At 48.9% G+C, this 123,475-nt stretch overlaps 1 protein-coding gene across 1 annotated transcript; it reads right to left on the minus strand.

The window, feature by feature from the left end:
• Positions 1-16,062: 16,062 nt before the first annotated feature.
• On the minus strand, positions 16,063-110,178 carry LOC119974506 (sodium channel subunit beta-1-like). The gene is made up of 6 exons (XM_038813444.1): positions 109,669-110,178; positions 67,279-67,445; positions 40,545-40,788; positions 35,386-35,527; positions 24,820-24,931; positions 16,063-17,968 (listed from the first exon to the last, which is right to left on the minus strand). Exons 1-5 carry the CDS (start codon positions 109,718-109,720, stop codon positions 24,865-24,867), a joined length of 672 nt encoding a protein of 223 aa, XP_038669372.1. The 5' UTR covers positions 109,721-110,178; the 3' UTR covers positions 16,063-17,968; positions 24,820-24,864.
• Positions 110,179-123,475: the final 13,297 nt, after the last annotated feature.

Here is a 123,475-nt window from a genome sequence, read left to right on the forward strand (position 1 = left end):
GCCTCCGGACCCTCCCTCTAGTAGAGTCAGCCATATTTCCTCTGTGAGGACCTCCAGCTGGGCCCCAACCTACATCGAATGCAGGCCCACATTTAAAAAGACCCTCAGCGCCATCATTTTATGTACACTCCTCCCCTCTCGCTATCCACCCAACACCCCTCCACCTCTCCCTCGCCCTTCCAAACATCTGCTAACCACTCCTCCCAGTTGAAATAGGCATCCACTCCCTCCCCCACCCACCCAAGCACAGAAAACCCAACCAACCTAAACTCATAACCTCACCCAACAAACAAAACAGAAACTATTCCCACGCGAAGCATCTAGCCACAGCCCCCAACCCACTTTGCTTCCGTCAACTAGCAAAACCGCTAGTCAGGCGGTTCCCGTCCAGCAAGTCCGAAAGAGACATTTAAAAAAAGGAAAACCCAACCAGAAAGAGCCGGACACCCACTCAGCCCAGTCCCTCATCCAAACCAAAACAAAAATACATATTAGGCAAAAAAAAAGAGTCTTTACTCCTCATCAACCAATAAAATTACTCCAAACTGTCATATGTGAGAAGAAGAACACGGAACCCCAAATAGCTAAAACACAAACAGTGACAGGAACTATAAGCATGAACATGCAAAATTCAGAAAAACTCCAAAAAAATTTGAGTAATCACAATCTAATCTCACCTGATCTGCTCCTCCTCTCAAAGTTATTCGCCTCCTCTGGTGTATTAAAGTAATGGTCCTTGTTTTTAAATGTGACCCACAATCGAGCTGGGTACACCATTCCGAGACGCACCTCATTTTTGTAAAGTGCCGCCCTGGCCTTGTTGATCCCAGCACGGCACTTTGACAGTTCCGCCCCAATGTCCCGGTAAACTCGAATACGGTGACCTTCCCAATAGCTTTCCTTTGTGGCCTTTGCCCATTTCTACATCTCTTTATCGAAAAATCTATGAAGGCCCGTGCTGAATTTTGGTTTTAGTCATAGTGACCGGTGGGCCCGATCCACCTCGGGAAGGTTCGCAAAGGAACCCCCCCACACTTCACCAATTTCCTGAGCATCTTCACTACAACTTCTGTGGCACTCATGCCTTCGATGCCCTTCGGTAGCCCGACAATCCCCAGCTTTTGGCGGCTGGACCTGTTCTCTTGGTCTTTAACCTCGGCTCTTTAAACCTTTTGGGTCTCCGCAATCAACAAAACCTTAGCCTCCAAAGAGGCAATCTGGTCACTATGATCCAAGACCGCCTCTTCCATCTCATGGATTTCCATGCTTTGTTCCTCCATCCGCTCCTCTTCCCTCTCCCAGGTTAACTGAAGTGGGGGGCGGGGGGTCACTGCTTCCGCGATTGTTCTGGAAAGATCTTCCACCATCGACTGCCTTTATTTATGGAACTTACCCACAAGAAATTCCATCAATTTCTCTGCTGGCGCCAGGGAAGGCGTCGACGATCTGGAGGGCTCCACCATGCTTTTATTCCCTCACCACGAGGTACTGCCAAATCAGGTTTAATGGAGCTTTAATGGGTCTTCTGCCTCGTTTCACTCCTTGCAGGCATCCCGCATCGCAGGAGAAACCGGTAAGTTAAAATTCGCTTCCTTTTTTAAAAAAAATGACACCCGTAAATCGGGTGACAAGGGTCAAAGGTGCATCGCTGTACGGGAGGGTGCCCAACCGCTCACCACATGGCCGCAACCGGAAGTCATCAACCAGGTATTTAGCGGAGATACAGAGGTCAATCCAATGATGCAATCTTAGCCACTTCAATAATCAAACTATCTGTTTGAACAACACTAAAATATATGCATTGCAATGAAACAGGTAAAGTGCTTATACTGCACGACTAAAGATATACTGGCTGGTTGCCAAGTCAGCTGTGATTCGTCTAGGTGTTGCCATGACAAATGCACTAGGGTGCTGTTGTCCCCCATACTTTTGTTCAGTCAAAGAAAGATGCAATGACTTGGACATATTCCTTTTGCATGCAGAGGACAGGTCACTGAATATGAATATATGTACCTTCCAGCAAGCACAAGTGAGTCTGGCTGAAAGAGCAGCTCATGTGGTCCCACTATTTGAGAAGGGTTGCAGGGATAAACCAGGGAACTACAGATCAGTGAGTCTCATGTCAGTGGTAGAGAAACAATTGGAGAAAATTCTGACGGAGAGAATCTATCTCCACTTGGAGAGGTAAGGTTTGATCAGGGATAATGAGCATGACTTTGTCAGAGGGAGGTCATGCCTAACAAATTTGATTGAATTTTTTGAGGATATGGCCAGGTGTGTAGATGAGGGTACTGCAGTTGATGAAGTTTACATTGATTTCAGCAAACCCTTTGACAAGGTCCAACATAGGAGATTTGTAAAGAAGGAAATGCACACGGGGTACAGGGTAATTTGATAAAAGTGGATTCAAAAATGGCTTAGCTGTAGGAGACAGAAGGTGATGGCAGATGGCTGCTTTATTGTCTGAAAGTCAGTATCCAGTGGCGTATCACAGGGATCTGTCCTGGGTCCCCTATTGTTTGTCATTTATATAAACAACATGGGTGAGTATGTGGGGGGTAGGATCAGTAAGTTTGCAGATGACACAAAGATTGGCCGGGTGGTTAACAGAGAGGTTCAGAGGGCAGCACGGTGGCCTAGTGGTTAGCACAACCGCCTCACGACGCTGAGGTCCCAGGTTCGATCCCGGCTCTGGGTCACTGTCCGTGTGGAGTTTGCACATTCTCCCCGTGTCTGCGTGGGTTTCGCCCCCACAACCCAAAAATGTGCAGAGTAGGTGGATTGGCCATGCTAAATTGCCCCTAATTGGAAAAAATAATTGGGTAATCTAAATTTAAAAAAAAAAAATTTAAAAAACAAAAAAAAACAGAGAAGTTCAGTTTCTTGGGTTAGGGGAAGATATAGACGGGATGGTTAAATGGGTAGAAAAGTGGCAAATGGAATTTAACCCTGAAAAGTGAGGTGCTACACTTTGGAAGGAGTAATGTGTTAAGAAAGTATTCAATGAACGGCATGGCACTGGGAAGTTCCGAGCAAATACCTCATCACCACCCAACAGCTGAGAGAACTTTGCAGTAAAGTACTCGGTTGGTCTTGTGCCCTCAACTCTCTTCGGTGGACCAACCAGCCTTAGGTGCATGCACCTGTTCTCCATAACATTCAGTTTCACCTTGAAGCCTTTATTCCTGTAACTAACGATCACTATTGCAGCCTATCTCTCTGTCAGTGTCTCCTCCTCTCTCTCTCTCTCCCTCTGTCAGTGTCTCCTCCGCTCTCTCTCTCTGTCAGTGTCTCCTCCGCTCTCTCTCTCTGTCAGTGTCTCCTCCGCTCTCTCTCTCTGTCAGTGTCTCCTCTCTGGCAGTGTCTCCTCCTCTATCTCTCTGTCAGTGTCTCCTCCTCTATCTCTCTGTCAGTGTCCCCTCCTCTCTCTGTCAGTGTCTCCTCTCTGGCATTGTCTCCTCCTCTATCTCTCTGTCAGTGTCTCCTCCTCTCTCTGTCAGTGTCTCCTCCTCTCTCTCTCTGTCAGTGTCTCCTCCTCTCTCTCTCTGTCAGTGTCTCCTCCTCTCTCTCTGTCAGTGTCTCCTCCGCTATCTCTCTGTCAGTGTCTCCTCCGCTATCTCTCTGTCAGTGTCTCCTCCGCTATCTCTCTGTCAGTGTCTCCTCCTCTCTCTGTCAGTGTCTCCTCCGCTATCTCTCTGTCAGTGTCTCCTCCTCTCTCTCTGTCAGTGTCTCCTCCGCTATCTCTCTGTCAGTGTCTCCTCCTCTATCTCTCTGTCAGTGTCTCCTCCTCTCTCTGTCAGTGTCTCCTCCTCTCTCTGTCAGTGTCTCCTCCTCTCTCTGTCAGTGTCTCCTCCTCTCTCTGTCAGTGTCTCCTCCGCTATCTCTCTGTCAGTGTCTCCTCCTCTCTCTGTCAGTGTCTCCTCCTCTCTCTCTGTCAGTGTCTCCTCTCTCTCTCTGTCAGTGTCTCCTCTCTCTCTCTCTGTCAGTGTCTCCTCCGCTATCTCTCTGTCAGTGTCTCCTCCTCTCTTTGTCAGTGTCTCCTCCTCTCTCTGTCAGTGTCTCCTCCTCTCTCTGTCAGTGTCTCCTCCTCTCTTTGTCAGTGTCTCCTCTATCTCTCTGTCAGTGTCTCCTCCTCTCTCTGTCAGTGTCTCCTCTCTCTCTCTCTGTCAGTGTCTCCTCCTCTCTCTGTCAGTGTCTCCTCCTCTCTCTGTCAGTGTCTCCTCCTCTCTCTGTCAGTGTCTCCTCCTCTCTCTGTCAGTGTCTCCTCTCTCTCTCTCTGTCAGTGTCTCCTCCTCTCTCTGTCAGTGTCTCCTCTCTCTCTCTATGTCAGTGTCTCCCCCTCTCTCTTTCGGTCAGTGTCTCCTCCTCTCTCTGTCAGTGTCTCCTCCTCTATCTCTCTGTCAGTGTCTCCTCCTCTATCTCTCTGTCAGTGTCTCCTCCTCTATCTCTCTGTCAGTGTCTCCTCCTCTCTCTGTCAGTGTCTCCTCCTCTCTCTGTCAGTGTCTCCTCCTCTCTCTGTCAGTGTATCCTCCTCTATCTCTCTGTCAGTGTCTCCTCCTCTCTCTGTCAGTGTCTCCTCCTCTCTCTGTCAGTGTATCCTCCTCTATCTCTCTGTCAGTGTATCCTCCTCTATCTCTCTGTCAGTGTCTCCTCCTCTCTCTGTCAGTGTCTCCTCCTCTATCTCTCTGTCAGTGTCTCCTCCTCTCTCTGTCAGTGTCTCCTCCTCTCTCTGTCAGTGTCTCCTCCTCTCTCTGTCAGTGTCTCCTCCTCTATCTCTCTGTCAGTGTCCCCTCCTCTCTCTGTCAGTGTCTCCTCCTCTCTCTGTCAGTGTCTCCTCCTCTCTCTGTCAGTGTATCCTCCTCTATCTCTCTGTCAGTGTCTCCTCCTCTCTCTGTCAGTGTATCCTCCTCTATCTCTCTGTCAGTGTCTCCTCCTCTCTCTGTCAGTGTCTCCTCCTCTCTCTGTCAGTGTATCCTCCTCTATCTCTCTGTCGGTGTCTCCCCCTCCCTCTCTGTCAGTGTCTCCCCCTCACTCCCTGTCGGTGTCTCCCCCTCTCTCTCTGTCGGTGTATCCCCCTCCCTCCCTGTCGGTGCCTCCCCCTCCCTCTCTGTCGGTGTCTCCCCCTCTCTCTCTGTCGGTGTCTCCCCCTCTCTCTCTGTCGGTGTCTCCCCCTCCCTCTCTGTCGGTGTCTCCCCCTCTCTCTCGGTTGGTGTATCCCCCTCCCTCTCTGTCGGTGTCTCCCCCTCCCTCTCTGTCGGTGTCTCCCCCTCACTCCTTGTTGGTGTCTCCCCCTCCCTCTCTGTCGGTGTCTCCCCCTCCCTCTCTGTCGGTGTCTCCCCCTCACTCCCTGTCAGTGTCTCCCCCTCCCTCTCTGTCGGTGTCTCCCCCTCACTACCTGTTGGTGTCTTCCCCTCCCTCTCTGTCAGTGTCCCCTCCTCTTTTCTGTCAGTGTCTCCCCCTCCCTCTCTGTCGGTGTCTCCCCCTCCTCTCTCTGTCGGTGTCTCCCCCTCACTCCCTGTCAGTGTCTCCCCCTCCCTCTCTGTCGGTGTCTCCCCCTCACTACCTGTTGGTGTCTTCCCCTCCCTCTCTGTCAGTGTCCCCTCCTCTTTTCTGTCAGTGTCTCCCCCTCCCTCTCTGTCGGTGTCTCCCCCTCCTCTCTCTGTCGGTGTCTCCCCCTCACTCCCTGTTGGTGTCTCCCCCTCCCTCTCTCTGTCAGTGTCCCCTCCTCTTTTCTGTCAGTGTCTCCTCCTCTCTCTGTTTGTGTCTCCTTGTCTCTCTCTGTCAGTGTCTCCCCCTCTCTCTCTGTCTGTGTCTCCCCCTCACTCCCTGTCAGTGTCTCCCTCTCTCTCTCTGTCGGTGTTTCCCCCTCTCTCTCTGTCGGTGTCTCCCCCTCCCTCTCTGTCAGTGTCTCCCCCTCCCTCTCTGTCAGTGTCTCCCCCTCTCTGTCAGTGTCTCCCCCTCTCTGTCAGTGTTCCCCCTCTTTCTCTGTTGGTGGCTCCTCCCCACTCTCTCAGTCGGTGTCAGAGTCAGAGAATCATGCAGCACAGAAAAGGCTCTTCGGCCCATCGTGTCTGCATTGGTCAAACACAACCACCTAACAATTTAAAACCCATTTTTCAGCACTTGGCCCATAGCCTTGTATGCCCTGGGATCACAAGTGCACATCTAAATGCTTCTTAAATGTTGTGAGGGTCTCTGTCTTCACCACCCTTTCAGGCAGAGAGTTCCAAACTCCCACCACCCTCTGGGTGAAAAGATTTTTCCTCACATCCCCTCTAAATCCCTTACCTTAAATCAATGCCCCCCTGGTCATTGATCACTCCACAAAAGGGAAAGGTTTCTTCCTGTCTACTCTGTCTATACCTCTCATAATTTTATACATTTCAATCATGTTCCCCCTCAGTCTCCTCTGCTCCAAGGAAAATAATCCAGGTTTATCCAATCTCTCGTCATAGTAGCACAGTGGTTAGCACAGTTTCTTCACAGCTCCAGGGTCCCAGGTTCGATTTTCGGCTTGGTCACTGTCTGTGCTGAGTCTGCACATTCTCCCCGTGTGTGCGTGGGTTTCCTCCGGGTGTTCCGGTATCCTCCCACAGTCCAAAGATGTGCAGGTTAGGTAGATTGGCCATGCTAAATTGCCCTTTGTGTCCAAAAAAGGTAAGGTGGGGTTACTGGTTCTGAGGATAGGGTTGACGCATGGGCTTAAGTAGGGTGCTATTTCCAAGAGTCGGTGCAGACTCAATGGGCCGAATGGCCTCCTTCTGCACTGTAAATTCTATGAGCTAAAACTCTCCAGCCCAGGCAACATCCTGGTAAATCTCTTCTGCCCCCATTCCAGTACTATCACAGCCCTCCTATAATGTGGATTCCAGAACTGCACATAATACTCCAGCTGTGGCCTAACCAACGTTTTATACAGTTCCACCATAACCTCCCTGCTTTTAAATTCTACGCTTCTGCTAATAAAGGTAAGTATACCATATGCCTTCTTAACCACTGTACCCACCTGCTCTGCTACCTTAAGAGACAGGTGTACATGCAGACCAAGGTCCCTCTGACCCTAGGTGCTTCCCAGGGTCCTGCCGTTTATCATGTATCCCCTTGCCTTGTTTGTCCAGCCCAAGTGCATCACCTCACACTTATCCAGGTTAAATTCCACTTTCAACTGATCAGCATATCTGACCAGGCCGTCTATATCCTCCTGTAATTGAAGGCTATCCACTTCACTAGTCACCACTCCACAAATTTTCATACTATCCGCAAACATACAAATCAATCCTCCTACATTCATATCTAAATAATTAATATCAACCACAAACAGCAAAGACTCCAATACTGATCCCTGTGGAACCCCACTGGACATAGGCATCCAGTCAGAAAAACATCCCTCAACCATCCTCCTCTGCTTCCTGCCACTCAGCCAATTCTGGATCCATTTCATCTGGTCCTGGAGGTTTGTCTATTTTATGCCTGCCAGACTACTCAGAACTTCCTCTCTCTCTATGTTAATAATTTCAATTTTCATACGGTCCTTCTCCCTGATTTCTATACCACACTGTCCATCTCATGAGTGAACACTGACACAAAGTGACCTGTTACCAAGGGAACTCGTACTCAATGAATCCCACACGGAGATCAACCAATGATCCGCTGTGGTTCTCATTAGGGTTATCACACATGCTTATAATAATAATAACCTTTATAATAATCTTAATTGTCACAAGTAGGCTGACATTAACACTGCAATGAAGTTACTATGAAAAGTCCCTAGTTGCCACATTCCAGCGCCTGTTCGGGTACACAGAGGGAGAATTTAGAATGTCCAATTCACCTAACTTTTGGGACTTGTGGGGGGAAACCGGAGCACCCGGAGGAAACCCACGGAGACACGGGGAGAACGTGCAGACTCTACACAGACAGTGACCTCAGCTGGGAATCGAACCTGGGGCCTGAGAGCTGTGAAGCAACAGTGCTACCCACTGTGCTACTGAAGCGAAATATAACAAATTCTCAAACACTTCCATTCATGGTGGTGAAAACTAATGCAATGCCCATTCCTGGAATCAAAGCTTGTGAAAATTTGAAGTTAACCAAGAGAATAATGATTTCCATCTCTGATGTCATAGAATTTACAGTGCAGAAGGAGGCCATTCAGCCCATTGAGTCTGCACCGGCTCTTAGAAAGACCACCCTACCCAAGCCCACACCTCCCCCCTATCCCCTTAACCCTGTAACCCCACCCAACACTAAGGGCAATTTTGGACACTAAGGGCAATTTATCATGGCCAATCCACCTAACCTGCACATCCTTGGACTGTGGGAGGAAACCGGAGCACTCGGACGAAACCCACGCAGCGAACATGCACACTCCGCACAGACAGTGACCCAAGCTGGAATCGAACCTGGGACCCTGGAGCTGTGAAGCAATTGTGCTAACCACTATGCTACCGTGCTACCGTCATCAAAGAGGTGTTCTAGGGGATTGGTTGCCGAAAGGGTTGAACACATCATGAAGATTAATCAAATTGTAACACCCAAATTACACCCGCCCAGGGAAATACCAGTGACGCTGAGGGATAGACTGAAAGCAGAGTTGGACAGAATGGAGAAAATTCACATCATCAAGAAAATTGAAGATCCGCCAAAGTGGATTAATCCAATTATAATTCTAGAAATTAGATGTTAATCGGAAAGTCTGTCTGGATCCCAGAGATCTAAACCAGGCAGCAGAAAGAGAGCTCACCAGTTGCCCACAGTAGAAAATGATCGGATTCCTCCGGCTGTTGCAATTCACTCTTTCTACCGGCAGCACACCCATGGGTTTCCCGATGGTGTTGTCATGTGAGAGTGCCTTTAAAAACTGAGTGTTTTTCAACGAGCTGTATGGATGTACCTTTAAGAAATGGGTGTTTATCAAATAGCTGCAGTGATGTCAGAGTGTAGGTGGAGCTGGGCTGGCTGTCGTTCACTTTTGTTTTTGAGCAGGCAGCTACAGTGTGTTTTAGTTTCGCTTTCAGAGCTGAATAGCTGCAGGCAAAGCATTGGATGCTAAATACTATTCAATCTTGGATGTGAGTTCACGCTACTGGCAGATCTAGCTGGGCGAATGAAACTCGTATCTCAGCACCTTACACACTATACAGATTATAACCAAACCCTAATGGAGCTGTTTGAAGGGTGGAGGGTGTGGAAACCTATATCGACAAGGTGCTGGTCTGGGGAGCCACATGGGAAGAGGACGACTGCAGACTGAGAGGCAGGTGCTGGCACGGGCTGGAGAAAGTAACATGAACCCGAAGAAACATGAATCCACAAAACAGCCCCAGGCCCTGTCTCCTGGCACAGCTTCCAGGCCCTGCCTCCCTGCACTGCCCCTGGTATTGCTCCCTGGCACTGTCCCTGCACTGCCTGCTTGCCCTGTCCCTAGCATTGCCTCCTTTCACTGTCTCGGCACTGCTGCATGGCATTTCCTTCTTTCTCTGCCCCCTGGCACTGTCCCTGGCATTTCCTCCTGGTACTGCTCCCTAGTACTGTCCCAGGCACTATCCCCCGCATTGCCTCCTGGCATTCTACCCGGCAGAGGCATGGACAAGGACAATCGGAATGGGAAATGCCGCTGGTCAGAACGATTTTTGGGGATTCCGGTGTGATTTCCCGCCTCCACTGCCTATAACGTCCCCTGAGAACTGTAGTGCAAAATACCCCTCCCCCTCATTACGACCTTCACTCTGACCCCTGGCACCTAACCTGACCTTCACTCTGACCCTCTGTAATCCCTGACTCCGCTTTGACCTCTAACCTCCTCTCCTCCAAATCCTCACTCTGACCCCTGACTCCTTCTCAGACCCCTGGCCCTGAATCTGACCATCACTCAGACTCCTGACCCCTCTCTGACCCCTAACCTCTGCACTGACTCCCATTCTGGTCCAAACTCTCACTCTGACACTTGACCATCACTCTGACATCCACTTTGAACCTGACTCTCACTCTCTGTCCCTCACTTTGATTCCAATCTACACACTCACCCTTCCCCTGATCCCCATGACTCTGACCCTTGACTCTCACAATGTTCTCCAAACTCCGCTCTGAATCTAACCCCACTCTCGCCTACACCTTGACACTCACTCTGCCCCTGGCCCTCCCTCTGACATTACCTTGAACCGGGGGAGTGTGCTGAATGAAAGGGGGAAATGGGTGGCAGGTAGGAAAGAGGGGCAAGGGGCCGAATGGTAGTGTAGAGTAGTGTGGTGTAGGTGGGTGTTATATTGTCTGCAGCAGAAACTAAGTGCTGTCGCCGGGACTGAATCGGTGGTGTTCTACGACAGCAAAATTGGCGCCGTTCCTAGATCAATGCACCAACCGTTAGTAGGCTAGCACCGGCGGCACGTGGAACACGATCGATTCCAATGAAAAACGGTGTCTCATTCGCCGGACTCGGGATTGGCACCCGAGAGGCTGACAAGGTGCTGCTGCATGTAAGCACTCCACTTCCCGCACACACCAGCCCAGCCAACAAGATAGCAGCAAGACAAGTGGTACCGCGATTCACTGATGCTGAAGTGGACACCCTACTAGACGAGGAGGAATGGTGGGCTACCCTGTACCCCAGGGTGGGGAGGCGGTTGCCACCCGCCGACGTGCACCGGGCGCAAGTGGGAGAGGTCATTAGCGCTGTGGGCAACACCGCCAAGAGCCAATATTGCCGCAAGAAATTGCGCAACCTCCTCAGGACTGCCAGGTTGAGAAGACAGCACAGTGCCCCTGGCACTAACCCCCGACCCACACACCCATAACCCCTCCACCCCGGACCCCCCCCCCCAGAGGATGATCGAACCCCCCCCAGCCTGCACCACCTGCCAATACCCACAGTGCCTTGTCCACCACTACCAGCCTCCACACCGTGCGGTCCAATCATGCGCCATGTCTTGTATCTTGCAGGATTACCTGACGATGATGTGGGCCCTTGTGGTATCCCCCGACCCCAACCACAACTCCAACCCCAGAAGGATAGCAGCGAGGAGGAGGAGGACACAGATATGGGCACAGATGGGAGCCCTCGGCCTGCAGCCGGGGACACCCCCGGAGCACCACCAGTATGCAGACGACACTGACTTTATTCTTTAATTAAGGGGCAATTTAGCGAGGCCAGTTCACATAGCCGGCGTATCTTTGGGTTGTGGGGGTTAGACCCACACAGACGTGGGGAGAATGTACAAACTCCACTCGGACAGTGACCCAGGACCGGGATCGAATCTGGGCTTTCAGCGCTGCGAGGCAGCAGTGCTAACCACTGCGCCACCGTGCTGTCTTGACACTGATTTTCTCTAACAGCTGTCTCCAACACCCTCCACCATGCCAGAGACACTCACCTCAGTTGGGCAATTTAGCAAAGAGACAGTGTGGGTAGCCTTGGCCCAGGGACTGTTGAACAGCCATGGCTCACCGCTCACTGCTCCGGAGTCCTACCCCCATCCCACTCCCCCACCTCCGCCACCCCTGGGATTTGATGGGGACCGTGTGATGGAATGGGCAGCTCGCATGCAGGGGTCACCCAGGTGGACGGTGGAAAGTGCTACCATGGGCAGGGGTCAGACGTCGTCATACGATGCGGAGCGAGTTGTCATCATCCTCCATCCCATGGACCCTACCCGGTGTTACTGCCAACCCAGCGCCCTCACCACAGAGGGAGGCAAGCAGATATCACAAAGGGGGGTTGCAAAGTGGAAGGGTGGTGTTGTACAGGGAGGGTATTCATGGGAAGGGCTGGCCGGCCAGGAGGGGAGGTTGGGATGGAATATCTATGCTGTTGGCCAGGACCCCTAGTCGGTGAACCTGGAGGCGATTAGAGTGCCCCATGTGTGCTGGCTCTGGCGCACATGTTGTGTGGCCTCCAGTGCCTGTCTGGGCCCCATGTCCTGTCTGTCCTCGGCCTCCCCTGCATCGTCCTTGTTGGATGAGGACTGGTGTTCATTCTCTCCTCTGGCAGGTCGCCCAATGCTGTGGAGGACACAGCAGACCACCACGATGTGGGAGACCCTCCTGGCACTATACTGGAGGAGGCCCCCTCCAGACCAGTCCATGCATCTTCAGTGACCGAAACACTGCTCGATCACACTCCAGGTTGCTGCATGGGTGTAGTTTCTTCTCATCGGTCTGTAACCTCCGAATAGGCGGCATCAGCCATAACTGCAGTGGGTAACCCCTATCGCCCAGGAGCTAACCCCTCAGCCAGGGGTGCACCTCGAAGAGGTCAGGAACCGTCACGTGTGCCAGGATAAAGGTGTGTGCATACTGCCCGGGTATCAGGCACAGGCGTGCATGATCATAGAATTTACAGCACAGAATAAGGCCATTTGGCCCATCGAGTCTTCACCAGCCCTTGGAAAGAGCACCCCCACTTAAGCCCATGCCTCCACCCTATCCCCATCACCCCGTAGCCCAGTAACCCCACCCAACCTTTTTTTTTGGACACGAAGGGCAATTTATCATGGCCACTCCACCTAACCTGCACATCTTTGGACTGTGGGAGGAAACCGGAGCACCCAGAGGAAACCCACGCAGACACGGGTGGAACGTGCAGACACCGCACAGTGACCCCAAGCCGGGAATCGAACCTGGGACCCTGAAGCTCTGAAGCAACTGTGCTAAACACTGTGTTGCCGTGACGCCCAGCTCATGGTCACACACCAGCGAATATACCCCTTTCGGTTTGTGAAGAACGGCCTGCCATGGGCACGTGCTCGTAGGGCAACATGCATCCCGTTGGTCACCCTTCGACCCGGGCATCTCAGCAATGGCGGTAAACTCGGCTGCCCAGGCATCCTGGGGGGCTCGGTCCACAATGAATTTGACGTATTGTGGCGATCAGGCGTAGAGGGCCTCCGTGACGGCGCGGATGCACCTGTGCACTGATCTCTGTGAGATTCCGGAGAGGTCCCCACTTGGCGCCTGAAGGGCCCCACGGTGTAAATGTTCAGGGTGACCGTCAACGTCCTCCCCCAATCCTCCACAATTCCAGTAGAATTGTCGCACTATCTCTCTGCTCAGCCGGAGTCTTTGACGGCATGCCCGCTCCGGCAGGTCTTCGAATGACAGGCGCTGCCGGGACACACGAGGCCTCATGCAGTGCCTCCTTTGCACCTCCTCCTCAGCCTGTTGGGCGACTGGCTCCCCATCCTCATCGGCTCTCTTTCTTCTGTGTTTCTCGCCAGAAAACTTGTGAGTGTTGCACTGCTGAGCCTACAGCGTGCCTGAATGCTTCTATCTACAGGAAAACCGGTACGGGCTGCAAACAGAGACTTTAACTTGTTACTGTCTCTCCAGAATGGCTGCAACTGACGTACTTCTGAAGTTACAGAGAATCTGGATGAATGAATAGAAAAATTACAGCACAGGAGGAGGCGATTTATCCTATCTGATCCATGCTGCCCAAAGACACCCAGGTGCCCTTTCTAATCCCACCTTCCTGCACCTGGTCCATAGCCCTGTAGCTTACAGCGCTTCAGATGCAGATACAGGTGCTATTTAAAAGAGTTCAGGGTCTCTGCCTCCACCAGCAACTCGTGCGGCGAATTCCAGACTCCCACTACCCTCGGCGTAAAAAAGTTATTCCTCACGACTACTCGACACTTTCTGCCACTTATCTTAAATCTATGTCCCCTGGTTCCAGAATTCTCCACCAAGGGAACCAATTTGATCCTGTCCACTCTATCTCTTCCCCTCATAATTTTGGTACACCTCAATTAAATCACCCCTCAGCCTTGTTTGTTCCAAGGAAAATAACCCCAATTTATCCAATCTCTCCACATAGCTACACTTTTCTAGCCTGGCAACATTCTTGTAAACCTCCTCTGCATTCTCTTCAGAGCAATTAAGTCCTTCCTGTAATGTGGTAACCATAAATTCATAGAATTTACAGTGCAGAAGGAGGCCATTCATAGAACATACATAGAACATACATACAGTGCAGAAGGAGGCCATTTAGCCCATCGAGTCTGCACCGACCCACTTAAGCCCTCACTTCCACCCTATCCCCGTAACCCAATAACCCCTCCTAACCTTTTTGGATACTAAGGGCAATTTATCATGGCCAATATACCTAACCTGCACATCTTTGGACTGTGGGAGGAAACCGGAGCACCCGGAGGAAACCCACGCAGCCACGGGGAGAACGTGCAGACTCCGCACAGACAGTGATCCAAGCCGGAATCGAACCTGGGACCCTGGAGCAACTGTGCTAACCACTTTGCCACCGTGCTGCTCCAAGAATTGCATACAGTACTCCAGTTGTGGCCTCACCAGTGTTTTATACAATTCCAACATCATATCCTTACTTTTATATTCTATACCTCTGCCAATGAAGGCGAGCATTCCATATGCTTTCTTTACAACCTTGTCTACTTCTAACTGCAGCCTTTATGGACATGTGTACTTGAACGCCAAGATCTCTCACTTCATCTGCTCCTCTCAGTATATTCCATTTATTGTGTACTCCCTATAACTGTTTGACCTCCCTAAATGCACGACCTCATACTTCTGTGTTAAATACCATCTGCCACTTTATCGACTACTCCACAAACCCATCTATGCCTCTATTCTTCCTACCTAAATGCATAACCTCACACTGTTCCACATTGTATTCCATCTGCCACTTCTTTGCCCACTCTCCTAGCCTGTCCAAATCCTTCTGCAGCCTCCCTGCTTCCTCAATACTACCGTTGCCCTCTACATATCTTTGTATCACCTGCAAACGTAGCAGCAATGCCCTTAGTTCCTTCGTCCAGATCATTAATGTATATCATGAATAAATGTGGTCCCAACACTGACCACTGCGGAACACCACGAGTTACCGGATGCCATCCTGAAACAGACCCCTTTACCCCCACTCTTTGCCTTGTGCAAGTCAGCCAATCCTTTATCTGTGACAGTACCTTGCCCCTAACACCATGGGCTCTTATCTTATTTAGCAGACTCCTGTACAGTATTGTTCCAGAGATCTGGGTTTAAATCCCACCACAGCAGATGGCAAAATTGTAAATCTGATGAAGACCTTGAAACTATTGTCGATTGTTGTAAAAACCCATGTGGCTCACTAATGTGAAGAGAATAAAGTACACATTCCCTCCAGACCAATAGCAATGTGGTTGACTTTCAAATGCCCTCGGAAATGACTGTGCAAGATATTCAGTTCAAGGGCAATTCGGGATGGGCAACAAATGCTGGCCTTCTCTGAAAAACTCACATCCCAATGAATAATTTTTTTAAAATCAGAGATGACAGAAGGATCTTGAATCATGAAGATCGCAAAGCGAAATCAGGATGTGTGGAAGTCCAGCTCTGAGCATGTGCTCAGGGAGCAATGCCCGTCAAAAATAGAAATCCCAAAACATTGTCACAGGCTTCAAGGGGACTGTAAATCCCTCTCTCGTGGCTCTTCCACTTTCTCCTACCTTCCCCTCTCTCTTACTCTCATATATACTCTTAAGTTACCTCCACGTTTGCCTTTGCTCTTTCTGCCACCTTCTTCTCATCCATTTATCTGTCTGCAAAAAACTTCTGTTGTCTGACAATTTTGATGCAAAACTCATCCTAAAGTGCTGCATGAAACTATGCTCATCTAGGAGACTGAGGTAACCAGAGACTTGCAAAATCAATTGTCATCTCCCACTGTATCTAACATGTATTGTCTCTCCTTCCCCCTTGTCTCTCCGTCTCTGCCTCTGATTCAGTGGCTCTCTCCCTCTATTGGTTCATTTCTGTCTCCAACCCCATCCTTGTTGCTCTTAAATCTATTTCTTGCCTTTGACCCCTCTTTTCCTCTTCACATATTTCACTTACATGAATATGCTCACTATTCCTCTCTTCCCCCTCTGTGATGACTTTCCTTTGTCTTTCTGTCCTCTTTCACTCTGCCTCTCCTTTGCTTTCATTCTCTTCACTCTCCTGTTGAACTCCTGCCCCAGACTGGGCTCCTGTCTCGAATTCTCACATTCTGTCCCCTCACTATCCAATGTGTCAGCTCTCTGTGCACTGGGCTCGTTGTCAAATAAACATATAACAGCAGATTTGTACACCATTTATTTTTGTTATGAAAATTAAATGTTTTTGTTCTGAAACCGATTGTCTGGCCCAGGACTCCAATGAAACAGTTTCTTACAATCATATCAAATCCCATGGTGCCTGAGTGGATTAACCCAACCACCACTCACGGAGGTGCAGTTACCAGATGCATTTGAGTTTCAGGGAAGCTAGATAGTTTACAGACATGCTGTGAGGCACAGAACATGTCTATAGTCCAGTTATATGCACATTGCAAGCCTTGAATCTGCATATAGATTCTGAAAATCGCAGTTCCGATGTCCAACTCAGACAAGAAATAAAGTTTGATGTTGTTTTGCAGATTGAACCATTGTTTGTTGTGCAGGCAAACGTGATCGAGGGACTTTGAACTCTCACCTCTGGGCAATTGCCCATTGAATAATGTAAAGAAACTATCAACGTTTAGGGTTAAGTAGACAATCCTATTGCTGAACTCACAGCACACCCACAGGACTGGGAGGCAGCATCTACTTGTTTCACAAGGGGCGTAGCATAAACAGAGCAGTGCAACAACCTGACTGGAAAAGTTTCAGAATTTGACTTGAAATAACTGCACATTTAACATGCAGAGTGAGCTTGGGTAAAGGACTAGCATCTGTAACCAGACAGCGAGAACGAGTGCAACCTGGACCTCGAGCTCCCACTGACAACCAAGCAAGAAGAATAGGAAGTCTGTGTATAGATGACCTGAGATAGGAGATATAAGATATCTCTGTATCCCCAAACTGGACTCGTGGAGCCTGTTCTAAGGAACATTAGTAGTACTAATATGCTTGGATGGGCGATTAACAATAACTCCAAAGCATATCAGTTAGAGCAGGGATAATTAAGATGCTGCTGTGGAACAATCCCTTACTCCTGTCTCTGCAGGGGATATATCTGATTTCCTCTACTGTAGAGAACATCCACAGCTGAATAACCAAGTTCAGTTTGTGGCTTATCTCCTGGTACAGTCCTGCTTTTTTCTGAGTAGGACTCAGTGTGGCGTTTTAGCTAATTGTTAATTGATAAAGTGCAGCCTAATTCCGCAGGAAGTATTTTAATCAACGTGTGTAAAAGTTAAATAGTTTGAGAACAGTTCCCAAGTTCATCGAGAAGCTTTCGAGGGATGGCATCAACTGAAATTGAAACAAAAATGCACAGCAGGAAGATTAATGGGACTAATGTGAGAAAAGTGGGTTTCAGGATTGGGAAAAATCCAAACGGTACTGGGAAAGAATTATCAAATGTCTTCTTATCAATAGTCACTCACCTGCCTTTTGCTCCCAGTGCTTGGGTTTATTTCAGATTTATAGTTTGTGCTGTTTATTTGACTTTACTATTTATATCTCATTCCAGACCAACCACCTGTGGTTGTGGAGAGTGCGGAATGAACAAATACACAAATGATGTGAAAGTCTTTAACATAAGAGCACAACAAGCAAGGAATGCATTTTATACAAGAACATTGCACAGACCCTAAAACTCTGCAGTGAATTAACTGGTAACTTCGCGAAAAAAAGAAGAAAAAAAAACTGCTTTTTTAGCCAAATGTTTGCAAGCATTTTTGTAGCATAATCAATTTGTTTCTAACAAAAAAAAAATCAAACTTGCATTGCAAGGTTACAGCTAGATTGCTATCCTGTCGAGCACTGCAGTGCAGTTCCAAGGCCACAGCTTAGGCAGGTTGGCAAATTAGGAAGACCTTGTCAAGTACAATATTGTTTGCATTCGAACATGCTTGTTTAATGTCTTAAACATTCTCTTGGAAGTGAAACTTGAGTTGCATAAAAAAGTCAAGATGATGAAGTTTAGCTCCTCCAGGAAGTCAGAAGCTGATCACTCACATGGCCATTTCCTTTTTCAAGTCCTTTTTCTCTATTCCCAACATCTGCAAACAAACAACAAGGAAATATTCATCATTATTGCGATGATTTCTGATTAATAACTGCAGATATGGAAAACATTACAGCAACGGGACATGGAAATATTAATATGGTCTGCGGGAGACTCGTGAGTGTTATCTGATATTAGGGATTATATAGGGATAGAGATTATACATGGATAGGGATTATATAGTGATAAGGATTACATGTGGATCGGGATTGTACAGGGATAGGGATTATATGGGGATAGTAATTACATAGGGATTATATGAGGATAGGGATTATATAGGGATAGGTATTATACAGGGATAGGGATTATACGGGGATAGGGATTGTATGAGAATAGATATTATATAGGGATATGGATTATACAGGGATAGGGATTATACAGGGATATGGATTGTATAGGGATAGGCATTATATGGAGTAGGTATTATATAGGGATAGCGATTATATGGGGATAGCGATAATATGGGATAGGGATTATATACGGATAGGTATTATACAGAGATATGGATTATATAGGTATTGGGATTATATGGGGTAGGGATTATATATGGTTAGGGATTATATGAGGAAAGAGATTATAAAGGGATATGGATTATATGGGGATAGGGATTATATGAGGATAGGTATATGTGGATATGAATTATACAGGAATATGGATTATACAGGGATAGGGATTATATGAGGTAGGGTTTACATAGGGATAGGGATTATATGGGGATAGGTATTAGATAGGAATAGGGATTATATGGGGATAGGGATTAGATAGGGATTATATAGGGATAGGGATTATATAGGGATAGGGATTATAATGGGATGGGGATTATATAGGGATAGGAATTATATGGGATAGGGATATGTGGGTAGGGATTATATGGGTATAGGGATTATATAGGGATAGGGATTATATGTGGATAGGGATTACATAGGGATAGGGAAAGGGATGGGATAGGAATCATATGGAGAAATTGATTATATAGGAATAGGGATTATATAATATAGGGATTATATTGGGACATGTATTACATGGGAATAGGGGTTATATGGAGATGGGAATTATCTGGGTATTTTATGGGGATAGGGATTATATGTGGATAGGGATTATATAGGGATAGGGATTATATGGAGAAAGGGATTGGATAGGAATAGGGATAAAATAGGCATAGGGATTACATTGGGATAGGGATTACATGGAGATAAGGATTACATGGGGATAGATATTATATGGGGTAGGGATTATAATGGGATTACATTGGGATAGGTATTATATAGGGGATAGGGATTAAATAAACGTAGGGATTACATTGGGATAGGGATTATATGGGGATGGGGTTATATAGACATTGGGATTATATAGGGATTATATGGGGCAGGGATTATATAGGAATAGGGATTACATTGTGATAGGTATTATATAGGGGAAAGGGATTATATGGGGATTGTGATTATATGGGGAAAAGGATTAGATAGGGATAGGGATTGTGTAGGGAAAGGGATTATATGGGGAAAGGGATTAGATAGGAATAGGAATTATAATAATGTATACGGATTGTATTGTGATGGAGATAGGCATTATATGGGGAAAGAGATTCTATGAGGATAGGGGTGATATAGATGTTGGAAGTATATGGAATTTGGGATTAAATATGGATAGGGATTATATGGAAATCGGGATTATATACAAATCGGGATTATATACAGATAGGGGTTATATACAGATCGGGATTATATAGGTATCGGGATTATATGGAGATCGGGATTATATACAGATAGGGATTATAGAGGGATAGGGATTATATGGGGATATGGATTATATACAGATAGGGATTATATAGGCATAGGGATTTATATGGAGATTGGGATTATATACAGATAGGGATTATATTGGGATAGGGATTATATGGTGATCGGGATTATATTGGGATAGGGATTATATTGGGATAGGGATTATATGGTGATCGGGATTATATTGGGATAGGGATTATATGGTGATCGGGATTATATACAGATAAAGATTATATGAAGATTGGGATTATATACAGATAGGGATTATGTGGAGATCTGGATTATATACAGATAGGGATTATATAGGGATTGGGATTATATGGACATCGGGATTATACACAGGTGGGGATTATATGGACATCGGGTTTATATACAGATAGGGATTATATACAGATAGGGATTATATGGAGATGGGGATTATATGGAGATGGGGATTATATACAGATAGGGGTTATATACAGATAGGGATTATATACAGATAGGGATTATATACAGATAGGGATTATATGGAGATGGGGATTATATGGAGATGGGGATTATATACAGATAGGGGTTATATACAGATAGGGATTATATACAGATAGGGATTATATACAGATAGGGATTATATGGAGATGGGGATTATATGGAGATCGGGTTTATATACAGATAGGGATTATATACAGATAGGGATTATATGGAGATGGGGATTATATACAGATAGGGATTATATGGAGATGGGGATTATATACAGATAGGGATTATATGGAGATGGGGATTATATACAGATAGGGATTATATGGAGATCGGGATTATATACAGATAGGGATTATATGCAGATAGGGATTATATACAGATAGGGATTATATAGGGATAGGAATTATATGGATATTGGGATTATATGGAGATCGGGATTATATACAGATAGGGATTAGATGGAAATGGGGATTATATGCAGATAGGGATTAGATGGAGATTGGGATTATATAGATAGGGATTATATGGAGATCGGGATTATATACGTATTGGGATTATTTACAGATAGGGATTATATGGAGATGGGGATTATATACAGATAGGGATTATATGGAGATCGGGTTTATATACAGATAGGGATTATACGGAGATGGGGATTATATACAGATAGGGATTATATGGAGATCGGGTTTATATACAGATAGGGATTTTATGGAGATTGGGATGATATGGAGATTGGGATTATATACAGATAGGGATTATATGGAGATCGGGTTTATATACAGATAGGGATTATATGGAGATGGGAATTATATACAGATAGGGATTATATGGAGATCGGGTTTATATACAGATTGGGATTATATGGAAATTGGGATTATATACAGATAGGGATTATATGGAGATCGGGTTTATATACAGATAGGGATTATATGGAGATGGGGATTATATACAGATAGGGATTAGATGGAGATGGGGATTATATACAGATAGGGATTATATGGAGATCGGGTTTATATACAGATAGGGATTATATGGAGATCGGGTTTATATACAGATAGGGATTATATACAGATAGGGATTATATACAGAGAGGGATTATATGGAGATCGGGTTTATATACAGATAGGGATTATATGGAGATGGGGATTATATACAGATAGGGATTATATACAGATAGGGATTATATACAGATAGGGATTATATGGAGATCGGGTTTATATACAGATAGGGATTATATACAGATAGGGATTATATACAGAGAGGGATTATATGGAGATCGGGTTTATATACAGATAGGGATTATATGGAGATGGGGATTATATACAGATAGGGATTATATACAGATAGGGATTATATACAGATAGGGATTATACGGAGATGGGGATTATATACAGATAGGGATTATATGGAGATCGGGTTTATATACAGATAGGGATTTTATGGAGATTGGGATGATATGGAGATTGGGATTATATACAGATAGGGATTATATGGAGATCGGGTTTATATACAGATAGGGATTATATGGAGATGGGAATTATATACAGATAGGGATTATATGGAGATCGGGTTTATATACAGATTGGGATTATATGGAAATTGGGATTATATACAGATAGGGATTATATGGAGATCGGGTTTATATACAGATAGGGATTATATGGAGATGGGGATTATATACAGATAGGGATTAGATGGAGATGGGGATTATATACAGATAGGGATTATATGGAGATCGGGTTTATATACAGATAGGGATTATATACAGATAGGGATTATATACAGAGAGGGATTATATGGAGATCGGGTTTATATACAGATAGGGATTATATGGAGATGGGGATTATATACAGATAGGGATTATATACAGATAGGGATTATATACAGATAGGGATTATATGGAGATGGGGATTATATACAGATAGGGATTATATGGAGATGGGGATTATATACAGACAGGGATTATATGGAGGTGGGGATTGTATACAGATAGGGATTATATGGAGATGGGGATTATATACAGATAGGGATTATATGGAGATGGGGATTATATACAGATAGGGATTATATGGAGATGGGGATTATATACAGATAGGGATTATATACAGATAGGGATTATATGGAGATGGGGATTATATACAGATAGGGATTATATGGAGATCAGGTTTATATACAGATAGGGATTATATACAGATAGGGATTATATGGAGATGGGGATTATATACAGATAGGGATTATATGGAGATCGGGTTTATATACAGATAGGGATTATATACAGATAGGGATTATATGGAGATCGGGTTTATATACAGATAGGGATTATATACAGATAGGGATTATATACAGATAGGGATTATATGGAGATGGGGATTATATACAGATAGGGATTATACTGCCCCACTGAGGAATGGGTTGCTGCAGGGGGAGGCGTCCCAGTTGCCGAGAGTCCATTCACTTTTAATGTGACCAGAACATCCCAGCGACAGACGGGGACATTAATCCCAGCCACGTTATATAAAAGCAATGAAAAATATACATTAATAATTAGTGCGGTAATTACAGTGTGGATATTTTTTATTCATTCAAAGGATGTAAACTTCGCTGGCTAGGCCAGAATTCAGCAGGATTAGGGTTAGGTTTTGGGTGTTAGTCAGCGTCGCCAGTTAGGCCAGCATTCATTCGGGTTAGAGTTAGGGTTAAAGTTAGGGTTAGGGTATTAGTCGGCTTTGATGGCTAGGCTAGCAGTCATTAATATTAGGGTTAGGTTTAGGGTTAGGGTATTATTCAACTTCGCTGGCTCGGCCAGAATTCATTAGGCTTAGGGTTAGGGTATTAGTCTGCTTGGCTGGTTAGGCGTCATTCATTAGGGTTAGGGTTAGAGTTAGGATTAAGGTTAGGGTTAGGGTATTAGTTAGCTTTGATGGCTAGGCCAATATTCGTTGCACCTTTCCCAATTGGCCATGAGAGTCACAGAATCACAGAATTGTTATGGCGCAGAAGGAAGCCATTTGGCCTATTGTATCTGCTCTGGCTCTCCAATGACCATCATGACTTAGTGCCTGTCCTTTAGATGATCTGGATAATTGACACTTTTATTATTTGTTTGACATAAGGGAAATGAAGGTCCATCGGTGGCTGGCAAAATGCCAAACCTTGGCATGGGGGGGGGGGGGCATGAGAGGCCAAAGGAGGTGGGTGAGGGCATGAGCTGCCATGGATTAGGCATTGTCAGTGTGAATGATGATGGCTGGAGGACCATTATAACTCAGACAAAAGGCCCATAGCACCAATGAGACCTTTTAAACAGTCTGCCTCCCGTCCCCGTCAGACCCTGCGGCTGCCTCCCACTTCAATTCTAGGGTGGTTAGTCTAATTCCAGCCCGCACCGCAATGGAGATCCTGCTTTTGACAGCACTTTCTCATGAGGTGGACAGGCCTAGCCTGGAATTTTCTCAATTCTTAGTACCCATCTCAAGGGTAAAAATCAGGCCCGTTCTCTTTGATCTATGGATAACTTGAGAGTGAAGAACTCTTGCAATAAGCATGTACTTCTAATATTCAGAATTGTTGCAATAATTGTTATGTGGTGACAGACAGGGAGCAATGCGACACAACACAGGAATAAGGGCACCACACCAAACATTGTTTTCTGTGATTGATGAAGGAACATTGACTAGATCACTAGCGGATTACTGCTGAGATAACAGAACATCATTGCTGATACCTGAGTGAAGAGATCAGTTGACGTTAGGTCACTATAACCTCTGGTTATTATTTCTTTGCTTGCTGCTAACACAGTCTATTTTTGGTGATATAAATGAGATCTCAGCTTAGTTCTACTGCTCACACTCTCATCTCGGAATCAGAACCAGCTCCAGCTCGTGAGTTCTAATTGAAATTGATGTATAGTACAGCTCTGAGGGAGTGCGGCATTGTTGGAGGCGCTATCCTTCAGGTGTGGAGCTATGATATGTAAAACATCAGATTCATCCCTCAAGCACTAGCAAGAAACAGATTATATGGCCATTTTTGATAGAATCATAGAATCACTACAGTACAGAAGGAGGCCATTCGGCCCATCGAGTCTGCACTGACCCTTGGAAAGAGCACCCTACTTAAGGCCACGCCTCTGCCCTATCCCCATAATCCAGTAACCCAACCTACCCTTATGGACACTAAGGGACAGTTTAGCATGGCCAATCAACCACACCTTTGGATTGTGGGAGTAAACCAGAGCGCCCGGAGGAAACCCATGCAGACACGGAAAAAAGTACAAACTCCACACAGCCAGTCGCCCGAGGCCGGAATTGAACCAAGGTCCCTGGAGCTGTGACGCAGCAGTGCTAACCACTGGGGCACCATGAGCCCATTTTGTACAGCTACTGTTGATGAGACTTTGCTGTGAGAAAATGGGTCCAAATAAAAGGACAAAATGAACTTGAGAAAACTATTTTGAGTGGCAGCACTTTTAGAATGTCATAGAGACATAGATGTTTACAGCATGGAAACTGTACAAGTGTCCTCTACAAGTGTGATAAGGTTCTATAAATGAATGTCTCTATTCCAGTGGCATTCTTTAAATTGCAGTCTTTTCTTCTCTACATACATATGTTTAAAAAGAATCAGTAGCTGTGATGTTGCCTGACTGATGCTAATCCTCCACTTGTACCCCTGTACAGTTCTCCTTGCTTTCTGATGTGATCGCCAAGTAGTCCGATCTGTGTGAAAAAGCAGAACATCACACACTTACCAAAAAGCTACAGTAAGTCAGTATGAACACAACACTTCATATAGAGTTGTAAATATGAATTGCAACTTATTCCAACTTCTAGCTGGAGTTCTGTATTTTCCATTAGTCTACCTTTTGAGCAAAGGTAAATGCACCTGTTTATTTGTTTTGCCTGTGATGCCCACATCGCAAGGGAGAAGAATTAAAAAAAACATCTTCCAAGTAATTACAGTTACTTCACTTCCATCCTGTGCAGTTAGCGGACTAAAACATGCAAGTTAACAACCTCAAGGATAATATACCCTGGTTCCATCACATCGCAGTGGGAGTAATATTGGGAACTCTTGCTCTCTCCTGTGCAATTTGACATCAAATGATATGCTCAGGCTCAAACAACAAATGCATTTTATAAGTTAAAAATAAAGGTCATCAGGTAACTTTCAAATATTTCTGGAACCAAAATGGCAAAGTATTACAATTACCAGTATTTTCCATAACTAGGGGAAACTGTTTGAAAATTAGAGGTTGCCCCTTTCGGACAAGATGAGGAGAAATCTTTCTCAGAGAGTTGTATGAGTTTGGAACTCTCTGCCTCAGATGGTGGTGGAGGCTGGGTGTCATTGAATATTTTAAGGTCGTCAGAGCCCTTTCTGTTTGTTCCTGTTTATTCCCTTATTTCCCCTTTCTTTTATTTTTGCCGTTACATTTTTGATCCATGGATGATTTATGGGCATATGTCTTTGAGGCAGCATGTATCTTTAATTCAAGCAAAAGGAAGCCATGTTTGACTGATTTGGCTGGTGGCCGATGAATTGGCCTGTAAGACAGTGCTCTGCCAGGTAACAGGTGGTGATTGGATCTGATCCCACTGAAATGCTTCGGAGGCCAAACAAACTTTAGTTTCGGTTTGGCAGCTAAGAGAGAAGACCTCTCTTTTTCCCACTCTGTTTTCTCCAAAAAAAACCGCGAATTCTGAACAAAGAGCCACTGTGGGAACCAACTCTCTCTGCAGAAAAGGCTGATGCAAGCAGAACCCAAAATCTGATAACTCGCTCTGCAGAACAGGCTGATGTGAAACCAGAGGCCGCTTATAGAAAAGCTGTGAGTAAGATATTGCTGACTGTCAGGAAGATCGTTACAGGCTATGAACCAGAGTCTTTAATCCACACTCATATTGTGAAAATATTGCACCAAAGAACCCACCATTTGAACCAAGGACACTTATCTTTTTACCTTAATCTTCATTATTTTTACCAATCCTTATTATGTTTACCCCTTTCCATCCCTCTGAGTTTGTCTGTCTTGCATGTATGGGTAGAGGGTGGGGCAGTTAAAGGGATAGATTGTCTTTCTTGTTGTTTTAGCTACAGCTGTATTGACTGCACATTTAATCTTTCTTCCTGTTATAAATAAACAGTAATTGTGTTTACATTTACAAACCTGGTGACTGTAATTATTGGACAGCCAAAAGCCAAAGATTTTGGATATTTTTATGAGAATTATTGGGTAATTCACTTGTGTTGCAACTCCAGGTCAAATGGGGCTGGAATTGACCGCGCACTTGCCCAGGGTGGCACAACAGGATTGATAGATTCTAGTTAGACAAGGGAATCAAAGGTTATCGCGGAAGATGAGAATGTGGAACTCAATGCAAACAGGTGAGCCATGATCTTATTGAATGATGGAGCAGGCCTGAGGGGCTGAATGGCCTACTCCTGCTCCTATTTTGAAAATTTGTAGGTTAGTATATGTTCACTGAGTGAGTTTTCTAGCGGTGGATGCGGTGATCCATTCAAATCCCCGGTGACTTTGTCAGGCCTAGATGATCCCCCCCCCCCCCCCCTTCCCCCAGCAGGAGAGCCTGGAAAATTCCCCCCATTGTTTGCAATCTATCAGTCAAATTAATTGGTATTAAACTATTAGAATACATCCCAAATGTAATATAGGAACAGGAGGAAGAAATTAAGCCTCTTGAGCCTGTACTTCCATTCAGTGAGATCATCAATGATCTGCATCTACGCATCTTGGTTCCATAACCCTTAAAATACCTACCTAACAAAAATATATCAATCTCAGTTTTGAAATTTTCCATTGATCCCTCATGGAGCTACTGGAATGATTTGGGTTTGGATCAGGGTTCACCTCATGGGTGAAACTACTGTATTGTGTTCCAAAGGCAAGTGTATAGGCGAACACCACCAGCTCTGAATACTTCCAGCTGATCAGAGGCACGAGGCAGGGATGCCTGTTGTTCCCGCTGCTGTTTGCTCTGGCAATTGAACCACTGGCGATTGTCTTCAGTTTGTCATGATATGCAGACATGCACACAATGAGTTACAGACAGGCAGCTAATGAACACAAAGAACAGGACATGACCAATCAGCAGGCAGAACACTTGGGGGTGGTGTCCCACTATAAAAGGCACGAGGCACTCACACTCCGCCTCTTTCCACTGGGAACATCTACAGAGTGAGTCAGGTGTATATATCACATAACACCTCCAGCACGTGGCTAAGAGCTAGTCTGGTTCAGTCAGACAGAGTAATCACACTTAGGTTAGCAGAGAGTCGAACGCACAGAGAACTGTGCTAAACGTGTGACGGGTTCAATAAATCAGATTGGACTAACTTCAAGGTCTGGAGTATCTTTCAGTTAAAGCTGCATCCAGTTGCAGCCCGTGTTATCTCAGTGTGCTTAACACGACACAGTTCAGCGAAGGGGTGGAGAGGCATCCAGAGGGGAGACAGGGAGCACTGAGTCTTACTCTATGCTGATGACATGCTCCTCTACATCTCAATCCCCCCTAGCCAGCACAAGGGAATTCTGAAGGGAGTTTGGAGCCTTCTCAGGTTACAAACGTAAGGTGAGAAGGGGTGGAATCTTCCCCCTGAACCTGCAAGGTGGGGGGGGGGGGGGGGGGTATCAGAGCTGAGGAAGCTGCCATTCAAGTTGGCCCAAACCAAATTCCAATACCACGGCGTCCAGATAACCCACGACTGGACACAGATCCATAAATGGAAGAGATAAAGAGAGACCTGCGGGGGTGGGATTCGCTCCCGCTCTCTCTGGCGGGAGCGTCAAGACAATCAAAATGAACGTGCTGCCAAGATTCCTCTTCTTGTTCAGATCCCTCCCGACCTTCATCCCCAAGGCCTTCTTCACCAAAGTAGACAAATTAATCATGCCGTCTGTGTATGCGGGGCGGGGGTGGTGGTTGGGGGGAGAAATCCTACAATCTGTAAGAGAAAGGATACAGGAGTGGATCAGAGAGCCGGAGGCGGAATGGGTGCGAATGGAGGGGAAAACTTGAAGAAGGAGGTCCCTCCGTACACAGGCCATGGTCCCATTCCCATTTCCCCCAGCCAAGTACTCGAGAAGCCTGATGATGGTATCCATGCTAAAGACTTGGAATCTGCTCAGGCACCGTTTAAACCTGGGTGCAATGACCACCATGGCCTCTGTAGTAATCCACGGTAGGCAGGAGTTCCGTCACTACACCAATATTTATTTACAATAACGATATTACAGGAGCAGCTACAAACAGTGCTGCTAGCAGTCCAGTCAACTTAAGACTGGCTCACAAAGCCTACACAGGTGATTATATGGGCCCCCTCAATGAGCTATAATTGAGGGAGCTCATACTCCAATTGGCCAACCAATAAAGCCAATTGGAGTTCATTACACCCCTCCCCCCCAAGGTCCGAGGAATTCCTGCCAGCTGGCATTCCTCTGAGCTTCTTCCTGCTCCTCATGTCTGGGTCTGTCACCTCTGTGTCGTCCGCCGGGTCGTTCTCCGAAGTGGGCGGGGTGTACCTAATAGGTGCCTGTCTTTTCCTTGACGACCTCCTTGGAAGTTGTTCTTCCTCCTCCTTGGGGGGAGGTGTCGCGGCGGCCTCATCGAACGTGTCCATCTCCGACTCTGACGACTGGATGACGGGGTCTGGAGAAATTGCTCGAGGCTGGGGTGTGGGTATCCTTTCCGTCTGGGCTATCCCAGCTTGAGGCGGTCCTGCTTCGCCTGCCTCCAGGTGTGGTTCCGCTGCCCTTATTTGGTCTAGGTGTTTCTTGAGCACCTTACCTCCTATCGAAACCTCATAGGATATGGACCCTGTTTGGGACTCTACCGTGCCTTTGACCCACGTTGGTCCATTCCCATAATTCTTGACCCAAACCGGTGCCCCCACCTGGAAATGTCTCTGCTGCCGACTATTATCATGCCCCCTGCGTTGGGTCTCCTGTGGTTTCTCCATTTTCCCCGTTAAATTTGGGAAAAGGAGACTCAGCCTCGTTCGCAGCCGCCTTCCCATTAAGAGTTCAGCTGGCGGTATGCCCGTTGTGGAATGTGGTGTGGTCCTGTAATCAAACAGCCAGCGGGAGAGCTTTGTGTCCATTGACGCTGCCGGCTGCTTCTTGAGTCCCGCTTTAAGTGTCTGGACCGCTCTCTCTGCCAGGCCGTTGGTCGCTGGATGGTAAGGGGCTGTTTTGATGTGACAGACTCCGTTTTCCTTCAGGAATTTTCCAAATTCCCCACTTGTGAATGCCGTTCCGTTGTCTGACACCAATACCTCCGGAAGTCCATGTGTTGCAAACGAGGCCCTGAGCTTTTCAATTGTCGATGCTGTTCCTGCCACGTTTACCCGGTGGACGTCCAACCATTTGGAGTGGGCGTCCACTATCACCAAAAACATTGAGCCCATGAAAGGGCCGGCTTGGTCAATATGCAGGCGGGTCCACGGTCTGCCTGGCCATTCCCACGGGTGCAATGGCGCCGCTGGTGGCACTCTTTGCCCCTGTTGGCACTCCTGGCACCGACGTACCAAGGCTGTTATGTCTGTGTCCAAACCTGGCCACCAAACGTAGTTTCGAGCTAGCATCTTCATTTTAGACACCCCTGGGTGTCCGTGATGTAACTTGGTTAACATTGCCTGACGGCCCTGAGCTGGGACTATTACCCGGGCTCCCCATAATAGGATACCGTCTTCTACGGTTATTTGGTCCCTTCTGCTCCAGTATGGGTGCATCTGGGGCTCCACTGGTCTTTCCAGTTCCCCTGTTAGCAGTAAATGCTTCATCTTGGCTAAAACTGGGTCTTTTTGCATCCACAACCGAATATGTTGTGCGTCTACTGGTAGGGTGTCCAAACCATTTAGTGTCATTACTGTCTCCTCTACTTTTGGTATTTGCGGCGGAGTGTCCGGGAGGGGAAGTCTGCTTAAAGCATCTGCATTTGCTACTCGCGTTCCCGGTCTGTGCTCCAGAACGTATCTATACGCCGCCAGTAGCAATGCCCAGCGTTGGATTCTCACTGATGCAATCGGGGGTATTGACTTGTCTTCTTTTAATAACCCTAATAACAGCTTATGGTCCGTCACTATGGTGAATTTTCACCCGTACAGATACTGGTGAAATTTTTTTACTGCAAATATCACCGCCAGTCCTTCCTTCTCGATTTGGGCGTACTTCCTCTCAGCCATCGCCAAGGTCCTCGAAGCATAGGCTATTGGCCGTTCTTCCCCATTCCTTCCTCTATGGGCTAAGACGTCTCCTACCCCGTAGGGGGATGCATCACAAGTGACCACCAAGTCCTTCCTTGGGTCATAATGCTCTAGGACATTTTCGGATGACAGCTGTTCCTTAATGTCCCTAAATGCTCGGTTTTGGCGGGAGGACCATTTCCATTCCTGCCCCTTTTTTAGTAGCTGGTGGAGTGGTTCTAGGATGGATGCCCTATTTTCAATAAATTTTCCATAATAGGTTACCAACCCTAGAAATGATTGTAACTCCTGGATCGTGGTGGGAGCTGGGGCTTCTTTTATTGCCCTTACTCTGTCTTTTAATGGGTGTAAGCCTGACTCGTCTACTTTATATCCCAGGTACGTCACTTGTGGGTCCAGAAAAACACATTTTTCCCTTTTTAGCCGTACGCCTGCCTTTGCGAAATGCCTGAGCACTTCCTCCAAGTTCCTTAAGTGTTCCCTGTTTGTCCTACCCGTGATTAAGACATCGTTCAAATAAATTGCCACCTGCGGTAGTCCCTGCAGAATATTTTCCATCGTACGCTGGAATATAGCGCAGGCTGATGACACTCCGAAAGGTAGCCTAGTATAATGAAAAAGGCCCTTCAGGGTGTTGATCGTAGCAAACGTCTGGGAGCCCTTGTCCAGTTTTAACTGCAGGTAGGCGTGGCTCATGTCCAGTTTCGTGAACAAAAGCCCACCTGCCAATTTGGCATACAGGTCGTCTATTTACGGGATTGGGTATTTGTCCAGCAGTGCGTATTTGTTTACCGTCTGTTTGAAATCTCCACAGAGACGTATCGAGCCGTCTGGCTTCAAAATTGGTACCACCGGCGCTGCCCATTCCGAGAACTGTACTGGTCTGATAATGCCCTCGCGCCATAACCTTTCTATTTCGTCATCTACTTTCTTCCTTAATGAAAAAGGTACCGGCCTGGCCTCACAAAATTTCGGAAGGGCTTCTGGGTCCACGTGCAAAGTTGCTTTGGCGCCTATGATTTTTCCCAAACCTTCCTGGAAGACCTCCGGGTATTTTTGGAGTACTCCACTCAACTGCCCGCCAGTTTTGTCCAATTAAGCTCGGTCCGGAGCCCTCTACTATCGTCAACGGTAATTTGAGCAATTGTTTCTCATATTCCACGGGTACATGAAATGAATGAAATGAAAATCGCTTATTGTCACGAGTAGGCTTCAATGAAGTTACTGTGAAAAGCCCCTAGTCGCCACATTCCGGCGCCTGTCCGGGGAGGCTGGTACGGGAATCGAACCGTGCTGCTGGCCTGCTTGGTCTGCTTTAAAAGCCAGCGATTTAGCTGAGTGAGCTAAACCAGCAACATGAGTCATGCTTAGAACTTCCAGGGGTTCCCCTGTGTAGGGTTTAAGTTTTGTCGATGCTTTTGTTAGGGTTAGTGGCTGGAGTCCATCTTTGATTTTTCTAAATGCTGCCACTCCCATTACTGATACGGCCGCACCCGTGTCTATTTCCATTATTGTCGGCCGCCCGTTCACCCGTGGGGTAATCTTAATGGGTTCTGCTTTCTTTGTTGCAATATTATATAATTGTTCCCCTTCGGAGGAGGATGGGGCGTCTAGGTTGTGTATTTCCCTGCGTCCCCACCTGCAATTCCTCTTTTGCCACCTCCTTCTAGGGTTTCTGTCGCTGTTACCCCCCTCTGTCTGGTGCCAGAAACGATCCTTCTCTGTTGGGGGAGCCTCAGCCGGTACTTCCCTCTGTCTCCAGTTAGTCCTGGCAGACTTGGGAGCAGTTCTGGGGTTTTCCTTTTTCCCTCTATTCCTCAGGCTTTTCCTGAGAGCGGCTATCTGGTAGCAGGACCCGTTGTGGTAGTCCCTCTCACAGGTATCTACCTTCATTGGCGTTCTCTGTAGTTCCTGCGCCCCACTTGCTGCCTTTTCTAGGGACAGTGCGAGCTGTAACGCCTGCCTGCAGGGAGCTCATACTCCAATTGGTCAACCAATAAAGCCAATTGGAGTTCATTACAGCCTCCATCTGCAAATACTATAAATTCACCTCCACAACAAATGACGCCTCCTTTAAAAAATAGATATAGGACAAGGGGTATTGGCGGTAGGTGACCTTTACACGGACAGCCGAGTAGAGACCCTGGGGAACTAACGGACAAGCTCCAGCTCCCTAAAGGGAATGAGCTCCGGTACTTGCAACTCAGGAACTCCGCAACATTTCTCCAGCTATCCGGACTCACCCTACTGGACAGACATCTGACATCTGATGAAGTAGGGAACAGTAACTGCGCTGACATGTACAGACAACTGCGAGAAGCGATAAGGGCCCCGCTTGACGAGACATTGGAAAAGTGGGATGAGGAGCTGAACATGGAGAAAAGGGCAGGGCTCTGGATCGAAGCACTACATAGGGCAAATTTCACCTCCTCATGTGCAGGGCTGCCTAACGCAGCTAAAGGTAGTGCACACGGCGCACTTGACCAGAACATGCAAGGATGGATTTCAGCAAGGTGTTTGACAAGGTCCCGGAGGTGGAAGACAAATTTCAACGGTGCCAGGGAGGCCCGGCCAACCACACCCACATATTCTGGGCTATCCCAACTTTTTGGGGACTGGACCACATTTTATGAGGCCACGTCCAAGGCTGTAGGGGTGAGAGTGAAGCCATGTCTGCTAGTGGCGGTTGTCGGGGTAGTGGAACAGCCAGAGCTCTTTATGGGGAGAGGGGCAGACTTTAGTCTTTGCCTCCCTGGTCGCCCACCGGAGACTCCTGCTCAGCTGAAGATCAGCAGCGCCACCCAAGGCCACAGTCTGGCTGCCTGACTTAGCAGAATTCCTCAAATTGGAGAAGATAAAATTCACCATCAGAGAATCGGGAGAAGGTTTCTGCAATGCATGGAAGCAATTTACCAGCCTGCTTGAGGACCTGCTCGAGACCAGCGACCCGTAAGTGAGAGGAGGGGGCAGGGATGGGGAAATGAACCGGACAAAGGGAAAGAGAAGAAAAGGGGGTTGTAGGAAAAGGGGGATGGTGGGGGAAAGGGGAGCAAGGGAAGCAGGTACAGAGAGACCAAAGGGTACCGAGGGAAACCATGGAGGCGACCATGACAAACAACAACAGGAGGCATCTTGGTGGCCTCAAGCACATCCCTGATATGTTTTAATACCATCGGGCAATATGTATATAGTTATAGTACAGCTGTAACAAGCGACTAATGTTAATATGCCTCGTCTGTGTACATGTTTTCTATGTATTCAGACCTGCTTATTTTCCTTTTTTCATTGTGTCACTTTCCTTGTTGTTACAAATGAAAACCAATAAAAATATTTTTTAATAAAGAAGGGTTGATGAAGGTAGTGCAGTGGATGTTGTGTACATTAATGTTTTAAAATGCATTTTATAAATTCTTTTTTCCAATTAAGGGGCAATTCAGCATGGTCAGTTCAACTACCCTGCACATCTTTTTGGGTTATGGGTTGTGGGGGTGAGACCCACAGATACATGGAGAATGTGAAAACTCCACATAGACTGCGACAAGGTGTTCAACAAGGCCTCACATGGCAGTGTAGATTAAGAGGTGAACTTATTGAGGTGTTCAAAATTCTGAACAATTTTGACAAGGGTAAAGAAGAATATTCTCTTTCCACTAATAATAATAATCGTTTATTGTCACAAGTGGGCTTCAATGAAGTTACTGTGAAAAGCCCCTAGTCACCACATTGTAGCACCTGTTCAGGGAGGCTGTGAATGGGAATTGAACCTGCGCTGCTGGTCTTATTCTGCATTACAAGCCAGCTGTCTTAGTCCACTGTGCTAGACCAGCCCCTAGACACTAGTTGGTGTGTCAGTGACTAGGGAGCCACAATTTCAAGATATTCAGCAAGAGAACTAGACATGAGATGAGGAGAAACCTCTTTAACTCAGAGAGTTGTTGAGATTTGGAATGCTCTGCCTGGGAGAGTGGTGATGGAGGTGGATTCCATAGGAGGTTTCAAAAGAGAGCTGGATACATATTTGAAAGGGGTTAATTCAGAGGGCTACGGAGATAGGGCTGGAGAATGGGACTAGCTAGGTTGCTCTTTTGGGAGCCCGTGTGGACACAATGGACTGAATGGCCTCCTTCTGTGCTGTAAATAACAAAACAAACATGGCCTTGCGGATAAAACTTGGTTCACAGATGTGCCACCTTGTCAATTTAGTGCCAATTCCTATCAAGGCTGGTCACAAAAGTAAGTCTTTTTTTTTAAAATATAAGACCATAAGACATAGGAGTGGAAGTAAGGCCATTCGGCCCATCGAGTCCACTCCGCCATTCAATCGTGGCTGATGGGCATTTCAACTCCACTTTCAATATTAGAGTACCCAATTATTTTTTCCAATTAAGGGGCAATTTAGCGTGGCCAATCTACCTACCCTGCACATCTTTGGGCTGTGGGGGTGAAACCCACGCAGACACGGGGAGAATGTGCAAACTCCACACGGACAGTGACCCAGGGCCGGGATTCGAACCCGGGTCCTCAGCGCCGTGAGACAGCAATGCTAACCACTGTGCCACCGTGCTGCCCCCAAAGTAAGTAATTTCTATCTCAAGCTCTGAAGGCACAGTATGCAACTTAAACCGCAGTAAACGTGAAAATACTTCTGGTGTACATCATGGTCAGTAGGATTATGTATGTTACTGTCAAATACATAAATCACTTTGAGCGCTCTCCTATACTTAGAGGTAACATACTTTTTTTTTGTTTTATAAATTTAGAGTACCCAATTATTTTTTTCCAATTAAGGGGCAATTTAGCGTGGCCAATCCACCTTGCAAACTCCACACGGACAGTGACCCAGAACCGGGATGCGACCGCGGATCCTCAGCGCAGAAGGCGGCAGTGCTAACCACTGTGCCACGTGCTGCCCCCGAGGTAACATACTTAATGTCAGTTTGATACTCACGCATTTTCTTGAATAGCTTCCTCCCCAGCTGCAGCTATCTTCTTATAGCAGTAAAGCATCTCTGCAAACAGCCACAATGTCAGGACTACATTCAGAAAGTACATCATAATTTCGCCAATGATGGATGCTAGTTTCCGGTTCTCTGGATAAAAACAGAACGTGTTTCAAATAAAAATTACCAGGTCAGAAAATCACCCCAATCACCATCAAATCAGGCATCAGCAAGAAATGCTCGTGGGTTTTGTTTTTGCTCATAAGCAAAAATACAACTTCTGTTCAATTAATCCAAGAATTCAATTTAACTTTCTAATCTTCCATTTGACGTTAGAGTTAAAAACTGGCTTGTTTGGAGTAAGAAGTGACCTTTAAACTCGTGGTGGTTTAGCATCAGGAGTGGGTATAGAATCACAAGTGTGTTTTGGATCAGGGTTGGGTCAGAATAGGAGTGCATTTAGAATTAGGACTGCGAAGGGCAGCACGGTGGCACGGTGGTTAGCATTGCTGCCTACGGCACTGAGGACCTGGGTTCGAATCCCGGCCCTGGGTCACTGTCCGTGTGGAGGTTGCACGTTCTCCCCGTGTCTGCGTGGGTTTCACCCCCACAACCCAAAGACATGCAGGTTAGGTGGATTGGCCATGCTAAATTGCTCCTTAATTGGAAAAAATAATTGGCTACTCTAAAATTAAAAAAAAAAGAATTGGGACTGCGATTGGGTTTCGGATTGTGTTTAGGTTCATGATCAGGATTGTGTATAGGATCAGGATTATGGTACCTTGGATACAGCCACTGAGAAACACACAGCTAATAACCCCTAACAGGGGATTAAAAACTGCTGGGACTTTTCAGTCTGCTGAATCGCACCCAAGGATTGTGTTTAGGATCGGGAGCGTGTTTCAGATTAGGATTGTGTTCAGGATTAACATTGGGTTTAGGATTAGGATTACATTTGGGATCAAGATTGCGTTTAAATTCAGGATCGTTTTTAGGATCAGTATTGGGTTCGGGATTAGGATTGTGTTTCGGATCAGGATTGGGGTCAGGATCAGGATTCTGTTTCAGATTTGGATTGTGTTTAGGGTCAGGATTGAGTTTAGAATTAGCTTTGTGTTTAGGTTCAGGATTGTGTTTTGGATCTGGATTGGATTTAGGATTAAGATTCTGTTTAGGATTAGGTTTAGGATCTAGATTGCATTTAGGATGAGGGTTGGGTTGAGGATTAAGATTGCGTTTAGGACCATGATTGTGTTTACGACCAGGATTGGGTTTCAGATTGGGATTGTGTTTGGGATTAGGGTTGGGTTTAGGATTGGTTTTAGGATAAGAATTGCGTTTGAGATAGGATTGTGCTTCTTGTTAGAATTGTGTTTAGGATTAGGATTGTGTTTAAGATTAGGATTATGTTTAGAATTAGAATTGGGTTTAGGATTAGGATTGTGTTTAAGATTAGGATTATGCTTAGAATTAGGATTGGGTTTAGGATTTGTATTGTGTTTAGGATCAGATTTGTGTTTAGGATTAAAATTGGATTTGGGACTAGGATCAGGATTGTGTTTTGAATCATGATTGGGTTTAGGAGGAGGACCATGTTTAGGATTAGGATTGGATTTGGATTCGGATTGGGTTTTTGATGATGATTGGGTTTAGGGTCAAATTTGGGTTCAGGATTAGGATTGTGTTTAGGATTAGCATTGTGTTTTGGATCAGGACTGTGTTAGGGTTAGAATCATATTTAGGATTGTGTTTAGGAAAAGGATTGAGTTTAGAATCAGGATTTTGTTTAGGATTGGGATTGTGTTTAGGATTAGGAGTGGGTTTAAGATTACAATTAGGTTTAGGATTAGATTGACTTTTCGATTAAGATCGGCTTTAGGATTAGGATTGGGTTTAGGATTAGGTTCGGGTTAAGGATCAGGATTGGCTTTAGAATTAGGATTGGGTTTAGATCAGGATTGGGTTTAGGATTAGGATTGTGTTTCGTGTTAGGATTGTGTTTAAGATCACAATGGTGTGTAGGATTAGGATTGTGTTTTGGATCAGATTTGTGTTCAGGATTAAAATTGGATTTAGGATTGTGATTGTGTTTAGGATTGGAATTGTGTTTAGGTTTAGCATTGTGTTTAGGATTGAGATTGGGTTTAGGATTGGGATTGTGTTATGGGTCAGGATTGGGTTTAGGATTAGGATTGGGTTTAGGATCAAGATTGTGTTTAGGATGGGTGACACAGTAGCACAGTGGTTAGCACTGCTGCTTCACAGCTCCAGGGTCCCAGGTTCTATTCCCAGTTTGGGTCACTGTGCGGAGTTTGCGCGTTCTCCCCGTGTATGCATGGGTTTCCTCAGGGTGCTCCGGTTTCCTCCCACAGTCCAAAGATGTACAGGCCAGGTGGATTGGCCATGCTAAATTGCCCTAAATTGTCCAAAAAGGTTAGGTGGGATTTACTGGGTTACGGGGATAGGGTGGATGTGTAGTCTTAAGTGTGGTGCTCCTTCCAAGGACCGGTGCAGACTCAATGGGCCGAATGGCCTCCTTCTGCACTGTAAGTTCTATGAAGATTGGGTTAGGATCAGGATCGTGTTTAGGGTTATAATTAGATTTAGGATTGTTCAGGATTGGGATTGAATTTAGGATTAGGCTTGTGTTTGGGATGAGTATTGTTTTTGGGATTGAGATTGTGTTTCAGATCAGGGGCGGGATTCTCCCCTACCCGGCGTGACGGAGGGTCCCGGCGTAGGGGAGTGGCGCCAACCACTCGGGGGTCGGGCCTCCCCAAAGGTGGGGAATTCCCAAAGGAATTCTCCCCACCTTTGGGGGCCAGCCCCGCGCCGGAGCGGTCGGCACCAGAAGACTGGCGCAAAAAACCGGCGCCCCCGGCAGAGGGGCTGGCCGAAAGGCTTTCGCCAGCCGGCGCATGCGCGATGTGGGGTTCTCTTCCGCTTCCGCCATGGCGGAGGCCGTGGCGGGCGCGGAGGAAAATAGTGCACCCAGGGCACTGGCCCGGAGTCTGAGCGGGGGGCCCCGATCGCGGGCCAGGCCACCGTGGGGGCACCCCCCGGGGTTCGATCGCCCCCCCCCCCCCCCAGGACCCCGGGGCCCGCTCGCGCCGCTGATCCCACCGTTCCAGAGGTGGTTCAAACCTTGGCGGCGGGAGGGGCCTCCCAGGACTTCGGTCCATCCGGGCCGGAGAATCACCGCAGGGGCCTCACCGATCAGAGTGGCGAGTTTCCTGCCGCCGCCACTTCCTGGGTGGCGGAGAATCTCTGCCACGGCGGGGGCGGGATTTTCGGCAGCCCCAGGCGATTCTCCAACCCTGCTGGGGTCGGAGAATTTCGCCCCAGGATTACGTTTAGGATCAGGATTTTGTTTATGATCAGGATTGTGTTTACAGTTAGGATTGGGGTTAAGATTAGGATTCAATTAGGGTCAGGATTTGATTTAGGATGTTTAGGATTAGGATTGTTTTGAACTGGGCAGTACGACGGCACAGGGGTTAGCATTTCTGTGTCACAACGCCGAGGACCCGGATCCGATTCCGGTTAATGGTAACCCCCAGAAATTGATAGTGATGGATTCAGTGATAGTAATTCCATTCAATATCAAGAAACGATGGTTAGATTTTCTCTTGTTAGAGATGGTCATTGCTTGGCACTTGTGCAGCGTGAGGGAGCATGTAGGTGTTGAGGGAAAGGGTAGGTTTTTAAAAATAAATTTAGAGTACCCAATTCATTTTTTTTCAATTAAGGGGCAACTTAGCGTGGCCAATCCACCTACCCTGCACATCTTTGGGTTGTGGGGGCGAAATCCACGTAAACACTGGGAGACTGCAAACTCCACACGGACAGTGACCCAGAGCCGGGGTAATGTCAATGTTGATGATTATGAAGTGTGAATGGCTATCTTTTGATGACAAGAATGAAAGAAAGCATTCAGCAAATTTAACTTAGTACCTACATTCTGCCTTGCAGCATCTCACAAGCCCACCATAGTTTGCAGTAGCTGTTGGTGTTTTTGAGTATAACAGAACACTCTCCTTCTCTTAGGGACGAATATCTCTTAGTTCCAACAATTTGTTTCTCTACTCTAACATCTGCTGTATTTTTGGAAGAAGCTATTATGCCCTGGCTGTCCCTGATTACACAGAACTAACATAGAAAATGGAAGCAGGAGGAGACGATCCGGCACTTCAAACCTGGTCTGCCATTAATTATGATCATGGCTGATCATCAAATTCAATACCTTGATCCCGCCTTCCCTCCCATATTCCGTTGATCCCTTTAGCCCCAAGAGCTATATCTAATTCCATCTTGAAATTACACAATACTTTTGTCTCAACTACTTTCTGTGGTAGTGAATTCCACAGATTCAACACTCCCTGGGTGAAGAAACCTCTCCTCACCTCAGTCCTAAATGGTTTGTCCCTTATCCTCAGACTATGACCCCTAGTTCTGGATCCCCCACCATCGGCATCATTCTTTCTGAAACTACCCTGTCTAAACCTGTTGGAATTTTACAAGTATCTATGAGATTCCCCCCTCACTCTTCAAAAATCCAATGAATATAATCCTAACTGACTTAGTTTCTCCTCACATGACAGTGCCACCATCCCAGGAATCAGCCTGATTCTGCAGTCCTGTGAAGGACAACTCTCAGATTTAGAGCATTCTGAATCTTGTCCTATGTATTCTGGCATTAGAGATTAGTGAGGCTGATACTTCATCCCCAATGGAATCTCCCCTTGCTCGCTATCCCATCTCCTCTCTGATGGCTATTGGAACTGCTCCTGGTCCAATTTTGTACCCTTCACAGTGCTGAAGAGGGTCAGTGCTCTCCTTTCTTCCGCCCATTAGATTTGGCGGAGAAGGGGGGCGGGTGCATTTATCAGGTTTAGTAATTGGAATTGTGCAAATAGATTTTCCACATCCTTCATGTGAGCCACTAAAATATCAGATTTATTCGGTTTTGTATTCAGTGGGGTGATTTCTCTGTCGGTGGGATTCTCCCTTGCCACTGGCAGCGCACACCTGTCCGCGGGTTTCTTGGCGGCGAGGGTTGGCCACAATGGGAAATCCCATTGGTCGGTTGTGGCAACGGAGACTACCATGGGTGCCGCGCGCCGCCGAGTGACACGTGGCTGGGGAGGCAGAGAATTCACCCCAGTACCTTTAGCCACCACTGTCAGCTCTATGGTCTTGTTAACTTGTGTGAACAAAATGAACTCTCCACTCCTGTAGTAGAAGGTTCTGTTGAAGTAACATCGATAGGTTCCAGCATCGCTGAAGCTGACATTGTGCAGGATTATTGTTGCCTCCTGGATGTCTTCTGATTTTTTGGTTCCGAACCACTTGATCCGATTCTCAAAATTACCATAAGTAATGTCCACATCTGGGAAAGCATGCTCATATATCTGGAAAAAAAACACAAGGTCAGAAAATACTTTTTTTTAAAGTATTTTTATTCAACAAATTTTCAACAGTTTTACAATAAAAATCAACCCCACAAAACTCCCCCAGCTCACCCAAACCGCACCCCCCCCCCCCAACAGTCAACGGTAACCAACTCCCGCAAATGTATGATGAACAAACGCCAACAATTGTAGAACCCATCATTTGCCCCCTCTCAGAGCAAACTTCACCTTTTCCAGGATCTGAAGCTCCAGCAGGTCCCCCCGCCACACCGAGGCACAGGGTGGGGAAGCTGACCTCCACCCCAACAAGACTCCCCTACGAGCAATCAGCGAGGCGAAGGCTAAAATATCTGCCCCCCCGCACCCGCCTGCAGCTCCGGTTGGTCCAACATCCCAAATATGGCTTTGAGGGGACCGGGCTCCACATCGACATGCAAAACCCCCGAAATGGTGCTGAACACCGTCTTCCAAAACCTTTCCAACATCGGACAGGACCAAAACATATGTACGTGATTAGATGGACCCCTCCCACATCGCTCACAGACATCCTCTACCTCCTCGCACAATGAGCTCATCCTAAACTTTGTGAGGTGTGCCCCGTACAAGACCTTCAGCTGTATCAGTCCCAGCCTCGCGCACAAAGTTGAGGCATTTACCATCCGAAGCACCTCACTCCACAGAACCTCTTCCAGCTCCACCCCCAAGTCCTCCTCCCACTTCACTTTAACCCACTCCATGGACAACCTGTCTTCCACCATGATCCTCCCATGAATTGCCGAGATAATCCCCCTCTCCAAACCCCCCACTGACAGCTCCGCCTCCAACAGCGAGGAGGCAGGCGCTATCGGGGAAGTCGGGAAGACCTTACTTGCAAACTCCCGCACCTGCATATACCTAAAGCTTTCGCCCCGCGCATGCTCAAACGTCTCGCCCAGCTCCTCCAAACTCGCAAATCGCCCTCCCAGAAACAAATCCTTAATTTCCTTAAACCCCCTCTCTTCCCATCCCCAAAACCTTGCATCCATCCTCCCCAGCTCAAGCCCATGATTCCCCCTAATATGCATCCCCCTGACCCAGCTCCCAACCCAAAACGCTGTCTAAACTGCCTCCAGGTCATCAATGAGGCCAGGACCACCAGACTCACCGAGATCTTCCCTGTGGCCATCGCGTATGGCACCGTCACCAGCGACCGCAACCACCTCCCTGCTCCAGTCCCGCACCTCCTCTGCATTTGCCGGCCAATAATAATACAGCAAATTTGGGAGACCTAACATCCTCACCTGCCGTCCCCTCTGCAGGCCCAACCTTCCCCGCTCAAACAGACGGGGAGATCAGCCTGTCCACCGCACCCCCCCCCCCCCCCCCCCCCACCCCCCCACCCCCCCCCCCCCCCCCCCCCCACCCCGAAAAATGGCTTGGGCAAAAAGATCGGCAGACTTGAAACAAGAACAAGAATCGCGGCAAAACATTTATCTTCACTGCCTGTACACAGCCCGCCAATGACAGAGGGAGATTGTCCCATCTCAGCAAATCAGCCTTCATCCTCCCCACCAAACCTCCGATGCCCTGCCCAGTCCCGGGCCAGCTGTATGCCCAAATACTTAAAATGAGATGCCCCCAGGCAAAATGGCAGCCCCCACCACCCCCGCTCCCACTCTCAGAGGGGAGATCACAAAATACTCACTTTTCCTTAATTCAACTTATACCCTGAAAACATCCCAAATCTCTGGAGCAACCCCATTATACTCCCCACCGAAGAGCACGGCTCCGAAACAAATCACCTGCATACAAGGACACCCTGGGCGAGATTCTCCGCACTCCCGACGGTGCGGAGAATAGCGTGGCTCGTAAAATTTTACGGCCACGCTGTTCCGACGCCCTCCCGCTATTCTCCCCCCCCCCCCATGCCCAACTCCCGACACGAATCGCTGCCGCCGTTTCTTTACGGCCGGCAGCGATTCTCAGCTGATCGATGGGCCGAGTTCCCAGCCCTTTACGGCTGTTTTTACGAACGACAAACACACCTGGTCTGGCTGTTCGTAAAAACGGCCGTAAACTCTCGATTTTTAAAACCAAGGCACCGATTGGCACGGCAGTACCACGGCCGCGCCAAGGGTGCCATGGGCCCGCGATCAGTGGGCACCGATCGCGGGCAGCGGGCCCGATGCCCGCGCACTCTTTGTCCCTCCGCCACGCCACTGTATCACTTCGCGGGGCGGCTGAGGGGCATCCCGGCCCACGCATGCGCGGGTTTCACGCAAATGCGCAATGACGTCATCCGCGTATGCGCAGGTTGGAGTCTTCCAATCCGCGCATGCGCGGCTGACGTCATATGACGCGTCAGCCGGCGCTAACTCTGGCAAGCGGGCTTAACGAAATTCGTTAAGCCCACGATGCCGGAGTTTACGGCGTCGGCATGCTAGCCCCGACCGGGGACCAGAATCGGTTCCCGGTCGGGAAGGGGGGGGCTGGCGTCAAACCCGCCCGGATTTGACGCCAGCCTTACGATTTCTCCCCATATGGGAGAATCGCGCTCTCAATGTTCCACCCATCCCCTTCCACAAACCCGAGCTCCTCAGAGCAATAGCCAAGGGCTCTACAGCCAATGCAAACAGAAGGGGGGCCATTGGGTTTATCGTACTGCCTCGTACCCCAGTGCAGTATGAGAAACCCTGGGTTCATACTATTTGTATGCATGCTCGCCATCGGCTCCTTATGTAGCAGCTTCCCCCAGGTCACAGACTTCGGCCCAATCCCAAATTTCTCCAAAACCGCCATCAAATAACTCCACTCAATTAAATGCCTTCTCCGCATCTAACGCTACCACCACTCCGTCTCCCTCCCCTCTGCCAGAGAAAGCACCACATTCAGCAACCTCATTCGAGAACGACTGTCTACCCTTTACAAATCCCGTCTGGTCCTCCTCAATCATCTTTGGGAGGCATCTTTCATACTTTAACACCAACACCTTTGCCAGTATCTTGGCATCTATATTCATTAGAGATATAGGCCTACATGACCCACACTCCTCCGGATCCTTATCCTTATTCAACAACAATGAGATGGAGGCCTGTCCCATTTGCGGCAAGACATCCCTAACCATTGTATCCCCAAATATTCCCACCATCAATGGCACAACCCTGTCCTTAAATCTTTTATAAAAGCAGACCGGAAACCCATTGGGTCCCACTGCCTTCCCTGCCTGTATCCTCCCAATCGCCACCTTCACAGCCTCCTCCCCCACCGACTCCTCCAACCCTACCATCCCCCAACCACGGACACTCCAGTGCACCACGAAACTCCCTCATCTCCCTCTCCACCTCTGGTGGCTCCGACCTATACAGGCCCCTATAGAACTCCTCTTCAAGCACCTGTTCCAGAGCCACAACCAAGTCCACCACCTTATCGCACACCAGACCTATCTTCTTCATGGCGGCCTCCCTCTGGAGCTGACCTGCCAAAATATGCTCTGCCTTCTCCCCGTACTCATAGCCAGCTATCCTTGCCCTTCTCAGCTGAGGTATTGCTTTCCCCCTGGACAATAGGTCAAACCTTGCCTGCAACTCCTTCCTCTTCGCCAGGAGACACGGGTCCGGGCCCCCGCGTACCTCCCATCCACCTCCAAAATCTCTTCTATCAGTCGTTGGCGTTCTTCCCTCTCCTCCCTATCCACCTTAGCCTTAAATGAGATCGCCTTCCTCCTCACCACTGCCCTCTGAGCCTCCCAGACCACCGACCATGAGACCCGCCCCTTGCAATTAAATTGCAAGAATCCGCAATCACCTCCCTATCATGTGACAGAAACTCCAGTGCACCAATAACCCCACATCCATTCTCCACCCGGCTGTCCCCTTCTCCAAAGTCACATCCATCCAATGCGGAGCATGATCTGAAATCACAATTGCTGAGTACTCCGGCCTTTTAACCTCAGCAAATAGCGCCTTTCCCACCACAGTCAATCCTCGAATACAGCTTGTGCGCTGGGGAGAAAAATTAATACTTACGATCCCTTGGGTGTAAAACCCTCCACGGATCCACTCCTCCCATCTCCTTCATCAGCCCAGCCAACGCCTTCACCCCCACAACTGGCTCAGTGAGCACGACTGGGGGACACAGCCCCCCCCCCCCCCCCCCCCCCCCCGGCGGCGCCACTCCTATCTGCCATCACCATAACCTCGGGCGCTGCCTCTCCAACCAGGCCTTCCCCAACCTTTTGTTAACGTCGAACCATGCCCCACCCCTGTACTGACCCTCTGACATTGCAGCACTCCCTCAGTACTGACCCTCTGACAGTGCAGCACCCCCTCAGTACTGACCCTCTGACAGTGCAGCACTCCCTCAGCACTGACCCTCTGACAGTGCAGCACCCCCTCAGTACTGACCCGCTGACAGTGCAGCACTCCCTCAGCACTGACCCTCTAACAGTACAGCACTCCCTCAGTACTGACCCTCTGACAGTGCAGCACTCCCTCAGTACTGACCCTCTGACAGTGCAGCACTCCCTCAGTACTGACCCTCTGACAGTGCAGCACCCCCTCAGTACTGACCCTCTGATAGTGCAGCTCCCTCAGCACTGACCCTCTGACAGTGCACACCCCCTCAGTACTGACCCTCTGACAGTGCAGCACTCCCTCAGCACTGACCCTCTGACAGTGCGGCCTTCCCTCAGTACTGACCCTCTGACAGTGCAGCACTCACTCAGTACTGGCCCTCTGACAGTGCAGCACTCCCTCAGTACTGACCCTCTGACAGTGCAGCACTCACTCAGTACTGACCCTCTGACAGTGCAGCACTCCCTCAGTACTGACCCTCTGACAGTGCAGCACTCACTCAGTACTGACCCTCTGACAGTGCAGCACTCCCTCAGTACTGACCCTCTGACAGTGCAGCACTCCCTCAGTACTGACCCTCTGACAGCGCAGCACTCCCTCAGTACTGACCCTCTGATAGTGCAGCTCCCTCAGCACTGACCCTCTGACAGTGCACACCCCCTCAGTACTGACCCTCCGACAGTACAGCACTCCCTCAGTACTGACCCTCTGACAGTGCAGCACTACCTCAGTACTGACCCTCTGACAGTGCAGCACTCACTCAGTACTGACCCTCTGACAGTGCAGCACTCCCTCAGTACTGACCCTCTGACAGTACATCACTCCCTCAGTACTGACCCTCTGACAGTGCAGCACTCACTCAGTACTGACCCTCTGACAGTGCAGCACTCACTCAGTACTGACCCTCTGACAGTGCAGCACTCCCTCAGTACTGACCTGCTGACAGTGCAGCACTCCCTCAGTACTGACCCTCTGACAGTGCAGCACTGCCTTAGTACTGACCCTCTGACAGTGCAGCACTCCCTCATTACTGACCTGCTGACAGTGCAGCACTCCCTCAGTACTGACCCTCTGACAGTGCAGCACTCCCTCAGTACTGACCCTCTGACAGTGCAGCACTCACTCAGTACTGACCCTCTGACAGTGCAGCACTCCCTCAGTACTGACCCTCTGACAGTGCAGCACTCCCTCAGTACTGACCCTCTGACAGTGCAGCACTCCCTCAGTACTGACCCACTGACAGTGCAGCACTCACTCAGTACTGACCCTCTGACAGTGCAGCACTCCCTCAGTACTGACCCTCTGACAGTACAGCACTCCCTCAGTACTGACCCTCTGACAGTGCAGCACTCACTCAGTACTGACCCTCTGACAGTGCAGCACTCACTCAGTACTGACCTGCTGACAGTGCAGCACTCCCTCAGTACTGACCCTCTGACAGTGCAGCACTGCCTTAGTACTGACCCTCTGACAGTGCAGCACTGCCTTAGTACTGACCCTCTGACAGTGCAGCACTCCCTCAGTACTGACCCTCTGACAGTGCAGCGCTCCCTCAGTACTGACCCTCTGACAGTGCAGCACTCCTTCAGTAGTGACCAGCCGCAGCACAGCACTCCCTCAGTACTGACCCTCCAACAGTGCAGAAGTCCCTCAGCACTGACCCTCCAACAATGAGTGCTTAGCAACTCACCGATAACCACGATGTGCGTGATTCTTCAGCATAACCAAGCCATCTATGGTCCAAGTACACAGGTCCACCCCACTTAGAGCCAAAACAAGGAGGCACTCATCAAAGACAGAGAGGCAGTCAACGTCCGCTGGAGAGAGCACTTCGAGGACCACCATAACCGAAACACAGCCTTCGACACAAACGCTCTTGACATTGATGTATTAGGTAGGCTGCGTCTATGTGGACTGCGTTTGATGCAGTGTAGAGAGAGAGACAGGCTTCCAACACTTGATGAGATGCAACACGATTTTATTTAACATCTAACTATATTACATGCTTAACTGTGGGTTGACACTATGCTGATTTGACTGGAGACCTGAGGCTAGCCTGACCAGACTAACTGACTACCACATGGTGTTTGTACTAGCTGCTGCTCACGAGCTCTGTCTGCCTCAGAGGCTGGATCCCGAGAGAGCGGGAAAACCTGTGCCCTCTGGCTTTATAGTGGTCGTGTCCTGTCTGGCTGCTGATTTCTGTGTGCTCACTGGTCATCCTGTGTGTCAATCACTGCCTGTCTGCACGCCATCATATACATGAATGTATATTATGACAGACACCATCCCACAACAAGCTACCCGCCACCAGCTCAGCTCACCGTGAGGTCAAAAAAGCCATCTGAAAGCTGAAGAACAACAGGCAGATGGAATCCCCGCGGAAGTAGTAAAATGCAGTGTAGACGCACTGTTGACAAGAGTCTGCAACTTCATCACCCTTGTCTGGAAGGTGTGACCACCTTCAAGAAAGGAGACTGGTTCGACTGCGGAAATTACAGAGGGGCTTCCCTATTCTTTATAATAATCTTTATTGTCACAATAGGCTTACATTAACACTGTTTTTATTGTTCATGTTCATGTTGTTAAGGTGTTGAGTTGGGTTAATGATGGAGGTGTTTGGATGGGGTCATTTCATCTGTTCTTTTTAGGATGATCCTTCTTTATGGGCTTAGTAGTTGCTGGAACGATGGGGGGGTGTTTCCTCAGTTTAAGGCCTTTGTTTATTATGGGTGGGAAAGAGGATCGGGAGGGGGAGAAACGTGCTTGGGGCAAATATGAAGGCGATGATTAAGGAATGTGTGGAACCTGGACTGGGGGGGTCACCTTACTAGCACCAGAAAGTTTGCTCGTTAACGGAAGTCGAGTGGGAGATGGGGCTGCAACATAGCGGGTCTGTTTGGTTAAGTTTGATGGGTCCAGAGAATGGGGGGAGGGGGCGTGGAGAAGAGATGATAGGCTAACTGTTGACTGGGGGCGGGGGGGGACTGACAGTGACCACTTATCTTTTTCTGATCCACCAGTTAGGTGGGTTGGGAAACCATCTCAGGTGGGCCTGAAGCCTGTGAATCATCGGCGAAGCTATGACATTTTGCAGTGGTACTGACTGACCCGAGGCTGGGGAGGGAGGGGGGGAGTGACCCCCAACAAGGTGGCCACCTGGAATGTGTGGGGCCCAGTCAAAAGAGCATGGGTCTTTGCTCATTTAAAGAACTTGGGAGCCGATGTGACATTCCTCCAGGAGACCGACATGCGCGAGCGGGATCAGGCACGGTTTCGGAAGGCTCGGGTGAACCATGTTTTCCCACTCTGCATTTGACAGCAGAGCTCAGGGAGTGACGATCCTTATTAATAAAAGGGTCGGGTTTCGTTCGGAGAAGGTATTATCAGATGCGGGAGGGGGTATGTTGTACTAATATAGAAGAGAAACAGGTGGTGTTGGTGAATGTTTACACCCCGAATTGGGATGATAGAATGTTCATGAAATGACTGCTGGCAGCGATACCGGATCAGGACACCCATCAGCTTATTATGGGAGAGGACATAAACTGTGTGTTAGACCCAAGGGTAGATTGTTCGAGGCCAAAATCGCTGTCCCGAGGGATGTGGCAAAGGCTTTTATGGAAATAGCGGGGCGGAACAGACCCTTGGCGGTTCAGACACACGGGGGAAAAAGAGAACTTGTTCTTCTCTTCAGCACACAATGTTTTTTCCAGGATTGACTATTTTGTCATAAGCTGAGCGTTAGTGGCTGGGGGGCGGAGGGGGGGGGGGGGGGGGGGGGGTGTGAAGTAATCGGGGGGGGGGGTGAAGTAATCAGAGTACTCGGTGGTGGTCAGTTCTGACCATGCCCCACATTGGATGGGCCTTGAATTGTGGGTAGGCTGGGGGCATCGAAAGGGGTTGCAACTGGATGTGGTTCTGCTTCAGTGCAAGGATCTCAGGGACTATCCAGGATTATATTTTGAACAATGACAATGGGGAGGTCTCTCCCTCGACACTAAGGGAAGCGCTGCAGGATGTAATTAGAGGAGAAATCATCATTCAAGGCACATATAGAGCTGAAGGCAAGGAGGGAGCAGGGAAAACTAGCAGACAATATTCTCAAGGTTCATCATAAGTATGTGGGCAGCTCATCCCAAGAACTATTAGCAGCCATGTACAGGGAGTATAGTAGGGGGCTAAGTACGCAGCCTTGTGGGGCCCCGGTATTGAGGACTATCGTGGAGGAGGTGTTTGTAATGATATGTATATAATCAGGTTAGTCAAGGGTTAATTATTACATCTCGGTGTAAATCAAACACGAGAGGGCACTACCACTTCTCTGTATTTAAATCAGACCCTGAGGGAATTCTGGGAGTAGCATAAGGAGAAAGCATGGTGACAGCTTAAGGGGAAGATTAGATAAAACAGAGCTAACACAAAGTTAGATCATAGTGTAGTTAGTGACTATTTAGATTATTCAATACTGCTAGACAGATTCAATATTACTTAATTATTATCTGCAACTCAGTAGAGTGTGCGAAATTCATTTAATTAATAGTATTATAATAAATTAGTTTTGTTTCAATCTTTTGATTAGTGGATTCTGTGTCAACAACACATCTGATCATTCTGGAAGAAAAGACAAAGAACACAACATATTAACACGAATGGTAACATAACAGTGTTGTTGTTTATCCTTACTGATTGTGGTCTATGGGTCAGAAAGTCGAGGATCCAGTTGCAGAGTGAGGAGCCAAGTCCTAGGTTTTGGAGCTTTGATATGGGCTTGGCTGGGATTATGGTGTTGAAGGCTGAGCTGTAGTCAATAAATTGGAGTCTGATGTAGGAGTCCTTGTTGTCGAGATGCTCCAGGGGGATGGCGTCTGCTGTGGACCGGTTGCAGCAGTATGTGAATTGCAGTGGATCAAAGTATCCTGGGAGTATGGAGTTCATGTGCTTCATGACCAACTTCCCAAGGAACTTCATTATGATTGATGTCAGGGCCGCCGGACGGTAGTCATTGAGGCACGTTGCCTGGTTCTTCTTTGGCATCGGTATGATGGTGGTCTTCTTGAAGCAGGTGGGAACCTTGTTGCGGAGTAGGGACAGGTTGAAGATGTCCGCAAACACATCTGCCAGCTGGTTAGCCCAAGCTCTGAGTGCACGACCAGGGATCCCGTCCGGACCTGTCGCCTTCCGAGGGTTCACTTCGGAAGCTGTGGCGGTGGGTATGGGTGTGTCTGGGGCTGCTGGGGCAGTCGACAGTGGAATGATGATTTCCTGCTCAAACGGAGCATAGACTGCATTGAGTTCATCGGGGAGGGGTGCACTGCCGTCGGAGATACTGTAGCCCATTATGTTGTTTAGGCATTGCCACAACCGACGAGAGTCTAACGCTAAACTGTGACTCTAGCTGATATTGTCTCTTGGATTCCCGGATAGTTTTTCAGAGGTCATACCTGGATTTTCTGTTTAGCTCGGGGTCGCCTGACTTGAATTCACAGATCTGTCCTTCAGTAGGGAGTCAATCTCGCATTTGAGCCATGCTTTCCAGTTGGGGAACGTACGTATTGCTTCCTCTGGCACGCAGCTGTCCACATATTTGCTGATGAAGTCTGTGACCGTGGTGGCACATTCATTTAGGTTGGTTGCTAAGTTCTTACATATGGACCTTTTCTCCAGTGTTTAACTCACTGCCACCTCTCTTCCAGGAATGCCTACCCTGAAGAAGTACTGCTCTTCTCTCAGGCAGGATTTCCGTAAGTCCCTCCCTCACTATCCTACTTCACTGCTTTCCATTTCTCTCTTAGTGTTGGACAAGGTATTTACCAAGACTCGCTTCCACAGCCATATTTCCTTCCTCAGTGACTGTCTTCGTCTTCGACTTACCCCACGGGGATTTCAACTTAAATTCCACCCTGCATGTAACCTCCAGGATTACAGGTACCTCCAGGATATACAACATTCTTCCAACTGCTGCTCTTGCTGCATCCTGAAAGCCACACTCAGTGTCATGTGGTGCCACATGAAGACACTTGACATCTCTCTCCAGCAGCACCATCTTACTCTCTCTCAAAGCTGTCCCTGTCCCCAGTTTCATTTCATCCTTCGCATCATTCGAATCTTTTCCTGTTTCTTACAGATGGCAAGGAACGCAAGCTTCAACAACCCATCAACACCACAGCCCATCCCATGCCCGCCACCAGTCCCAATCCCTCGTACTCCATTTCTCCCAGTATCAACACCACTGCCCATCCCAGGCCCGCCACCAGTACCAATCCCTCGTACTCCATTTCTCCCAGTATCAACACCACTGCCCATCCCAGGCCCCCCACCAGTCCCAATCCCTCGTACCACATTTCTCCCAACCCCAGCCCTTGCCGCATGTTCACTATACCCTCTGACCTTCCCTTCTCTGAGGCTGAGCGTGCTGTTCTCAGCAAAGGACTCAGCTTTGTACCCTTACGTCCACACCTCAATGAATTCCGGGCTCGACATGATGTTGAACTCTTCTTTCGTCGCCTTCGTCTCCATGCCCACTTCTTTGGGCATGATTCCTCCCCCCCCGTTCCACTGATCCTTTCATGTGCCTCCAACATTCTGCCTCCAAGTGGACCCCTCCCTCCCCCAGCTGGACAATTACCTGTCCTTGATCTTTTCATTGAGAACTGTCGACGGGACATTGGCCGTCTTAATTGTTCTGCCCCCCTCACCCATTCCAAACTCTCTCCTTCTGAACTTTCTGCTCTTCACTCTGTCTGGTCTAACCCCGACTTTGTCATCAAACCTTCCGATAAAGGAGGTGCTGTTGTCGTCTGGAGCACTGACCTCTACCTCGCAGAGTCTGAGCCCCAACTCTCCGATACTTCCTCTTACCTCCCCCTGGACCATGACCAGACCACTGAACATCAAACCATTATCTCCAACGCCGTTAGCGACCTAATTTCCTCCGGATGCCTTCCCCCTACGGCTTCCAGCCTCATAGTCCCCCAACCCCGGACAGCCCGCTTTTACCTACTTCCCAAAATCCACAAAAAGGACTGTCCCGGCAGGCCCATTGTGTCAGCATGCTCCTGCCCATCTGAACTTATTTCCTCTTATCTTGACTCCATCCTCACTCCTCTGGTCCATTCTCTCCCCACCTACATCCGGGATTCCTCTGATGCCCTGCGTCACATTGACAGCTTCCAGTTTGCGGGCCCTAACCGCATTCTATTCACCATGGATGTGCAATCCCTCTACTCCTCCATCCCACACCAGGATGGCCTGAGAGTTCTTTGCTTCTTTCTCGAAAAGACACCCGGAAAATTCCCATCCACCACCACTCTCCTCCGCCTGGCTGAACTCGTCCTTTAACTCATCTCACTTTCTCCAAATCAAAGGTGTAGCAATGGGTACCCACATGGGTCCTAGCTACGCTTGCCTTTTTATGGGGTATGTGGAACATTCCTTGTTCCAGGCCTATCCAGGCCCCCTGCCACAACTCCTTTACTGATACATTGATTACTATTTTGGTGCCGCGTCATGCTCTCGCCCGGACCTGGAAAAATTCATCAACTTCACTTCCAGTTTCCACCCCTCCATCACTTTCACCTGGTCCCTCTCAGACACTTCCCTTCCCTTCCTTGATCTGTCTGTCTCCATTTCCGACAATAGACTATCCATTAATATCCACTACAAGCCCACTGACTCCCACAGCTATCTGGACTACAGCTCTTCGCACCCTACACCCTGTAAGGACTCCATCCCTTTCTCTCAACTCCTTCGCCTCCGTCGCATTTGTTCCGACGATGCCACATTCCAAAATGTGCTTCGGAAATGTGTTCCTTCTTCCTCCACCGTGATTTTCCACCTACAGTTGTGGACAGGGCCCTCAACAGTATGCGGTCCATCTCCCACGCCACTACCCTCGCCCCCTCCACTCCCTCCCAGAACAAGGATAGAGTCCCCCTCGTTCTCACATTTCATCCCACCAGCCTCCATATGCAAAGCATAATCCTCCGCCATTTTCGCCAACTCCAGCGTGATGCCACCACCAAACACATCTTCCCTTCACTCCCTCTGTCAGCATTCCGCAAAGACCGTTCCCTCCAAGACAATCTAGTCCACTCCTCCACCAGACCCAGTATCTCTCCCATCAACCATGGCACCTTCCTGTGCAATCGCAGAAGGTGTAACACATGCCCCTTTACCTCTTCCATGCTTAACATTCCAGGCCAAAACACTCATTCCAGGTTAAGCAGCGTTTCACTTGCATCTCTTCCAATTTGATCTACTGCATTCGCTGCTCCCAATGTGGTCTCCTCTATATCGGAGAGACCAAACGCAGACTGGGTGATCGCTTTGCTGAGCACCTTCGGTCTGTGCGCATTCAGAATTCTGACCTTCCTGTTGCTTGCCATTTTAACAAAAGACCCTGCTCCCGTGCCCACATGTCTGTTCTTGGCCTTCTGCAATGTTCCAGTGAAGCGCAACGCAAACTGGAGGAACAACATCTCATCTTCCGGTTAGGCACGCTACAGCCTTCCGGCCTGAACATTGAATTCAACAACTTCAGATGATCAGCCCCACCTCGATCCATTTGTTTTCATTTCATTTTAACTGTCTATTACCATTTCTTTCTTTCTTAATATATATTTAATTTTCCCCCCAATCTTATCCACCTTTCCTGCACCTTTCTCCTCTTTGCTTCCCCCTTTCCTTCCCCCCACACCTACAGTTCATCCTCTGATGTTAGTTTCCCTGCTGTTTGACCTTTCACATCTTTTGTCCTCTCTGGGGACTGCCATTAACACTCTTTCACCTTAGTATCTGTGGCCATTAGCACCCGGTTTCCCTGGGTTTCTGTGGCTATGACTCATCTTTCATTCTCACTCCACAGTATAAATATTTCCCACTTTCTCTGTCTGTTAGCTTTGACAAAGAGTAATCGGACTCGAAACGTTAGCTCTTTTCTCTCCCTGCAGATGCTGCCAGACTTGTTGAGATTTTCCAGCATTTTCCCTTTCGTTTCAGATTCCAGCATCCGCGGTAATTTGCTTTTCTTAAATATGGACCAGTCCGCTGTATCCAAGCAGTCACGTAGGTGACACTCCAGATACATTCCAGTGTATCCCAGTAACCCCATCATATAGATACATAGAAGATAGAAGCAGGAGGAGGCCTTTTGAGCCTTGGAGCCTGCTCTGCCATTTATCATGATCATGGCTGATCATCCAACTCAATAGCCTAATCCTGCTTTCTACCCATCACCTTTGATCCCATTCTCCCCAAGTGCTATATTTATCCGTCTCTTGAATATATTCAATGTTTTAGCATCAACTATTTCCTGTGGTAATGAATTCCACAGGCTCATCACTCTTCGGGTGAAGAAATGTCTCCTCATCTCTGTCCGAAATGGTTTATCCTGAATCCTCAGACTGTGACCCCTGGTTCTGGACAAACCCATCATTGGGAACACCTTCCCTGCATCTAACCTGTCTAGAATTTTACAAGTCTCTGTGAGATTCCCCCCTCATTCTTCTGAACTTCAGCGAGAACAATCCTAACCCAGTCAATCTGTCCTCATATGACATTCCCACCATCCCTGGAATCTGGTAAACCTTCGCTGCATTCCCTCGAGAGCAAGAACATCCTTCCTCAGAAAAGAAGACCTAAACTGCACACAATATTCTAGGTGTGGCCTCACCAAAGCCCTGTATAACTGCAACAGCACATTCCTGCTCCTGTACTCAAAACGTCTCGCAGCCAGCATACCATTAGCCTTCTTTACCGCCTGCTGCACCTGCATGCTTATCTTCAGCGGCTGGTGCACAAGGACACCAAGGTCCCGCTGCACACTCCCCTCTACCAATTTACAACCATCCAGGTAGTAATCTGCCTTCTGTTTTTTCTGCACCCTTGTCAGAGTTCACCCTCCCACCCAACTTGGTATCATCTGCAAACTTTGAGAAGTTACATTTTGTCCCCTTATCAAAATCATTAATATATATTGTGAATAGCTGGGGTCCCAGCACTGATCCCTGTGGCACTCCATTAGTTACTGCCTGCCAATTTGAAAATTAATCCCTACTCTTTGTTTCCTCTCTGCCAACCAGTTTTCTATCCACCTGAATACATTTCCCCCAATCCCATGTGCTTTAATCTTGCACAATCATCTCTGATGCGGGACTTTGTCAAACGCCTTCTGAATGTCCAAATATACCACATCGACTAGCTCCCCCTTGTCAACTGTACGAGTTACATCTGCAAAGAATTCCAACAGATTTGTCAAGCATGATTTCCCCATCATAAATCCAGGCTGACTCTGACTGATCCTGCCACTGCTTTCTAAATGTTCTGTGATAAAGTCCTTGATAATGGATTCAAGAATTTTCCCCACTTTGCTGGCTTTGAAAGCAGACCAAGGCAGGCCAGCAGCACGGTTCAATTCCCGTACCAGCCTCCCCGAACAGGCGCCGGAATGTGGCGATTAGGGGCTTTTCACAGTAACTTCATTTGAAGCCTACTTGTGACAATAAGCGATCTTCATTTCATTTTACTTCACTACCAATGTTAGGCTTACTATAATTCCCTGTTTTCTCTCTACCTTCCTTTTTGAATATTGGAGTGACATTAACTACCCTCCAATCTGCAGGAACTGTTCCAGAGTCGATAGAATCCCGGAAGATGACCACCAATGCATCCACTTTTCCAGAGCCACCTCCTTAAACACTCTGGGATGTAGATTCTCAGGCCCTGGGGATTTATCTGCCATCAATCCCAACAATTTTCCCAGCACCATTTCTCTACTAATATTAATCTCCCTCAGTTCTTCCCTCTCACCAAACCTTTCATTCTCCAACATTTCTGGTATCTGATTTGTGTCCTCTTTTGTGAAGACAGAACCAAAGTATGTATTCAATTGCTCAGCCATTTCTTTGTCCCTTATTATATATTCCCCTGTTTCTGTCTGTAGGAGGCTTACATTTGTCTTAACCAATCGCTTTCTCTTCACATATCTATAGATACTCTTAGTATCAGTCTTTGTATTCACTGCAAGCTTATTTTTGTACTGTAATTTCCCATTCTTAATCAATCCCTTGGTCCTTCTTTGCTGAATTCTAAACTGCTCCCAATCCTCAGACCTATTATTTTTCTTGGCCAACCTGTGTGCTTCTTCCTTGGATCGGATACTACAGTATTTCTAATTTCCTTTGTAAGGCATGGATTGGCCCTCTTACCATTTTGCTTTGGTGCCAGACAGGAATGAACAGTTGCTGTAGTTCCCCCATGCGTTCCTTTAATGTTTGCCATTGCCTATCCACTGTCACCCCTTTAAGTAACTCTCCCAATCTATCAAGGCCAATGCATGCCTCAGATCTTCATAGTTTCCTTTATTAAGATTCAGAATCAACTCCTTCACTCTCCATCCTGATAAAAAATTCTATCATGTTAAGGTCGCTCATTCCCAAGGGGTCTCGTACAGCCAGATTGGCAATGATTCCCTTCTCATTACACAGTACCCAGTCTAAGATGGCCTGCTCTCCAATTTGTTCCTCCACATATTGGTCAAGAAAACCATCACTCCAGGAATTCCTCCTCTGCGGCACTGTGGCTAATTTGATTTTCCCAATCTATGTGCAGATTAAAATCAACCCATGATCACCAATATTCCTTTATTACATGGATCTCTAATTTCTTGTTTAATGCCACTCCCAACATTAACACTGCAGTTTGGGGGTCTATATATGAAACCCACTAATGTTTTCTGCCCCTTGGTATTTCGCAACTCTAACCATACAGACTCCACATTGTCAAAGCTAATATCCTTTCTCACTATTGTGTTAATTTCCTCTTTAACCAGCAGTGCCATGCCACCACATTTTCTTTTATGTCTGAAGTTCCTAAATACTGAATACCCTGGGACATTCAGTTCCCATCCCTGGTCACCCTGCAGCCATGTCTCCGTAATCCCAATTATATCATACCCATTTATATCTATCTGCGTGATTAGTTCATCCACTTGATTGAAAATGCTCCGTGCATTAAGGCACGGAGCCTTTAAGCTTGCCTTTTTCACATTGTTTGTCTTGCTCCCAATATTATTCGCTTTTGCCCTGTTTGAATGTTGCTCTTGGCTTCTCTGCCTATCACTTTTCTTATTCCCTTTTCTACCTTTTGTTTTTATCCTTGTTCCCTCTTTCTCAGACTCCTTGCATAGGTTCCCCATACCCTGGCATATTAGTTTAAACCCTCCCCAACAGCGCGAGCAAACAACCCCCCTAGGACATTGGTTCCAGTCCTGCCCAGGTGTAATGGTCCCACCTCTCCCAGAACCTGTTCCAATGTCCCAAAATCTGAATCCCTCCTTCCTGCACCATCTCTCAAGCCACGCATTCATCCTGTCTATCCTGTCATTCCTACTCTAACTAGCACATGGCACTAATAGCAATCTCGGGATTACTACCTTTGAGATCCTACTTTTTAGTTTAGCTCCAAACTCCATAAATTCAGCATGTACACCTCATGCCGTTTTTTACCTATATCATTGGTGTCTATATGCATCAGAACAGCTGGCTGTTCACCCTCCCCCTTTAGAGTGCCCTGCAGCCGTTCTGAGACATGCAGGACCCTTGCACCCGGGAGGCAACACAACATCCTGGAGTCTCGTTTGCATCCGCAGAAAGGTCTGTCTACTCCTCTTACAATCGAATCCCCTATCACTATAGAACACAGAACACAGAACACAGAACAGTACAGCACAGAACAGGCCCTTCGGCCCTCGATGTTGTGCCGAGCAATGATCACCCTACTCAAATCCACGTATCCACCCTTGACTCATAACCGAACAACCCAAGGACGCTACGGGCAATTTAGCATGGCCAATCCACCTAACCCGCATATCTTTGGACTGTGGGAGGAAACCGGAGCACCAGGAGGAAACCCATGCACACACGGGGAGAACGTGCAGACTCCGCACAGACAGTGACCCAGCCGGGAACCGAACCTGGGATCCTGGAGCTGTGAAGCATTTATGCTAACCACCATGCTACCGTGCTGCCCTTATAGCTCTACCACTCTTTTTCCTGCCCTCCTGCACAGCAGAGCCAACCACGGTGCCATGAACCTGGTTACTGCTGCCTTCCCCTGGTGACCCATCTCCCCTAACAGTATCCAAAACGGTATACCAAAATGGTTTTGGAGGGAGATGACCGCGGGGGACCCCTGCACTGCCTTCCGACTTTTCCTCTGCCTGTTGGTCACTAATTCCCTATCTCCCTCAGTACTCTTTATCTGCGGTGTGACCAATTCACTAAACGTGCTATCCACGACTTCCTCAGTATCATAGATGCTCCAAAGTGAGTCCATCCGCAGCTCCAGGGCCGTCAAGCGGTCTAACAGGAGCTGCAGCTGGACACACTTCTTCCACGTGAAGGAGCCACGGACAGTGGACGTGTTCCTGAGCTCCCACATCGCATAAAAAGAGCATGTCACGGGTCTGAGAATCTCCTGCCATGTCTTAACCCGGAGGTTAACTTATACAACTACAATGCTCCCCAAAAAATGATAAATGAAAAGATAAGATAAACTACTTACCAGTCACCACTACTTAGCAGATAGATTCAAATTTGGCAGGTCTCCGATTCGGCCCTTGGAGACTTACCAGTCACTTCTCTCCCTTGTAGCCTCAGCTGCCAGTTTCTCCTTCTCCCAGTTCCACCTAATTTCCAGTTTTCACCCAACTCCAAGAAGCACTCTCACTCAGCCAAGGCAGTACTATATTACTCTTTGGTAATATATCTTTCCTCTTTGCTTTATATATCCAGAATGGTCTGATGGTGTGATTCTTAATGTAATGAACTCCAATTGGCATTATTGGTTGGCCAATTGGAGTATGAGCTCCCTCAATGATAGCTCATTGAGGGGGGGGCATATAATCACCTGTGTAGGCTTTGTGAGAGTCTTAAGTTGACTGGACTGCTAGCAGCACTGTTTGTAGCTGCTCCTGTAATATCATTATTGTAAATAAATATTGGTGTGGTGACGGAACTCCTGCCTCCCGTGGATTACTACAGTGGCGACGAGGTAAACTACGAATTTTGCGGAGACCAGCTGCCGCACTCGGAGGGTAAGCCTTGCCATTTTAAAAATGCCGTTTTTTGGGAGGTTAGAGGCATTCGACCCGGCTATTGAGGACTGGTCCCAGTATGTGGAGAGAATGTGTTACTTCTTCCGGGCAAATGATATACTGACGGACGAAAGGAGACGGCTTATCCTGCTGTCCGCGTGCGGACCCTCCGCTTTTGCCATTATACGTAGTCTGACTTATCCCGATGCGCCGGACACAAAAACTTTCCAAGAAGTAACGGAATTGGTGAAAGAGCACTACGACCCAAAACCACCCCTCATTTTGCGTAGGTACAGATTCTACACAGCGAAGCGGGAAGACAGGGAGTCAGTCACAAATTTCTTGACCCGCCTGAGAAGGCTGGCGGAAAAATGTGAGTTTGGCCCGACGCTAAATGAAATGCTTCGGGACCGGTTAGTGTGTGGTATAAACGACCTCACAATACAGAAACGCCTGTTGGCGGAAACGGAGCTAGACTGCAGGCAGGCGTTACAGCTCGCACTGTCCCTAGAAAAGGCAGCAAGTGGGGCGCAGGAACTACAGGGCACGCCAATGGAGGTAGATACCTGTGAGAGGGACTACCACAATGGGTCCTGCTACCAGATAGCCGCTCTCAGGAAAAACCTGAGGAATAGAGGGAAAAAGGAAAACCCCAGAACTGCTCCCAAGTCTGCCAGGACTAATTGGAGACAGAGGGAAGTGCCGGCTGAGGCTCCCCCAACAGAGAAGGACTGTTTCTGGCACCAGACTGAGGGGGGTAACAACGACAGAAACCCTAGAAGGAGGTGGCAAAAGAGGAACAGCAGGTGGGGACGCAGGGAAGTCCACAACCTAGACGCCCCATCCTCCTCCGAAGGGGAACAATTATATAATATTGCAACAAAGAAAGCAGAACCCATTAGGATTACCCCACGGGTGAACGGGCGGCCGACAATAATGGAAATAGACACGGGTGCGGCCGTATCAATAATGGGAGTGGCAGCATTTAGAAAAATCAAAGATTGACTCCAGCCACTAACCCTAACAAAAACATCAACGAAACTTAAAACCTACACGGGGGAACCCCTGGAAGTTCTAGGCACGACTCATGTACCTGTGGAATATGAGAAACAATTGCTCAGATTACCGTTGACGATAGTAGAGGGCTCCGGACCGAGCTTAATTGGACGGAACTGGCTGAAAGACCTAAAATTAGATTGGATGAAACGTTTCCAGAGTGGAAGCGGGCAGTTGAGTGGAGTACTCCAAAAATACCCGGAGGTCTTCCAGGAAGGTTTGGGGGAAATCATAGGCGCCAAAGCAACTTTGCTCGTGGACCCAAAAGCCCTTCCGAAATTTTGTAAGGCCAGGCCGGTACCTTTTGCATTAAGGAAGAAAGTAGATGACGAAATAGAAAGGTTACGGCGCGAAGGCATTATCAGACCAGTACAGCTTTCGGAATGGGCAGCGCCGGTGGTACCAGTTTTGAAGCCAGACGGCTCGATACGTCTCTGTGGAGATTTCAAACAGACAGTAAACAAATACGCACTGCTGGACAAATACCCAATCCCGTAAATAGACGACCTATATGCCAAATTGGCAGGTGGGCCTTTGTTCATGAAACTAGACATGAGCCACGCCTACCTGCAGTTAAAACTGGACAAGGGTTCCCAGAAGTTCGCTACGATCAACATCCTGAAGGGCCTTTTTCGTTATACTAGGCTACCTTTTGGAGTGTCATCAGCCTGCGCTATATTCCAGCGTACGATGGAAAATATTCTGCAGGGACTACCGCAGGTGGCAATTTATTTGGACGATGTCTTAATCACGGGTAGGACAAACAGGGAACACTTAAGGAACCTAGAGGAAGTGCTCAGGCGTTTCGCAAAGGCAGGCGTACGGTTAAAAAGGGAAAAATGTGTTTTTCTGGCCCCACAAGTGACGTACCTGGGATATAAAGTAGACGAGTCAGACTTACACCCATTAGAAGACAGAGTAAGGGCAATAAAAGAAGCCCCAGCTCCCACCACGGTCCAGGAGTTACAATCATTTCTAGGGTTGGTAACCTATTATGGAAAATTTATTGAAAATAGGGCATCCATCCTAGAACCCCTCCACCAGCTACTAAAAAAGGGGCAAGAATGGAAATGGTCCACCCGCCAAAACCGAGCATTTAGGGACATTAAGGAACAGCTGTCATCCGAAAATGTCCTAGAGCATTGTGACCTAAGGAAGGAGTTGGTGGTCACTTGTGATGCATCCCCCTACGGGGTAGGAGCCGTCTTAGCCCATAGAGGAAGGAATGGGGAAGAACGGCCAATAGCCTATGCTTCGAGGACCTTGGCGATGGCTGAGAGGAAGTACGCCCAAATCGAGAAGGAAGGACTGGCGGTAATATTCGCAGTAAAAAAATTTCACCAGTATCTGTACGGGCGGAAATTCACCAGAGTGACGGACCATCAGCCGTTATTAGGGTTACTAAAAGAAGACAAGTCAATACCCCCGATTGCATCAGCGAGAATCCAATGCTGGGCGCTGCTACTGGCGGCGTATAGATACGTTCTGGAGCACAGACCGGGAACGCGAGTAGCACATAGATATCATAGAATTTACAGTGCAGAAGGAGGCCATTCGGCCCATCGAGTCTGCACCGGCTCTTGGAAAGGGCACCCTATTCAAGGTCAACACCTCCACCCTATCCCCATAACCCAGTAACCCCACCCAACACTAAGGGCAATTTTGGACACTAAGGGCAATTTATCATGGCCAATCCACCTAACCTGCACATTTTTGGACTGTGGGAGGAAACCGGAGCACCCGGAGGAAACCCACGCACACACGGGGAGGATGTGCAGACTCCGCACAGACAGTGACCCAAGCCGGAATCGAACCTGGGACCCTGGAGCTGTGAAGCCATTGTGCTATCCACAATGCTACCGTGCTGCCACATGCAGATGCTTTGAGCAGACTTCCCCTCCCGGACACTCCACCGCAAATACCAAAAGTAGAGGAGACAGTAATGACTCTAAATTTTTTGGACACCCTACCAGTAGACGCACAACATATTTAGTTGTGGACGCAAAAAGACCCAGTTTTGAGCCAAGATGAAGCATTTACTGCTAACAGGGGAACTGGAAAGACCAGTGGAACCCCAGATGCACCCATACTGAAGCAGAAGGGACCAAATAACCGTAGAAGACGGTCTCCTATTATGGGGAGCTCGGGTAATCGTCCCAGCTCAGGGCCGTCAGGCAATCTTAACTGAGTTACATCACGGACACCCAGGGGTGTCTAAAATGAAGATGCTAGCTCGAAGCTATGTTTGGTGGCCAGGTTTGGACACAGACATAACAGCCTTGGTACGTCGGTGCCAGGAGTGCCAACAGGGGCAAAGAGTGCCACCAGCGGCGCCATTGCACCCGTGGGAATGGCCAGGCAGACCGTGGACCCGCCTGCATATTGACCACGCCGGCCCTTTCATGGGCTCAATGTTTTTGGTGATAGTGGACGCCTACTCCAAATGGTTGGACGTCCACCGGGTAAACACTGCAAGCACAGCATCGACAATTGAAAAGCTCAGGGCCTCGTTTGCAACACATGGACTTCCGGAGGTATTGGTGTCGGACAACGGAACGGCATTCACAAGTGGGGAATTTGGAAAATTCCTGAAGGAAAACGGAGTCCGTCACATCAAAACGGCCCCTTACCATCCAGCGACCAACGGCCTGGCAGAGAGAGCGGTCCAGACACTTAAAGCGGGACTCAAGAAGCAGCCGGCAGCGTCAATAGACACAAAGCTCTCCCGCTGGCTGTTTGATTACAGGACCACACCGCATTCCACAACGGGCATACCGCCAGCTGAACTCTTAATGGGAAGGCGGCTGCGAACGAGGCTGAGTCTCCTTTTCCCAAATTTAATGGGGAAAGTGGAGAAACAACAGGAGGCCCAACGCAGGGGGCATGATAATAATCGGCAGCAGAGACATTTCCAGGTGGGGGCACCGGTTTAGGTCAAGAATTATGGGAATGGACCAACGTGGGTCAAAGGCACGGTAGAGTCCCAAACAGGGCCCATACCCTATGAGGTTTCAATAGGAGGTAAGGTGCTGAAGAAACACCTAGACCAAATAAGGGCAGCGGAACCACACCTGGAGGCAGGCGAAGCAGGACCGCCTCAAGCTGGGATAGCCCAGACGGAAAGGATACCCACACCCCAGCCCCGAGCAATTTCTCCAGACCCCGTCATCCAGTCATCAGAGTCGGAGATGGATACACTCGACGAGGCCGCCACGACACCTCTCCCCGAGGAGGAGGAAGAACAACTTCCAAGGAGGTCATCAAGGAAAAGACGGGCACCTATAAGGTACACCCCGCCCACTTCGGAGAACGACCCGGCGGACGACACAGAGGTGACAGACCCAGACATGAGCAGCAGGAAGAAGCTCAGAGGAATGCCAGCTGGCAGGATTTCCTCGGACCTTGGGGGGAAGGGGTGTAATGAACTCCAATTGGCTTTATTGGTTGGCCAATTGGAGTATGAGCTCCCTCAATGATAGCTAATTGAGGGGGCCCATATAATCACCTGTGTAGGCTTTGTGAGAGTCTTAAGTTGACTGGACTGCTAGCAGCACTGTTTGTAGCTGCTCCTGTAATATCGTTATTGTAAATAAATATTGGTGTGGTGACGGAACTCCTGCCTCCCGTGGATTACTACACTTAAGAAACCACCAATCTTCAACTTAAAGCAAAATAGATTTATTGAATAACAAATTGATTAATATTGAGTTTGCATGCTCTACAGAACTATAACTAGTAATCGAGTAATCTATATTAAAGTATTAACTCATTTAAACTACACGTGCTAACTATGCTGTGATCTATCTCTCTAATACTCTGCTGTCTAGTCACCCCTGGTTGGAAGAGACCCAAGATGCTTTGCGTTCTCATATATATAGTGGAATCTAGTGTTGCCCTCTAGTGGTTGTGTTACACTAAGATGTAATCATTAACCCTTTACATGTCTCTATATATACATATCACTACAGGCAGCACACACCGTGCAGACATATCTCAGCACACTACATCACAGCCTAGTGTATCACACCAACTCCATCACATCCAGTGTATCCCAGCAACCTATCACATCCCAGTGTATTGAAGGAACGGCATCACATCCCCGTCTACCGCAGCAACCTCAACATATCCCAGTGTACCCAACAACTCCATCACATCTCAGTGTATCCCAGCAACCTCAACACATCCCAGTGTACACCAGCACACTCCATCATATCCCAGTATAGTGATTAGCACTGCTGCCTCACGGCGCCGAGGACCCGGTTTCTATCTCGGCCCCGGGTCACTGTCCTTGTGGAGTTTGCACATTCTCCCCATTACTGAGAGTGGGCCTCACCTCCGCAACCCAAAGATGGGCAGGGTAGGAGGATTGGCCACGCTAAATTGCCCCTTAACTGGAAAAAAATAATTGGGTGCTCTAAATTTATATATTTTTTAAATCATATCCCAGTGTATATGGGTACCCTCCATTATATCAAAGTGTAATTCATCGTACTCCATCATATCCTGATATATCCCAGCACATTGCATCACACCTCAGTGTTTCTCAACACACTCAATCATATCCCAGTGTATCCCAACAGATTCCATCACATCCCAGTGTATCCCAGCAGTTCCATCACATCCCATTGTAATCCAGCACACTCCACCACATCCCCGTGTATAGCAGTAACCCCATCATATCCAGTGTATCCCAGCACATTCCATCTCAGCCTTGTGTATCCCAGTACATTCCATCTCAGCCTTTGTATCCCAGCACATTCCATCTCAGCCTTGTGTATCCCAGTACATTCCATCTCAGCCTTTGTATCCCAGCACATTTCATCATATCCCAGTGTATCCCAGAACCTCCACCACAGTCATGTGTATCCCAGCACACTCCCAATGTACTCCAGAACATCCCACTGTATCCCAGCACATTCCATCACAGTTTAGTGTATTCCTGCAAACTCCATAATAATCCAGTGTATTCCAGCACAATCCATCACATCCCAGTGTATCCCAGCACAAGCCATCACAGACCCCATTGTCCATCACACCCAGTGTATTACAGCACATTCGACCACATTCTAGTGTATCCCAGCAGACTCCATCACAACCCAGTTGATGCCAGCAACTCCATCATATGGCAATGTATTCCAGCACACTCCATCACATCCCAATACATTCCATCACAGCCCAGTGTAGCCTAGCATCACTATCACATCCCAGAGCATCCCAGCACTCTTCATCGCAGAGCGGTGTACCCCAGCAGGCTCCATCATTTCACAGTGTGTCCCGGTGCACTCCGTCACAGCCATGAGTATCACAGCATGCTCCATCATATCCCAGTGTATCCCAGCACACTCCATCACAACCCAGTGAGTCGCAGAACACCATCACGGCCCAATGTATCCCATCACACTCCATCATATCCCAGCACACTCCATCAGATCCAGTGTATCCCAGCACACTCAATCACAACCCAGTGTGGATTGTGGGTTAAGGGCAGCACGGTAACATCGTGGTTAGCACAATTGCTTCACAGCTCCAGGGTCCCAGGTTCGATTCCCAGCTTGGGTCACTGTCTGTGCAGAGTCTGTACTTTCCATCACACTCCATCACAACCCAGTGTGTCCCAGAACACCTTCACGGCCCAATGTATCCCATCACACTCCATCATATCCCAGTACACTCCACCACATCCCAGTGTATCCTAGCATGCTCCAACACATCCCAATGCATCTCGAACCCTCCATCATATCCCAACGTATTCCAGTACACTTATCACACCTAGTGTATCCTAGAACACCATCACAGGGTATCCCATTGCACTCCATCATATCCCAGCAAACTCCTATACACCCCAGTGTATCTCGGAACACTCCATCACATCCCAGTGTATCCCTGCATGCTCCAACATATCCCAGTGTATCCCAGCACAATCCATCACATCCCAGTGTTCCCCAGCATGCTCCATTCCATCCTTATGTATCCCAGTACTCCCTGGAACACCTCCACCCCCCAGTGCACTCCATATTGTTTCCGTGCCCCCCAGTATTTCATTGCGCACCCCATTCACTGTGATCAAATATACAATTTTCATTAATTTTTTTTTCCTGTTTTTTTTTTTAAATTTAGAGTACCCAATTCATTTTTCCAATTAAGGGGCAATTTACCGTGGCCAATCCACCTACCCTGCACATCTTTGGGTTGTGGGGGTGAAACGCACGCAAACACGGGGAGAATGTACAAATTCCACATGGGGCAGCACGGTAGCACTGTGGATAGCACAATCGCTTCACAGCTCCAGGGTCCCAGGTTCGATTCCGGCTTGAGTCACTGTCTGTGCAGAGTCTGTACATCCTCCCTGTGTGTGTGTGGGTTTCCTCCGGGTGCTCCGGTTTCCTCCCACAGTCCAAAAATGTGCAGGTTAGGTGGATTGGCCATGATAGATTGCCCTTAGTGTCCAAAATTGCCCTTAGTGTTGGGTGGGGTTACGGGGTTGTGGGGATGGGGTGGAGGTGTTGACCTTGGATAGGGTGCTCTTTTCAAGAGCCGTGCAGACTCGATGGGCCGAATGGCCTCCTTCTGCACTGTAAAATCTATTAAATGACAGTGACCCGGGGCCGGGATCGAACCTGGGACCTCGGTGCCGTGAGGCAGCAGTGCTAACCACAGCGCCACCGTGCTGCCCCAAATATACAATTAATTTAAATATTCAAAGCTTAATTTTGGATTGTATGAAGTAAGTTCCGTCCGAGCCTGTTGGATATGTCGGAAAAACTCCACCCCAAATTCTCAATGACTCCAGCTTTACCTTGACATGCCTTTCCCAGTGTTAGGAATCCCAGAGAGGGAGAGATGCAGATTATAATGTCCCCCAGTCACAAATAGTTCAAATTGAAGGTCGTCTGAATGTTACACCTCTCCTGCCCAATATCAAGGTTACAGAGGTTGACAGGACAGAACGTTAAAAAGGAACATGTGGCTGACACATCAGGAATACCAGAGTAGATGATCTTTCCCTACCTTGTGAAAGGATTCATTTTTCCATCGTCGGAAGACCCACTCAGTGACAGTCTTGGCCTCAGTTTCGCCACGTTTCTTACATGAGATGCACCGAAGTTTCATTGTGTGATCTTTGACAGCTTCAGTATCTGACTCAACCTCAACACACCCAGGATTTGAACAATCCGCTGAACAAAATCAAATACAACATGGTAAGAGAGTGAATTCCAGGGGTCAGAATCTCAAACCATGGAGAAGAGTATCAGTCCCTACAGACAAGGGCCTCAAACACCGGGGACAAGGGAGCTCAAACCCAAGAGACAAGGGCCTCAGAGACTAATGAATACGACATCAAATCCTGGAGACATGGGCCTCAAGCCCTGGGAGCAAGGGCTTATTCAAATCATGGGGACCAAGGCCTCAAACCCTGGAAACAATGGGCCTTAAACCATGGGGACCAAGACCTCAAACCATGGGGACAAGGGCCCCAAACCATGGGGGCAAGGGCCTCAGATCCAGGGGACAACAAGCTCAAACCCTGGGGACAATGGCCCAAATCCTGGGGACAATGACCACAACCCCTGAGACATAGACCTCAAACCATGGGGATATGGACCTGAAACTCTGGGGACAAGGGCCTCAAACTCTGGAGACAATGCCGGCGAACTCTTGGGCCAAAGGCCTAAAGCCCTGGGGACAAAGGACTCAAATCCTGCAGACAAGGGTATCAAACCCTGGAGACAAGGGTCTCAAACCTGGGGGCAAGGGCCTCAAATGATGAAGACATGGGCCTCAAACCATGGGGACAAGGATCTCAAACCCTGGGGTGAATGGCCTCAAACCTTGGGGAAAAGGGCCTCAAACCTGGAGACAAGGACCCCAAACCCTGAAGGAAAGGACCTCAAACTATGGGGACACGAACCTCAAACACTGGGGACAAGGGCCTCAAATTCTTGGAACAAAGGCCTCAAGCCCTGGGGCCAAAGGCCTTAAATCCTGCAGACAAAAGCCTCAAACGCTGGGGCAGGGATTTCAAACCCTGGAGAGAAAGGCCTCAAATCATGGGGACAATGGCCTCAAGTCCTGGGATGAAAGGCCTCAAGCTCTGGCAACAAGAGCCTCAAACCCTGGAGACAAGGGCCTCAAACCCTTTGGATGCTGAACTCAATCCCTGGGAATAAGCTTCCTCAACCCCGTTGATCTTTGGGTTGACCTGACCCACCGTTAAGTTTGTGATGCCGCAGAGTTCAACAGATATCACAGCAGTGAGAGGAGATGTTACGACTTGCACACTGCAAATTCTGGTAGACAGAGTTTCAACCCATGATAAATTCTTTGAGCATTCTGTGTGAATTAAAACATTGACAAAATACCATTTACAACAGATGTTAACCTTTTGTGAGAAGACCACAAAATGAAAAAGAATCGCTTATTGTCACGAGTAGGCTTCAATGAAGTTACTGTGAAAAGCCCCTAGTCGCCACATTCCGGCGCCTGTCCGGGGAGGCTGGTACGGTTCTATGGCAGTGACTGATAGTAACCACTGCCATAGAACCGTGGGACTCTCATGAGTTGTGTCATTATTCCCGAACACGCTAATTGCAGATGTATTAGAAAGTGCAGAATTGCACAGAATTCATGGGCTCGCTGTGCTAATTGAAACCCTACTTATGAAAGACTGAAGGCGCAATTCAGCAGCCTCGTCACGGGATGAGGCCGTTGAATCTCGCGCGAAACCTCTCGTGAAATCCGCGATGCTCGAAACGTCTCGCGAGATTCAATGAAATCTCATGAGACGGCATCATCTGGATCTCGCCCTCACTGGACATGATCCAGATCTGAATATTTATTGACCCAAAGCAGGCCGCACATGGGAGTCCTCGCGAGGGCACCATTTAACCCTAGAACAGGTATAATGGCACCTGGGGGGGGGGCTCTCCCAGGCTATTATAGACCCCTGGGTGGTTGGGGACAGGGCAGGGTGTCACCCTTGCACTCCCCCTGGCACCTGGACATCTTTCACTGCCAACCTGGTACCATGGCTGTGTCATGAGGTCGGGCCCTGCCAGAGGTCAGGCCCAGAGGGGTCTTGCCACGTAGAAAGGGGGTGGGGGTCCCAGGGGCCTCCCCAATGTTGGGGGGGGGGGGAGAAGGGAAGTCATAAAATGGGGGGGTGGGGGGGACCTGAAACATTGGGGGGGAGATCAGGGCTGCTGGCAGGAAATCACTCTGAGTGCAGCCTCAGTGGAGAGAAACAGACAAAATTTGACTACTTAATAATACTAATCTTTATTGTCACAAGTAGGCTTACATTAACGCTGCAATTAAGTTACTGTGTAAAGCCCCTAGTCGCCACATTCCAGCGCCTGTTCAGGTACACAGAGGCAGAATTCAGAATGTCCAATTTACCTAATAGCACGTCTTTTGGGGCCTTGTGGGAGGAAACCAGAGCACCCCGAGGAAAGCCACGCAGACACGTTGAGAACATGCAGATTCCACACAGACAGTGACCCAAGCCAGGAATCGAAACTGGGATCCTGGAGCTGTGAGGCAACAGTGGTAACCACCGTACTACCGTGCTGCCCATGCCACAGCCATATTCTCAAAAATACGTACACCGCCGAATGCATAATTTCTGCAGCAATTAACAGGCGAACTCAGAGACCGCCAATTCAGCATCGACTTCATTTGGTCTTCACTGATTATTGATATCAGCCTAATGGGCTGAAAATGGGTGCGAGGTGATCAATTAGGGATGTTTTGTATCGTTGCAGGATTGAGGTGGGCTGAACTGATAATTCTTTGAGGTTCACTGTTAAACTCTTTAGGATCTCTGCTGGATTACTATCTGAAAGCAGTGATCTGCTGTGGATTGAGGATGGGTTTGGAATGGCTAAACTGCAAACTGTCCTGAAATGATGATGCCTGACTTCAGAGCTCATTGACCATTTCTGCCTTGCATTTTCTGATTGATTTCCATGCTATTCTGAGGCAACCAGTAACATGACAGTTATTTTCTACCTGCATGTAGGGGCATTGATTGGCCTCAATTCTACACCCCAGTCAGCCCTGATGTTAGAGCAGAACTTTCGCTGGGACTGTGACGGTCAAACTGCATCTCTGTTTCCTGGTTTGCTGTTTAATTGTGTTGGCAGATCCAGGCTTGGGAGGCAGAAGCTCTCTCTAAATATACTACACAAAATCAATTATTCATCAGCTAACATCTCCAGAATTGGAACTGCATTAGTGACACAGCGCTGTTTAAATTAAACAGAGCTGGAACGTCAATATTTGCCTAGTCCTGAGTATGCGTTTTCCAGATCTGACCCATAGTGATGGAGCTAGGGGAGCCATTCTGTTCTGGGTTCTCCAAATCTTTCAATTACATATTTTAATAACTGCAACCCCCAACAATGTAAAACTTAAAATGACTTCCAGTTAAGATTCCATACTGTATGAAGAACAGGAGTATATCGAGCCCCACCTGATACACAGCAAACAGAGAGCTGTGTGCAAACAGATGTACTCCGAACACTTTCTTCACCAATGTTTAAAATTATCACAAGACCCCCAAATTCTCATTGTGAAAACAGGGCTCAGATTCTGCAGCCCCAGTGGAGGATAAAAGTGCTTGGTTACATATTCTTTACAGTCCTCATTGAAACACTGAATTATGCAGGAGGGGAGGAGACCATTCAGCCCATCGTGTCTGTGTCGGTCTTTGAACAGATCTATCCAAATAGGCCTCACTCTCTCTCCCCCTGCTCTTCCCGCCACCCCACCCACTCCCACGCCCCCGCCCCAGATATCCCTGCAAATGATCCCCCTTCAAGTATTATTCCAATTGGTTACCAAGCTTCCTGACGCTGGAAAGCACTTTCTGCTTCTCGACTCTATCCAAACCCCTCATGATTTTGGGCCTATGGAGTTGGCTAGAGGGTAACTTCGGCCAGACGTGGGGCAGCACAATGACGCAGTGGTTAGCATTGCTGCTTCACGTGCCGAGGACTCGGGTTCAATCCCGGCCCTGGGTCACTGTCCGTGTGGAGTTTCCACATTCTCCCCGTGTTTGCGTTGGTCTCACCTCCAGAACCTAAAGATGGACAGTGGATTGGCCACGCTCAATTGCCTCTTTAAAAAAAAAAGATTGAGATGAGGAGGAATTTTTCACCCAGAGGGTGGTGAATCTTTGGAGTTCTCTACCCCAGAGGCCTATGGAAACTCGGTCATTAAATATGTTCAGGACCAAGACCATAAGACATAGGAGCAGAATTAGGCTACTAGGCCCATCGAGTCTGCTCTGCCATTCAATCATGGCTGATACATTTCTCATCCCCATTCTCCTACCTTCTCCCCATAACTCCTGATCCCCTTATTAATCAAGAAACTCTCCACTTAAGGACATCAAGGGGTATGGACTGCGGCAGTTCAAGGAGACAGCCCACCAGCACTTTCTCATGGGCAATTAGGGATGGGCAATAAATGTTTGGTAGGAGGCCTTGTGGTGCAGTGGGGAGGGTCTCTGCCTCTGAGCCTGAAGCTCTGGGTTTGAGTGCAACCCCAGGAATTAATGGCCAAAGAAGATGTGTTCATAGCGCCCTTCCAAACAGGTTGAACCAAAAAACCTTCCAATGGCCGGTAGTAAGAGCAGGAGAGACTGCTGGTTAGTCACAGTTGATATTTTTCATAGAATTTACTGTGCAGAAGGAGGCCATTCGGCCATTCGAGTCTGCACCGGCTCTTGAAAAGTTCACCCAACTCAAATCCACACCTCCACCCTATCCCCATAACCCAGTGACACACCCAACACAAAGGGCAATTTTGCACACTAAGGGAAACTTAACATGGCCAATCCACCTAACCAGCACATCTTTGGACTGTGGGAGGAAACTGGAGCACCTGGAGAAAACCCACGCACACACGGGGAGAATGTGCAGATTCCGCACAGACAGTGACCCAAGCCGGGAATCCAACCTGGGACCCTGGAGCTGTGAAGCAATTGTGATAACCACTATGCTACCATGCTGCCGCCCCATAAGCTATAAAAGTGCCTGGCGACAGACTAGCGACCTGTTCCAGGAGTTACTAGCTATGGAAAAGGATGAAGGTCTGCCTTACTGCGGGAATTGGAATAAAGGCTGGTTATGTAGACACAATACAGCTAACGTGCAAATGGTGAGCTCAAACAGCAATGAAATGAACTTGCTTTTCTTTCGTGGTGTTGGTTAAGGGATAAATGTTGACCTGGATATCAGAAACCTGTATATCTGCAAACAGAAAGTTAGGACTGAAAGATGGCCACCCTGAGTTCAAAACTCTCTCAGTTCAAAACTCAAGTGGCTCTAAAACAGACAGATTTTTTTCTGATGTGATTCTGTTATTAATTGAGATGTACGCGTGTTGCTAATGTCACTGGATTAGTAACCCTGAGGCCCAAGATAATACTTAAAATAAATTCAATCAAGGGATGTGGGTGTCACTGGCACAGCCCAGCAATTATCACCCATCCCTAATTACCCCGAAGGTGGTGGGTGAGCTGCTTTCTTCAACTGCTGCAGTCCATGTGGCGTAGGAACACCCACCATGCTATTAGCAAGGGAGTTGCAGGATTGTGACCCAGTGACAGTGAAGCAAAGGCCAATAAATCTCCAGTGCAGGATGGTGAGTGACTTGGAGGGGAACCTCCAGGTGGTGGGGTTCCCAGGTATCTGCTGCCCTTCTCCTTCTAGATGGTAGTGGTTGTGAGTTTGGAAGATGCTGTCGAAGGAGCCTCGGTGAGTTCTTGTAGTGCATCTTGTAGATGGTACACACAGCTGCTATTATGTGTCAAGTGGTGGATGGAGTGAATGTTTGTGGAAGGGGTGCCAATCAAGCGGGTTGCTTTATCCTGGACGGTATTGAGCACTTGAGTGTTGTTGGAGCCGCACTCATCCAGGCAAGTGGAGAGTTTCAATCACACTCCTGACTTGTGCCGTGTAGATGGTGGACAGGCTTTGGGGAGTCAGGAGGTGAGACCGTAGGATTCCCAGCCTTTGACCAGTTCTTACAGCCATAGTATTCATCTGGCTAGTCCAGTTCTGTTTCTGATCAATGGTAACACCAGGATGTTGACAGTGGGTGATTCAGTGATGGTAATGCCATTGAATAACCATGTCCATCTGTTTTGGGCATGCCCGAAGCTTGGAGGGTTCTGGCAGGGGTTTGCTAAGGCAATGTCCAAGGTGCTAGGTACGCGTGTGGTGCCAAGTCCAGAAGTGGAGATCTTTGGGGTGTCAGAAGACCCGGGAGTTCAGGGGGTGAAAAAGGCCGACGTCCTGGCCTTTGCCTCCCTGGTAACCCGGAGACGGATCCTTTCAATGTGGAGGGACTCGAAACCCCCGAGTGTAGAGACCTGGGTTAGTGACATGGCTGGGTTTCTCACCCTCGAGAAAATAAAGTTTGCCTTAAGAGGCTCAATGTTAGGGTTCTCCCGGAGGTGGCAGTCGTTCGTCGAGTTTCTTGGGGAAATTTAAAATGTCGGCAGTAGCAGCTTTCCGAGGGGGGAGGGGGGCGGGGTAAGTGTTGTTTTAATGTTATTTTAGGTGGTCTGTGAAGACAGAGCCATTTGGGGAAACATCTATTTTTGCACTATGTTAATGTTTGTTGTTCTTTTTCTGTTTTTGTCATAAAATTTTACAAATACTTCAATAAAAATATTTTTAAAAAAAGGTAATGCCATTGAATGTCAAGGGGCAATGATTATCTCTTGTTGGAGATGGTCATTACCTGTCACTTGTGTGGCACGAATGTTACTTGCCACTTGTCAGCCCAAGCCTGGATATTGCCGAGGTCTTGCTGCATTTGGACATACATAGATACACACATAGAAAATAGAAGCAGGAGGAGGTCATTTGGCCCTTCAAGCCTGCTCCACCATTCATTCTAATCATGGCTGATCATCAAGTTCAATACCCTGATTCCATCTTCCCCCCATAATCCTTGATCCCTTTAGCCCGAAGAGCTATATTTAATTCCTTCTTTCTTATAAATTTAAAGTGCCGAATTATTTTTTTTTCCAATTAAGGGGCAATTTAGCACGGCCAATCCACCTATCCTGCACATTATTGGGAAGTAGGAGTGAAACTCAGAAACGGGAAGAATGTGCAAACTCCACACGGAGTTACCCGGGGCCGGAATCGAACCCGGGTCCTCGGCACCGTGAGGCAGCAATGCTAACCACTGTACCACCATGCCGTCCCGAGCTGTATCTAATTCCATCTTGAAATTACACAACATTCTGGCTTCAACTACTTTCTGTGGTAGTGAATTCCACAGATTCACCACTCTCTGGGTGAAGAAAGGTCTCACCTCAGTCCAAAAAGGTTTATCCCTTATCTTCAGTTCTGGACCCTTAGTTCTGGACTCCCCCCACCATTGGGAACATCCTTTCTGAATCTACCTTGCATAATCCGGTTAGAATTTTTAAAGTTTCAATGAGATCCACTCTCACACTCTTCTAAATTCCAATGAATATAATCCTGACTGACTTAGTCTCTCCTCATATGACAGTACGGCCATCCCAGGAATCAGCCTGGTAAACCTTCGCTGCACTCTCTCCGTAGGGAGAACATGGATTGCTTCAGCATCTGAGGAGTTGGAAATGGTGGTGAACGTTTTGCATTTATCAGTGAACATCCCCACTTCTGACCTTATGATGGAAGGAAGGTCATTGGTGAAGCAGCTGAAGGTAGGTGGACTCTCAAAAAAAAGAAAATGTTCTTACAGAGGCGGAGGGAATAAATGACGACTTTGCATCTGGCTTCAGGTAAGAAAATAATGAAGATAATTTTGCAGTAAAGGATAGGAGAGTAAAGATATTGGATTAAATAAAAATAGAGAGAAAAGTTGTGTTTAATAGGTTGACATGGCTCAAAGTGAATAAGTCACCCATCCCCTGGGTTGCTGAGAGAATCCAGAATGGAAATAGCAGAAGGTCTTTTTTTCCCAAATAAAGGGGCAATTTACCGTGGCCAATCCACTTACCCTGCCCATCTTTGGGTTGTGGGGGCAAAACCCACGCAAACACGGGGAGAATGTGCAAACCCCACACGGACAGTGACCTGGGGCCGGGATCGAATCCGGGTCCTCAGCGCCACCGTGCTTCCTGAAGTAGCAGAAGGTTTGACCACAATCTTTCAATCCTCCTTGGATATGGGGGTGGTTCCAGTGGACTGAAAAAGAGGGAGAATTAAACCTCAGGCCTCTCAGCCTAACCACAGGAATGGGAAAATTATTGGAGACCATTGTCAAGTGCAACATGAAGTCTCGCTTGGAGAAAGGTTAATATGGGACAATCACACAAATTTGTTAAAAGTAAACCATCTCTGACTAAACCTGACTGATTGTTTGATTAAGTAAGAGAGAGGTTTGAGGAGTAGAGAGTATGTAAACAGAAGCATATGAGATTAAAGTGTAATTTGGATAGACAATTGACTAATGGATAGGGCAGAGAATAGTGGTGAGTGGATGTTTTGCTGACTGGATAGACATAAGCAGCGGAATCCACCAGGGATCAGTGCTGAGAAACTCCGACTCCAGTGCACAGCATTAAGAATAACCCTGAAAATTGATCTGAAGTATACAGTTTAAACAAAACAGCAAGACGGCCCCAATTACAACTGTGTTGATGGTAAACAGTCAGCCAGTCAAAATGGATGTGGACACGGGGGGCTCCACTACAGTTGTAGGTGAACAAACGTTTCGTTATTTGCAAGGTAAGTGCCAGCCCCCTGAAGTTAAGAAGCACAATGGCCAGGCTAGCCATGTGTACTGGGGAGGTTTTAAGGATCCTGGGAACAACCACAACACCCGTGAGCTACCAGCACCAGTCAGCTCGACTGCCTTTAATAGTAGCGGAGGGGACCAAGGGCCAAGTCTGATGGGCCGTGACTGGCTTCACCAAATTAGATTAAATGGGCTAGAAATCTTCAAAATTAATGAAGGCAACTTTCATGACGTCTTTCAAAATACCAGGAGGTTTTCAAGACAGGTTAGGCAAGATACAAGGCCTAAAAACAAAGATTTATGTGGACCCTGAGGCCATGCCCAAGGTTTTCAGGGCCCGACCCGTCCCCTATGCATTGCATGAGATAGTTGAGACTGAACTCAAACGGTTATAGTAATTAGGCATCATCAAGCCTGTACAATGTTTGGAGTGGGAGGCTCCCATTGTGCCAGTGGTGAAGTCTGATGGAATCATTAGGATATGTGGAGACTACAAATTAACCGTGAATCAGGTGGCAAAATTGGACCAGTACCCAATACCAAGAATTGATGATTTATACGCTAAATTAGCAGGAGGTTTAACTAAATATGAACCATGCATACCAGCAATTAGAATTAGACGAGGCTGCTGGAGAATCTTTTACTATAAATGCCAATAAAGGCCAATACCAGATCACCCAGCTACCCTTCAGAGTCCCTCTGTGTGTACAGTTTTCCAGTGAAAGATGGAAAGTTTACTTCAGGACCTATCCAAGATGGTCTATCGAGATGATGTACTGACAACAGGAGTGTCCGACACCTCGCAAATCTCGAAGAGGTTTTTAAATGTTTAAGAAGGCCGGAGTAAGGCCAAAAAGAGAGAAATGTACGTTTCAAGCTCAGGAAGTGACAGATGTAGGATTCAGGATAGACACCACAGGGCTGCACCCTTTGGAGTAGAAGATCAAAACGATTAAGGAGCCACCTGCCCCCAGAAATATGTCAGAATTTAAATCCTTTTTCGGAATGGTAAATTATTATGGCAGATTTATTCTTAATCTTTCTACAATGTTGGCGCCCTGAAACACACTACTTAAGAAGCACCAGAGGTGGTATTGGAGAGCGCATTAGAAGGAAGCCTTTGAACAGGTCAAACTAGCTTTACAGTCATACAGTCTCTCGGTCACTTTTGAGATCATTCATAGAATTTACAGTGCAGAAGGAGGCCACTCGGCCCATCGAGTCTGCACCGGCTCTCTGCATTCTTAGCTATAATGCTGTCCTTACGGAATCGGAGTGGTTTTAGTGTACAAGATGGAAGATGGTGCTGAAGGGCTTATCGCCAATGCATCAAGGACTCTGATTGATGCTGAACAAGCTTACTCATAAATTGGAAAAAATGGATTGGTCGTAATTTTAGGAGTGAAAAAGTTCCATCAATACTTGTTTGGACGACATTACATAGTCGTTACCGATCACAAACCCTCGTTGGGTTTATTTAGGGAAGATAAGGCCATTTCCCCTTCAGCTTCAGAGAGGGTCCAACACTGGGCTTTATAGTTGGCAGCCTACGAGTACATGTTTCAACATAGGCCGGGCACACACATTTCAAACGTGGATGCTTTAAGCCGTCTTCCCCTCCCCGAAAGTATACCACCTCCACCAGTACCACAGGAAATCATTGTTGCTTTAAACCTTCTTGATACGTTGCCAGTGTCGGCATGACAGGTCAAGCTTTGGACCCAAAAAGACCCCTTATTATCTCGAGTTGGACACATAATCCTCCACAGCTGGCATCATGATAACAGGTCTGAGCAGTTACTATCCTTTCAGATAAGAGAAGACGAGTTAATTTGTGAAGATGGTGTATTCTTTTGGGGGGCCACGGTGGTCATTCACATTCCCGATAGGAAGCGATTAATAAAGGAGCTACACTGCACCCATCCTGGCGATGACAAAGATAAAAATGTGTGCACCCAGTTACCTATGGTGGCCTGGGATGGAATCGACACAGAGAATCTGGTCAGACAATGTGACCAGTGTCAAATGTCAGCAAAGCTTGCTGTATGCGGCCTTACTGCACCCTTGGGAGTGGCCAGGTCGGCCGTGGGTGCCACTACGCGTCGATTTTGCAGGCCCATTCATGGGCTCCATGTTCTTGCTCATCATAAATGCTCACCCCAATCTGTCTTCTTCCTGGGCCTGCTTGTAGCTAGGCAGCAGCCACCACTTAACCCCACAGCTGACGAGTCTGTTGGAGTTGCCAGGCAATCAGATTTGCTGGCTGCACTCGAGAGCGGGACTTCCACCCACTGAAGGGCGGAAGTCCCAATATAACACAGTTTAGCTTACTAGCAGCATGTTAAAACTGCAGGATAGGCTCCTTTGGGTGCGTTGGCCTCTGCACCCCTATAAAATTAAACCCCTTGTTTTATATTACAGAAATGTAATATAAATATTACTCATTTATCTTGCCGAGTTGTATTTAACTTGATGATAAACAGTGAAAGACTTCCAGTTGAAGACAAATTATTTATTGAGTAACAAAATTATATACTTGTGAGTTCTTTCACTTTAATACTTTGACTAGTAATATAATTAACCAAGATTAGATTAAACTAACAATTGTGATAATACACTGCAGTCTGATCTGTCACGTCTTTACTCTAACTGCACCACACACACACTAACCTCCGGAAAGAGCGGAAAACTCCATATCTAGGTCCTGTTAGTCTTGCCATCTAGTGATCATCTGTCTGTACTGACTGTGCATTAACTAATCATGTATTAACATATACAGAGATCACTACACCTTGTATTTACAGGTGTCATTCTCAGTCCTTGTGCTTCTACATTGTGCTACCAAGATGGCTGGCAGAAGGCTTGCTGACTTTCAGCGGTGAGATTGCAGATGGCCCTTCAGAATAACCTGAGCACCTCTGACCCAGAAGTCTCAACTTTGACTGCACCAGCTGACCATGGCCTGCCGCGGACTGGGCTGACTGGCCGACTGCCAACAGCAAGAACACTGGAAGATTGGTAGTGGAGGGCAGTTAAATATTATCATCCTGAGGGGATGGCAGGTTTGTGCTTCATGGAGCCACTCCCCCAGGGTGGCACATCTGCCATCCTAGTAGTAATCTGCTGGAGGTCAGGTTGCTAGACTGCAGGCCAACCCGGCAAGGACTGTTGGACACTGAGATCCACAGCCATGATGGTTGCACTCTGCATGTCAACAACCTTAGATTCCCAGACCTCAGCCTCAGCTTTCATTGCAAAGGTCCACACATTGACTGACGCTCTTTGTTCTGTATTGGAAGATGCAAGGTCAACCCTCAGCTGTTGCATCATGGTCTTGCATCCAACTGTTCTCATACGTTGGTCACCACTTCCATGTTGGATAGGGTGGGCTCCTATCTCTGCATGAAGCCCTGTGCCGAGCTGAGGCTGGACTCCATGTGCTCATCAACAGTGACATCAAAGGCCACGTGCCTTGGCAATCTCCAGCGATATACTGAAGACTTGTGCTCCATAACCTGTTTCATATACAGCTACAACACGTGCATCTACACGGTAATGTGGAAAATCCAATTTGGCCAAGTACCATCCTGATAGCCTACTCTCGATGGAAGAGGTCTTCATTCAGCAAAGCTATCCAATGGCACTTGCACAATAATACCCTGCACATTGCTGTTTAGTTTGAGTTCTGCCAGGGCTCTCAGCTCCTGACCCCATTAGAGCCTTGCCCTAAATGTGAAAGAAGAACTGAAATTAAGAGGGGAGGGGAGAGTGATTGTTCTCAATATCAAGGCAGTATTTGACCTAGTACAGCAATAAGGAGCCCAAGAAAACTGAAGACAATGGGAATTAGGGCAAGAACCCGCTTCTGGTTGGAATCATACCTGGAGCAAAGGAAGATAGTTTTGGTTCCTGTAGGTTAATCATCTCAGGTGCATGACATCACTGCAGGAGTTCCTCAGGGTAGTGTCCTTGGCCCAACCATCTTCAGCTGCTTCATCAGTGAGGTCAGAAGTCGAGATGTTCGCCGATGTTCAGCACCATTTGCAACTCCACAGATCTTTGCAGTCCATGTCTACATTCATCAAGACCTGGACAATATTCAGGGTTGCGCTGATAAGTGGCAAGTAACATTTGTGCTGGGTTTGTGTCAAGAAATTACCATCTCCAACAAGAGAGAATCAAACCATTTCCCCTTGGCATTTAATGACATTACCACCAGTGAATGCCCCACTGCCAACATTCTGAGGACTACCATTGACCAGACTAGGAAGTACAGACAATCACAGGGGCCTTGGAGTGCGTGTCCATAGATCCAGCAGCAGGACAGGTAGATAAGACAGATAAGGTGGTTAAGAAGGCATAAGGGATACTTGCCTGTATTAGTCGAGGCATTGAATGTAAGAGCAGGGGGGTTATACTGGAGCTGTAAAAAACGCTGGTTAGGCCACAGCTGGAGTACTGTGTGCAGTTCTGGTCGCCACACTATTGGAAAGATGTGTTTGTAATGGGGAGGATGCAGAGGAGATTTACCAGTACGTTGCCTGGGTTGCAGTGTTTCAGCTGTGAAGAGAGGCTGATTAGGCTGTGGTTGTTTTCCTTCGAGCAGAGAAGGTTGATTGAGGTGTATGAAATGATGAGGGGCCTAGACAGTGTAGATAGGAAGAAACGTTCCCCCTTAGCGGAGGAGTCAATAATCAAGGCATAGATTTAAGGTAAGAGGCAGGAGATTTAGAGGGGATTCAAGGAAAAGCTTTTTCACCCAGGGGGTGGTGGGAGTCTGGAATTCGCTGCCTGCAAGAGTGGTAAACATTTAAGAAGTATTTAGATGAACACTTGAAATGCCAGAGCATACAAGGGCATGGACCAAGTGCTGGAAAATGGGATTAGAATAGATGGGTGCTAGATGGCCGACACATACACGATGGGCCGAAGAGCCTCTTTTTCTGTTCTGTCGATGACTTCAAGTGGTTAGAAATACACAAAATGAAGTCCACGTCCTCACCAGCAAAAGTTAAAAAAATTGCCACAAGCGTTTGCCACCCATGGGTTGCCCGAGGCGCTGGTCTCAGATAATGGGACCGCAGTTACCGGTGAAGAGTTCTCACATTTCATGAGAACCCATGGCATTCAACATCTTCACTCCCTACCGCCCTGCTTCAAATGGAGTGAATGAGAAAGCCGTCCAAACATTCAAAACCACCATGAAGAAACAATCACCGGCCCCTCTACAAACCTGACTGGCCCATGTCCTGATCGCTGATAAAACAACACCTCACATCACCACAGGTGTTTCACCCGGCGAGTTGCGAATGGGTAGACGCATTAGAACACGGTTGGATCTGATATTTCCAAATCTGATGGGGCTGGTGGAGGTAAAATGTAACCCACCCCCATCCCCCCTCAAAGAAACATCACGACTCGAAGCAAATTGAGAGAGCATTTCAGGTGGACGACTTGGTTCATGTGAAGAATTTTGGTGCTGGTCCAAATTGGATCCCAGGAACAGAAGCGGTCCAGTGTCAGAATGAGATATGTGTCCAAGGTAAAAGGGTGAAGAAACACCTGGCCCATTTGAGAAGGAGAGAATCGCAGACAGAGCCTCGTGTGCCCGTCGCTACGGCTGAATGTAATGCTGCAGCATGCTACCCGGAGTAAAAGCCCAGTAATATTCCAGGGGAACTGGAGAAATTATCTGCACTGACGTACCTACGCAAGTCAACTCATTGAGTTCAAACCGAGGTTACCACTCCTGCAGGAACAGCTGGTGATGAATTACAACGCTCCCAAAGGATCAGTAAGTCCCTGGACCAACATCCCTATAAGGGACTGTGTTGAGACTGGAAATAGCTCCATTGTTGTTGTAATGTGTTAATTAGGGACTTAAAGGAGGCGGGATGTGATACTGTGTCCCTTAAAGAGCACGAGTTCTTTGAGGGTCATGTGACCTACAGGGTCAACCAGGCCCGAGCGCCTGAATTCTGGGGCCGAGCGAGGGTTTTACAGTTAATCAAGAGTTTGGAGTCGTGGAGTGCAGTAGCCTTTACCTCACTCTCCCTAAATAGTTATTTACCTTAATAAACCGTTTATTCACTAATCTATCATAAATAATGAGCAGGACAGAAGCGATCATAAGAAAGGTACAGACAGTGAAATAAGCAGGTACACAGTAGTAGACTGAATGTGGGTGAGTCTCAAGTGGGAGGAACAACAAAGAGGCGGCATAAATAATTAAAATAGCAGGGGGAGCTCAGTGGGCAATAGCAGGGGGAGCTCAGTGGGCAATAGCAGGGGGAGCTCAGTGGGCAATAGCAGGGGCAGCTCAGTGAGCAATAGCAGGGGGAGCTCAGTGGGTAATAGCAGGGGGGGTCAGTGGGCAATAGCAGGGGTGGCTCAGTGGGCAATAGCAGGGGGAGGTCAGTGGGCAATAGCAGGGAGAGCTCAGTGGGCAATAGCAGGGGGAGCTCAGTGGGCAATAGCAGGGGGTGCTCAGTGGGCAATAGCAGGGGCAGCTCAGTGGGCAATAGCAGGGGCAGCCCAGTGGGCAATAGCAGGGGAGCTCAGTGGGCAATAGCAGGGGGGGATCAGTGGGCAATAGCAGGGGGAGCTCAGTGGGCAATAGCAGGGGGAGCTCAGTGGGCAATCGCAGGGGGAGCTCAGTGGGCAATAGCAGGGGGGGGCTCAGTGGGCAATAGCAGGGGGGGCTCAGTGGGCAATCGCAGGGGGAGCTCAGTGGGCAATAGCAGGGGGAGCTCAGTGGGCAATAGCAGGGGGAGCTCAGTGGGCAATAGCGGGGGGAGCTCAGTGGGCAATAGCAGGGGGGCTCAGTAGGCAATAGCAGGGGGAGCTCAGTGGGCAATAGCAGGGGGTGCTCTATGGGCAATAGCAAGAGAGCTCTGTGGGCAATAGCAGGGGGAGCTCAGTGGGCAATAGCAGGGGGAGCTCAGTGGGCAATAGCAGGGGCAGCTCAGTGGGCAATAGCAAGGGGAGCTCAGTGGGTAATAGCAGGGGGAGCTCAGTGGGCAATAGCAGGGGAGCTCAGTGGGCAATAGCAGGGGGAGCTCAGTGGGCAATAGCAGGGGCAGCTCACTGGGCAATAGCAGGTGGAGCTCAGTGGGCAATAGCAGGGGGAGCTCAGTGGGCAATAGCAGGGGGAGCTCAGTGGGCAATAGCAGGGGGAGCTCAGTGGGCAATAGCAGGGGGAGTTCAGTGGGCAATAACAGGGGGAGCTCAGTGGGCAATAGCAGGGGGAGCTCAGTGGGTAATAGCAGGGGGAGCTCAGTTGGCAATAGCAGGGGGAGCTCAGTGGGCAATAGCAGGGTGAGCTCAGTGGGCAATAGCAGGGGCAGCTCAGTGGGTAATAGCAGGGGGAGCTCAGTGGGCAACAGCGGGGGGGGGCTCAGTGGGCAATAGCAGGGGGAGCTCAGTGGGCAATAGCAGGGGCAGCTCACTGGGCAATAGCAGGGGGAGCTCAGTGGGCAATAGCAGGTGGAGCTCAGTGGGCAATAGCAGGGGGAGCTCAATGGGCAATAGCAGGGGGAGCTCAGTGGGCAATAGCAGGGGCAGCTCACTGGGCAATAGCAGGGGGAGCTCAGTGGGCAATAGCAGGGAGAGCTCAGTGGGCAATAGCAGGGGGAGCTCAGTGGGCAATAGCAGGGGGAGCTCAGGGGGTAATAGCTGGGGGAGCTCAGTGGGCAATAGCGGAGGGAGCTCAGTGGGCAATAGCAGGGGGGTGATCAGTGGGCAATAGCAGGGGGAGCTCAGTGGGCAATAGCAGGGGGAGCTCTGTGGGCAATAGCAGGGAGAGCTCAGTGGGTAATAGCAGAGGGAACTCAGTGGGCAATAGCAAGGGTGGGCTCAGTGGGCAATAGCAGGGAGAGCTCAGTGGGTAATAGCAGGGGGAGCTCAGTGGGCAACCGCAGGGGGGGGGCTCAGTGGGCAATAGCAGGGGGAGCTCAGTGGGCAACCGCAGGGGGGGGGGGCTCAGTGAGCAATAGCAGGGGGAGCTCAGTGGGCAATAGCAGGGGGAGCTCAGTGGGCAATAGCAGGGGGGGGGGGTCAGTGGTTAATAGCAGGGGGAGCTCACTGGGCAATAGCAGGGGGAGCTCAGTGGGAAATAGCAGGGGGAGCTCAGTGGGCAATAGCAGGGGGAGCTCAGTGGGTAATAGCAGCGGGAGCTCAGTGGGCAATAGCAGGGGGAGCTCAGTGGGCAATAGCGGGGGGAGCTCAGTGGGCAATAGCAGGGGGAGCTCAGTGGGCAATAGCAGCGGGAGCTCAGTGGGCAATAGCAGGGGGAGCTCAGTGGGCAATAGCGGGGGGAGCTCAGTGGGCAATAGCAGGGGGAGCTCAGTGGGCAATAGCAGGGGGAGCTCAGTGGGCAATAGCAGGGGGAGCTCAGTGGGCAATAGCAGGGGGAGCTCAGTGGGCAATAGCAGGGGGAGCTCAGTGGGCAATAGCAGGGGGGGGGTCAGTGGGTAATAGCAGGGGGAGCTCAGTGGGTAATAGCAGGTGGAGCTCAGTGGGTAATAGCAGGGGGGGGGGGCTCAGTGGGCAATAGCAGGGGGAGCTCAGTGGGCAATAGCAGGGGGGGGGCTCAGTGGGCAACCGCAGGGGGGGGGGGGGGCTCAGTGGGCAATAGCGGGGGGAGCTCAGTGGGCAATAGCAGGTGGAGCTCAGTGGGCAATAGCAGGGGGAGCTCAGTGGGCAATAGCAGGGGCAGCTCACTGGGCAATAGCAGGGGGAGCTCAGTGGGCAATAGCAGGTGGAGCTCAGTGGGCAATAGCAGGGGGAGCTCAATGGGCAATAGCAGGGGGAGCTCAGTGGGCAATAGCAGGGGCAGCTCACTGGGCAATAGCAGGGGGAGCTCAGTGGGCAATAGCAGGGAGAGCTCAGTGGGCAATAGCAGGGGGAGCTCAGTGGGCAATAGCAGGGGGAGCTCAGGGGGTAATAGCTGGGGGAGCTCAGTGGGCAATAGCGGAGGGAGCTCAGTGGGCAATAGCAGGGGGGTGATCAGTGGGCAATAGCAGGGGGAGCTCAGTGGGCAATAGCAGGGGGAGCTCTGTGGGCAATAGCAGGGAGAGCTCAGTGGGTAATAGCAGAGGGAGCTCAGTGGGCAATAGCAAGGGTGGGCTCAGTGGGCAATAGCAGGGAGAGCTCAGTGGGTAATAGCAGGGGGAGCTCAGTGGGCAACCGCAGGGGGGGGGCTCAGTGGGCAATAGCAGGGGGAGCTCAGTGGGCAACCGCAGGGGGGGGGGCTCAGTGAGCAATAGCAGGGGGAGCTCAGTGGGCAATAGCAGGGGGAGCTCAGTGGGCAATAGCAGGGGGGGGGGGTCAGTGGTTAATAGCAGGGGGAGCTCACTGGGCAATAGCAGGGGGAGCTCAGTGGGAAATAGCAGGGGGAGCTCAGTGGGCAATAGCAGGGGGAGCTCAGTGGGTAATAGCAGCGGGAGCTCAGTGGGCAATAGCAGGGGGAGCTCAGTGGGCAATAGCGGGGGGAGCTCAGTGGGCAATAGCAGGGGGAGCTCAGTGGGCAATAGCAGCGGGAGCTCAGTGGGCAATAGCAGGGGGAGCTCAGTGGGCAATAGCGGGGGGAGCTCAGTGGGCAATAGCAGGGGGAGCTCAGTGGGCAATAGCAGGGGGAGCTCAGTGGGCAATAGCAGGGGGAGCTCAGTGGGCAATAGCAGGGGGAGCTCAGTGGGCAATAACAGGGGGAGCTCAGTGGGCAATAGCAGGGGGGGGGTCAGTGGGTAATAGCAGGGGGAGCTCAGTGGGTAATAGCAGGTGGAGCTCAGTGGGTAATAGCAGGGGGGGGGGGCTCAGTGGGCAATAGCGGGGGGAGCTCAGTGGGCAATAGCAGGGGGGGGGCTCAGTGGGCAACCGCAGGGGGGGGGGGGGGCTCAGTGGGCAATAGCGGGGGGAGCTCAGTGGGCAATAGCAGGTGGAGCTCAGTGGGCAATAGCAGGGGGAGCTCAGTGGGCAATAGCAGGGGCAGCTCACTGGGCAATAGCAGGGGGAGCTCAGTGGGCAATAGCAGGTGGAGCTCAGTGGGCAATAGCAGGGGGAGCTCAATGGGCAATAGCAGGGGGAGCTCAGTGGGCAATAGCAGGGGCAGCTCACTGGGCAATAGCAGGGGGAGCTCAGTGGGCAATAGCAGGGAGAGCTCAGTGGGCAATAGCAGGGGGAGCTCAGTGGGCAATAGCAGGGGGAGCTCAGGGGGAAATAGCAGGGGGAGCTCAGTGGGCAATAGCAGGGGGAGCTCAGTGGGCAATAGCAGGGGGAGCTCAGTGGGCAATAGCAGAGGGAGCTCAGTGGGCAATAGCAGGGGGGGGGGGTCAGTGGGTAATAGCAGGGGGAGCTCAGTGGGCAATAGCAGGGGGAGCTCAGTGGGCAATAGCGGGGAGAGCTCAGTGGGCAATAGCAAGGAGGGCTCAGTGGGCAATAGCAAGGAGACCTCAGTGGGCAATAGCAGGGGGAGCTCAGTGGGCAATAGCAGGGGGAGCTCAGTGGGCAATAGCAGGGGGAGCTCAGTGGGCAATAGCAGCGGGAGCTCAGTGGGCAATAGCAGGGGGAGCTCAGTGGGCAATAGCAGCGGGAGCTCAGTGGGCAATAGCAGGGGGGGGCTCAGTGGGCAATAGCAGGGGGAGCTCAGTGGGCAATAGCAGCGGGAGCTCAGTGGGCAATAGCAGGGGGAGCTCAGTGGGCAATAGCGGGGAGAGCTCAGTGGGCAATAGCAGGGGGAGCTCAGTGGGCAATAGCAGGGGGAGCTCAGTGGGTAATAGCAGGGGGGCTCAGTGGGCAATAGCAGGGGGAGCTCAGTGGGCAATAGCAGGGGGAGCTCAGTGCGCAATAGCAGGGGGAGCTCAGTGGGCAATAGCAGGGGGAGCTCAGTGCGCAATAGCAGGGGGAGCTCAGTGGGCAATAGCAGGGGGAGCTCAGTGGGCAATAGCAGGGGGAGCTCAGTGGGCAATAGCAGGGGGAGCTCAGTGGGCAATAGCAGGGGGAGCTCAGTGGGCAATAGCAGGGGGAGCTCAGTGGGCAATAGCAGGGGGAGCTCAGTGGGCAATAGCAGGGGGAGCTCAGTGGGTAATGACAGGGGGAGTTCGTGGGGCTGATAGCAGGTGGATGGGGACGGTGTCATTAATAGGGGGTTGATGGTCGTTAAGAAGGAATATGAGATAATATTCTTTATTAACCGAGGTGTTGAGTATAAGAGAAGGGAGGTTATGTTTGAGCTGCGTAAAATACTGGTTAGGCCACAGCTGGAGTACTGTGTGCAGATCTGGTCATCACACTAATGGAAGGTAGTGATAACACTAGAGAGGGTCCAGAGGAGATTCACCAGGATGTGCCTGTGCTGGAACGGTTCAGCTGTGAAGAGAGGCTGGTTAGGCTGTGGTTGTTTTCCTTGGAGCAGAGAGGACTGAGAAGCGACCTGATTGAGGTGAACTGTTATAACTTGCCTGATTACTATTGGCTAGTGACTCCCACCATTCCTGGTGAGTATGAGCTCCCCCAGTGAGAATGGCAGAGAAATCATTAGCAGAATCACCTGCATAAATACAGCCTGCCAGTGTGGAACCAGCTAGAGAGGAGTGAGCAGTGGCGGAGTACTGCTGCAGTTGTATATATGTAATTGTAAATAAAGTTATTCCTTTCGACTCTACAAACTCGTGCTGGATTCTTCATAGAACATAGAACATAGAACAGTACAGCACAGAACAGGCCCTTCGGCCCTCGATGTTGTGCCGAGCAATGATCACCCTACTCAAACCCACGTATCTACCCTATACCCGTAACCCAACAACCCCCCACCCCTTAACCTTACTTTTTAGGACACTACGGGCAATTTAGCATGGCCAATCCACCTAACCCGCAAATCTTTGGACTGTGGGAGGAAACCGGAGCACCCGGAGGAAACCCACGCACACACGGGGAGGACGTGCAGACTCCGCACAGTCAGTGACCCAGCCGGGAACCGAACCTGGGACCCTGGAGCTGTGAAGCATTTATGCTAACCACCATGCTACCGTGCTGCCCAAACTTTCAAACTTCATGGTCCTCACAAAACTGGCGACGAGGGTTAAAGTGGCTAGTTGTCTACGCTGCTGAAGCCACCTCCCTGGATTTCATGTTGGATACAGGGCGGATAACATTACCGAAAATGAGCGCCTGGTGGTCATTTTGTTCACCGCCTGCGGCCCGCATACGTTTGGGGTGATTAGGAGCCTTACCCAGCTGTGCTAGACACCAAGACATTTGATTAACTTGTGACATTAGTGGGGCAACATTTTAACCCAACCCCGTCCACGATAGTCCAGCGTTACCGGTTTAATACCGCTGAGTGGACCCCAGGAAAATCCCTTGCTGAAATTTTATCCAGACTATGCAGGATTGCAGAGTACTGTGACTATGGTGAGACTTTGTCAGAAATGTTACGCGACCGTTTGGTTTGCGGTATTAACGCGGCCGCCGGTTCTCGGGGTACAAATTGAATATGAGTAAAAGTGAGGTTGGTGTGATCCAAACGAGGGGGCAGGAGAGAAGATTGGAAGAGTTGCCATTTAAGGTAGTGGGAGGTAGTTTTCGTTACCTGGGTATTCAGGTGGCAAGGAGATGGGAGCAGCTACACAAATTAAATCTGGGTCGATTAGTGGAACTCCTGGTGTCACAGGCAGGGAGGGTACAGACCGTAAAGATGACGGTTCTCCCAAGATTTTTGTTTATTTTTCAGTTTCTCCCTATTTTTATTCCAAAGGCCTTTTTTAAGCCGGTGAACAGGGTGATATCTGGAATTGTGTGCGCGGGTCAAACTCCACAAGTAAAGAAAGTGTTGCTGGAGCGGAGCCGAGGGGAGGGAGGGCTGGCACTGCTGAACTTTAGCAACTACTACTGGATGGCTAATATAGCCATGATTAGGAAGTGGGTATTTGGGGAGGGGTCGGTGTGGGAGCGGGTGGAGGCGGCATCATGTAAGGGCACAAGTTTGGGGCATTGATAACGGCACCTCTGCCATTCTCGCCGACCCGGTACTCCACAAGCCAAGTGGTAGTGGCGGCCCTGAGAGTCTGGGGGCAACGGCGGAAGCATTTGAGAGTAAAGGGAACATCGGTGTGGGCTGCAATCTGTGGTGATCACCGGTTTGTGCCGGGGAAGACGGATGGGGGGTTTCGGAGGTGGCAGAGAGCGGGTATTGAGAGGCTGGGGGATCTGTTCATTGATGGGAGCTTTCCTGGTCTGGAGGATCTGGAAATTATGTTTGAATTGCTGGGAGGGATTAGGTTCCGATATCTCCAGGTAAGGGATTTTGTGCGAAGGCAGCTTTTTACCTTTCCACTCCTTCCGCCACAGGGGATACAGGACAAGGCAGTTTCTAGAACGGGGGTGGGGGAGAGGAAGGTATCAGAAATTTACAAAGAACTTATGGAATGGGAGGAAACCCTGATAGGGGAGACAAATGTATATGGGAAGATGAGTTGGGAAAGGAGTTAGAGGCGGGTCTGTGGGAGGATGTCCTGAGCAGAGTCAATACTTCCTCATCATGTGCCAGGCCCAGCCTGATACAGTTCAAGGTGGTTCACTGGGCACACATACGGTGACCCGGATGAGCATATTTTTTGGGGTAGAGGATAGGTGTGGGCGATGTGCAGGAGGGCCCGCAAATCATGTCCGCATGTATTGGGCATGCCCAAAGCTCAGGGGATTCTGGTAGGGATTTCCAATGTCATGTCCAGGGTGTTAAAGGATGGCACCGAGTCCAGAGATGGCGATTTTTGGAGTGTCGGAAGACCCGGGAGTCCAGGTGGCGAGAGAGGCTGATGTTTTGGCCTTTGCCTCCCTTGTAGCCCGGAGATGGATCTTACTAGAGTGGAGGGACTCAAAGCCCCCTAAACAGGCTTATGGGTTAGTGACATGGCTGGATTTCTTAGGCTTGTCAAAATCAAGGGGGGGGGTTGGAGGGTAGGGGAGGAGGGAGTTACACTATGTCAGTCTAGCTTAGGCGGGATCTGTAGGAGATGGAGGGGTGTATTATGCGTTGAACTATGTTTACATTTGTTCTTGTGTCTTTTGTTATTATAAAACCATAAATGCCTTAATAAAATGTTTTTTTAAAAAAACAACGCAGCCACCCAGAGGAAGTTGTTAGCGGAGCCAACATTGACTTTTCAATAGGCCATTCAAGTAATGTCCTGAGAGAACGAGGAGTTCAGGAGCTGCAGGGAATGGAGGGGCACTGGAGCCAGCCCAGGGGCCGTACCTTCCATTTGGATGAACCTGCTCCCGAGGACGTGGTGATGGAGGATGACTGCTTGCTGCTGCATTGTGTGGCAGCTCTCCGAGTGGCCCCCATTAAGGTGATGGTACGGGTCAATGGTCACCCGCTTGAGATGGAGTTGGACACTGGCGCAGCGGTCTCCGTGATTGCCCAGAGGACATTCTACCACATTAAGCAGGGTATACAGATCCTTACACTGACCGATACACAGGCCAGATTGGCCACGTACACAGGGGAACCATTGGACATTGCTGGAACTATGATGACCCCTGTTGTTTATGGATGCAAGGAGAGGCATTTCCCACTTATCGTGCTTTGCGGCCATGGGCTCAGCCTGTTGAGTCGGGACTGGTTGCGCCATTTCCGGCTGCAGTGGCAGCACATCCTTCAAACAGGTTCTGGAGGGTTGATGGACGGTACCCAGATGTATTCCAGCCCAGTTTGGGGAAGATAAAAGGGACCGCAGCCCATATCGAGGTTGAACCGGGGACCATGCCGCGCTATTTCCGGGCGCGCCCGGTGCCTTACGCCTTGCTCGACAAGGTAGAAGGGGAGCTCACTCATTTGATGTCCTTGGGTATTCTCAGGCCCGTCCGTTTCGCTGACTGGGCAGCACCAATTGTACCTGTAATGAAGCCAGATGCCACGGTTCGCTTGTGCGACGACTATAAACTTACAGTGAATACGGCTTCCCGACTCGACCAATACCCAATGCCTCGCATAGAAGATCTCTACGCGAAGCTTGCAGGCGGACTCTCGTTCACGAAATTAGATATGAGTCACGCCTACTTACAGTTAGAACTGGACCCTGCCTCCCGACCATATGTAACTATTAATACACACAGGGGCCTGTATGAATATGCACGATTGCCTTTTGGAGTATCCTCTGCCTGCGCTATCTTTCAATGCGTCATGGAGGGCACCTTGAGAGGTTTACCGCGTGTCGCTGTTACTTAGACAACGTTTTGATTACGAGGATGTCGGAGCAGGAACATTTGGAAAATTTGGAGGCTGTCCTCAGAGGCTGGAGTCCGTTTACGTCCTACAAAGTGTGTCCTTCCCTTCACGCAAAGGAAGTCTACCTGGGTTATCGGGTGGACCGCAAAGGTTTGCACCCCGTCTCAGAGAAGGTGCGCGCAATTCAACAGGCGCCCGTCCCGACTGACACTTTGCATCTTCGTTCTTTTCTCGGCCTCGTAAACTATTACGGGAAGTTCCTCCCAATCTGGGAACTGCGCTGGCCCCGTTGCACCTTCTGCTAAAGAAGAATCACACCTGGGTTTGGGGTCAGCCGCAAGAAACCGCTTTCCGGCGGGTGAAACAATTGTTGTCGTCTGGGTTACTAACCCACTATGATCCAGAAAAGCCTTTGCTCATCACGTGTGATGCACCCCCATCTGGTATTGGGGCCGTCCTGGAGAATGGGGCCGAGCGGCCGATAGCTTTCGCCTCCCACACATTGACTGCAGCGGCAAAGAAGTACGCGCAGATCGAGAAGGAGGGCCTGGCAGTAGTCATTGCAGTGAAACGTTTCCACCGGTACGTATATGGCCGCCACTTCACTTTCGTGACTGATCATAAGCCTCTGCTGGGACTTTTCAGAGAGGATAAGCCAATACCACCCTTTGCTTCAGCACGGATCCAGCGCTGGGCTTTGTTGCTCGCTGCCTACAAGTATTCTCTGAAGCACAAACCAGGAACCCAGATAGCGAATGCCGATGCACTGAGCCGATTGCTTTTATCGACCGGCCCGCTGTCGACCCCCACAACAGGTGAGGTGGTTGCAACCCTAAATTTTATGTCATCGCAGATCTGTGAGTGTACCCAGATGGACCCAGTCCTGTCAAAGTTTCGGCACATAGTCCTGTATGGTGGGCAGCATGGACAGTTCCCAGGCAAGTTGCGGCCATTTTCCTCCAAGCTGTCAGAATTTGGCGTGGAAGACGGTATCCTCTTGGTTGGGGACGCGTGTGGTCGTCCCTAAAAGTACAGGAGCTGATACGAAAGGACTTACACAATGGGCATCCGGGTGTGACCAAAATGGAAACGTTGGCCCGGAGTGATGTCTGGTGGCCAGACCTTGATGGCGACATTGAGAAGGTGGCCCAAAACTGCTCCATTTGCCAGGAGCATCAGAAGCTTCCGCCGGCCGTGCCCCTACATCACTGGGAATGGCCAGGGCAGCCTCGGGCGCGCTTGCATGCGGATTTCACCGGACCTTTTCAAGGATCCATGTTCCTTTCATTAATCAATGCCCAATCTAAATGGCTAGAGGTGCATAAGATGGTAGGCACAACGTCCTGTGCAACAATCGAGAAGCAGCACGCAGGGCCTCCCCTAGGTGCTCGTCATGTACAACGGCACTCCTTTCACAAGTGAGGAGTTTGCGAGGATCATTAAGATGAATGGCATACGTCATATCTGCACCGCTCCGTACCACCCGACTTCCAATGGGTTGGCGGAGCGCGCAGTGCAGACGTTGAAACGGGGCCTAAAGAAACAGTCTTCTGGGTCTATGGACACTAGACTGGCTCATTTTTTGTTTTCGTATAGGACCACCCCTCATGCAGTGACTGGGGTAGCTCCCGCGGAACTCCTAATGGGCCGGAGACTTCGCACCCGCCTTAGCATGGTTTTCCCAGACATTGGCGCAAAAGTACGCCAAGAACGGCAAGGACATGGCCTTTCTCGGCATCAGCCGATAGACAGTTTGCGCCCAGTGACCTGGTGTTCATTTGAAATTTTGCTGGTGACGCCCAGTGGGTCCCTGGCGCTATCTTTCGATGAACGGGCCCCATCTTTTACCAGGTGCAAGCCCAGGATCGTCTCCAGTGCAAACATGTAGACCACGTTCGGTCCAGAAGGCCGCCTCTTCCACAGATTCCCCGCCCCCGGAGCTCACTTCTACAGCCGCAGAGACCAGACACAGTGGAGGTTCATCCTCATGATCTTCCTCTGGCGCCGCACTCAAAGCCTGCGCAGGTCGTTGTAGAACCGCGTGGAGATAGAGATGCCGAGATGACGGAGGCTTTGGACTCCGACTTGGAATCACAGGACGCCTCCGAGAGGAAGTCCTTGTTCCCACGGCCCGTGGATGTACAACCGTTACTCCGTAGGGTAGCACGGTAGCACAGTAGATAGCACTGTAGCTTCACAGCACCAGGGTCCTACCGCCGTCATCTCGGCGTCTCCATCACCACGTGATTCCCTGTTGGACCATTGTCTGTGCGGAGTTTGCACGTTCTCCCCGTGTCTGCGTGGGTTTCCTCCGGGTGCTCGTTTCCTCCCACAGTCCAAAGATGGGCAGGTTAAGTGGATTGGCCACTTAGATATAGACAGGATGTCAGGAAACCCTTTTAACCTAGAGGGTGGTTGGAACCCAATGTCTGAAAGGGTGGTGAAAGTAGAGACCCGAATAACATTGAGATGTATTTAGATGAACATTTGAGATGCCATAGCATCCAAAGCTATAGACCAAGTGCTGGAAAATGGGATTACAATAAATAGGTGATTGATGGCCGGCAGGGACATCATGGGACGAAGAGCCTCCTTCTGTCCTATAAGACTCTATGACTCCAGGAGGGGGCCAATAGCAGGAGGAGCTAGGGGTCAATGTCGGGGGAGCTGGGTATCAATATCAGGGGGAGCTGAACGGAAGGGCAGGAATAGCAGCTGAACATTGGAGAATATAGATGCTTCTAGGAGAGATAGAGGGGGATGTAAATAGATGGGGGAGTAGCATTACTGGTTATGGAGAATATTATAGCCGTACTGTGGGAGGGAACCTCAGAGGGCTCATACTGGGTAGAGCTCAGGAACAGGAAGGGAGCAATCACAATGTTGGGCGTTTATTACAGGCCCCCTAACTGCCAGCAAGAGATAGAGGAGCAAATAAGTAGAGAGATTTTGGATAGGTGCAAAAATAACAAGAGTTGCTGTGGTAGGGGATTTTAATTTACCCGATAGTGACTGGGACACACTTAGTGCCAGGGGCTTGGATGACAGAGTTTGTAAGGTGTATCCAGGAAGCCATCTTGATGCAATATGTAGATAGTCCAACTAGCGAATGGGCAGTACTGGATCTGGTATTGGGGAATGAGCCTGGACAGGTGGTTGAGGTTTCAGTAGGGGAACATTTTGTGAGTAGTTACCACAATTCCATACATTTTAGGGTACTTTGGAACAGGGATGAGGGTAACCCTCGCGTTAAGGTGCTAAACTGGGGAAAGACAAATTAGACAGGAATTGAAGAATTTGGATTGGGTGCGGCTGTTGAATAATAAGTCAACATCGGACTTGTGGGAGTCTTTCAAGCGACAGTTGATTAGGATTTAGGAAAGTCACATTTCTGAGAGAATGAAGGATAAGTATGGGATAAGTAGGGAGCCTTGGATAACCAGGGATATTGTGAACCTCATCAAAAAGAAAAAGGAGGCTTTTGTACGGTCTAGAAGGCTGGGGACAGTCAAAGTCCTTGAGGAGTATAAAGAAAGTAGCAAGGTTCTTAAGTGGGAAATTAGGAGGGCTAGGAGGCGTCATGAAAAGTCCTTGGCAAGTAGGATTAAGGTGAATTCCAAATTTTTTTATTCATATGTAAAACGCAAGAGGGTAGGCAGGGGAAGGATTGGACCACTTGCGAAAAGTGGGGGAATCTATGTGTTGAGCCAGAGGAAATGGGCGAGGCACTAAATGAGTACTTTGCATCAGTGTTCACCAAAGAAAGGGACTTTGTGGAAGATGATTCTTGGGTAGGGTGTGTGGATAATTGGGTCATGTTGACATCAAAAAGGAGACGGTATTGGGTGTTTTATGAGATATTAATGCAGATAAATCTCCTGTGCCGGATGGGATTTACCCCAGACTACTGAGGGAAGCAAGGGAGAAAATTGGTGGGGCATTGACTGACATCTTTGTATCCTCATTGGCTACAGGTGAGATCCCAGAGGACTGGGGAATACCTAATATAGTACCACTGTTTAAGAAAGGTAGCAGGGATAATCCAAGAAACTGTAGGCCGGTGAGCCTCACGTCGGTAGGAGGTAAATTATTGGAGAGAATTCTCAGGGACAGGATTTATACCCATTTGGAAACAAATGGACTCATCAGCGAAAGACAGCATGGTTTTGTTACTTTATCCCACCTCTCTCTCTCTCTCAACCTCTCTCGCTCTGTCTCGTTCCACCTCTCTCTCTCTCCCACTCCTTCAACCTGTATCTGTCTGTCTCACAGTCTCTCTCTGCCTGTCCCTTTCCACCTCTCTCTGTCTTTCTTTCTCTCCCCATCTCTCTCTCTTTCCACCTCTCTGCCTCTGTCTCTCTACCTCTTTCTCTCCACCGCGCTCACTCTGTAGCTCTCCCTCTCTCTCTAAATCTCTCTCACCATCTCACTCTCCCTCCACCTCTCTCCCTCTCTGTCTCTCTCTCCACCTTTCCCTCTCTGTCTCAATATCCCTCTCTCTCTCCACCTCTCTCTCCCCCTCTCCCTCTCTATTTCTGTCTTTCCTTCTCTATTGCTCTCTCTCTCTTCACCTCTCTTCTTTCTCTCTCTCCACCTCTCTTTTTCTGTCTCTCTCCGCCTCTCTCCCCTGAACTTCTGCCTCTCTCCACCTCTCTCGCCCTCAACCTCTCTGTCAGCCTCTCTCCCTCAATCTCTCTCTGCTTCTTTCTCCCTCAACTCCATTCTTTCTCTCTGTCTCTCAACCTCTCTCTCCATCAACCTCTCTCTCTCCCCCTTTCTCTCTTGCAATCTCTCTCCATCTCTCTGCCTCTCTCTCTCAATTTCTCTATCTCTTTCCACCTCTCTCTTTCAACCTCTCTCTCTCTCTACCTATCTACCCCTCTGACTCTCTCTCTATTTCTTTCTCCACCTCGCTTTCTTTCTCTCTCTATTTCTTTCTCCACCTCTCTCTCTCAGCCTCTTTCTCTCTCTCCCGCGACCTCTCTCTCAACCTCTCTCGCTCTCCGCCTCTCTCTTGCAACCTCTCTCCATCTCTCTCTCTCTCTCCACCTCTAGCTCTCTCTGCCTCTCTCTCTCTCAACCTCTCTCTATCTCTTTCCGCGTCTCTCTCCACCTCTCTCTCTCTTAGCCTCTCTTCACCTCTCTCTCGACCTTTCTACCTCTCTCTCTGTCTGATGTGCTATCAATTACCGCAAAGACGAGAGTACTGGAACAATCGAGGATTTATTGAGCAAAGATGTTGTGCCTCCTGTAGCTGCTACCAGAATGGCTGCAGCACGGCGAGCACACACATTTATACGCCCGGAGCCAGCAGGCAGGGATTTACCCTTGTACCTCTAATATACGGGCAGTGCCATAATACATGTAATATACTACTAGTGGTGACTACCACATTCACCCCCTGTTAAAAAAAAGAGTCCGGCGAGGGTAGTGGAAAACATTACAAATTAAGTCTGTCGGGGACCTTGACCCTCCTCTGCGATCGCCCCAGTCCTGGTGGTGATGTGGGCGCCGACTTGGTCACCTGCAATTCCGGGAGCGTGTTGTCCTCGTCTTCGTCACCCCTGAGTGGAACCAGTGGGAGGACGGATCCTGCTGGGGTGGGGGCTGCGGTGGGGTTTGCTGGAGGGAAGGTTAGTGGCGCAGGGGTGAATGAGGCAACCGGGAGGGGGGGGGGGGGGCGGGAGGTGTCAGGTCGTGGGTGGGGACCCAGCGGGTGCCAGGTCCCGGAGGGAGACTGTGTCCTGGCGCCCGTCGGGGTGTGCCACGTAGGCGTACTGCAGGTTGGCATGTAAGAGGTGGACTTTTTCGACCAAGGGGTCCGACTTATGGATCTGCACATGCTTCCGGAGGAGGACAGGTTCAGGAAACTGTCAGCCATTTTGGGATCGAGGCCCCGGAGGTGGACTTCCTGGGGAAGGCAAACACCCGTTTGTGAGGGGTCTCGTTAGTCGCGGTGAAGAGTAGCGAACGGATGGAGTGCAGCGCGTCGGGGAGGACCTCTTGCCAGCGGGAGACCGGGAGATTTTTAGACCGCTGGGCCAGCAGGACAGCCTTCCAGACCGTCCCGTTCTCCCTCTCCACCTGCCCGTTTCCCCGGGGGTTGTAGCTGGTCATCCTGCTCGAGGTGATACCTCTGCTGAGCAGGAACTGACGCAGCTCATTGCTCATAAAAGAGGGTCCCCGATCGCTGCGGATGTAGGTGGGGAAACCGAACAGGGTGAAGATGCCGTGCAGGGCTTTAATTACCATGGCAGAAGTCATATCGGGGCATGGGATGGCGAAAGGGAACCGGGGGTACTCATCAATCACGTTCAGAAAGTACGTGTTGCGGTCGGTGGAGGGGAGGGGCACTTTGAAGTCCACGCTGAGGCGTTCAAAGGGGCGGGAGGCCTTCACCAGGTGCGCTCGATCTGCCGGTAGAAGTGCGGCATGCACGCTGCGCAGACCTGGCCGTCCCTGATGACGGTCCTGACCTCCTCAATGGAGTAGGGCAGGTTGCGGGCCTTGATGAAATGGAAGAACCGGGTGACCCCCGGATGGCAGAGGTCATAGTGGAGAGCCCGGAGTCGGTCCACTTGTGCGCTGGCACATGTCCCACGGGAATGGGCATCAGGGGGCTCGTTGAGCTTCCCCGGGCGATACAAAATCTCGTAATTATTGGTGGAGAGCTCGATCCTCCACTTCAAGATCTTGTCATTTTTGATCTTGCCCCACTGTGTATTATTAAACATGAAGGCAACCGACCATTAGTCAGTGAGGAGAATGAATCTTCTGCTGACCAGGTAATGCCTCCAATGTCTCATAGCTTCCACAATGGCTTGGGCCTCTTTTTCGACAGAGGAGAACGAATTTTGGAGGCTTGGAGGGTGCGGGAAAAGAAGGCCACGGGCCTGCCCGCCTGGTTGAGTGTGGCGGCCAGAGCTACGTCCAATGCATCGCTCTCGACCTGGAAGGGGAGGGATTCGTCGACCCCGTGCATCGTGGCCTTGGCGATGTCTGCCTTGATGCGGTTGAAGGCCTGGCGGGCTACAGCCGCCAGGGGGAAAACTGTGGACTGAATGAGTGGGCGGGCCTTGTCCGCATAATTAGGGACCCACTGAGCGTAATAGGAGAAAAACCCCAGGCATCGTTTCAGGGCCTTGGGGCAGTGGGGGAGAGGGAGTTCTTGGAGGGGGCACATGCGGTCGGGGTCGGGCCTTATGACTCTATTTTCCACGACATAGCCAAGGATGGCTAAGCGGTTGGTGCGGAACACGCATTCCTCCTTATTGTATGTGAGATTAAGGAGTTTGGCGGTCTGGAGGAATTTTTGGAGGTTCGCGTCGTTGTCCTGCTGATTGTGGCACAGATGGTGACGTTATCTAGGTACGGGAAGGTGGCCCGCAGTCCATACCGGTCAACCATTTGGTCCATCTGTCGCTGGAAGACTGAGACCCCATTAGTGTCGCCGAAGGGAACCCTAAGGAAGTGATAGAAGCGGCCATGTGCTTCGAAAGCAGTATATTGGCGGTCCTCCGGGCGGATGGCAAGCTGGTGGTAGGCGGACTTCAAGTCCGCTGTTGAAAAGACTCGATACTGCGCAATCTGATTGACCATGTCAGATATGCGTGGGAGGGGGTACGCGTCGAACTGCGTGTACCGATTGATGGTCTGACTAGTCAACGACCATCCTGTGCTTCTCCCCAGTTTTCACTACCACCACTTGGGCTCTCCAGGGGCTGTTGTTGGCCTCAATGATGCCTTCCCGCAGAAGCCGTTGGACCTCCAACCTGATGAAGGTCCTGTCCTGGGCACTGTACCGTCTGCTCCTGGTGGCGACGGGTTTGCAATCCGGGGTGAGGTTCGCAAACAGGGAAGGTGGGTCAACCTTAAGGGTCGTGAGGCCGCAGACGGTGAGGGGGTGGTAGGGGTCCGCTGAATTTCAAGGTTAGGCTCTGGAGATGGCACTGAGAATCCAGGCCGAGTAACAGGGCAGCGCAGAGGTGGGGGAAGACGTAGAGCCGGAAGTTGCTGAACTCTACGCCTTGGAGATCCCCGCAATGAGATCCGGAGCCAGGGAGATTTTCTGGGTGACGGGGTGTACCGGGAGGGAGCAGCACCTTACCGTAGTGGGGTGGATGAAGCTCTCTGTGCTCCATGAGTCAAAAAGGCAGGTCGTCTCGTGCCCATCGATCTTCACCGTCGTCGTCGCGAGGTTTCGGGGCCGGGACTGATCCAGGGTGATAGAGGCGAGCTGCCGCAGATGCTGGGAGGTCCCGGGCTGGTCAGCGGTGGCAGGTAGCGGCGGGCGATGAAAGGCCAGACAAGCAGGGGTCCTGAGACACCGTCCAAAATGGCGCCGAAGATGTCGGTGCCCATGGGGTGCACGTGGTGGGTGGCATCAAAGATGGCGGCGCCCACGGGCCGCACGTGGCTTGCGATGAGGAAGATGGCGGCGCCCACGGGCCGCATGTGGCTTGCGATGAGGAAGATGGCGGCGCCCACGGGCCGCACGTGGCTTGCGATGAGGAAGATGGCGGCGCCCACGGGCCGCACGTGGCTTGCGATGAGGAAGATGGCGGCGCCCCTGTGTCGCACATGGGGGGTGCAGACTCCCGGGCCTGGAAACAGCGGCGACCAACCGGGCCTGGCAGACAGAAGCGAAGTGTCCTTTCTTCCCACACCCGTTGCCGGTCGCGCTCCACGCCGGGCAGCGCTGCCTGGGGTGTTTGTTTTGCCCGCACAAATAACACTTGGGCCCCCAGAGTTGGCTGGCTGCCGCGCGGCGTAGGCTTGCGGTGAGCTGGAGTCGGCAGCCGGTGGGGCCCACGGTGCCCACGAGGGTGCCGTATGATCGGGGGCGTAGGACTGAACGTTACGGGAGGCCAATTCTTTTTTTTTTAATTTAGAGTACCCAATTATTTTTTCCAATTAAGGGGCAATTTAGAGTGGCCAATCTACCTATCCTGCACATCTTTTGGGTTGTGGGGGTCACGGGGAGAATGTGCAAACTCCACACGGACAGTGACCCAGGGCCGGGATTCGAACCCGGGTCCTCAGCGCCGTAGGCAGCAATGCTAACCACTGTGCCACCGTGCTGCCCTCGGGAGGCCACTTCTAACGTGTTAGCGAGCTGCCTAGTTGCCGCAAGATCGAGCGTACCCCCTTCCAGTAGGCGCTGGCGGACGTACGCAGACCTCATGTCCGTGACGTAAGCGTCTCTAATTAAAAGTTCTGTGTGCTGGACTGCCGAAACTGCCTGGCAGTCGCCGTTCCTACCTAGGCTGTGCAGGGCACGCCAGAAATCGTCCAGAGACTCCCCGGGGAGTTGCTGTCTCGTGGCCAGGAGGTGCCTGGCGTATACTTGATTTACTGGTCGAACGTAATGTCCCTTCAGGAGCTCCATCGCTTCGGAGTAGGTGGGTGCATCCCGGATGAGGGGAAAAATGTCATGGCTCACCCGTGAATAGAGGATTTGGAGCTTCTGCGAGTCCGAGGGTTCCTCAGCGGCTGTTCTGAGGTAGCTTTCGAAGCAGGCTAGCCAGTGGTCAAAGGGGGATGTAGCGTTGGCTGCTTGAGGGCTCAGCTGCAGGCGATCAGGCTTGATGCGGTGATCCATCGTTTAAAAAATCTTGCTCAATAAATTGATGCACCGACAATTACCACAAAGACGAGAATAGTGGAACAGTCGAGGGTTTATTGAGCAAGATGTTGTGCTTCCTGTAGCTGGAACCAGAATGGCTGCAGCACCGGCGAGCACACACTTTTATCCGCCGCCTACTGGGCAGAGCCAGCAGGCAGCGATTTACCCATGTACCTCTAATATTCGGGCAGTGCCGTAATACATCTAATATACTACTACAGTAGTCCCCCGTTATACCGCGCTCCGCAATACCGCGGTTCGCGATATACGGCGGGGGGGCTTATGGACCCCAACTTACTCGAAACAGCCGGGTGCTGTCAGCTTCCCTCTCCGGATCAAAGTGAGCCGGCCGCTGAAGTTGACACTGCCGGCTGATTGGAGGGAGATTATGTTTCAGTGAGAGAGGAGCAGCTCACACAGCGTCCGGAAGTGGATAGTGCAGAGGATTGGAGCAGGGGGTTCTTTAAACTGGTGGCGGTCAGGACTCTGGATGGACCGGACCGGGGATCTTTACATTGCAGTAGCGCCTAGTCACTCCGTTTTAAAAGTGGCACCTGTCACTTTAACCAAGTTTAACTCGAGGCTTCAGGGGGTCTGACCTCTCCCCCCGCCCCCCGTCCTCCATATCACAGAGGACTGAAGACACAGTCATGGATTGTATAGTGGTTTAAGCACGCCTCGTAGACTCACAATGGGAAGCGCATGCATAGATTTTTTTATAAATTTAAAACCCCCATCGTGGATATCCGCGGCTCGGATGTAACGCGGGTGGCTGTCTTGGACCCCAACACCCGCGTTCTAATAGGGGACTACTGTAGTCGTATACACTGTCTCTTACTCTCTCTCTCTCTATTTCTTTCTCCACCTCTCTCTCTCTCCCTCTCTCTGTCTCTCTCCACCTTTCTCTGCCTCTGCCCCCTCTCTCCATCGCGCTCTCTCACTCAACCTCTCTCTCTGCTTCTCTCTCTTTCCACCTCTCTCTCTATCTCTCTGCTTCTCTCTCTCCGTCTCTCTCTCTTTTCGTCACTCCGCCTTTCTATCTCTCTTACTCTCTTTCACCACCTCTCTCTCTCATTCTGTCCTCTTTGAGATGCTTCTTTAAACAAACATCTTTAACCAAACCCTTGGTTAGTAATTAGCCATCCTAATGTCTGTTTTTCTGGTTTGGCATCTGTTATAACCCCCATGAGGACCATGGGGAAACAATCATTGATTTCTCTGTGGGATTCATGGAATATGAGCTCCCCAGGTAGTGGGCGGAGCCGGGGATAAAAGTAGGCCCAAATCAGAGCCTGATCAGATCTAACCTCCCAGCGAGGCCTATACCGGGAGTGAGCTGCTGTACTGAGCCTGCAATTGTAAATAAATTCACCTTCATTCATGACAGCTTCCTTGTGAGTTATTATAGTATCAAATTCTGTTTGATAATCCTGATGCGAAGTCCCCTTGGGAGCTTTTGTAATGGGATGATGCTGTTGTTGTTTTGACTGCAAAGTCTTGACATTCAAAAAGTTATATTAAAAATGCGAATATCTTTCTATCTCTGGTACCTGCAAGAAAGAGTCTACTTAATGAGAGAAAATTGTGTCTGCAGGGCAGATGCTAGGGATAGTGTAGCATCACTATGAAACCGCCCAGACTTTTTGATTCAGCCTAATTGCTCGAGCCTCAGCTGAAATCAAGACAGCAGCATATTCTCCAAGCCGAACATATTCTATATCACAATCTCAAAATGAGGTCTGCAACATCCCTCACTCACTCTCCCTCAAACTCCTCCCTCCCTCAATCTCCAAAAGCACCTTCCAAACACTACCATCTAGAAGGACAAGAGCAGCAGATACCTGGGAACACCACCACCTGGGGCTTCCCCTCCGAGTCAATCACCACCCTGACTTGGAAATATATCGGCCGTTCCTTCACTGTCACTGGCTCAGAATCCTGGAACTTCCTCCCTAACAGCATGGTGGGTGTACCTACACCACACGGACTGCAGCGGTGGTTCAAGCAGACAGCTCACCGCCACTTTCTCAAGGGACAAGTAGGGATGGGCAATAAATGCTGGCCTAGCCAGTGACACCCACAGCCTGGGAATAAATAAAATGTATCTGTTGGGCTGAGGGAGAGAGATCCAGGGTGGGATTCTCCGGCTGCGTTTGCCTGGCGACCGGGGGACCCGCCCGAGGTCAATGGATTTTTCCATTGTCGACCTCGCACCCGTGCCGTTCTTGCGATGGGCAGGCCAGAAGAATCCAGCCCTCAGAGTTTGAGGGAGTGAGGCAATCTTCAGGGCAGGATTCTTCGAAATGGAGGCAGTGTCTGTGCTGTGGTGAACGCCGTCGCGTTTCACGACAACGCGAAACGGGCGCGGGCACTACTGATTCTGGCTCCCACAGGGGCCCAGCACAGCGCTGGAGTGGTTCACGTCGCTCCAGCCTCCCTTCCCGGCAGCAACTGGGCGCCGCGCCAACCCGTTCATGCGCGGGGGACTTCCTCAACGCCCCGACGCAACATGGGGGGTTCAGGGGGCTGGCCGCGTAACAAAATAGGGCCGGGGCTGGAGAGGCCGGCCCGCCGATCGGTGGACCCCGATCATTGGGCCAGACCCCATCGGGGGGGCTCTTTCCCCGGGGGAAAGAGCCCCCCCCCCCACCCCCAGGCCACCCCCCAACCCTGCGCGCAGAGTTCCCGCCGGCTGCGAGCAGGTGTGGATGGCGCCGGCGGGACTCTGCCGTTTCCGCGCGGTTGCTGAGCCCAACAAGGTCGGAGAATCGGCGACCCGGCTGTGGACAGCGGCCCGCAATCAGCGCCGCTCCAAACGCGCCGGCACAAATGGTGCCGATTAACCGCTCCTCGAAGAATCGTGTGCCGGATTCGGGGCGTCGTGGGGCAGATGCGGCGATTCTCCTGCCCAGTGCGGGGCTCAGAGAATCCCACAGATTCTCTCACAGAGAGGATCATCCTCTCCACATCCATCATAAGGGGACAGTGAAGATTGGATGATAAAGTTTAGGTGGGCTCTGGAAAAGGATAAGGAGCAACCCAGAGCAGCGCTAATTAATCATCGATGGGATGTGAATGCATCAGAATCAAGTCTATTGGAATCAAATGTTGGCACGTTCAATTGCCCCTTAATTGGAAAAATCCTCTAAATTTATAATTTTAAAAAATTAATCCTGAACACCTTGGATGACGAGAAAGACAGGGGTAAAGATAAAAAGGAAGAAATGTGCGTATGACGGTTGCCAGGTAGAAAATACAACAGCGAATCAGGCTGAATATAGAAGCACCAGAGGGAAAGTGAAAAAACTAATAAGAAAAGCAAGGCAAGAGCCTGAAAAGACTTTTACAAGCGTTTAAATAATAAAAATGTGGTTAAAAGAGAAAGTAGGGCTGATTAAGGATAATAATAAAAGGAGACTTGCATGTGGAGGCAGGAGAGAGAGCGGAGATATTAAATGAGTACATTGTGATAAGTAGTTGTTTCGGATTTGGGGAAGGCTTGTAGTGGAATTCCCCAGGAGTCAGTGGCTGTGGTGTTCAGAGCACAATTTCCAAATTTGCAAGTGAAACGAAGATGTGAAGTGTTGTCAACTGTGATGGGATAGTCTTGGCCTTCAGAGGACGTAGACATGTTGATGGATTGGGCTGACAAGTGGCAGGTGAAGTTCAATGAGGAGAAATATGAAGGGATTCATTTATGCAGGTTGAATGTGGAGACAGTGGGAACTCTAAAGGAGGTACAGGAACAGAGGGGCCACAGGTACATAAGTCATTGAAGGTTGCAGGGCAAGATGAGAGAACAGTTAATGTAATATGTAGTATCCTAGGATTTATTAATGGGGGCATTGAGAACAAGAGTAAGGAGGTCATGTTGAACTTGTATAAGACACTAGTTAGGCCTCATCTGGAGCCTGTGTCCAGTACTGGGCCCCATATTTGAGGAGGGATGTGAAGACATTGGAGACAGTATAGAGGAGATTCACAAGAATGATTCCAGGGGTAAAGAACTGTGGCTATGAGGATAGATTGGAGAGATGAAAATCGTTTATTGTCACAAGTAGGCTTCAAATGAAGTTACTGTGAAAAGCCCCTAGTCGCCACATTCCGGCGCCTGTTCGGGGAGGCTGGTATGGGAATTGAACCGTGCTGTTGGCCTGCCTTGGTCTGCTTTCAAAGCAAGCGATTTAGCCCTGTGCTAAACCAGCCCCTACCGATTGGGACTGTTTTCCTTGGAGAAAAGAAGGCTGAGAGGAGACTCGATAGAGGTATTCAAGATCCTGAGAAGTATGGACAGGGTATAGTAGTGAGAAACCGTTACCACTCAAGAGACCGTTAAGAACTCGAGGGCACAGATTCGGAATAATGGGCCAAAGGAATAAAAGTGAATAAATGAAGTGAAGAAAGGTTTTTTCACCCAGGGGTTAGTTGGAGTCTGAAATGAACTTCCTGAGAGAGTAGTGGAGGCAGGTTCAAACGAGGTATTCAAAAGGAATTTTGAATTTATTCTTTCATGGGATGCGGGCTTAGGTGGCTTACTGCCCATCTCTTAAATGCCCTTGTACTGAGTGGCTTGACTGTGCAAACTTCATGGGCTGATGGTCTCCTCCTGCACTGTGAGGTCTCTATGATTCTATGACCAGTTTTCCGTACAACTGAAGAATAACCTCTCTACTTTTGTAATCAATTCCCCTTGCAATAAATTATAATATTTTATCAGTTTTCCGAATTACTCTCTGTTTCTGCATACCAGTCTTTCCTAATTACTCACTGTTTCTGCATACCAGTCTCTTTGTAATTCATACACCAGGACACCCGGATCCCTCTGAATCTCAATGCACTGAAATTTCTTGCTGTTTACATAATAAGCTTATTTATATTCTTGCTGCCAAAATGGACAATTTCACATATTCCCACATTATATCCCATTTCCCAGATACTTTCCAACTTTTTTTTAATAAACATTTTATTGAGGTATTTTTTAGTATTATAACAACAACAACACAATAAACAATGCACATGAAACTATAAACATAGTGCAAAAGCCATCTCCCTCCCTTACTGGTCCCACCTGTTTTTAACCCCCTACTCTAAGTTAAACTAACCCCCCCCTCTTCGGCTGACGAGTAATTTTCCGTGAAGAAGTCGATGAATGTCCAGGTGAACCCTAACAGTGACCAACTCAAGGTGAACTTGATTTTCTCCAAACAAAGAAAGCTAGCCACGTTCGATAGCCAGCACTCCGAGTTCGGGGGCTTTGAGTCCCTCCAAGCTAATAGTATCCGTCTCTGGGCTACCAGGGAAGCAAAGGCCAGAATGTCTGCCTCTTTCTCCTCCTGGATCCCGGGTCCTCCAAAACCCCAAAAATCGCCACCTCTGGACTCAGCGCCACCCTTGTTTTTAACACCGTGGACGTGACATCTGGAAGCCCCTGCCAAAATCCCTAAACTTCGGACATGTCCAGAACATGTGGACATGGTTGGTTAGTCCTCCCGCACATTTTGCACACCTGTCTTCCACCCCAAAGAATCTGCTCATCCGGGCCACTGTCATGTCAGCCCGGTGAACGAACTTAAATTGTATCAGGCTGAGCCTGGCACATGTTGCGGACGCGTTGACTCTACTCAATGCGTCCGCCCATAGACCATCCTCTATCTCATCTCCCAGCTCCTCCTCCCACTTACCCTTCCGTTCCTCAGTCTTCGTCTCCTCCGACCCCATAAGCCCCTTATAGATGTCCAAGACGCTCCCTTCTCCTACCCACCCTCTGGAAACTACCCTGTTCTGAATTCCCCTTAGCGGTAGGAGCGGGAAGGTTGACACCTGTTTACGTAGGAAGTCCCGCACCTGCAGATACCTGCAGCCCTCTCCCCAACTCTGCTCAAGCATTACCTTCCTTACCCACGGGGTCTTGCCTGCCCAAACAAAGCCAGAGATCACTTTGTTGACCCGTTTAAAAAAGGACCGCGGAATAAAGATGGGGAGACATTGAAACACAAACAGGAATCTCGGGAGGACCATCATCTTCACCGTCTGCACCCTCCCAGCTAATGACAACGGGAGTGCATCCCATCTCCGAAAATCGTCCTTCATTTGGTCTACTAGCCGGGCCAGATTTCTTTCCAACTCACTTAACCTGTCAATGTCCCTTATGTCTTCTTCACAATTTACTTTCCCACTTTTTATCAGCAACAATTTAACAAAATAAATTTAGAGTACCCAATTCTTTTTTTCCCAGTTAAGGGGCAATTTAGCGTGGCTAATCCACCTACCCTACACATTATTGGGTTGTGAGTGTGAGACCCACACTGACACGGGGAGAATGTGCCTCACGGTGCCTGGATCGAACCCCGGTCCTCGGCGCCGTGAGGCATTTCAGCAGCAAATTTAGCAACCGTACCTTCTGTCCCTTCATCCAAGTTATTTGTATAAATTGTAAAAAGGTGAAGCCCCAGCACTGACCCCTGTGGCATTCCACTCATTACGTACTGCCAGGCTGAAACAAAGAACCATTTACGCCAATTCTCCGCTTCCTGTTAATAGTCAATCTTCTATCTATGCCAATAAGTTACCTTCTACACCAGGAGCTTTTATTTTGCACAATAACCTTTGATGTGGCGCCTTATCAAATGTCTCCTTGAAATCCAAGTACACCCACAGGTTCCCCTTTACCTACAGTGGCACATGTGACTCCTTCAATAAACTCCAATCAATTGGTTAAACATGATTTCCCTTTCACAAAACCATGCTGACTCTGCCTCATGGCCTTGAGTTTTTCTAACATCTTTAAGAATAGCTTCTACCATTTTCCCTCTGACAGATGTTAAGCTAACTGGTCTGTAGTGTCCTGTCTCTCTCCTGAGTTGCATTTGCTATCTTCCAATCTGATGGAACATACCCCAATCCAGGGAAATTAATGGAAATTTTGGAAAATTAAAATCAACGCATCAACTATCTCATTAATCAGGGTGGCACAGTGGTTAGCATTGCTACCTCACAGCGTCAAGGACCCGGGTTCGATCCCTGCCCCGGGTCACTGTTCTTGTGGAGTTTGCACATTCTTCCCATGTCTGCGTAGGTCTCATCCCCACAACCCAAAAATATGTGCAGGGTAGGTGGATTGGCCATGCAAAATTGCCCCTTAATTGGCTACTCTAATTTTTTTTTAAACTATCTCGTTAATCACTTCTTTAAAGACCCTAGGATTAAGTCCATCAGGACCTGGGGATTTGTCTGCCTACAGGCCCAAACATTTGCTGAGTACCACTTCTCTGGTGATTGTAATTTTCCTGCAGTCCACCCTCCTCTTCAGCTATTTCTGGGGTGTTTCTCGATAGTAAAGACTGGTGCAAAATACTTGTTCAATTCATCTGCTATCTCCTTACTTTCCATTAATGTCCCATACTCACTTTCTGTAGGACCAAGGCTCACTTTGTTAACTCTTTCCTTATTTAAATATCTATAGAAACTCTTGCTATCTTCTTCATATTCCAGCTAACTTACAGTCGTACTCTAATTTTTCCCACCTTATTTATCTTTTTGTCATTCTGTCCTTCATATTCAGTCCAATCCTCTGAGGCGTTTCCAGGCCTCAACCTGAAATCAGAACTCTAAATGTCACTAGTTACACGCTATCTGTCCTGTGAAGAGGTTTTGGAATTTTCCTGTCATCTGAAAAACTCCTGACTAATTCTGGCCTGGGGAACAATCCCCAATTCCCATGGTTCCACCATTGACACATGTGCCTTCAGCTGTCTGGGGCCTTGAGTTCTCGAATTCCCTAAACATCTCCACCTAGACGTCTATTTTTTTTAGAATCTGGTGTCTGAGCAATGTTTTCTTTCCTCCATCTCCCAATATCTCCTATAGCTCAGTGTTCATTGTGTCTCTGACTGGGTCTTTGGAACTGACTGGAAAGTGTTATATAAATTCAGATTGTTGTCAGTCCTCACATGTCAACCTACAGCCAACCTCTTCCGCCCCAAAATTCTAAAATGTTCAAAAAGAAGCCAGCTCCACATCGCCGACTGTTATCTGTTGTGTTGCAAAACACCTGCATCAAAAAGTGATGTGTTCTGTACTGAGGATTGAGCTGGCTGCAAGGGGGAGAGGGAGAGGAAGAGGGGGGACAAGGGGGAGAGAGAGAGGAGGAGGGGGAGGCAAGTGGGAGAAGAGAGAGAGAGAGAGACAGAGAGGAGTATGGGGGAAAGAGAGGAGGGAGAGAGATGAGGAGAGAGAGAGGAAGTGGATGAGAGGGGGAAGGGAGAGAGAAGGTGAAAGAGAGAGACAGGAGGGGGGAGGGGAGGGGAGTAGCAAGAGGGGGAAGGAGGGGAGAGGGGATGACGGAGAGAGAATGAGGGAGAGGGGATGAGAGGGAGAAGGAGGGAGGGGAGGAAGGGGGATGAGGATGGAGAGGGGGAAGGAGATTGAGTGAGGAGAGAGAGGGTGGTGAGAGGGAGAAGGAGAGGGGAGGGAGACATGGCTGGAAGGTGAGAGAGAACGAGAGGGAGGAGAGTGGAGGGAGGGGGGAGGGAGAGACGAAGGGGGCAGGGAGGGAAAAACGGAGGACATTAAACTGACTGCCTGCTCCTTGGGACTAACCCCAGTGTAAAATATGTGCAGAGATTCTCAGAATAGCCGACAGAGGCCTCCCCTTCAGAGAGGACACTGTGTTTGAAGGAATTGTGTGTGTTAATTTGGATACGACACGAAAAGCGGATCCGGCTCCGGGAATGGCATCCTCTCCCCAGAGTGTGAATGTAAACCTGCTGCAGGCCTGTCAGCCTCTGCAAACACTTACCCCAGAAGAGACAGAGTGCGGCATAAAGCAAAGCCTTCTTTAAAACATCCATCACTATCCACACTGACCGCCAACAGGGCAAATCCTCAAAACATCCGCAATCCCAGGAAAGCAGCTGGCGATAGCGAGATCCCAAAGATTCACTCCTGTTAATCCTTCATCTAGAATTCATGGCAAAATCCATCCATCAGCTTCTGGTGCAAGGTCCTAAACCCTACTGAGGCAGCCCTGGAAAAGCCCAAGATTTCAGCTGCTGCCTTGTCTTGGGGCTGGTATTTTTAGCTGAGAGCCCTTCCGCCACACGATCCCCTCTGGCAGTCAGAGAGATCAGGTTCTGTTTACCAGAGTTCTCAGCAAGGCAAGCTGAACACTGCACTGCGATAGAGCGGGGGAGAGAAGCTCTGTGTAACAGAGTTAGAAAGGGGGGATTCTGTATCATAAACTGAGGGAGAGAGACTCTGCATATTAGAGAGAGGGAGGTTCTGTAGAATGAGCAGAGGGAGAGAGCATTTAAATTCTGCTATTGGCAAGGGAGAGGCTCAGTATAATTAAAAGAGAGAGGTACTGTGTAGCACTGACAGAGCAGGTGAAAGAGGAAGAGAGTGCTGGGAGGTTAGGAAAGAGGTTTCCTAAAAAAAAGAAAACAAATAGAGGTAATGACATAGAGAGGAGACTGAGAGCAGTTTGCATGTGATAACCTCAACCATGAAATAGAGAAGAGATTGAATATAAAATGATAGAATATTAAAGAACAGGAGGAGACCATTCAGCCCATAATGTCTGTGCTGGCTCTTTTAGTGATCCATCTAATCAGTCCCCATTCTCTCCCCCTGCTCTCCTACACCCTCCCCCCCCCCCCCCACCCCCCAAAACACACATTGCTGCAAATCTTTTCGCCTTCCAGTATTTCTCCATTTGCCCCAGTTGAAAGTTCGTAATGAATCTGCTTCCACCACCCTTTCAGGCAGCACCTTCCAGATCACAACAACTCGCTGTGTGTAAACCAAGCTTCCCTCATTTCCTCTCTGTACCTTTTTCCAATTGTGTTCATTCTGTGACCTTTAGGCTCTTACAGCCTCTGGAAACGGCTTCTGTTTATTCACCACATTTTAGCAACTTCATGCGTTTGAATGTCTTTATTAAGCCTTCTCTTAACCTTCTCTGCAGAGGTTAGCAATCCCAGCTTCTCCAGCCTCTCTCACAGAGGAGACACTAGCCTAGTGGCAGTGTAACTGGGTTAACAATCCAGAGATCCAGGATAATGCACTGGGGGACAGGAAACCCAGTGAGAATCTAAAATGTGGATCTATCAGTGGAGGTGGCCGACATCAGAGAGGTAATTGATGATGACTTTTCTATTGGTGTTTAGCAGGGAAGAGAACTCTGTCGAAGCTATGGGAATCAAGGAGGTTGTTGGGATACTGGATGAGATAAAAATAGATAAAGTGGAGGTTCTAAAAAAGTCTGTCTGTACTTAAAGTGGATACATCACACAGTCTGGATGGAATGAAGCCTAAGTTCTTGGAAAACGCAAGGGCAAAGCAGTCAAAGTGCTGGTCACAATCTCTGAAACCTCCTGAGACAACAGGAATGAAACCAAAGAAGTTGAGTGTTGCAAACATTACCCGTTGTTCAAAAAGGAGAGAAACAGAAAATTACAGGCCGATTATTTTAGAGACAGTAATGCTGGAGACTGGAACAGGTGTGGAACTAATAAAGAAAAAGACACAACGGATCGACAATGGCAACTGGAATTTGACAAACCTGATTGAGTCTTTGGATGAGGTAACAAATGGGTGGCGGTTAATGCACACACAGGCTTTCGCAAACAGTTTGATAAAGTACCATGGATTATGTTTTTTCAAGAATACCACTGAGGAGGAATTCCTGGAGTATGCACGGGATGGTTTTCTGGACCAATATGTTGAGGAACCAACTGGAGAAGAGGCCATCCTACACTGGTTACTGTGTAATGAGAATGGAATCATTGGTAATCTAATTGGTAATCGAATTGTGCTACACCCCTTGGGGATGAACGATCATAATATGATAGAATACTTCATCAAGATAGAGAGTGACATGGTTGATTCTGAGACTAGGGTCCTGAATCTAAATAAAGGAAACTGCGATGATATGAGGCATGACTTGGCTACGATGGATTGGAGAATGTTGCTCAAAATGATGACAGTGGATAGGCAATGGAAAACATTCAAAGAGCGCATGGGTGAATTGCAACATTTGTTTTTTCCTGTCAGGCGCAAAGGTAAAATGGGAAATGTGGCCAAACCATGGCTTACAAGATAATTAGGGATGGTATTAGATCCAAGGAAGAGGCATATAAATTGACCAGAACAAACAGCAGACCTGAGGATTGGGAGATTTTTAGAATTCAGCAAAGGAGGACCAATGAGTTGATAAAGAAAGAGTACAAGAGTAAGCTTGCGGGGAACATTACAACTGACTGTAAAAGCTTCTCGAGGTATGTGAAGAGAAAATGATTGGTGAAGACAAATGTAGGTCCCTTACCGTCTGAAACAGGGGAATGTATAATGAGGAACAAAGAAATGGCTGACCAAATAAATGCATAATTGATTCTGTCTTCACAAAGGGGGATACAAATACTGTACCAGAAATATTGAGGAACACAGCATTTGGTGAGGGGGAGGAATTGAAGGAAATCAGTATTTTTAAAAATAGATTTAGAGTACTCAATTCATTTTTTCCAATTAAGGGGTAATTTAGCATGGCCAGTCCACCTACTCTGTACATCTTTGGGTTGTCGGGTCGAAACCCACGAAGACACGGGGAAAATCTACAAACTCCACACGGACAGTGACCCAGAGCCGGGATCGAACCTGGGACCTCGGCGTGAAGAAAATCAATATTAGTAGGCAAATGATGTTCGGGCAATTAATAGAATTGAAGGCTGACAAATACCCGGGCCTGATAATCTACATCCCAGAGTATTTAAAGAAGTGGCCCTACAAATAGTGGATTGGCGGTCATGTTCCAAGATTTTATAGATTCTGGAACAGTTCCTACAGATTTGAGCCATGATGTGGAGATGCCGGTGTTGAACTGGGGTGGGCACAGTAAGAAGTCTTATAACACCAAGTTAAAATACAACAGGTTTATTTGGAATCACGAGCTTTAGGAGCGTAGCTCCTTCATCAGGTGAGTGATCTTCACTCACCTGGTGAAGGAGCTGCGCTCCGAAAGTCAGGGGCTTTTCACAGTAACTTAATTGAAGCCTACTTGTGACAATAAGCGATTATTAGTATTAAAAAGGGTGATAGAGAAAAAACAGGGAATTATAGACCAGTCAGCCTGATGTTGGTAGTGGGCGAAATGCTAGAGTATATTATAAAAAATGTAATAGCAGAGCACTTGGAAAACAGCGGCAGGATCGGGCAGAGTCAGTATAGATTTATGAAGGGGAAATGACGCTTACCAAATCGACTGGAATTCTTCAAGGATGTAACTAATAGAGTTGATGAGCGGGGAGCCAGTGGATGTGATTTATTTGGACTTTCAGGAGGATTTTGACAAATTCCCACATAAGATATTAACGCGCAAAATTACAAGTGCATGGGATTGGGAGTAGTGTATTCAGATGGATGGAAAACTGGTTGGCAGGCAAAGGCAACAAAGTAAGAAGTCTTACAACACCAGGTTAAAGTCCAACAGGTTTGTTTCAAACATGAGCTTTCGGAGCGCAGCTCCTTCCTCAGGTGAATCTCAGCTGCGCTCCGAAAGCTCGTGTTTGAAACAAACCTGTTGGACTTTAACCTGGTGTTGTAAGACTTATTATTGTGCTCACCCCAGTCCAACGCCGGCATCTCCACATAAAGGCAACAAAGAATAGGAATTAACAGATATTTTTCCCAAATGGCAGGCAGTGACTAATGGGGTACCACAGGGATCAGTGTTGGGGCCCCAGCTATTCACTATACATGTAATGATCTAGGTGAGGGATCTAAATGTAATATCTCCAAATTTGCAGATGACACAAAGATGGGTGGGAGGATGAGCTGTGAGAATGATGCAGAGATGCTTCAGTGTGATTCGGACAAGTTGAGTGAGTGGGTAAATGAATGGCAGATGCTGTACAATAAATGTGAGGTAGCTTTGGCAGCTGAAATGGGAGGGCAGATTATTATCTGAATGGCTATAGATGGAGAGAGGAGAATGTGCAACAAAACCTGGGATAGAAAACAGAGAATTGTAGTCCTGGGCTCCTTTTTAGACAGAGGGAGGTAATCCCTGCTCCCTTGGATTCAGTATCAGGATCTCTGCTGGATGTATTTGCACTGGGTGTAGTGCAAACACTGGGTGCACACAATTTTGAAAGCTGCAGATGACAGGAAGCTTAAACGCGAAGTAAACAGTGAGGTAATTGTATTTCAAAAGATGACAGACATGATGGAAGCATAGAAAGATAGAAAATAGGAGGAGGAGGAGGCCATTCGGCCCTTCGAGCCTGCTCCGCCATTCATTATGATCATGGCTGATCATCCAACTCAATAGCCTAATCCCGCCTTCCCCCCATTTCCTTTGATCCCCTTCACCCTAAGTGCTATATCTAACTGCTTCTTGAAAACATACAACATTTTGGCCTCAACTAACTCCTGTGGTAATGAATTCCACAGGCCGACCACTCTCTGGGTGAAGATATTTCTCCACATCTCTGTCCTAAATGATCTACCCCGTATCCTCAGACTGTGACCCCTGGTTCTGGACACCCCCACCATCAGGAACATCCTTCTACTCTATCTCGTCCTGTTAGAATTTTATAGCTTTCTGCGAGATAGCCCCTCATTCTCCTGAACTTCAACGAATACAATCCTAACCAATTCCGTTTCTCCTCATATGTCAGTCCCGCCATCCCAGGAATCAGTCTGGTAAACCTTCGCTGTGCTCCCGCTGGAACAAGAACATCCTTCCTCAGATAAGGAGAACAAAACGGCGCACAATATTCCAGGCGTGGCCTCACCAAAGCCCTGTATAATTTCAGCATGACATCCCTGCTCCTGTACTCGAATCCTCTCACACTGAAGGCCAATGATGATGGAATGGGTGGGAATGTGGTGGATGAAATTGATTACAGAAAAACATATGGTGCTGCATTTTATTAGGAAGAATGAGAAGAGACAATAAAAGAGAGGGGGGAAGTGGCACATTAATCTCTGACGGTAACAGTATAGGTTACGAAAGCTGTTAGCGAAGCATATGGAATCCTGGGCTTTATAGATAGAGGCACTGACTATAAAATGTGGAGTATTGTATCCAATTCCGAATACTGCACTTTAAGAAAGGCAGGGAGGCTTTGAAGAGGGAATACCGTGCTGGTGAATTCTCCAACAGATGATGGACTTGTGTGTGTGGAAAAACTGAAGAAGCTGTGATTCTCCTGGGCAGAACGGTAGCGCAGTGGTTAGCACTGTGACTTCACAGCACCAGGGTCCTAGGTTCAATTCCCTGCTGGGTCACTGCCTGTGCGGAGTCTGCACGTTCTCCCCATGTCTGCGTGGGTTTTCTCCAGGTGATCCAATTTCCTCCCATAGTCCAAAGACGTGCAGGTTAGGTGGATTGGCCATGATAAATTGCCCTTAGTGTCCTAAAAGGTTAGGAGGGGTTATTGGGTTACGGGGACAGAGTGGAAGTGAGGGCTTAAGTGGGTAGGTGCAGACTCGATGGGCCGAATGGCCTCCTTCTGCACTGTATGTTCTATGCTTTATGTTCCTCCTCAGAGAAGCATAAAGCTTAGAGGAGATTTAGTCGAAGTGGTTTAAAATTACAAATGATATAGAGCAGTGAAGGACAACCTAGGCAAGTAAGTGGGCCATGTGAGTGGCCCCCCTTCATCTGAGTGGGCCACTGGATTGAAATCGGGCTTGTTCACTCACCATGAACCCATGAATAAGATTAAATACTTTTAATACACGCCAGATATTTCATAGCGAGTTATAGAAAATGCTGAATCATTCATATATGAATAGTACTATCACCAACTTCAAATGGTAAATACAAAATAAATATTTACACTTTGGTCACAGAGGGAGTGCAAGGCTCTCACGGTCAATGTTGTGAGCATTCAGCACGCATCTCACTTGCTTTACGTGCAAATCACTTCAGTCAAACCGGTCGGAAAAAGCTACGCGGACGGAAATCAGTGAAATATAGAAACCCAGTGTGTGGACAACAGTGAGTAAAATGTCTCGGGGACCGCACTCAGAACCCAGATGGACCGCAAGTGGTACCAGGGCCGCAAGTTACCCACCTCTGGTTTCGAGCGATTGGATGAATAGAAAATGATTTCCTTGGAAGACGTATCGATGATGAACAAGCACAGGTCTAAAAGGATTGGCAAAATAAACAGTGACAACAGGAGGATTGTTTTTTAATGCAATGAATGGTTGGGATTGGGTATCCGCTGCCTGACAGGGTAATGGATACAGATTCAATGTCCAGTGCCAATCAAATAGAATTGCATTTTGATGGAGGATAAATGGCAGGCATGTGGGGAGAGAGTTAGGGATTCACTGGATTGTGCTGGCTGAGCCAGAACAGACTTGATGGACTGAATGGTCTCCTTCTGTACTGCACTATTCCCTGACTCAATTGAAGAGCAGGGAAGGTGTTGAGGTGATTTAATATTATCAAAGGTTTCAACAGGGCAGGGAAGGGGGAATTGGTGACCAGTGGAAACAAATTTCAGACAATTGGCAAAAGAATTCACAGGGAAATTAAGACTTCTTTACCCAGCAAGTTGTTACAATCCAGAAATGCGCTTCCTGATTGGATGGTGGTAGCAGGTCAAAATCCTGGAACTTCCTCCCTAACTGCACCGTGGGTGTACCTACACTTCAGGGACTGCAGCGGCTCAAGAAGATGGCTCGCTGCCACCTTCTCAATTAGGGATGGCAAATAAATGCTGGTCCCAGTCAGTGACACCCACATCCTGTGAATGAATTTTTTGAAAAGATTCAATGGGAACTTCCAAAAGTTGGGTAAAAACAAAATACTATGAATGATGGAGATCTGAAATAAAACAGGAGATGCTGGTAAACCTCAGCAGATTTGGCAGCATCTGTGGCGAGAGAAACAGAGTTAATATTGTGAGACCTATACGACTCTTCTTCAGAGCTGGTAGGGAAGTAGGAGGGCATCCCATAAGGGTTAGTGTTGGGATAGATGTTGTCCACTATTTAGAGCTGCAATAAATGACAAGAAGGAATTGACTACTTGCAAAATAGGCAGGTCATTGGCAAATTATTTTCAACACACATAATTGTGAGGCATTACATTTGAGCAAGAAAAATAAGGAGGTTACATTTACTTGGTAAGCAGAAATGGGTTAGAAGGGAAAGGTGATCTGCAAGTGTGATACCCAAATCACTAAAAATAGCAATGGAGATTAACAGGGCTGCAGCAAACCAAACACCAGGCTTCATTTCTAAAGGGATAGAATTGAAAAGTAAAACAAGGTTTTTCTAAACTTGTACCAAACCTTGGTTAGATCACATTTGAAGTATGATGTGTCGCTATATTAGAAAATAATATTGAAGTATTGGAGATAGCTCAGGGATTTATAAATTTATACGGGAAATGTGTAATTATACCCAACAGGAAAATAGAAAACTGAAGAGTGACATAATAAAAGTTTTTATTTTTTTTGAAAATATTTTTGTTAAGGCATTTATAAATTTTCAACAACAATTTTCAAGAGGAAAAACGACAAAGTAAATAACACCCACCCAACCAACAACCACACCCAGTCAACGTGGCTTACTACGCAGTTCCCCAGTCCCCCTCCCCCACTAACTATTCCCGCCTCAATCAACCCCTCCTACCTCCCTCCCTCCTTTAACCCCCCCCCCCCCTTTGTATCTGCTGACAGCTTAATTTTCCCCGAAGAAGTTGATAAACGGCTTCCACCTCCAGACGAACCCTAGCATCGATCCTCTCAGGGCGAACTTGATCTTCTCAAGCCTGAGAAACCCGGCCATGTCACTAACCCATACCCCCGATTTTGGGGGTTCTGAGTCCCTCCACGCCAAGAAGATCCGTCTCCGGGCTACCAGGGAGGCAAAGGCCAAAACATCAGCCTCTCGCGCCCCCTGGACTCCTGGATCTTCCAACACACCAAAAATCACCACTAAAAGTTTTTAATATTAACAGAGTTTTAACAGCATAAATAGAGTGAGTGAGTTTTCTCTTGTGGGCAACACGGTGGTACAGTTGTTAGCGCTGCTGCCTCACAGCGCCCAGGACCCGGGTTTAATTTAAGCCTGGGTGACTGTCTGTGTGGGGTTTGCACGTTTTCCCCGTGTTTGTGCGGGTTTCCTCCGGGTGCTCCGGTTTCCTCCCACCATCCAAGATGTGCGGGTTAGGTGGATTGGCCCTGATCAATTGCCCCTTAGTGTCAAGGGATGTGCAGGTTAGATGGGGTTACAGGGATAGGGTGGGGCGGACGGGGCAGTGGACATGGGCAGAGTGCTCTTTATAAGAATCAGTCCACACTCGCTGGACCAAATGGCCTCCTTCTGCAGTATAGGGATTATATGATTCTATGATTGTGAGGAAATACATTTGAGGCCATCAATATAAGATAGTCATCAAGAAATCCAATCAGGAATTCAGGAGAAATTTCTTTACATAGAGGGATCAATTATAATTTTCTTGGATAGGAAGACTTACTAGATCATGTGACCTGCCTACCATTGACGTGGAAGGCATACCAGCAGGAATGAAGTTAAGAAAGAGACCTTGTGGCCTGACACAAATGAGAGCTGCAGACACAAAGGAGAGCTACAGAAACAAAGGAAGCTGCAAACAGAGAAACTACAGGATGAAGGAACAAAGAGAAAGCAGACATAGACAGAAAGAGGAACACAAAGAATTCTTGTGAGGAGAAGAAACAAGTAACTCTCATGAAGAGGTTAACTCTTTCTGTTTGACAGAAAAAGAGTCAGGAGCTCTTGGAGGTACTATGTGAGCTGGCTAAAAAGTTTGAAAACCTGGAAAGTTGTGTGAATAGCTCAGAGACACTAAAGAGCTGTGTATTTTCTCAGAAGTGGCTAAACCATGAACTGGGTTGCTTTTAGCTGGTTGACTGAAATGGAACTTGAGGAAACAACACCACCAGTACTTTTTGTTCTCAAAATTTAGAGTACCCAATTATTTTTTTACCAATTAAGGGGCAATTTTAGTGTGACCAATCCACCTAACCTTCGGGTTGTGGGGGTGAAACCCATGCAGAAATGGGGAGAATGTGCAAACTCCACACAGTGACCCAGGGCCGGGATTTGAACCCGGGTCCTCAACGCCGCAGTCCCAGTGCTAACCACTGCATCACATGCCGCCCTGACACCATCAGTACTGATCCAAGGGAGAGAGGGTTCTTAGAAGCCTGGTTTGCTGATGGTAATCATAGCTGAAATATGAATGTGAAAGCTGTTCTTGGAAAGGAGTCCTGACTTACCATGCCGGACTAAAGAACAAGATATCATGGAACTACCTCGTGCCACATGTTTGCGGGGAGTGATGTGCGTGTCTGTGATTGTATAAGATGTATCTTTGTTGTGTCAACTATTTTTTTCTTTAAATTTAGAGTAACAAATTCATTTTTTCCAATTAAGGGTGAATTTAGCATGGCCAATCCACCAACCTTGCACATCTTTGGATTGGGGTGAAACCCACGCAAACACGGGGAGAATGTGCAAACTTCACACGGACAGTGACCCAGAACCGGGATCGAAGCTGGGACCTCGGCGTTGTGAGGCAGCAGTGCTAACCACTGCGCCACCGTGCTGCTCGTTGTGTCAACTATTTAAAGTGAAATTTACCTGTTTCGATGAAGTATCGTTGCCCTGTTAATTCACGTTAATGTATGTTAATTTTGATTTGTGTTAACATGGAAGTTACAAACAGTGAAATCTTGTTGGTAATTTCATCTTTGTTAGTCATTCGGTAAATCTGGTTGTTTTGTTTACTGGGTATTGCAACAAAATTGGGGGCTCAAACCCGGGATTAAACCTGGAGGGTGAAGCAGGCTCACTGAAACTTTCCAGCATTTAAAGTTTTCCTTATGCTTTTGCTACATTGTATTGGGAAATCGACATGACTGCCATTAAGGCTCAAACCTTTGTTGAGAGAGACAATCTGACTCTTGGAAAGCTGAACCTGGCTCAGGCAGAACATTTGAGATGAACGGACCATCAGGAGATACAAACGTCATGATCCTCAAATCCTCAAAGAATTGAATAGCCATCTGGGGCCCCGAGGAAGAAAGGAGCGTTTCCTTGAGTGATTGAATCAAACTGACCAAAATTAAAAAGGAAATGGAACTAAGAATTATTAACTTTGAAAGAGAAAGAGAAGGAAGAAAGAAAAAAAGCTAAGGAAAGAGAGAGGGAAGGAGAGGAAAGAGATGAAGAGAGATATAGCGTAAAAAAACTGAAAATGGAACATAAGTTCCAATTACATGAACTTGAATTGATGAAGAGAAGTGATGGGAACTCAGCAGGTTGGGTAGCATCAGTGTGGAGAGAGATAGATACCAATGTGACTGGGAGAGCCCAACTCTTAATTTTCATTTGAAGGAATTTTCCAGTACCACTTTATGCCCTTTGAGAATATCGCCACAAATCTGAATTCGCTGAAAGAAGTGTTATGCTTCTACAAAGTGTTTTAGAGGGAAGGCTTTTGATGTATGCTTCTCTTTACTAGAAGAGAATCTGCGTGATTATAAGGAAGTAAAGTTTGTAAACTCAGCTCATATGAGATGGTTCCACAGGTTTAGGGGTAGCTGTTGGTGAACTGGGCTGTCCTGCAGCTGCTGTTGAACTGGGCTGTACTGGAGTAGCTGGTGGATAGCGCTGTACTGAAGCTGCTGGTGAGCTAGGCTGTAATGGAGCTCCTTGTGATGGGCTGTACTGGAGCTGCTGGTGAACTGGGCTGTACCGGGGCTGCTGGCGAACTGGGATATATAGGAGTTGCTGGGGAGCTGTTTTTTTTACGAAATTTGCTGAACTGGGCTGTACTGGAGCTGCTGGGGAGCCAGGCTGTAGTGGGGCACCTTGTGAATTGGGCTGTGCTGAGCTGCGGGTTCACTGGCTAACATGGATCTGCTGGTGAACTGGGCTGAACTGGAGCTGCTGGTGTACTGGCCATACTGGAGCTGCTGGTGGGCTGGGCTGAACTGGAGCTGCTGGTGTACTGGGCTGTACTGGACCTGTTGGTGAACTGGGCAATACAGGAGCTGCTAGTGAACATTGGTAGCACTGGAGCTGCTGGTGAGCTGGGCTGTTCTGGAGCTGCTGGTGTACTGGGTAGCACTGGAGCTGCTGGTGAGCTGTGCTGGTCTGGAGCTGTGGGTGTACTGGGTAGCACTGGAGCTGCTGGTGAGCTGGACTGTTCTGGAGCTGTGCTGTTCTGGAGCTGCGGGTGTACTGGGTAGCACTGGAGCTGCTGGTGAGCTGGGTTGTTCTGGAGCTGCTGGTGTACTGGGTAGGACTGGAGCTGCTGGTGTACTGGGTAGGACTGGAGCTGCTGGTGAGCTGGGCTGTTCTGGAGCTGCTGGTGTACTGGGTAGCACTGGAGCTGCTGGTGAGCTGTGCTGGTCTGGAGCTGTGGGTGTACTGGGTAGCACTGGAGCTGCTGGTGAGCTGGGCTGTTCTGGAGCTGTGCTGTTCTGGAGCTGCGGGTGTACTGGGTAGCACTGGAGCTGCTGGTGAGCTGGGTTGTTCTGGAGCTGCTGGTGTACTGGGTAGGACTGGAGCTGCTGGTGAGCTGGGCTGTTCTGGAGCTGCGGGTGTACTGGGTAGCACTGGAGCTGCTGGTGAGCTGGGTTGTTCTGGAGCTGCTGGTGTACTGGGTAGGACTGGAGCTGCTGGTGAGCTGTGCTGGTCTGGAGCTGCGGGTGTATTGGGTAGGACTGGAGCTGCGGGTGTACTGGGTAGCACTGGAGCTGCTGGTGTACTGGGTAGCACTGGAGCTGCTGGTGAGCTGTGCTGTTCTGGAGCTGCGGGTGTACTGGGTAGGACTGGAGCTGCTGGTGAGCTGGGCTGTTCTGGAGCTGCGGGTGTACTGGGTAGCACTGGAGCTGCTGATGAGCTGGGTTGTTCTGGAGCTGCTGGTGTATTGGGTAGGACTGGAGCTGCTGGTGAACTGAGCAATGCTGGAGCTGCTGGTGTACTGGGTAGCACTGGAGCTGCTGATGTACTGGGTAGGACTGGAGCTGCTGGTGAGCTGGGTTGTTCTGGAGCTGCTGGTGTACTGGGTAGGACTGGAGCTGCTGGTGAACTGAGCAATGCTGGAACTGCTGGTGTACTGGGCAATGCTGGAGCTGCGAGTCAACTGGGAAGCACTCCTGCTGCTGGTGAGCTGGGCTGATTTTTGAGCTGCTGGTCAACCGGGCTGCACTGCAGCTGCTGTTGAACTGGGCTGTACTGGAGTAGCTGGTGGATAGCGCTGTACTGAAGCTGCTGGTGAGCTAGGCTGTAATGGAGCTCCTTGTGATGGGCTGTACTGGAGCTGCTGGTGAACTGGGCTGTGCTGGAGCTGCTGTTGAACTGGGCTGTGCTGGAGCTGCTGTTGAACTGGGCTGTGCTGGAGCTGCTGGTGAACTGGGTAGGACTGGAGCTGCTGGTGAGCTGTGCTGGTCTGGAGCTGTGGGTGTACTGGGTAGCACTGGAGCTGCTGGTGAGCTGTGCTGTTCTGGAGCTGCTGGTGTACTGGGTAGCACTGGAGCTGCTGGTGAACTGAGCAATGCTGGAGCTGCTGGTGTACTGGGTAGCACTGGAGCTGCTGGTGAACTGAGCAATGCTGGAGCTGCTGGTGTACTGGGCAATGCTGGAGCTGCGAGTCAACTGGGAAGCACTCCTGCTGCTGGTGAGTTGGGCTGATTTTTGAGCTGCTGGTCAACCGGGCTGCACTGCAGCTGCTGTTGAACTGGGCTGTAGTGGAGTAGCTGGTGGATAGCGCTGTACTGAAGCTGCTGGTGAGATAGGCTGTAATGGAGCTCCTTGTGATGGGCTGTACTGGAGCTGCTGGTGAACTGGGCTGTACCGGGGCTGCTGGCGAACTGGGATATATAGGAGTTGCTGGGGAGCTGTTTTTTTTACAGAATTTGCTGCTGAACTGGGCTGTACTGGAGCTGCTGGGGAGCCAGGCTGTAGTGGGGCACCTTGTGAATTGGGCTGTGCTGAGCTGCGGGTTCACTGGCTAACATGGATCTGCTGGTGAACTGGGCTGAACTGGAGCTGCTGGAGTACTGGCCATACTGGAGCTGCTGGTGAGCTGGGCTGAACTGGAGGTGCTGGTGTACTGGGCTGTACTGGACCTGTTGGTGAACTGGGAAATACAGGAGCTGCTAGTGAACATTGGTAGCACTGGAGCTGCTGGTGAGCTGGGCTGTTATGGAGCTGCTGGTGTACTGGGTAGCACTGGAGCTGCTGGTGAGCTGGGCTGTTCTGGAGCTGCGGGTGTACTGGGTAGCACTGGAGTTGCTGGTGAGCTGGGTTGTTCTGGAGCTGCTGGTGTACTGGGTAGGACTGGAGCTGCTGGTGAGCTGTGCTGTTCTGGAGCTGCTGGTGGACTGGGTAGCACTGGAGCTGCTGATGAGCTGGGTTGTACTGGAGCTGCTGGTGTACTGGGTAGCACTGGAGCTGCTGGTGAACTGAGCAATGCTGGAGCTGCTGGTGTACTGGGCAATGCTGGAGCTGCGAGTCAACTGGGAAGCACTCCTGCTGCTGGTGAGCTGGGCTGATTTTTGAGCTGCTGGTCAACCGGGCTGCACTGCAGC

The sequence above is a fragment of the Scyliorhinus canicula genome, chromosome 12 (genome assembly GCF_902713615.1).
Source record: "Scyliorhinus canicula chromosome 12, sScyCan1.1, whole genome shotgun sequence".
In the NCBI taxonomy this organism is placed as follows: domain Eukaryota; kingdom Metazoa; phylum Chordata; class Chondrichthyes; order Carcharhiniformes; family Scyliorhinidae; genus Scyliorhinus; species Scyliorhinus canicula.

Excerpts from the sequence above, each read along its gene's own strand:
- LOC119974506 (XM_038813444.1), bottom strand. The coding sequence starts at position 109,720 with ATGGATGTTTTAAAGAAGGCTTTGCTTTATGCCGCACTCTGTCTCTTC. Across the intron at positions 67,446-109,668 it reads CGCACTCTGTCTCTTCTGGG|CGGATTGTTCAAATCCTGGG; the intron begins GTAAGTGTTTGC and ends GATTTTGTTCAG. Across the intron at positions 40,789-67,278 it reads AAAATGAATCCTTTCACAAG|ATATATGAGCATGCTTTCCC; the intron begins GTAGGGAAAGAT and ends TTTTTTTTCCAG.